This window comes from Zalophus californianus, chromosome 2 (assembly GCF_009762305.2).
Source record: "Zalophus californianus isolate mZalCal1 chromosome 2, mZalCal1.pri.v2, whole genome shotgun sequence".
Classification (NCBI taxonomy): domain Eukaryota; kingdom Metazoa; phylum Chordata; class Mammalia; order Carnivora; family Otariidae; genus Zalophus; species Zalophus californianus.
The window spans coordinates 11,941,930-12,065,585 of NC_045596.1; the positions used below are offsets into that span (position 1 = coordinate 11,941,930).

The following is a 123,656-nucleotide window of genomic DNA, read 5'->3' on the forward strand; positions in this document are numbered from 1 at the left end:
CAGTGACAAAGAGGTTCTCCTTGATCTCAATTTATTCAGGCCCCTCCAAGCCCTGAAGTCTCCATCTCACCTTGGACTCTGTCCTTGGTGTGGCTAGTCCGGTTTTAGGAAAGGTTCTTGCTAAAGCAGAATCCTGCTGGTCAGGTGAGTGAAAATCTCCCACCCTTGATGTATAATTTAGTTCTTTATTCCCCACCCTCAATATCGCATCACCTTGGCTTGTGAAGGGTTGCAGAATATATCGACCCCAAAATACGGCTCTTTGGCCTAAGGATTACTTTAAGTTAATTATTTTCGAGAAACAGAAGACACAGGAAAGAGAAGCTCTGAAAATTGAGAATTAGTTACCCCTTTTTAAGGGGAATTTACAGTTATAAATAAAATCTCCATGTGTGAGGGTGTCTCCCTCTCTGTACCAAGAAGAGAAGGATGGTAAGTATAACTTTGGTTTAGAAGAAAGAGGATAAAAAATAATTAAAAAAAAAAGAGTTTAATACTGCCAGGAATATTTACTACTTGTCTCGGCTGAAATCTGATGTTATTTGAAAGAATTTTTTTTAAAGATTTATTTATTTGAGAGAGACAGAGAGAGTGTGCGAGCAGGGGGAGGGGCAGAGGGAGCCCGGGAAAGAGAATCTCAAGCAGATTCCCCACTGAGAGCAAAACCCAATGTCGGGCTCGATATCACAATCCTGAGATCATGACCTGAGCCTAAATCAAGAGCAAGTCCCTTAACCGACTGAGGCACCCGGGTGCCCCTGAAAGAATTTTTTTTTTAAGAGTTCTATGATCAGAAAAGTTGGCCTAATTGGACGTTGATACTCAGAACCTGATAGGAGCTTTTTTTTAAAACCTGTTTTATTTGATCCTGTTCCTCACGTGGGAACTTCTCTGTCAACTAAAACCCCCTTCGCAAACTCCTGCTGATCTATGCTCCATCGACTCTGTCCACATCCTTCGTGTTGGCATGGTGTCGTTGAAGATTTCCTCGGCTTCTTTTGGAAATTTAATATCCCCCCAAACTGGCTTCTGCTTTTCTTTTCTCCTCATGCCCCCTTTGATCTTACAGTCTCCTAGAATCCTTGATCTGTCCCCTTCCAGCCCTCACCTCCTTCATCCCTCTGTCCATCCCTTCCAGATGTTTCCCTCCCCTCTTCAGCCCCTCAGCTCCCTTTAGCCACTGGAACTTCTGGCCCCTTATCTTCTACCAGGGGTTCTCCAGGAGCACAGGGACCTCCAGAAGGAATTACCTGAGGCTGAAAAGAAAAAAGGAGCTCTTTGGAAGCTAGGCAAATGAAAAATCTTTAAAGTTCCTCCATAAATATTAGTAAAAGGCTTTGGCCATCTGAGCAGGTGTTCTGAACAAAAGATTTATAACAACCATGTTTCAGTTTCGAAAAGGAAAGAAAACGTTTTTTTTTATTATAGAAACCTAATAGAAACAGAAGAAGAAGGGAATCTCTACACACAGATGAGGGTAATAGTAGGCAATAAATGAGAATAAGGCAAAGTTACATCAAATCGGGTGCTTACAACATCCAACCTTATCAGCTGGGGAAGCCCCGTGGAGACAGCCAGGCTGGAGCCCCCGTTGAGAGGTCTGGGCAGAGCGTCCTCCCCTCAGGTGAGACTTCCAACCGACCATCCCTATAAGGGCCATATTTATAGAGCAAATGACAGGGTTTGAAGATAAACGTTTGTTTGCCTACATGCAGTTTGGAGCTAGCTGCGTTTTTATGTTATCATGTTTTTATATTTTTAAGGAGCCTGGGCTATGTGTGTCTGCCTCCCCTCCCAGATTCCATTCTGGGGGGCCAGTCCAGCCTGGAGCAGGAGGGGATGTGAGACAACATTTGTAGCTCTTGGGTCCAGAACAGAAAGACCAGTTCTGACCTGGAGGCAAGATTATATTTCAAATAACCAGGCTCCCAAGGTCATTCACACAGCATGAGCCTCACAAACATCATTCCTTAGCCTGCCTGTGTGTATATGCAGATCCAGGTGGTCGGTTCTGCAGGACACATCATAAAAACATCTACCATACAGAACAGCAGGTAACCTTAACACACTCCATCTGCCAGAAACACAGTGTGGATTCAATTGTTCTTTTATTTTTTAATTAAAAAAAAAAGACTTTATTTATTTGAGAGAGAGAGTGAGTATGGGGGGGGGGAGGGGAAGAGGGAGAGAGAAAGAAAGAAGCAGACTCCCTGCAGAGCAGGGAGCCCAATGTAGGACTCGATCCCGGGACCCTGGGATCATGACCTGAGCCAAAGGCAGATGCTTAACCCACTGAGCCACCCATGTGCCCCCCAACTATTCTTTTATAAACCGATGAACTTTGTAGTATCGTACCTGTCTCATGGCTAAAATTTTAGGATGAAAGCTATAAGATCTCTTTTTGTGCCTGTCTGTGTGGTTTATATATATTTCTATATGTATGGTATTTTTCTGCCTCTGGATGGTATTACTGGTTCTTGTCTGTTTTGTTTCCGGAGTTAAGGAAACATTTTTTTTTCTCTTTTCTCTCAAGCTGTTTATAACTTACCTGAAGTTGGCAAATTACACCTCTGCAAATAGAAACAGAAAGTAGAAAAGTGGTTGCCAGGGGCCGCAGGGAGAGGTCGGTAAAAGGGTATGAACTTTCAGTTTTAAGATGAACTGAAGATCTAATAAAAAACGTGGTGGGTCTAGTCGATAACACTGTACGGGACAATTGAAATTTGCCAAGAGAGTAGAACTTAAACGTTCTCACACCCAAAAAAGGTAACTATGTCAGGTGATTCACTGGATGGAGGAATCCTCAGGATGTGTGTATGTATCAAACCATCCCCTGTATACTTTAAATGCCTTATGATGTGTCAGTTATACCTCAGTAAAGCTGAACACAAAATCACAAGACAATCTTACCAATGGGGGCAAACACTGACTTAAATCTGCATAGCAAACTTTGCCCTTATTTACTGTGCTTTCCCTGGTAACCTCCCAGGACTGGCCTCCTCCTTCCCCTTTCCCTATTAAGATAGTATTTAATCCTGAATTCTAAGCTGCCCTCCACCCCCAGGGAGTTAATCCTTTTCCACCCCCCCCCAGGTATCTCCCATGTATGCATGAGGTATACATGTTAATACATCTGTTTATTTTTCTCTCTTTTATTACAGGGACCTCAGTCAAAAACTCAGAATGGTAGAGGAAAATTATTTTTCCTTCACTGTACCAGCCTTTGGCAAGAACCCTAAGTTGGCTTAGCCAGAATCCCCCCTTGCCCTTGATGTCCCTCTGGGTAATCTCCCCCTCACTGACCTCCCTGCTGTTGTTCCCTGGCTATGAATCCCCACTTGTCCCTGCTCTATTGGGACGGGAGCCAGGTCTACACTCGGGGCTCCTGTTCTCCTATTGCGGTAGTTCCTGAATCAAATTTGCCATCATTGCTTTACCCTCTGTCTGATTCTGGTTTTCTCCGACACCAATGACAGCTCGCTTTCCTTCTCACCAAGATCCGCTAACCATCTCTTTTTTTTCCTGAATTTGCTTATTTGACTCCTTTTATTTCCTCTCACTCATTCAGCAAATATTGTCCACTGGGAGGAAGAGAAGCAATACCTCCGAAGGAAGGTAGTGCGGCCCAGGAAGGGGGATGGTGGGCACACCAAATAATACGAGCCCTCGATGCTCGCTCTTCCTTAAGCAGGTCACACTCTTGTCCTTGTCTCTCTTCATCACAGTGCGTCCACTCTAGTGTCTCTTATTTTTCCCATATCGTACGAGTTCCTCTTTCATCAAAATTCTTGGTAATGGGGGAAGTTGGCTTGTGTCAGACCAGAAAGCGAATTACGGCCAGTTTGTAAAAACGCTAAAGGAGCTTTAGTTTTTGTCCTTGGAGCAACGGGGAGCTATTGACTGAGACACTCTGACAAGGGAAAGGTGTGGTCACATTTCTGCTTTAGTCACGAAGTCATTCAACAAACATCACGTGCCCCTGGGTTCCAGGCCTTGTTCTAAGTGCTGGGATTCCTTCAGCGAAGGGACGAAAATCTGTGCTTTCTTGGAACACCCATTCCGGTGGGTGGTGGAGAGAAGCAATACGCCGCTTGTATAAAGTAGTAAATTGTGTTTTAGAGGATGACGCTTACTATGGGGAAAATAAGGAAGGAAGCACATAGAAGGTGTTGGGCTGTGTTGGGCTGAGCTGTGGTTCAAAATAGGGAGGTCAGGAAAGGGTTCACAGATGACACTTGAATGAAGATTCGCGGTTGTGGAGGGATCGAGCCACACTGATACCTGCGAATATCAGACACTTAGGCAGAAGGAGCAGAAGCGAAGGCCCTGCTGTGGCCACATGTCTGAACGATTCAGCGGTGGCTAGGAGGCCAGGCAGGCAGGATCCCTGAGGGGAGGGGAGAGGCCATTTCATAGACTGTGGCTGAGGACGTCAACCAAATATAAATCACCAGGAAGGAAAGCATCGTATCTGTCAATGGATGAAGCTCCTCTATATCCAAAATATACCACACTATATTCTTCTTCTAAAAGTCAGACTGTCTCTGGGGCTCAGATGCGTCTGGGCGGATGGCATGGGGGCTTCCAGAAGTCCATTTGTGGGAGGAACTGTCAGATAACAAAGGAGTACTTGGAAGTGGAGAAGAATGAAATGGTCATCATGTCTAGTGAAGGCTGGTCTCTGTGTGCGCATGCGTGCGTGCCTGTGTGAAGGCCCAACTTCCTGGCTGGTCCACAACCATGGCAAGTGCTGTCCTTTGTTCTAGTGTAATTATTAATAGCATCCCTCTCCGTTAGAGGGGGCCCCAGGGAGAGAGAGCGCTGTGAGACACAGAGTCATGACTAGCATTGTGGGAGGACTCAACTTTCAAAAAGTGACCTAGCCACAGCAGAGCTGAAGATTCTCAGTGAAGGTGGCCATCAAAGGCAATGATGGGACAAAGTCAAACTGCCCTGCAGAAAGGACCGGTCCAAGTCATTTAGGGTCCTAGCAGTACACAGACAACACACTCAGATTAAGATACTGTGAGGTGCGTTGAAGAAGGGACCCTTTACGAGGGCAGTGAGAGTTTGCAGAGCACCCCAAGGCTTGAAGGGATGAGCAGATGGAGCGGGCTATAGGGATCTGGAGGGAAAGGGTCCCATGGAGAGGCCACCTGGAAAGGAGCAGTGCCCTCTGTCGATGAATCCAGCAGGAGTGAGGCAACCCAGCAGGGAGGGAGACTGCTGGGGAAATGCGATGGTCTGAATGTTTCTATGTGCCACCCCAAATGGATATCCTGAAATCCTAACTCCCAAAGAGAGTGGTATTGGGATGTGGGCCTGTGAGAGGTGCTTCAGTCATGAGGGTGGGGCCTTATGAATGGGTCTGGTATCTTGTAAAAGAGATTCCTCAGAGATCTCTCACCCCTTCCATCATGTGAGCACACAGCAAGGAGGCACTATCTATGAACCAGGAGGAGGGCCCTCCTCAGAACATGACCACGCTGGCGCCTTGATCTGGGACTTCGGGAAAGGAATTTCGGTTGTTTCTAAGCCATCCAGTCTTTGGTATTTTGTGATAGCAGCCCTGATGGAGCCACTGTCTTTCCTCTGTCTGGGAGAGACTGCTGGGTCAGAGGGCCAGATGAAGAAAGGTGAAGAATCTAGAAGGCCAGGGGCGCCTGGCTGGCTCAGTTGGTAGAGCACGTGACTCTTGATCTTAGGGTCATGAGTTTGAGCCCCACATTGGGTATAGAGATTACTTAAAAAAAAAAAAAAAAGAATCTAGAAGGCTGAATGGAAGGTGTCCAGCCTGCAGCTCTTCAGCCTAGTCCCCAGCGGTGATGGAGCAGAAAAGGAAAATCGTGATGGATGCCACAGGGCTGTGTGAGCAGAGATGAAACATTCTCTATGAGGACCTGCAGATATAATGAAGGAGGGCTCTTTGGAAGGGGCTGATGCTCTGCCAGACAGCTGGAGGTTTCAAAAGCCACTGAAATGGAGTTTTTTGGAATCACTGTGACCCCATCAGGAAGGGCCTGAAGGGACCCAGGGAAATGGGGATGTTTATCTGGGAAACATTTCTGAATTTCCAAATAGTCTTCTCTTGGGCATATACATATTCATAGGTGCTCCTCTCTCTGGACATAATGATAAATTTTTGCACTTCCTGTCTGGAGGCTTTGTTCTCAGGGCCCCTTGAGCGGCTGCAGAAGAGTCAAGGCGGAGCGGAAGGATGCTGTCATTAGCTTTGTGTGGTTTTGAATCACATGAAGAAAACAGAAAGGATGCAGCTGTACATACACTGGGTGCGGTTGATTTCTCAACTGGAGGAGTTTTGATAAGCATGCCTGATAAGATGTGAAACCCGGGCCGTCCCCAATTGTTCTTTTTTGTAATATACATAGGTACTTTGTCTTATTTTTTTAAAGATTTTATTTATTTATTTGAAAGAGAGAGAGAGAACACACAAGTGGGCAGAGGGGCAGAGGCAGAGGGAGAAGCAGACTCCCCGCCAAGCTGGGAGCCTGAAGCAGGGCTCGATCCCAGGACCCTGGGATCAGGACCTGAGCCGAAGGCAGACGCTTAACTGACTGAGCCACCCAAGCACGCCGGTTATCTTTATTTTAGATGATACTTGGTGATTTCTATATTACTTCTGAAAAAGCCATATATACACATGGTTCAAAACTGAAAAAAATAACATAAAGTTCCTTTGCCGCTCTGCCATCTTTCTGTTCCCCACTCTTTACAATGATAACCACTTCTTTCTTTGCAGAGATACGGCACTTACAAATAAATATTATGACCTCCCCTATCTTTCCTTACACAAGAGGGAGCATTCAATACACAATACTTTGTATCTTGCTCTTTTTCTACTTACTGATATATCCTAGAGATTGCTTGTATCAACACATAGAAAGATTCTCCCTTTTTGTTATAGCTACATGCTATTCTGCGGGAAAGATGTTACATAATTGATTTAACCCATCCCCTGTCTAAAAATTCAATGCCCGCTGCATTCAGTTTCCAAATCTGTGAAATGAGTGTAGTAGTAGTACCTACTCAGGGGTGGGGCTGTTTTTAGGATTTAATAACATGGTACATCTAAGAGCCCAGTGGTGTGTTTGGCCCCTGCTTAATGCTCAGTTAATACTTCATCTTCCCCCGTCCTTTTCTTCCTCTTTCCCTTCTCTGCTTCCCTTTATATTTTTTTAATTTTATTTATTTATTTGAGAGAGAGAGTGAGCGAGAGAGAATGCACACGTACAGGGGCAGAGGCAGAGGGAGACTCACACGCAGACGCAGACTCCCCGCTGAGCAAGGAGCCCAATGCGGGACTCGTTCTCAGGACCCTGAGATCACGACCTGAGCTGAGGGCAGACGCTTAACTGACTGAGCCACCCAGGCGCCCCACCCCTACCTCCTTTTAATCCTCCTTTTTTCCTTTTTCCTTCCCTCATTCTCCTCTTAAGCGCCGGGAAAAGCAGCATAAGAACAGTCCTGCCTATGGAAACAATTTTCCTTGTTTCCAGGTCCAGGAGGAGTTATGGGGAACAGTGCCAAAAAGCCACCATGGTGTTGGATAGTGCCATAAACTAATACTTGCTAAATACACCTTTCTCCTTGTCTCTTTTTTCCCCTTGGTTTTTTCCCCAGTGGCATCAAATATGAAATGGGCTGTCTTCATATCAGATCCAGGAGAAGTGGGAAAGAGCAGCACTAGAGAATGTAAGCTCCATGGGGGCAGGAATCTTATTTTTTTTTAATTTTAAAAAAAATTTTATTTATTTATTTGAGAGAGAGAGTGAGTGAGAGAGAGAGAGAGAGAGAGCATGAGTGGGGGCGCGGGGGAGCCAGGTTGGGCAGAGGGAGAGAGAGAAGCAGACTCCTCGCTGAGCAGGGAGCCTGATGTGGGACTCAATCCCAGGACCCCGGGATCATGACCTGAGCTGAAGGCAGATACTTAACCAACTGAGCCACCCAGGTGCCCCCAGGGCAGGAACTTTTTTTCTATTGAGATATAATTCATGTACCATAACATTCATCCTTTTAAAGTATATGATTCAATGGTTTTTGGTACATTCAGTTTTGCAACTACCTCACAATCCAAATTTAGGACATTTGAATCAACCCCAAAAGAAACCCCATATGCATTGGTCCTCAATCCTCATTCCCCAAACTTGCAGCCCTAGGCAACCAGTAATCTACTTTCTATCTCGATAGATTTGTCAGTTCTAGGCATTTCATATAAATACAATATATGGTCTTTTGTGACTGAGCTTTTTCACTTAGCATAATGTGTGCTAATTATTAATTTTAATATTAACAATGAATTATTAACCAACAATAAATTATTAATAAATCCAACCAACCAAATATCAACCATCTATTAATCAATTTAATTATTAATAATAAATGGTCAATTGATAACAGGTTAGTAATTAATTAAATAATTATACTCTAATATAATTAATAAGTTATTCATCAAATATTATTACATTATTAATATTAATGACATTTGCTTCTGAGTGATGAAGTCATGGGTAATGTAATTTTCTTCTTCATACTCTTAGCTTTCTTTTTTTTTATTTTAGAGAGAGAGAAAGTGTGTGCAGGATTGGGGTGGGGTGGGGTGTGGTGGGATGGGGTGGGGGAGGGTGGAGGGGAAGAGGGAGGGGGAGAGTCTTAAGCAGATTCCCCACTCAGGGGAGAGCCAATCTCCAATCTCCATCTCATGACCCTGAGATCATGACCTGAGCCTAAATCAAGAGTTAGACACTTAACCAACTGAGCCACCCAGGTGCCCCTATACTCTTAATTTTCAAAATTACATCTGAGCATGTGATTGTTATTAAAACTTGAAAAAATTATGTGTACAGCTGTCACTTTGCAAGATAGGATATCTTTCTAAAATAAATGTTTGGATTTTACTTTGACTACTAATTACTTGGTAAAATTAGCAGAATTTTAAAACTCTTTAGGTTGAAAAAATTTAGTTTCAGAAAACACAACAAAATAACCAAAATGTCCTTTAGTAAGTGAATGGATAAGTAAACTTTAGTACATCCAGATAATGGAGTATTATCCAGTGCTAAAAAGAAAGGAGTTATTAAGCTGTGAAAAGACATGGTGGAAACTTAGATACATATTACTAAGTGAAAGAAGCCAATCTGAAAGGCTACTCATTGTCGAATTCTAACTATATGACGTTCTGGAAAAGGCAAAATCAGGGAGACAGTATAAAGATCAGTGGTTGCCAGAAGTTAGGGGGGAAGGAGGGATAAACAGAGGGGCATGGAGGATTTTTTCAGCAGCGAAGCTATTCTATGTGATACTGTAATGGTGGATATATATTACATTTGTCAAAATCCATGCAATGTACAACACTAAGGGCGAACTTTAAGTAACGTATGGGCTTTGGGTGATCACGATGTGTCGATGTCAGTGCATCTGTTGTAACCAGTGTACCAGTTTGTTGGGGGGTGTTGATAGTGGAGAAGCTGTGCTTGTTGGGGGGGAAGTGAGCATATGGGCACTTTGTATTTTCTACTTAATTTTGCTGTGAACCTAAAACTGCTCTAAAAAGTTAAGTTCATTAAAAAAAAAACAAATAAAAATATAAGAGTCAGTGAATGATATTCAGCACCCTTACTTTCAACGAATTGCATTTGAGGCTTTGAGCTTTTCATTTGTTTTGTTTTCAGTCTGTCCCGAAGAACATTGCACAGTTGCCTCTCAGATATTCAAGAATGCGTTCCTCCTCCCAGCTGAGATACTTGACCTTTAGCCTCTTCGTGTTGGGAATTTAAGAATGGAGAACACAAGTGTTCCAGGAAATCAAGTAAACATCTTATAAGAAAATCTGTTGAGAAATTTCTGGCATGAATTTTGGGGTGCTCTGGGTGGTTTGATAAGCATATGTGACTAATCTATAAACTGCCCAAGTTGTTAGGAGTAGGCTACATCTGACATCAGTGTGCTTTTCTTGTTGTTTGTGAAATTTGGCATCTTTTCACTCTTTTTCTGGTGAGATTTCCTGACTTTCCTCTGGGGAACTTCCCTTGCTCTGCTCTCCGCTCAAATGGGGCTCCATCCCCACTCAGGTCAGGCAGCAGGAGACTCAGACATAATCTAATATGAGCACAGCAAGCCACAGGCAGCAGTGATTACCTCAGAGCTAAAGGCACAGATTTTCTTTCTTTCTCTTTCTTTTTTATTTTAGTTTTTTTTAAATTAACATACAATGTATTATTTGTTTCAGAGGTACAGGTCTGTGATTCATCAGTCTTGCACAATTCACAGCACTCACCATAGCACATACCCTCCCCAATGCCCATAACCCATCCCTCCCACCCCCCTCCACTCCAGCAACCCTCAGTTTGTTTCCTGAGATTAAGAGTCTCTTATGGTTTGTCTTTCTCTCCGGTTTCGTCTTGTTTCGTTTTTCCCTCCCTTCCCCTATGATCCTCTGTCTTGTTTCTCAAATTCCTCATATCAGTGAGATCATATGATATGTGTCTTTCTCTGATTGATTTATTTCACTCAGCATAATACCCTCTAGTTCCATCCACGTCGTTGCAAATGGCAAGATTTCATTTTTTGATGGCTGCATAATATTCCATTGTGTGTGTGTGTGTGTGTGTGTGTGTGTGTGTGTGTGTGTGTGTGTGTATACACCACCTCTTCTTTATCCATTCATCTGTTGATGGACATCTAGGCTCTTTCCACAGTTTGGCTATTGTGGACATTGCTGCTATCAACATTGGGGTGCAGGTGCCCCTTCGGATCCCTACATTTGTAACTTTGGCATATATACCAGTAGAAGGCACAGATTTTCTTAAGTGACTGGCGTGATGTGGGGGGTGTGTGTTGGCTTGGCTAACAGGCAGCCGGTGTAGAGGAGCATGCGTTCTGGAGCCCACTGTGCAGGTTTAAATCCCAGCTCCCCAGTCCCACTACCTACTAGCTGGTCACCCTGGGTAAGTTACTCATCCTCTCTGGGCCTCAGTTTTACCCTGTAAATTGGGACCACGTATACTCCCTCCCTTGTGGCACTATTATTGGGATTAATGAGTATTATCTGTAAGACCCCGCACAGTCTGCCTCCTCATTTTCACCTGGGTGTGTAGTAGGCATCTCAGATTTAACATGCCCCAAATAAATTCTCTTTCATTGTCTCTTCTTCAGCTCAGTCAATGATAACTCCCTCCTTCCAGTTGTCTCAAGTCCACATCCTTGGAGTTGCCTTTGACCTCTCTTATTGTCTCTTTGTAAACAAATTCTCCCAGTTCTACCTTCAAAATATATCCAGAATTCAAGCACATCCGCGGATGCCAACCTGGTCCAAGGCACTGTCATCTCTTGTCTGGATTATGGTGTCATTGCCTCCTGAGTGGTCTCCCTGCTTCTGCCCTTGCCCCACTTCAGTTTCTTCTCAACAAGGAGCCAGAGCGAGCCTGATAAAATGCAAGTCCGAAAATGTCGTCTCCTGCTGCCCCTGTATGCATGCTGCTGCATCTCTGTCCTCAGCTCCTTCTTCTTTCCTCATTGATCCTTCTGCGCAGCGCATCCCTTCTTTGACCTTTGCTCCTCTCTCAGCACACTCTTTATTTTTTCAACACTTCCTCTTTTTCTCCCTCCCTGCTGGAACTGTGTCCCTGGACGTCAGTTACCTTGACTTCCTCTGACCCTTACTCAGATGCCATTTTCTCAGTGAGAATACCCTGGCCCTCCACCCGATGTTGTAACCTGCCCCCCACTCCTTCTCCCGTTCCCTCCTGTTTAGTTTCTTAGCTCTCATCACCACCTGAAATACACTATGATTTACTTTTTTTATCTTGTCTATTACAGGTCTGTATCCCCTACCCCCTATCAGCTCTGTAAGGACTGAATTTTTTTAAAGTTTATTCATTTTATGTAGTAATCTCTATACCCAAGGTGGGACTCAAACCCACGACCTTGAGATGAAGAGTCACTCTTCCAGCTGAGCCAGATGGTGCCCCAGGACTGAATTTTTGTAAACCATTGCATCTCTGTACCTAAAACAGCCCATGCAACACAGAAGGTGCTTCGTGAATGTGTAATGCATGGATGGAAGAACAAGTGAAAGAAAGAAAAAGATTAGCGTTAAAGTCTGATATTCATCAACACACAGTTTTGCAGGGTCTACTAGGTACCGGGGACTTGTTAGTCATTGGAATCATACTCAAGAGAAAGACTGTTTCAGAGTCCATTTACAGTCTGTGTAGAGCAAAATGAGATGAGGAAAATATTCAAATCCAAAAATAAAATCAGGAAGTATAGGGTGTACAAAAACTTTAGGAAGGACAACAATGAGAAAGCCTATAGAAGATGCCCAAGGTGTGGGGTATCTAAGCTGTCCCCAGGAAGTTCAGGAAACGCAAGTAAAGGTGAAGAGGTGAAGGGTGAGGACGGGGTAGGTTGGAGAGAGCCAAGAAGTCATTGACTCTGTGAGGCTGAGGTTAGCCGGAATTGAGGGAGTGGCTGAGAAGTTGACTTCTCCTGCACTCAAACCTTTACCCAGATTAACTAAACAAACAAGCCAGTGACTATCAGTGACATCCAAGTGAATGAAAAGCATTTCAAGGCATTCTGCAAAGTCCTACTAATTCTTGTGTCATTGAAAATGTGGAATAAAGAGTGAATACAAGATTCAGCTCTGCTCAGTTTCTGGATGTAGGAGAAATCATGCAGCTTTCCTTTTCACAAGACTACTAGAAAAATACAGATCATAGGCTACATCAATGAGTGTGCTTTTCTGTTGTTTTTGATATTCAGCATCTATTCACTCTTTTTCTGGTGAAAGTTCTTTAATTTGAGGAAGTACAAAACATCTTGAGACGATAAACACCTTTCTAGGAGAACAGGTCCACTCCAAGCTTTTCAGTGATGCTCAGAGCCTCATGGCTGTCACCGACCCATGCCCAAGACATGTTTCCAGAAGTTCCCACTGTAGATCACAAATCCTTGTCCAGAACAGGTTGAGTCTGCCAAGTCTGAGCCAGCTCATAGTGGGTGTCTATTAACTGTCTGTTGTCTAATCACGTAGAGGTAGTGTTCGCTGGACAGACTTGAAATGAGATTGTCTGGGTTCAAAACCCTTCTTGACTAACTTAATTTTGCCCAAACTGCTTAGCTTTGTAAGCCTCTGGTTCCTTGTTTGTAATACAGAAATGATAAAATAGTTCTATGATGGCGATGTTGCAGGGAATTTGTCAAATACTTTGTCAAACACTCAGTGATATTAGCAATTACTGTTGGAGGAAAAAGAAGAATTACGTAATTAATCGTAGCCTCTCCTCTCTTTCCCCCTCAACACCGTGCTTCACTACTCAGCAGATGAACAACAGATGCTGACGGATGGGTTTTAGCTGGTGAATCTGTTGAAGACCCTGGACCTATCAGTTTCTCCGTCTCTGGTGGGTGATCAGTCTGTTGTCACTGGGTTCGCACTGTGGGAGAGAGAGTTCTACAGGCATTGCTTGAGTGCCAACTGCATACCAGGCATTGTTCTGATGGTAGAGGCTCAGTGGTGGAGAGCGTTGGGGATTGGCCCTGCTCTCATGGAGCTGACCTTCTGGCGGGAAGTGTGAGGAGAGGAAGAAGCACCATTACTAAGAGGCTGTGTCAGGGCTGTTCTTAACAGGTTCTTACAGGCAGCCTGAGACACAGGGAGATTACAGGATAAGATACTCAGCTCAAAGGTACCAATGGGTACAGAGTTGGGATTTGAGCCCAGCTCAATGTTTTGGGAGAGGAGACATGGTCTGGCAGGAACCATGTATGTACAGTGAAGTGGAAAGAGCAGAAGTTTAAAAATGTATATATGTATATATGAAGTATTAAATAGTATAGAGTATAACTAATTTTAAGGCCATCAAAGATTAGAATAAAGTCTGGAAGGAAAGATACCAAATTGTTAGGTAGTTGGGTTAGGGTTTTGGAATAGGGGGCAGGGGCATTTTTCTTCTTTTCTCTTTCCAATTTGTAAAATGTGATTGTATTACTTGAATGATTTAAAAATGGCTAAGGAAGTTGACCAAGGAAAGAAGGGAGCTTGAAACCCACATGCTAGGACCCACACTTCCATGGACCAGCTATGTGGCACAGAGGTAGTCACTCCTCTGGTGCCCCAGATGTCCCAGTATCTACCCTGCAGTGCTCCCTACAGTTCTGTTTGAATGCCTTTCCCCGCTTTTTGCTTGCCTTCAACAGCCTGATCTAGTGTCACTGTTTTTTCAAAGGCTCCCTAGAATCTACTGACTCCTTGCGATCTCTCTAGTTTGTACACAGCCATCCCAGTAGCAGTCAAGCGATCCCCACTTATCCACAGTTTTACTTTCCATAGCTTCAATTACCAGTGGCCAACCATGGTCTGGAGGCAGATGCTCCTCCTTCTGACAGATTGCCCGAAGGTCAATAGTAGACTAGGGCTATGTCACAATACCTGCACCATTCACCTCTCTTCATCTCTGATCTCGCAGGCCTTTTATCATCTGATATCATCATCACAAGAAGAAGGGTAAGTTCGGGCGCCTGGGTGGCTCAGTTGGTTAAGCAACTGCCTTCGGCTCAGGTCATGATCCTGGAGTCCCGGGATCGAGTCCCACATCGGGCTCCCTGTTCAGCAGGGAGTCTGCTTCTCCCTCTGACCCTCTTCCCTCTCGTGCTCTCTGGCTCTCATTCTCTCTCTCAAATAAATAAATAAAATCTTTAAAAAAAAAAAAAGAAGGGTAAGTTCAGTATAATAAGATATTTTGAGAGAGAGAGATCACATTCACATGACTTTAATTACAGTATATCATTATAATTGTTCTATTTTATTATTAATTATTGTTGTTAATCTCTTACTGTGCCTAATATATAAATTAAACTTTATCATTAGGTCTGTATGTATAGGAACAAACATAGTATATATAGGGTTTTTTGCTAACAGCATCCACTGCGGGTTTTGGAAAGTATACCAAGGGGGGACCACTTAGCTGAGTGCCTGGGGCGCCAGACACAGATCAGGCTGTTGAAGGGCAAGCAAAGGGCCAGACACTCAGCTAAGTTCTCTGTATAGGTCACCTGTTTCAATCCTCAAAATAATTCAGTGATGCCCGCAAGTAATCTCCAGCCCACTCTACAGAAGAGGAACTTGTCCTCCAGAGAAGTTTTGTTACTTGCCCAAGTGGCAGAGCCCACTCAGGTCTACCTGACCAGAAAGGCTTGTCCTTACTGCTCTCCACAGAGATTTCTCAGGGTCGGTTTATTTCTGTGCCTTCAGCAAGCTACCATGGTGCTTGGCACGTGGTCACTAATATTGGTTGAATGAATGAATGGTTACTAATATTGGTTGAAAGAATGAATGTCAGAATATGCCATTTTTGGAGTTTCACTGCATTGTAACTATGCGCAAATAAGTCCACTGGGCTCAGTGAGGCGTCTGCTTGTCCCTCTCCCTCTCCCTCTGTCCCTCTCCCTGCTCATGCTCTCTCTGCTCTCTCTCAAATACGTATTTTTCATCCTGAATAAAAGTAATTTTAACACACACACACACACACACACACAAAATACATAAAAAAAGTCTAAAAAAAAAGTGCAACTTGCCCCAAATCATACCACACTTAGATGGTACACAGGGAGGGTGGTCACTTTGTTGCGCCTTTGTGATCTTCCCCAAGGGGATACCAGAATGTTTGACATCTGTAGCTGAACATCTTACTTGCAGAAAGAGAAATACAAAGTGAGAGCGTTCACAAACCAAATGATTTTGCAAGAGCAAAGGATTGCAGGGTCCTTTTAGAATTTATTTTCCAAGTGTTCATGACATTTAACAGAAGAGAAACTGAAAGCCAAGGGCTCCCAAGTCCGTCTGATTCATAATTAGAAATTAAGACAAAGCAAATCTGAAAGTGTAACTTGTGGATGTGAAAAAAACCCTCATTCTCGGTCACTGTTGTGTAAGTGCCAACTGGTACAACCTCTGATTGAGAGTATCTAGCAAACTTCTAAATGTCTGGGCCCTTTGAGCCAGGAAACCTATTTTTAGGGGCATATGTATTTGAATATGTGAAAAAATTTGCTGACACAAGAATATTTATCCCAAAATTTAACGTCATAACAAAGGAATAGAAAATCTAAGTGCCCATTGATATAGGTCTAGTTAAACAAACTTTAGTAGGCTATACAGTGGAAAACTAGAAGTCATTTAATAGAATTAAGTAGAGCAATGTGTGATGGAGAATGTCTTCAACATATATCATGATGTGAAGGAAGCCAGGTGTGTACAACAGGGCATACAGGACGCTATAATTTTTATGAAATAGTGAAAACTTACTTCTCTCTATCTAAGTGTAAGTATGAATGATGCCTGCTCCTTACTATAGTAAGAGGAGAATCCGGGGAAGGAGAAAGAATGATTTTCTACACATATCACTTTGTTCTATTTGACTTTTAGCCCACGTATATTTATTGTATTTATTATAAAAAAACAAATACCCTTTCTAAAGGGGTTGTTTTATGGCAAGTCTTTGATGTTTTACAAGCCAGAATAATACCAGTCTGTTCAATTGAGTAAGGAATGGGTGCCAACCTCTGTTACACATTAGGTGATTTTGGACCTTGCACAATATTCAATATAGGAGAAAGTTCGTGCCCAGGAGCAAGGGGTGGAGAAAGACACAGCAAGATCAGAGAGCAGATAAATGAATCCCCAGCAAAACCAACATTTCTCATCCCATTTCCACATAATTTTGTTTAGATCTGGGATTGTGAGAACAAGTCTATGAATTCAGTTTGGAAAGCGTGGAATAATGGGTGCCAGAAATAAAACTTTGGTTGGTCATTCATTCATTTATTCATTCAACAACCACTTGTAGATGCCACATTGAGTGCTGTGATACTAAAAGAACAAACTTCAATTCCTGCTAACCTAGCCCCGAGAAAACTCCTAGTCTAGTTGGGAGAGGACATCTAGAAAAAAATTTTAGAGAATGTGTTCCAGGGCTGGGCTAGCCAGACCAGGGCTTCTGAGATCCGTATTGTCCTAGGAGATCTACTGGCCATCTGTGGTATTCTGCTAACAAAGTGTTCCATTTGGAGATCAAACCCAGTAGCTACATGGGATCAGGAAAGGCTTCTTTCCTGAGGATGTCACACAGAAGGAGATGTAACATAGGAGTTAGGAGGGGGCAAGGAATGACATCTCTGAAGGTCCCGTGCCAGGGAAGAGCTTAGGCTGGTTGGGGACAGAGAGACATCTAGCAGGTCTGGAGTGCTTTAGGGTTGTGGAGAGACGTGCAGTCTGGAGGAGTAGCTAGGGGCTTACATGTTTGCTTGCTATGTCTAGAGCAAGTGGAGAGGTGAGATAATCAGAATTATGTTTCAAGAGTTGCTTCTTTACAAAGACTGGTTTAAAAGGAAGCTCGTACCCTGTCTGTGGTGGGGAAAATGGATGGAGGAAGGAGGGAGGGTGGATTTGGAGAGAATGGTTGGAAGTTCTTTAGAGATGAGAAAGAGGGTAGACTTTCTCTTGGACTAAGCCGGTGGTAGTGGAGATGACCAAAGTGGATACTTAATACATAATTTTTAGGCAGAAGGAACCAACTTCTAGGCAGATGTGTGGGATGAGAGAGAGGGAAGGAGCACAGAAGCCTCAGACATTCCTAGCTTGAGCAATGTGGGACAGGGATGTGGGTTCTTTTTACCAGATTGCACAAGGTGAGAAAAGAAGGGTTCCCTGACTGGCTCCATCTGTACAGCATGACCCTTGATCTCAGGGTCATGAGTTCCAGCCCCACATTGGACACGGAGTTTACTAAAACAAGCGAACAAACAGAAAAGAAGCCAGTTTGAAGGAGGAAGATCAACAGTTGAGTTTTGGACGGAGTGATTTGTAAGTGGAGATGTTCCCTCCTCTAGCAGTATTCTGGTGAGATGGGTTCTCACCTTTTCAGTGTCTTGGATCCTCCTTCTGCCCAGAACTCCTTCTGCCCTCCCTCTGCCCTCCTTTTGAAGAGAAAACTCTTCAAAACAAGTCATCTCGCTGACCGATACCACATTCTCTTCATGCACACTCCCGTGAACCTGCACTTATTGGGCTTTGTCCTCCACATTCCTCTGAAACTGTTCTTGCCAAGAGTACCAGTAACTACGGGCGCCTGGGTGGCTCAGTTGGTTAAGCGGCTGCCTTCGGCTCAGGTCATGATCCTGGAGTCCCGGGATCGAGTCCTGCATTGGGCTCCCTGCTCAGCGAGGAACCTGCTTCTCCCTCTGACCGTCCCCCCTCTCATGTGCTCTCTCTCTCTCTCTCTCTCATTCTCACTCTCTCAAAATAAATAAATAAGTCTTTAAAAAAAAAAAAGAGTACCAATAACTCCTTGTCTGGTCTCAGCCTCTTCTCTCAGGGCTCACTCTTGCCAGCTCCCCAGTTTGTGGGGGACTTTGGTGTGATGGTCCATTATTAAAATCCCATCTTTGCTTCTTTCCTTCCTTTTCTCTTACTCCATTGTACTTACCTGGTGTGACGGGCTGAATGGTGCCCCCCACCCCATTCATATGTTGAGGTCCTCACCCCCAGTACCTCAGAATGTGACCGGATTTGGAGACAGGGCCTTTAAAGAGGTAATTAAGGGGCACCTGGGTGACTCAGATGGTTAAGTGTCTGCCTTCGGCTCAGGTCATGATCCCAGGGTCCTGGGATCGAGTCCCGCATCGGGCTCCCTGCTCAGTGGGGAGCCTGCTTCTCCCTCTGCCTCTCTCTCTCTCTGTCTCTCATGAATAAATAAATAAAATCTTTTTTAAAAAAATAAAGAGGTAATTAAGTTACAGTGAGGTCATTAGGGTGAGCCCTAACCTGATAAATCTGGTGTCCTTATAAGAAGAAATTGGAATGGAGAAGGGCACCTGGGTGGCTCAGTCAGTTCTGAGGTCAGATCAGATCATGATCTCATCTCAGATCATGATCTCAGGGTTGTGAGATCGAGGCCTGTGTCGGACTCTGCCCTGGGCATGGAGCCTGCTTAAGATTCTCTCTCTCTCCCACTTCCTCCGCCCCTCCCCCCACTAAACAAAATAAAAAGCATAAAGAAAAAGAAATTGGAATGGACACACAAAGGGAAGACCGTGTGAAGACACAGTGAAAAGGCAGCCATCTACAAGCCAAGAAGAGAAGCCTCGGAGGAAATCAGCCCCATGGGTATCTTGATGTCAGCTTCCAGAACGGGGAGACAATAAATTTCTGTTGGTTGAGCCACAACAGACTGTGTGGCTTTGTTATGTCAGCCCTGGCAAATCCAGCAAACCCCAACACCCTCAATCCCACGCTCTGCCCACTTTTGCCCTTTCTACTAGGCAGCAGGGAGTAGCCAGACAAAAGAGCACCCCCTCATTGACTGGCCTTTCTTTAAATTCCTGACCACTTCATGATACCCTGAGAACCTCTCTGGTTTCCCTACTCTGTCTACTCTGCTGGTCTCCTGCAATTCTACCAGCCCTCACCCACTCTCAGTAGATGGATGACCTCATTCCACTGAGAAGCAGTCAAAAGAGGATGCCCCCACGTCACTGTCAGCCAACCCAATAACCTAACCCCAAAAGCCAGGGTCTCCGTCTTCCTTCTGTGAGGTAGCAGAGCTTCCACACACACGCCCCTGTGCCTCCTCAGTTCCACTCACCTACACGTGAGCTTCTTGCAAATTTTAAGCTTTTTCCAGCAATTTCCCCCTCTTCTGCATTATCAGCTGTTGCCCGTCTCTTGGGCTATCCACTCATCCTCGGAGAAAGGAGAGACTACACGGTGTCCTCTTGCTGCGTCCTCATTTCGCTACTCTTTTGACAGAAAACTCTTCAAAACGAGTCATCTCGCTTACTGATACCACATTCTCTTCACGCACACTCTCGTGAACCTGCACTTATCGGGCTTTGTCCTCCACGTTCCTCTGAAACTGTTCTTGTCAAGAGCACCAGTAACTCCCTGTCTGGTCTCAGCCTCTTGTCTCAGGGGTCAGTCTTGCCAGCTCCCTCTGCTGAGACTCTTCTCATCTTGCTGACCTCTGCTACAGGCACACACCCCCCCCCCCTGGGTGAATCTCTGAAACTGCTGTTCCTGCACACGCTCTCTATGTGATCTTATTGATCCACTTGGCTTTAAAAACTATCTGCATGATAGAGCCTCCCATATTTATGTTTCCAGCACTGACCCCTTGAATTCCAGATACTTATACCCAAGTAGCTACTTGATGTCTCCTCCTGGGGGTCTAATAGGCATCTTAACCTTACCTCCAAAAGTAAATTTTTGTTCGGTGCCTTTTCCCCCCAACCAAATCTCCTTCAGCCCGCGTTTTCCCATCACTATAATTGGCAATGCTGCCCTTCCTTTGGTCAGTTACTCAGACCAAAATTCTTGGAGTCCTGTTTGACTCCTCTTTCTTACAAACCCCATCCAACTCATCAGTAAATCCTGTTGCTTCTACTTTCAAAGTGTATCCAGAATCCAACTGCTTGTTTTCTTTGCCACTTTTGTTACTACTTCCCTAGTCAAAGTCATCATAACTGGCCTCCGACTTTCCCTCCTTACTTTCCTACAGTTTATTCTCAACACAGAAGCCAGATTGAGCCTTTCAAATGTCATGCCTGATCAAGTCACCCAGTGACCTTGAATAGGTTAAAAATAAAATTCCCTGTCCAAAAAGTCCTTATCCTGTCTCACGGGGCTATTAGTGATCTGGCCCTCTGCTACCCTATGAACCTTCCTGTTCTGCCTCCCTTAACCCTGCATTCCAGCTCCAATGGCGTCCTTGCTGCTCCCGGAACAGGCCAAGGGCCTTTCTTTCTTTCTCCTCAGAGGTGTTTTGTTTGTTTGTTTGTTTGTTTGTTTGTTTGTTTTGCCTCAGCCATGATTTCTGTTATTCCTTCCATCTGGAAAACTTTTGCCCCAGGAAGTCCTGTGGCTTGATTTTTCACTATCCTTAGGTCTCTGCTGAATGTCACAGATCGTCCTAGTGTTAAGGAACTTTGAGAGGGGGCAGGAGTTGTCTGAGACTAGCCACTCGATTATTTATTGAACACCTTAGAGTACTTGCTGCATGCCAGACACTTTTCCAAGCACATCCCCATGGATTCTAGAATTACATCCCTAGCCTCACAGAGCAGGTAGTAATAGCTAACATTTGTTGAGCACTTAGCATGTGCCAGGCATTGTGCTAAACACATTGCAAATATGACCTGTCTTAAACCTCATCATACCCCATGAAGTAGGTACTGCTATGATCCCTGCTTTACATCAGAAGCACAGAGAGGTCAAGTAACTTGCCCCATACCACTCCAGTAGTGGGTAGTGGAGCTGGATTTGAACCCAGGCTTAACTACTGATGTCACGGGAGTTAAGGAGTAAAGGGTGAGGCTTGAGTGCAGCTTTTGAAGGGGGTGGAGCAGGCATTTGTTGAGGCTAAGAAGTAGAGGTAAAGATCTCCCGCGCAGTTGACCTTGCTTGTAGGCAGGTGCAGAGGCAGGCAGTCAGCCTCCACACTTTCCAGGATCAGGTTCCGCTAAAGTGTAAAGGGCAAGACGGATAAAGGGAGCGGGAGGAGAAGTATAAAGTGATAGTGTCTGTTTTTCGGACACCTGCAGAGAAAGCTTAAGGCCGGCGCTTTTCCCTGGAAAGGCAAAGTCTGGTCTTTGTCTGCTCAGGAGGCTGGAGTGAGCGGCTGTAGTAATAGAGGTCTTCCAAGTTCTTTAAGTCTTTATTGGTCTGGCTGGCCAGGAACTTTGGAGGAGGGGGTGGGTGGGAAAGGAAGTCGATAAAAGGGAGGTGCAGTTTCAGAACCGGCCTAGCTCTCTCCTCTCTTGCTGACCGGCCTCTGGCGGGTCTTTCCTCCAACTTCGCCCTGCAGACCCCTCAGGGGACCCCAATGGCCAACCACAGATTCAGTTCCGTGTCCGAGGAAGAACCCTGCTGCAACATTTCCAAGAAAACCCTGATCTGTCTCTGCGTCTTTTTTGGTCTCCTGATCGCGGTGATCATCGCTGTGCCGGTCGGGATCCTGATGTGGCGCCCTCCGCCCAAGCAGTGGAAGGGGGAGGGCACCACTGCCCATTTGTACGAGATCCTCCTGGGACGGTGCTACACCTACACTCAAATCGTGCGACCTGAGCTGGGGTGAGTCGGCGTCCGTGGCGCGCAGCTGGACACGGCTGGGCACCGCGCGCGAAACAAAGCCTCTTCTATTCCGGGTCAGCAGAGAGCCCGCTGGCCAGGGCTGAGTAGGGAGTGCTGGCCTTGCGATTTCGTGCCACTCGCCAGAGCGCTTGGCCTTGGCACCGAGGGTGCGGACGGGGAGTGCGGGCTCGCTGGCCCAGCGGGCTCAGCGGCCGAAGCCCCCGCGGAGATGCCCGCCTTCTGCGCAAGGTGCTCGGAGCCGGGCGGGTCCCGCGCTGCAGCCCCGCTCGGAGCTCGCTGCCCGGCTGCCTGCGCGAAGGTAACTGGTAGGTGTGTGTGTGGGGGGGGGGGGGGGGGGCGGGTGGGGATCGCTGGCGTTTTCTACTTTGCATGGGATTTCTGTTCGCTGGCCCCAAAGTGCCCGGGCAGTTACAGCTGACACCAGGTTAAGTGGCTTGCGGAGCCTGCAAGGGGTTGGGGGAGCATCAGAAGGGCCAGACCACTAAAGTGAGGTTTTTTTCATGAATATAAAACAGTACTTCCTGCCCGCCCAGAGATAACAGGGGACCGGAGAACTCAAAACGATAACCAAAAACAAAACCAAAACAATAACTTTTTTTTTTTTTTAAAGATTTTATTTACTTATTTGACAGAGAGAGACACAGCGAGAGAGGGAACACAAGCAGGGGGAGTGGGAGAGGGAGAAGACTACTCCCCGCTGAGCAGGGAGGCCGATGCGGGGCTCAATGGCTCGATGCTGGGCTCAATCCCAGGACCCTGGGATCCTGACCTGAGCCAAAGGCAGACGCTTAACGACTGAGCCACCCAGACGCCCCAAAACAATAACAACCTTTAAAACTGAGATAAAATTTACACTGTAAGGGGCGTCAGCTCGATGGATCTGTACAGACCCTGAAAAGACCACCCACATCAGTCTGTGGAAACTTTCCGGCCCGTTCCTTGTGCCTCCTGCCAGCTAGTTCCTAATCTCCCCCAAAGGGAACCGCTCGCTTTCTTGACTTCCATTCCCAGGGTTTGGTTTCACCCAGAAAACTCATTTTTGAATTTGTTCATGGAGGGGAACCAGCCAGAAGTAAAAAGCTATTCCCTCAGGCTGCCCAAGGCGAGCACTGGGAGCCACGGTTTCTGCTGTAAATTTGAGATTTTGCGATTAATTCCGTTTGCAGAATCATCCTCAGAAACTCGCGGAGCTGAGTGGTAAAATCCTCATCCCAACGCCCACCCCTCCCGCCTCCCAGCGCTCTCTCAGCCCACGATCCTAACGCAGATACCGGTGGTCTCGCTTGCACATTTTTCAAGGCCAAAGATTGCCAGGATCCCTTAAGTGCTTTGTTTCCAAGTAATTAAATAGTTAATGGAGAAACCAGCAGTTGACGCGTTCCTTCAGGTTACACTTCAAGTATCAATAAAATCAAGCGTATCCGATCTGACACAGTAATGATATAGCGGTCTTTTTTTTTTAATATATACTTTTTTATTATGTTATGTTAATCCCCATACATTTCATCATTAGTTTTTGATGTACTGTTCCATGATTCATGGTTTGTGTACAACACCCAGTGCTCCATGCAATACGTGCCCTCTTTAATACCCATCACCAGGCTAACCCATCCCCCCACCCCCCTCCCCTCTAGAACCCTCAGTTTTTCAGAGTCCATCGTCTCTCATGGTTCATCTCCCCCCTCCGATTTCCCCCACTTCATTCTTCCCCTCCTGCTATCTTCTTCTTTTTCTTTTTTCTTAACATATGTTGCATTATTTGTTTCAGAGGTACAGATCTGTGATTCAACAGTCTTGCACAATTCACAGCGCTCACCATAGCACATACCCTCCCCAATGTCCATCACCCAGCCACCCCATCCTTCCCACCCCCACCACTCCAGCAACTCTCAGTTTGTTTCCTGAGATTAAGAATTCCTCATATCAGTGAGGTCATATGATACAGGTCTTTCTCTGATTGACTTATTTCGCTCAGCATAACACTCTCCAGTTCCATCCACATCATTGCAAATGGCAAGATTTCATTCCTTTTGACGGCTGCATAATATCCCATTGTGTATATATATATATATATACCACATCTTCTTTATCCATTCATCTGTCGATGGACATCTTGTAATAGCGGTCTTTTAATTTTCATTTTAGCGTAACAGTTTTAAAGTTTTTGTTGTTGCTCAATCATCTTTGGTAAATTCACACTATTGGTTAGATCATCACCGCTGAATAGCAAGCAAGATGCATCACAGGAGTCACGTGACTTTCTAATATTTGTCAGGGCAGTTGCTCAGTATTAAACACACACACTCACACACAAATATATATAGATATAGGTATAGAACTCCAACATATACACATACACATACATATATATGTATATGTGTAATGTTCAAAAATAACAAAAGAGGATATCTGTTGTTAATATTTTTTCAACATCCTTCCAGATATCTCACAATATGCATGCGTGTGCACACACACACACACTATACATATATATATATGTTGGTAATTAATATGGTCCTACGTGCCAAGCACTTAAGAAATATCAAATCATTGAGTCCTTCAACAACTATATGAGTCACTTACTACCACCATCCCCACTTTACATATGAACAAACTGAAGGAGAGAGTGTGAGTAAATTCCCCATATTTTGGCTCCAGAAACTGAACTCAGCCACTACACTGTGCCTATGCTGCTTATATGTGTTCTATAAGTAAAGTGTCCATAAAATATACTGACCATGCGTGGGACTTTTTGAAAAGAAGGGGACGCTCTTAATAATTATATGGAGTCAATAGACTTTTACTAGAACATATGGTCACTTTATCCTTGGGTGGTTTAAAAGCATAAACACAGGAGCCGCGCTGCCTGGGTTTAAATTTTGGCTCTGTCACAGTGTAATTTTGGGCAAATTACTAACTTTCTCTGTGCTGCAGTGCTCTTAGCTGTAAAATGGAATGATTGGGGGCGCCTGGGTGGCTCAGTTGGTTAAGCGTCTGCCTTCGGCTCAGGTCATGGTCCCAGGGTCCTGGGATCGAGCACCGCATCGGGTTCCCTGCTCAGCGGGAAGCCTGCTTCTCCCTCTCCCACTCCCCCTGCTTGTGTTCCCTCTCTCGCTATGTCTCTCTCTGTCAAATGAATAAATGAAATCTTAAAAAAAAAAATGGAATGATGGTACCCACCACATGTGGGAATTCTGAGGAGCAGGAGGAATAATCTTGATGTGTACTGAGTGCTCATAATGCTACTGTTTTTGGAATTTCAGTATCCCAGACATCTTACGACAATAATAAATTTAATAAAATTTAGATCAAGGCCAACATCAAAATGGATACCTAGTATTAAATTTATTTAAATCACAATCCAGCAAATCAGTCCTCTGATGATAGAATATGTCATTTCTAATTTTTTTTTTTATTAAACACCCGGCCTTGGAGATCTTTCAGTGTTAGTACACGTAGATTTACCAGATTCTTTTTAACAGCTCATGGTATCCCACAGGGTAGAGGTAACTATTTGGACAGAAAATTAGATTTTCAGTCCTGTTCATTCATTCAACAGACACTTGCTGAGCGTCTACTATGTTCTCGGCAGCGATCTACTACTGATAACACAGGAGTGGATGACAAACTTCCCACTCTCACGAAACTTTCATCCCGGTTGGGAGTCACATGCTTCAATGAATGTCCTTGTACATATATTTTTGTGCACTTACAGGAGTGTTTTTGTAGGATAGTTGTCTGGTGGTGGAATTGCTGGATCAAAGGGAGGATCGTGCATATTTTAAATTTTGATAAGAATTTCTAAATGCCCTCCAAAATAATAGTACCATTTTAGGCTCCCATTACCATCTATCACAGGACGTGCTTTCCATTGCTCAACAGTATCAACTTTTTTTTTTTTTAAGGATTTTATTTATTCATTTGAGACACAGAGATACAGAGAGAGAGAAGAGAAAGCATGAGCAGGGGGAGAGGCAGAGGGAGAGGGAGAAGCAGGCTCCTTGCTGAGCCAGGAGCCCGACGTGGGGCTCGATCCCAGGACCCTGGGATCATGACCTGAGCCGAAGGCAGACGCTTAACCATCTGAGCCACCCAGGCGCCCCAACTTTTTTTTTTTTTTACTTATGAGAAAAATAGCACCTAATTGTTTTCTGATTATCAGAGGGTCTTAGCATGCTGTAAATATTTACTGGTCATTTATATTTTTATCTGCGAATTTTCTGTTCAGATCCTTGCTAATTTCCACTGAGTTGCTTATTTATTTCTTTTTAGGGGCGTTCTTTATATATTGTAGATCCTATATATGGTATTTTCTTCCTCTCTGTTCATTGTCCTTGGAACCCTTGTAATTTCTGTTGACCCCCCACTCCCGAGACTTTAACTTCAAGGTTATGACTCTTTGATCAATAATCTCTTTCTTTCTATGTTGTTGCAACAAACACCTTTGTTGTTGCAACAAAACAGGGCATGCTGATGTTGTCTCTTTTAGTCATACCGTCTTAGCATTAGAAATCTTTTCCATGGGGCACCTGGGTGGCTCAGTTGGTTAAGCCTCCCACTGTTGATTTCCTCTCAGGTCATGATCTCAAGGGCCTAGGATGAGCCTCTCGAGTCAGACTCCGCGCTCAGCAGGGAGTCTGCTTGAGTTTCTCTCTCTCCCTCTGCCCCCCTCCCTGCACCTGCTGCCCCCCACCCCCTGTGCACGTGTGCTCGTGCTCTCTCTCTCTCTTAAATAAATAAACAAAAATTTAAAAAAAAAAGAAAAATATTTTCCCTGATGAGTTCTGACATCATTCCTGTGATCCTCTTCTCACATCCCTCCCTTGCTGGGGTCTCGTGCTTTGGCTTTTTGTATTGGGCCAAAGCATCCAGTTATGTCAATTATTCAACCTTGTAGCTTCTCAGTATTTCTTTGTAGATCTTAGGACTTTGTGTTCTTCATATGTTCCTTTTCCTTCGTTCTCCTTTTCCAAAATCTCTTACTCCCATAGAAGTTACTTTTTGCCAGTCTTTGAGTATGGGTAGGCAGGCATTGAAACTTGTCCCTGCTTATCAAGCTGGGACTTTCTGACGTTCAGCCAGGACCATTAAATGCAGAGCATCCCCAAACAGATGACACCTGGTTCTGCTGTCTCAAGATCACATCCAGGAGCTGCATTCTGTCCTGAGATGGCCCTGGGCTCGTGGGACCTGAGAGACATGTGGCCAAGACTCACCAGAGTGTTAGCAGATGGTTAGTGCTATGGATACTGTGGGAGAGTCACCTGTCTGGGCAGTAGTCAGGAACCAGGGAATGTGGGCAGGTGGAGCAGAGTCTGCAGGAGGGAGTGGAGAGCCACCACACCCAGAGTCAGATGGGCTCTAGAAAGGCACCCAGAGGTATATTTCAGTTCCAGGAAGCTTCTCGCCTTGGGGCAAACCAGCCCTCTCCATAAATTTTGGCCATCAGTGTTAGCTGCTGGCTGTTTAGGGATAGGAGCGGGCATTCCTTTGACAGCTGTCTTCACCTGCACCATACAAGCTGGGGTTCCCAAAGGGTGAGACTGTTTTATTCACCCCTGCACCCTCTGTCATCCAGCACATTGCTCATCACATTATAGTCCCTTAGTAGATGCTTGCTACGTTGAACTCAGTCAAGTCCACATCATGTTGGTGGAAACATAAACATACACAGTGAGAGACTTAATAGAGAACATTCTTCATCCGTTTTGCTCTGCTTGCTGTTGATCACAGACAGCTAGATCATCTGCACTGGGACTTGTTTCTGATTCCTTTTTCTTCATTTCTCAATTTGCTTTTGCTTCTCCTTCCTCTTCAAAATTTCTAGCAAGATTTCTTAGGGGCCAGTTCTTCATTTTTACTTCCCCAGGCCTCCCATTTCAATGACTTTAGCATTTTATTCACTTCTACTCAGTAAAATTCATGAGTTCAAAATGTACAAGATAGCAAATTCCTACAAACACATAGTAAAGACTTGTTGTGTGCCTGGCGCTAGGGTTACTGGGGGCTGGGGGAGGGGTTGCTTCAGAGAGGACGAAAACACCAGTCCTGCTGTCCAGGGTCCTACGGGGAGGTCTGGGAGGACGGTGCTGGAGACAGCGCTGCAGGGCAGCGTGATCTGTAACAGCACACAGCTGTGTCCAATGGGCGAGAGGGGCCCCACGGAGGGCGGAGTGGTTTCTGTTCTCTAAGCCCTTTGCTAGATTCTGTAGGAGGGTGTAAGGGGTACTCAGGTACCTATCAAATAAGAAAATATGTGAATTGCTGTGAGTGAAGTTCCTGCACCATGCCACAGAGATTCAGAAACGAGCACCACCCCTCTGATGGAGCAGAGTCAGGAAGGACTCCATGAGAAAAGTAGCATATGAGGTCTTCCTTTGATGAGAGAATTTCAGGAAAGGGCGTTCTGAACAGTGTGTGTTAACCTGCTGAATGAATCTGGGAGACAGATAAGATGCTACTTCTGAGGGAAGATGGACCAATGGTTAGATCAAAACTCTTTAAAGGGTATGGGACCTTGGCAGGACCCCACTGGTGAGAGGGTGTGGACCTCATCTTGGCCCACCCACAACCTGAAACTTCTCAGTGTGCGAGAGAGTATGAGCATGACCGTATTTGCATAGGACAGAATTGTAGCATGTTTTCCCTCTGGGTGATGGAATGACCACCTGCTCAACATCTGTATTCCCAGTGAGACCCTGAACCTCATTAGAGCAGAGTCAAGTTGATGGCCTCACGTTCATCTGAGTGTCCTCAATGCTTAGTACTATGATTATCAGGCTTTAACCCCATCTTTCATGCTGGGACTCTAAGGCAGAGCAGTGGCCAGAGTCTTAGATGCACCTGACTGAATACGGAGGGTGAAAGAGGGAAAGCGAAACTGGTTTCCCAGGTGTGGGACCTGGGTGCAGCTGTGATTGCAAATGGGGAAATCAGACCACAGAGCTGAGTTATCTTTAGAAGGAAGGGTGGAATACACATGCAAGTAAATGGGGTTTGAGGTAGAATCTTCTGGAAGGAGAGGCTACTTGAGAGCCCTGGGAGCACCTCAGATGGCTGAGTGGGGGAAAGCAGAGATACGAGAAGGAAAAGGAGAGACGCTACTTCTGTGTTTTGCTTCAGAAATTCCTAGAAAGGTCAGGAGTGCCCACTGCTAATGTCACGCCCATGCTTCTTGTTCTGCTGTCATTATTAAGAGCTGAGGGAAGTGATGGTGTTCCACCTGGAGAAAACATTTGTTCTTTATTACAATGAATACTCATGACTTCTCGGCTTCCCCTTTTCCTCTTTGGAGAGAAAGCCCTTGGAAAGCGGTTGCCAAAAGTCCATCTAGAAATTCTGAAGAGAAAAAGGTTGGGAATCAATGTTTATGGGTTGTCTGCAATGTACTCGGGACTTTATATAGTTGGTTCTTTTATCAGAATCCTGTCAGAAAAGTCTCAGGACACATCCTGTGGTGGAGGAAATGAAGCCCGAGAGAGGTTAAATAATTTGGCTTATCCTACAGTTGGTCAGAGCAAGCTGGGTAATTTTGGGGCCCAGTGCAAAATGAAAATGTGGGACTCATTGTTCAAAAAGCAGGAGAAAGCTTTTCCTTTCCTCTGAGGTCTTGTCACCAGCTGGATGGTTTTTACTTGCTATTTAATGTTGAGTTCCCTTGGGCACTGGGATTCTTGCAGGGACAAAGCTGACCCTCACAGTTGCCTGGGGCTGCACTGCAAAACTTCGCACCTGGGGAGGTGCATCTGATCCTACCCACCTGCACTCACGCTCCTGCTGGGGGTGGAGTGTAGCAGCCTGAGAACCTACCCCAGGGAGGTGTGAGCCAAGGCTTCAAGCCCCCAGTGCAGGCTCCAGTGTCCACTGGCCTTGTATCACAAGACGCAAAGCAAAGATAAAATTATTAAGAATTTCCAGACGGCAACTGCAGAGCATTAAACTCCAAGACTGGGACCTGAGCCCAGGGCCCCGTGTGACTACTTTGGTCAGATGCCTACAAAGTCGGCTTTGTAGTTAGTACATGGCAGAAACTCATCTCTTTCCATTTGGGGATCGTCAGACCCATTCGACTGATGGAAAAACTGAGGCATGCAGTGATTCCCGCCCCCCCCCCCCCCCCCCCCGCCTCAGGACCAGGGCTGGTAAGTGGTAGAGGTGGTTTTTGAACCGAGTGACTGCACAGCTTACAGCCATCACATCATACGACTTCCAAAAGAGTGTGTTCTCAGCTTGTCCCAGGGCCTGAGGCAACCCATTCCAAAGATAGGAGCATTTGTATAGTCTCCAGATGGAGGCATCTGTTTCTTTTTCTGTCTCAAAAGGTGAGTCATGAGGCTGCAGTGTGAGGTCCTTGGGCTCCTCCTTTTAGGGAAGCAAGGTCCTAGAGCCCAGAGCTTTGTCTCTCTACTCCAGAATCTATTTTGGACCTCTGCAGGTAAAGCACCAGAATGGGAGTCCTGCCTGGTCGCCAGGACATTTTCTTTGTGGCTTATCTCTCTTGAAACATCACCTCCCAGAACTGGGTCAGGAAAGATGTAGGGCACACTCTGCACTCTTAATCCTGTGCCTGTGGAAGTCATTGCTCATTGATCACATCTCACTGGGTGAGCCTGGCCCAGCCTCAAAGCTGTCTACACAGCATGCCACGTAGATGCTACCAGTTTGTTGGAGCTGTTCCAAGAGATGATATCTGTTTATGATTCTGCCAGAATCACGTTGCTTGTCAGCCGAAGTTGGTAAGTGTATTTTTTTTTTTTAAGTAGGCTCTACCCTGGGGCCTGAACTCATGACCTGAGATCAAGACCTGAACTGACATCAAGAGTCACATGCTTAACTGATTGAGCCACCCAGGAGTCCCTGTAAAGTATTTTTTATCCCGTCTGGGGATAGTCACCATCATCCCATCCATTTTCAGTCCTGGGAACTTAAGTTCAAAGGTGACTAACGAGTGAATAGGTCCTAAGGTAGGGGCAGCAGAGGAGAAGCTGGATCAAGCAGTCTGAGGGCCTAGGGCAGCTCGGCTTGGAGAAATCTGATGGCACAGAGTATTGGTGACCAGGTGGTCTCTACTGGTCGAAGAATAGTCTTGATGCCCAAGGATCGGGGTGTGTGTTATGTTGCTCTCTCTATAAGGCAGACTCAAAACCTCAGATAGCAAAAAGTCAAGAATAATGGCCAACATTTTGCACAGTTCATCACAATTTGTGTTCATTTGTCAGAATAGAAGTTTCAAAAAGTTAAGAGCATGACTTTCACTAACATACAAAATCAATGCATGCCAAAGATTTATTTGCTCGTTTATGAAGGAATCAGTGAAATGATAAAGTCAGTTCAAAGAACACCTTGGGGGCACTAAGTATTTATATGTATTTAAAATAGAGTAGAATTAGGTTGATAGGTCAGATATAAAGGTGGTTAATGTTCTACAGGTTAATTAAAAGCCATAACATTTGGGGTGTAGCTTTTCTATCAGACAGAAATTATTTGCATCTTTAACCAACAAAATGTATGTTGTTAGCATCTAACTTCATAAACTTTGATAGTTAATAGGAAAGACAAAGACACATTCTGCTACATGATTAAATATTTCTAGGGGCAACCTGTCAATGCCCCTTGTAAGATATTGAGGACATCCTGCCCACCTTCTGGCCTTATTTCCAAATTGTAAGTATTTTTTTGTAACACATTTACTCAGTAAGTGTTTCTCAAGCTCCTATTATGTCCCACAGACTCTTCTAGATCCTGGGGATATAACAGTGAACGAAACAGACTACATTCTTGCTCACATGGGTCTTTTATTCTAGTGGGATTGGGGTACAGACAGTGAATAAAACAGGAAGACACACAGTGTGGCAGACGGTGGAAGGTGCTACAGAGTGCTGGGCAGGAGTGTGAGGGTGTTAAGTGCAATAATAAAATAAGGAAGGCTTCACTGAAAGCTGACATTTTAGCAAAGACCTGAATAAAGAGGGAGAGCAAACTTAGAAACATCTGGGGGAGAGACTTCTGGGCAAAAGGAAGAACAAAGACAGAGGCAATGAGAAGCAGCAAGAAGGCCAGTAGGACTGGATCTTTCTGTTAGGGAAATATTAAAAGAAATGCAAAGCTAGACAAAATAGTTAGCCCCCTTTACCTAATACCCTTTGTCAATAATTAACATTCTGACCTTATTTCATCCATCTCCTCACTTTTTTCCCTCTCAAGTGCTTTATTTATTTATTTAAACCATTTTATTTTTAAAGATGTATTTATATATTTGAGAGAAAGAGAGCGTGAGAGAGAGCGAGCGAGCTGGGAGGGGGAGGGGCAGAGGGCGAGGAAGAGAGAATCTTTAGACTGTGCGCTCAAGCTGGGGCCAGATTCCAGGACCCTGAGAGCATGACCTGAGCTGAGATCAAGAGTGACGCAACAGACGGAGCCACCCGGGGGCCCCTCCCCTAAAGTACTTTAAAGCAAATTTCAGACTTCACATCCTTTTCTCTGTAAGTACTTCAGTCTGTATCTCTCACAAAAAATAACATTAAAAAAATAGTTGACATACCATTGTCACACCTGACAAAACTGAGACTAATTCTTGAATATTACCCTGTATCCACCCTGTTTATTTTTCCCTGAGTTTCTTAAAAATGTAGTTTTATAATGGATTTGTTCAAATAAAAATCCACATGTTGCATTCGGCTACTTTATCCTTTAAGTAATATCTTAAAGGATACCTTAAGCATCCTTTTTTTTTTTTTTAAGATCTTATTTTTATGTAATCTCTGCACGCAACATGGGGCTTGAACATAGGACCGCAAGGTCAAGAGTCGCATGCTCCACTGACTGAGCCAGCCAGGTGCCCCTCTTAAGCATCCTTTAACTCCTAACCATTTTTCCTTCTCCATTTTCAAATGCCTATTAATTTGGAAGAGACTAGGGAGATGGATTGGATTTGAGGATGGGCAGGAATGCATTACAGAGGGAACTGTGGAATTCCTTGGGCATCAGTCACAGCAGGAGGCACATAATGTTGCAGCACCCCACATTTAGGGGGTTAACAGAATTGGGTATTATCTGCCTGATTCATCTATTATAAAGTTCTTTGACAACTTATCATTTCATCAGTTTAGCACCATTTGATCATTGTTGCCAAGATCGATTATGTCCATAGGGGCTATACAGTGGATGTTTTATAATTCTAAGACTCCTGAATTCATTTACTCTGATTCATCTAAACAGAAGCCTTTCTCTCTTAACCCTGAAATAGCGTCCACAAAAGAAAGGCAGGAGAGATGCTTGATTCTTTTCCCTTATTTATCAGTTTACAGAATAACAAGTTGGTTAATGCCCTATCAATGTCTAGAGATGACCAACGAGTTTCTTTTTGGTTTCGAGTCTGTAACATTAAAAATAAATAAATAAATCACCTATGGTCATTTTTACCAAGCCATTCAACTTGGTTTTCATGGTTTAAAAAAACAAAACAAAACAGGTTTTTCTTTTTCCACTTATCCAATTTATGTACAATTTAATTAAATTATATAATGAAAACAACAAGTATAAGCATATTTACAAATAAATAAATAAACAACCAAGTTGGGTGTACTAGACAGTAGCCTATTAATTATGTAGAGAGAATGGATATTGTTGGTTAATGCAGTGAGTCACTGAGATAGGGGTCAGGTAAGAGTTTTTGCAATAAGTGAATTGAGAAGTGGTCAGGTATTTTTTTCTTGCCATTAAGGAACCCCTTAGAAATAGATCAGTTCAGAAAATTACCAAGACAAAGTTTTTTGTTTTTTGTTTTTAAGTAAGCTCCACGCCCAAGGTGGGGCTCAAACCCACAACCCTGAGACCAAGAGTTGCACGCTCCCCTGACTGAGCCAGCCAGGTGCCCCAAGACAGAACAAAAGAGGAAACTGAATGAGATAAAATCAAGAATTGATTTTCGTGCGCGCGCGTGTGTGTGTTTGTATGTGCGTGCACACACGGGTGTTTCAAGGATTCAGGGTTTGCTAGGGGAAGAATAATTACATTTGTGGATTTTTGTAGTTGATCTGAGTGGGGATCGTCTTTTTCAACAAAATATCACCAGGAAAAGTATCTACTGTGGAGGGAGGGGATGATGAGAATCTTGTTTTGAAGGCAAAAAAAGGTGAAAGTTGAGGTCAGAAATTTGAAGAATAAATGGAGCAAGAGAGTACCTTTCTTTTTCCTTGCAGTGACTCTTATTTTTTTCTAATTACAAAAATAAAACAAGCCTATTGGAGGACATTGAGAAAAATACAAAAATATAGAGAAGAATACAAACTCACTTGACCCCCAAAGTGGAATTCTAAATAGTGATGAATGCCACAATTACAAAAAAAAAAAAAGAAAAGGAGAGTCACAAAAGGGAGATACAGAGCTGCTTAAATGGATGGGTTCAGCATACACAGTTTTTTTTTTAAAGATTTTATTTATTTATTTGACAGAGAGTGAGAGAGAGAGCACAAGGGGGGGAGCAGGAGAGGGAGAAGCAGGCTCCCGGATGAGCAGGGAGCCCGATGTGGGGCTCGATCCCAGGACACTCAGTGTATGCAATTTTATAGGTATAATTCAAATGTCTTTTATAATATGACATTTAGGAAAATCACTAAGCTCAGTTTTCTATTTCCTAATAGAATGTATCAAACATGATGCATGCACATGGTAGAAAGTTATCTACGTCTTTGGTCCTTGGATGTTAAGAAGCAGTAAAGTCTGATTTGAAGGGACATGAGAAATTCCCCCAAGGCATATTTTTACTTGGCCTCGATCCATATTTGCTTTGATACCATTCAAATGTTACTTTTATTATGACTATCCAGCAAATATTATAAAGCATTGCTGTGTTTGGCACCTCATAGCTTAAGTATTGTGAAATTCATAATAAAATTGCTTTCCTCGTTATCTCAGTTCCCGGGAGTAAGAGTTTGTTGATGAATTAACTTACTTAGAGCAGTGTCAAAGTTAGTAATTAAATCTCCTTGGGGATTCTTCAAGAGCAAAGAAAGACTAAAAACAGAAACTGTGAGATTTAAAATTACTAAATAAATAAATAGAATTACAAAGATCAAAGACAGTGGATCACATTTTGGGGAACTTCCTTCATGTTTTAGCACTTCTAGATACAATTTTTTCAAGGGGACTTGTGAACCCCCGGATAGGAACACATCGATTTACCACCGAGAGCTGCCCCCTTTGTATTTGCAATGTCTTTTTCCTTCTTCTGTATTCCTTATTCTCATGTCAGTATCTCCTCTCAATATTTTTAGGCTAAAGATTTAAATTATGAAAATTTTGAACACACTGAAATGTCTAGGGAATAATATTACAGATGCCTATTTACTCATCGTGCAGAGGTAACAGGTGTAATTTGCTTTAGATTTTTTTCTAGGCTTTTTTTTTTTTGAGTTTGAGTTTGAGTCCCCGTGAGTTCAAACTCACGACCTGAGATCCTGAGGTCAAGACCTGAGCTGAGATCAAGGGTCAGACGCTCAACAGACTGAGCCACCCAGGTGCCCCTCTTCTAGGTTTTACAGAAATAACATGTGACAGGTAAAATCAAAGTACCTCTGCCCACAATTCCCCTTTCTTCTTTCTCTGGAAGGGAGGCTTGTGAACTGAGTATTTGATATTTTGGATCAATGTGATAGGAGGCATGCTTTGCCAAGAGGGAAGAAGAGTGAGGAAAATCTCTTTGGGTTTGGAACCAACAGTGTCTGCCACATTACATATGCCCAAACTGGTCTCCAAATTTGTGGTGTCAGCTTACTTTCAGAAAAGCAGCCTGAAGGTCCTTGTTGATAGGCATCCTTACCATCACTTAGAACAATTTTGCCCATCTCTTTATGGCTTTAATTTTTGTTTCCCTGATTACTAACACAATCGGTCATCTTTTTATGTGTTTATTGGCCATTCTGTTTTCTTATGTGGAGTGCCTGTTTTTGTTTTTTGCCTGTTTTTATGTTGAATTGTCTTCTTTATACATTCAAGATTCTAATTTTTTGTCAGTTAGGTGGATGGCAAGTATGTCCCTCCAATCTGTGTTTGACTCTTGAATTTATCAGATCCTTTGTATTACATGATTGTAATGTAATCACATTTATCATTTATGGCTGTGCCTTTTGTACCGTATTTAAGAACTTATTTTTTTTTTTAATATTTCATTTATTTATTTGACAGAGAAAGAGAGAGACAGCGAGAGAGGGAACACAAGCAGGGGGAGTGGGAGAGGGAGAAGCAGGCTTCCCGCGGAGCAGGGAGCCCGATGCGGGGCTCGATCCCAGGACCCCGGGATCATGACCTGAGCAGAAGGCAGACGCTTAATGACTGAGCCACCCAGGCGTCCCTGAACTTATTTTTTTTAATCAGAGGTCACAATAAAGGTCACATATATATTCCAAAAATTTTAAACTTTTGCTTTTTGCAATGAACTTTTTTATCCATTTGGAATTTATCTCAGTGTGTGGTATAAGGTAGGGATATAATTTCATTTTTTTCCCCCACAGATGGATAGTCAGTCTGTGAGTACTATTTATCAAATAATTCATCATTTGCCAAGGGCTTTATAATGCCACTTCTATTGCATTTCAAGTTCATTAGTTTATTTTGGGATTCCCTAATCGGCTTTATAATCTGTTTAATCCCTAAATAATTACCACATTGTTTAAAATACTAATGCCTTGATATCCAGCAGGGATAGTCCGATTTCTGTTACAACACATTAGTTTATGTATTTTGGAAGTACTTATAGAAACAGAATCATAGGGCACCTGGGTGGCTCAGTGAGTTAAGCATCTGCCTTCAGTTCAGGTCATGATCCCAGGGTCCTGGGATTGAGCCCCGCGTCGGGCTCCTTGCTCAGTGGGGAGTCTGCTTCTCTCTCCCTCTGTCCCCCACTTGTGCTTGCTCTCTCTAGTGCTCTCCCTCTCTCTAATAAGTAAATAAAATCTTTAAAAAAAAAAGAGACAGAATCATATACCATGTACTCTATCATGTCTGGCTTCTTCTTTTTTTTTTTTTTTTTTAAGATTTTATTTATTTGACAGAGAGACAGCGAGAGAGGGAACACAAGCAGGGGGAGTGGGAGAGGGAGAAGCAGGCTTCCCGCGGAGCGGGGAGCCTGATGCAGGGCTCGATCCCAGGACCCTGAGATCATGACCTGAGCCAAAGGCAGACGCTTAACGACTGAGCCACCCAGGCGCCCCCATGTCTGGCTTCTTTAATGGCTTCGGCATGATGTTTTTGAAATTCATCCCTGTTGTGTGTGTTAGTAGTCTGTTCCCTTTTATTGCTGAAGAGTAGCCCATTGTGTGATTGTGCACCCCAGATTGTTTCTCCATTCATCTTTTTTTTTTAAAGATTTTATTTATTTGAGAGAGAGAGAGAATGAGAGACAGAGAGCAGGAGAGGGCAGAGGGTCAGAGGGAGAAGCAGACCCCCTGCTGAGCAGGGAGCCCGATGCGGGACTCGATCCCGGGACTCCAGGATCATGACCTGAGCCGAAGGCAGTCGCTCAACCAACTGAGCCACCCAGGCGCCCTCCATTCATCTTTTGATGGACATTTGGCTTGAATTTCCTTTGTGGATATTATGAATAAAGCTCTTATGAACAAAGTGATTGTGTGACTATTGTGTTTCGTTTTTCTTGGGCAAATACCCAGAATTGAAATAGTGGACCCACATGCTTTGTAAAGCTAATGAAGAAACTACTAAAGGGTTTTACAAGGTAATTGTATGGTTTTACATGTTTACCATCAGTGTACGAATATTCTAGTTGCTGCACATTCTTACTAATACTTGATATTGTCAGACTTTTACACTTCAGCCATTCTAATGGGTTTGTAGTGGTATTTTTATAGTGTTTTAAATTTTGCATTTCCCTCGTGACTAATGATGACACTGAACATCATCTCAGGGGCTTATTGAATTGGGTTTTCACCCCGCGGAGCAGGGAGCCTGATGCAGGACTCTATTCCAGGACCCCGGGATCATTACCTGAGTGGAAGGCAGATGCTGAACTGATTGAGCCACCCAGGTGCCCCTAGCTCTTTAGTAAGTCTTAAAGTCAAATAACGTAACCCTTCCAGGTTTTTTCCTTTTGATTACTTTGGCTACGTCGTTTGTATTTTCACATAAATTTTAGAATCATTTTGTCAATGTTAACAAAGCATGCTGAAATTTTGATTTGTGATCTGTTAAATCTACAGATACATTTTAGTGATAGTTACCATCTTAATAGGGAGACTTCCAAGCCACGAATATGTTACACCTTTGTTTCTTCAGGCATTTAAAAATTTCTCTCAGCATTGTTTTGCGTTCAGAGCACTAGTCTTGCATATATTTCGTTAAATTTTGGCTCAATAGTTCCTATTTTTGGATTGCTGTAGCTTTAATGCTATTAGATCAAAGTAGGATATATATGTGTGTTTATATAATAAGTATGTATGTTTGTGTATACATATGTGTGTGTATATATATATATATATAATTTAAAAAATGTTTTCTAATGGTTCAAGTTTTGAATGTTAGTATTGTATCCACAAGTTTTAGACAGAAACAAGGTTGACATGTTTGGGAAATAGAACAGTTTTGGCACTTAGCAGATGAAGGGCAGAAACAAACAGTCTTAGGTCAGAGATGGCCAGAGATCACATAGTTGTCAAGGTACAGGCGTTCAACATTTTTTCTTAAATATAGTCCAAAAAGATCCAAGCTTACACAAGAGCAGGTCCCAGAGTGATACATTTCCATAGCGAACATTACATTTACTTTATGATTACCTCCTATTTAATAACTGTAATTCCCTATGGACCACAAGCTTTGGAGGTCAGGGGTGGTGTGTGTCTTGTTAACTGCCGTATTCTTAGAGTATACCTAATACAGAGCCGGGTGCTCTGTGTTAATTGGACAAAAGAATGGAAATACAAAATACAAATAATTTTGTTAATATATCTTATAAGTTCATATTTATAACATTTGGATATTACAGTAATGATAATAGATCTTAATGAGTACAAAAATTTGAACTAAGGGATTACAAGAAGTGACTGCCACAGAATGATTCAAAGCTCAACATTAAATTTATTTTCTAATTAGTTTTGCTTTACAGTTGTAGGAAAATTGTCATTCCAAAAGGTAATTGATTGGTAAGGAGTTGGCTTGCTTAATATTCTAGGAGAAGCAGCTCTTTCTGCCCACAGGTGCATTCCCATGCTTTAATAAAACCACCTTTTTGCACTGAAAAAAAAAAAAAATTCTAGGAGAAGACATGCTCAGGCTTGAAATGGGCATGGAAGGTGAGTGCGTGGAAAGATAAATTCAGGGATATTGCTTTCTTAATGATACATTTATAAAATATTTAAACATAGGCAGCATTTCCCGCAATCTTCCCCCAAGTAAATTCACCAAATACATGATCTAACACATAGGCAAAAAACCCAAACCCAAATCCAAAACAAACCTAGAATCAATAACAAAAAGATGAGCACCCCCCCCAACCCCCACTGCATTTGGAAATTAAAACAGCTCTTCTTTGGTGATAATTCAGACAATCAGTTCACAGTCTTCATATTCCTCGACCAATCAAGAGCATCTGACACAGTTCATCACTTCCTCCAGCTTCATACTCCATACTTTCTTCACCTGGCTTCCAGAATAACTCATTCTCCTGCTTTTTGTCCCACATTCCAGTCTTTGTTGTTGTTGTTTTTTTTTTTTCTCCCAGCCTCTTCTGTTGGATTGTCTCAAAGCCAAATCCTTGGTCATTTTCTCCTGTTTGCTGATCCCAAATAGTTTCATGGCTTTATTTCTCCTGAACTTCAGGCTCATATACCCCTGTGATTATTCCACAGCTTCACTGTGTGTCTTATAGATATTTCAAATCCAGCATGTTCCGAACTGAATGATCAGTGCTGCCTCCACCCAAGCCTTCTCTATCCCAGTTCTGGGCAACTCCATCCTTCCAGTGTCTCAGGCTACAAACCTTGGAATTATGATCTACTCCTTCTTTTTCTAACATTACACATCTAATCCATTAGGAAATGTAAGGCGAATTGGAATCTATCACTTCTCACCATTTTAGCTGCTACCAGCCTTGTGCAGATTATCACTGGCACTTGCCCAGATTACTGGTCTCTCTGCCTCTGCTCTTTCCCTCCTTTGGTCCATACTCAATGAGGCAGTCAGAGAAATCCTTTGAAACTTAAGAAATATCATGTGCTTCCTGTGTTCCAGCTCCTCTATGGCTCCTCAGTTCTGCATGAGTGGAAGCTAAATTCCAGACAATGGCTTGGAAAGCTCCCCCAGTCAGCCTTCACCTCTGTCTACTATCCACCGGCTTTCTCCCAAAGAAGCCACACAGGCTTCTTTGCTGTTTCTTGAACATGTCAGGCATTAGGGCCAAATTAATGGGATTAATGACTTCTGATCTTTCCTGATCGCGACTCGGAGATCACGAGTCTTCTGCTCTCCCCGCTGAGCCAGCGAGGCGCCCCAAGAATCTTCTGCCTTTAAGACCCTACTTGGAAAGTCCTGACTTCCTCAGTGAATCTCGCCAGTTGCTCTCTTCGCCCACAAGGTGGCAGTCTTCACCTTCAGTGCAGATCCCCCGCCTTAAATTTGGAGAATGAACCGCTGACTTAACCGTTTGTTTTCTTTGGGCCCAGACACCATGCCCTGCAGGACTTGACAGCAGGAAAATTCACAGAATGAGTGTAATTACCCCTCGAGATCCAAGTGCTTTTAGGGAGGAGGATTTGGGGTGTGAGAGTTTTCCCTGGGGGAGCAATACATTAAGAAGGTGATGTTGCTTTACGGGGGTGGGGGGGTGGGGGGGGGACACTTTGAAATAAAACTTATTTGTGGGAAGGGTGACGGCACATCCTGAGAGGTGACAGCACAGAGTTATGAAGCATAAGGTAGGCTGACAACATACATATTTAACCACCAAACGTACCTGGTTTTCCCCTTGGCATAGGACTTTAAGTCTCTGCCCATCCCCTGGACCCCACTGGCTCTATCTCATCACCTGGGAAACACGTGCCCTGTTCTGGTCTGCAGCTTCTCCTGGGATCTAGGGAAAGGACCACCCCTCTGCGGTCTTGGGTCCTCATTTCTGTCGGAAACAACTTCGTTTCCTGTGGGAGGCAGCATTGTTCCGGAGAGCGTCAGGAGCTCGGGTTCTCCCTAATTGTTTGGCCCTAGTCCTTACTAATCTCCGAGCTGAGCTTTCGTGGCTCTAAAACAGATACTGACAGAGTTTCAGTAGCTATAAGGCAAAGATAATGACAGGACCCTCCTCCTGGGGCTAGTGGGAGATTTAAGTAGTGTAAGCATGAGTTACGGACTAGGCACAGTGTCCAGCACGTGGGGAGCCCTCTGTGGTTGGGGGGGGGCATGAGCTCTCCCTTCCTCCTTCTCCTGCTCCCTCCTGCCTCTGGGCTCCTGGAGGACACTGCCTGGGTCGGTCAGAGGTAGGGACAAGGGTGAGAGGAGAGCAAGAGGGATTGATTCCTGGGGGATAGGGCAACAGAGGAACCATCTGGTCTACTGGAAGGAGCAGTGTGGTCAGAACGGGGAGGACGTGCTGTTGACCTTGAATCCTGATGTTTGTGCCCAGCCTGGACGGCACGGAGCCTCCGGGTCATCGCACGGAGCCTCCGGGTCACCAATGACGGAGGCAAGCAGAGAAATACTGTCACTGAGCTAAGACACCAGCTCAATGTGCAGACTTTCTCACTAGCAAACCAAGTCTTCCAGAAGCTGCTGCTGGAACTGCTGCCAAGCATAAACACTGCTTAAGGCATGCTGGTTTTCCCAGGCTTTTTTTTTTTTTTTTTTTTTTTTTAAAGATTTTATTTATTTATTTGAGAGAGAGAGAATGAGAGAGAGCACGAGAGGGAAGAGGGTCAGAGGGAGAAGCAGACTCCCTGCTGAGCAAGGAGCCCGATGCGGGACTCGATCCCGGGACTCCAGGATCATGACCTGAGCTGAAGGCAGTCGCTTAACCAACTGAGCCACCCAGGCGCCCTTCCCAGGCTTTTTGACTCTTTAACATCACCCTCAAGATTGCAGGTTACTGTCAATGTCCCTCAGCCCAAGACCACCAGGAACACACAGCAGTTGAACAAGACAGGTTTCATGGCTCTTTGCAAGAGTGAGTGCTCACTAAGGGATCCACAGGGGCAGGGGAGCGTTCAGTGCAAGGATGTAGGGAAGGATTTATAGGATTGGAGCTTGTTTTATGAGATTTGGGGCAGGCTTCAAGGAGGCTGGCTTTGCCTGGATGCTCCCCGGAAGCACCGGGAATGGGGTCATTCTTAGATGGGGTATGTTCGTCTTATTTGTCAGCTGGAAGATTGAAGCAGTCACTGATAAAGAAGGAGCAATCACTGATATTTGCGATGATACAAGGATAGCTGGTCTTTGTGTGTGTGAGTGTGTCGACTGGAACTCCAGGTAGATAGACTAAACGTTCCGGCTAGAATGAAGAGACCTATCTCTCGAATGCCCTTAACAGGATGTCCTTGGTTAAAGGATTACTTAGGGGAAATAAGTTCGTAATCTGTGAGGCATGCATCCCTGGGAAATCATGTAAGCTGTGGAGCTCTCTGGGGAATAAGATGGAGATGTTTCATCATTTCAATCCTTCCAGTTGTGTGACGGACCCGACAGAACCCAAAAGGTCACTCAGTGGCACTATCCATGATTCTGGCTGAGCAAGCGTGTGTCCCGTGCAGGAAGGCAGGCAGGACCTGGGGGGCTATGCAGGAAGTGCCATTCTCCCCTCCCTCTGTCTGAGCCTCCTGATTACTTGTCTCCTTGATATTATTCATAAACTTTGACTCTTAGTATGATCTGTGATTAAGAGTGATTTGGCAACCCAGTCTTGCTTAAGGATGCAAGGAAGTCTTAAAAGTGGAGAGAAAACTCCACTGGAAAAAGTCTATGGCCCTTACCCCTACCTCTCTTCATATATCACCTCACTGGCCCTCGAGAAGTGGGGCCAGGGCACTGAGTCTTGCCTGCTCATGTGCTTTTTTGTCTTTTATTATTATTTTTAAAAAAGATTTATTTATTTATTTGAAAGAGAGGGAGAAAGAGTGGGGGGAGGAGGGGCAGAGGGAGAGAGAGCATCTCCAGCGGACTCCCTGCTGAGTGTGGGGCCCGATCTCACGATCCTGAGATCATGACCTGAGCCAAAACCAAGAGCCGGACACTTAACCTGGACACTTAACCGGCTGAGCCACCCAGGCGCCCCACATGCTATTGTCTTTAACTGGAGGAGAGATGAGAAGAAACACTGTAGCCAGGAGAAATGAAGGGAGGGCACAAAAATGATGGGTGGTGACCAGGTGGCAATCCACGTCCATCTCTGCTGGATGTGGAAATTCCTAAAGCCGTACGTTTTCTTTCAACCCAGGTCCTAGGACTTTCCAAGATTCTCAAACGTTTGGTCTAATTGCTCAAGTGACTCTAAAAAGAAAATGAAAGTTTCATTATGACCTCCGTTGTAATATATGTTTATGATAGGAAAATTCAACGTATAAGGAAGGGAAAATGACAACCCTTATACTCCTCGCAGCCAGATGTAACTATTTTTAAAATACGGTTTGATTATTCTGAGTTTTTTTCCTTCAGTTTCTAAAAATTAGTTGTGATTGTACTATATCTCTAAATTAAAAAAATTGACTCCCCCTCCCTCCTTTTTATTTATTATTTGTTTAAATTCAAGTTAGTTAACATATAGTATACTATTAGGTTCAGGGTAGAGTTTAGTGATTGATCACTTGCATATAACACCCAGGGCTCATTAAATCAAGTGCCCTCCTTACTGCCCATCCCCCAGCTACTCCATCCCCCCCACTTTCCCTCCAGCAACCCTCAGTTTGTTCCTTAGAGTTAAGAGTCTCTTATGGTTTGCCTTTCTTTCCGTTTTTATCTTATTTTATTTTTCCTTCCCTTCCCCTATGTTCATCTGTTTTGTTTACTAAATTCAACTTGAGTGAAATCATATGATACTCGTCTTTCTCTGATTAACTTATTTCACTTAGCATAATACCCTCTAGTTCCATCCACATCGTTGCAAATGGCAAGATTTCATTTTTTGATGGCTGCATAATATTCCACTGTATATATATATACACCACATCTTCTTTATCCATTTATCTGTCAATGGACATCTCAGCTCCTTCCACAGTTTGGCTATTGTGGACATTGCTCCTATAAACATTGGGGTGCAGGTGCCCCTTCGGATCACTATGTTTGTATCCTTGCAGTGCAATTGCTGGGTCACAGGGTAGCTGTATTTTTAACTTTTTGAGGAACCTCCATACTGTTTTCCAGAGAGGCTGCACCTGTCTGCATTCCCACCAACAGTGTAAGAGGGTTCTAACCCTCTCCCCTTTTTTAGATGGCTTGGATAATACATGAATCCATTTTTGCTGTAAGCCAACAATACAGAAAATATGGGGTGAAAGTGGAAATTAGCCTTTATTTTTCTTCCAAGAGACAACCCCAGTTACCAGTTTGATGTGCATCTTTTTTCTGTTTCCTACAAGGTGAGGTCTACTTTCATCACTTAATGTAAAATAAACATCCCCCAAGCGATTCCAAGCTCTGTATAAATACATTGTTCAAAGGCTGCTTTATATTCCACTGAGCAGAGACACCATTTGAAACCATCCCCTTCTGTTGGCTACACATCTCTAATCTCTCTGGAGCCCATCAAAGGAAGCAAAGCCAGAACACAGGCAAATAAAAAGCCCACAGTGGTTATAAATACAGACAGATTTTGCATGTCACAACTGGGGAGCACACAAAGAAAAATCATTTTCAAAATGAGGATACTGATGCATATATAATCAAGGAGTGTTTTTTCTTTTTATTCTGTTTCTATCTTCTGTAGTAAAAAATCAGAGAATGTTCTATGATTTATTGTGTTTTCAAGTTTTAGTGCCTTGGGCAAGTCACCGGCGCCCTGATTGTAATTAGTTCTGTTCCTTCTCTGCCTTGTACTATAATATGAGTGCTTGAGGATAGCTCCGGTCCTGTTGAGAGGCTCTTGTAGGACCTAGGTAAGAATTTATGGAATGAGTAACATAAAAAAAAAAAAAAAAATTTTAAGGCAATTTCTACTGAATGTGTATCACTTTTGCACTATGGTAATGTTGAAAACCTTTAAGTTGAATCATCCGGGGCGCCTGGGTGCCTCAGTCGTTAAGCGTCTGCCTTCGGCTCAGGTCATGATCCCAGGGTCCTGGGATCGAGCCCCGCATCGGGCTCCCTGCTCGGCGGGAAGCTTGCTTCTCCCTCTCCCACTCCCCCTGCTTGTGTTCCCTCTCTCGCTGTGTCTCTCCCTGTCAAATAAATAAAATCTTTAAAAAAAAATGTTGAATCATCCTAAACTGGGATCTATCAGTGTATACAATTATATTTGTCAATTATTCCTCAATAAAATTAGAAAAATAAAAAATAAAATAAGATAATCATTTTCTTTTGGGTTGTTTATACAAGAAAAAAAAAGGATTTGTGGAATGAAACAGTGCATGGAGGAGTGGCCCACGTGTCCACAGGGGAGGTAAGCGGAATGAGGAGTAAACCTACAAGGGAATGGTATTTAGTCTTAAAGGGACAGGGGATCCTGACACCTGCTACAACAAGGATGAGCCGTGAGGACAGTTGTGCCAAGTGAAACCAGCCAGGGAGGGAAAGACAAACTGTACGATTCCACTTACACAGTTTCCAGTTCACTGGGATGGAAAGCCGAAGGGCAATTTCCAGGGGCTGGGAGGAGCGAGGAACGGGAAGCTTTTTGAAAAATTGTCGGTTCGGCTTTTTCCACTTTTCCCATTCTGACTTGGTTGTCCTGGAGTCAGGCACCATATCTTTTCCCAAACTCCGGAAGCTCTGGTCACCGGAACACTGGTCAAGGGTGGCCGGAGCTGAGAGCCATGGGACCAGATGACTTCCAACAGCCCATCTGGTTTGAGCCCAGACAGCTCTCAGGAACAGCCCCAGGGCGGACAGTCGCCACTTCACAGTCTCTTATCACTGGCAGCAGGTTTGCTTAGAAGTATCACCATTTGGGGACAGAGGAGCCATTTTTAAAGAAAAAAAAATTTGAATTTCCAGAAATGACATGTATTCTTCCATGTTGCTTCTTTAGTCAGAGGCTGACTTCTGTCTCTGCTGGACACAGGAATTCCCGAGCGCTTCTGTTTCTCTGCACCAATTGACTCAAAACAGCTTTCCTTGGCTGCCGTTTGATCGAATGGAACTATGCTCCACCCAGGGGGACAAAAGCCAAGACTGGGGACTTCTGCAAAGAAGCTACACTTGTGAAGTTGAGGCTCCTTCCTGTGATGACCTGTATAGATGAGTTCTGCAGACATCTCTGGATGATGCCATCCTAATGCCTTTTTATTTCTCTATACTTATGCCAATAAAGATGCTGATTTGCACATCCAGTGCATGTTTTGCACTGTAAATGCAAAAAAAAAAAAAGTAAACATGAAATGTTTACTTTTGACTTTAAGGATCAAAAGTAGCTTCATACAGCCTGCTCCCAGACTTCTCTCTGCCACTCCCCATTTTTCCTAACTTGGGGGTGCTTGGAAGCTGTGGTCTCTGAGACAGAGAAAGGGAAAGCAGCTGAGTCATAAACTCTTCCAAGGTCTGCTTCAACTCTGATGTTCTGTCACTCTGCCCCTTCTAAACAAGGAGCTCTGTGAAAGTTTTAGCCTAGGGATTCTTGAGCCCAGCAGGTAATGTTTCCTGAACTGGATCTATATGCCTAAGGAACATAAAAATAATTTTGGAAGTTTGTGAGTTCTGTAGGGGACTCCACTGAGTCTTTGGTGATTACATAAGCATACATTCATGAAGACATAATGGCAAATAGTGGGGACTCTGTGCACGTTCCTTTCTCTTTCCTGCCAGATTTTTTGTAGTGGAAAATTCTCTTGCTCTTCATCTCAGGGAGATATCTTTCCTCCTTCAGCCTTTGTCTGCCTCAAGTCCCGTAGATGCTGTTAGGCCCAGAGGTAGAAGAATTTTACGAGGGAGTTGAATCGGGAACAGCACATTTTTGAGAAGGCCACAGCATTAAATTAATGGAATTAAAGCACGATCCCCATGAACACTGTCAGGTGCCCCATAAATTTTGATTGACATTGAAGTATGTAATGCAATAGCCTTTTTTCCTTTAAATGTATAACATATGGAGGAAGTCAGGTGGAAAATGGTTTCCTGGCACAGCTTTGGAAGGGAAGCTGTGATGCAGTTGAAATGTCCTGTGCAGATTAGGGAATGGAGGGACCTTGGCATGAGAGACACCCCCCACCCTGGCCCCAGAAGCCAGGAGCATGTCGTGTGTTAGCTCATGGAATCCTCAAAAACCTTCATGAGTGAAGTGTTCTTGCCTCCCCTTTAAGGTGAGGAAGCTGAGGCTGGAGCACTTTGCCTCAGTACCTCAGTAGTGAGGTGGGAGCCTGACCTTGAGTCTCACACAGACTTGGTACCCATCCGGCTTCCCTGTGACCTTGGATGCTTTGCTTAAGTTCACAGCCATCAAATGTCCTCATCCGTAAAATGGGACAATGGTGGTACCTCCCTGTGACAGAGGCCCTTTCTTCTCTAGAATCGAAACAGTGATTTTAGATGTGCAACGGCCATCAAGGTTAAAGATTGCATTTCTCACTTTCCCTTGCAGCTAGGTGTGGGCTGTGACAACATTTTAGCAAATGAAATGAGAGCAAATAGAAAGAACGTCTTCCAAGTACCTGTCCTTAGGAGGCAGCCCACATGCCCACCGCTGCTGCTGTTTTCCCTTCCTCTTCCTTCTTTCTTTTCCCTAGTTTTTTGTGCTGGCTGGAATGTAGTCATGATGGTTGGAACTGAAGCAGCCATTTTGGACAGAGCAGATGGGTCTCTCACATGTGGAAAGTCATAGAAATCCCAGACACTGGACTTGAGATTGAGATATGGGCAAGAAATAAAGTTTTCTCTTAAGTCCCTGCAATTTTAGATCTTATTAACTCAAATCAAATCCTGATACATTTGCTAATAAAATGTTATGAGGTTAAATGAGATATGTATGTGAAATATATATATTAAGCGCCCAATAAGTGTTACCTTTTGTTGTTATTGTTTTATTATTATCATTACTATTACTATCATTATTATTACCTCAGCCCACCCAGGGTGGGCTGGATGACTGATCTGGAATTCTGTCCTGTGGCTGTTTTACATCAAAGCCATTATTTTTTTTTTATCGTCTGATTCTTACTAAGGTGAGGGTGGATGCCATGTCCATCCAAAGCTGAGAGCAAAGAGACAATCATATTGCCTATGAACAAGAGGCTAGGCTGTGGTGTTACCCTCTGCCTGTGTTTGCACCCTAGATCTGACTCCTAGTAGCTGGGTGTTTCTCACCACCCCAGGCGTGGTCGTACTGATTCTGCGTGCCCTTCCAGGCCCTGTGAGGATGAGCCCCATTCCTAAGTTAGCCCAGGAGTTATGGGCCACACCTGCTTCTGTTGGCTTCGGATGACTGCTCACAGCCAGGAAGTTCTGAGCAAAGGGCAGGAAAAGAAAGATAGGAAATATAATGCTGATATGGAGCGAGCTCTTATTCTGTGCCGGGCGCTGTTCTGAAAGGATTTATCATGTGCTTTATTTAAACCCAGAACATCTGTATTCGGTAGATTCTTTACAGATGAGGAAACAGAGGCAGAGAGAAGCTGAGGTGACTTTCCCAAGGACACACAGTGTAACTGGCAGAACCAGAGAGTTCAGGCAGGCAGGCCTACTCAAGGGCTCTCCTCCTTGCCCTAAACGAAGGGGCTTTCTGAGATTTCCTGCTCCAAAAAGAACAGGTGGGCAGGGTAGCTTCTGTGTCAAAAGGCCAGTGCCGCACTAATATTCTCTGATTCCTTGGCTTATCAGGGAGATGCCAGTTTGAGCTGGGAAGGCAGAAGACCCTCTGGAGGGCAGTGGGAAAGAAGCTCAGAAGGAAATGGAAAACTAGGGGTCTTTATTTCCCCCAGGTCATGTTGCCTGACTTGGTACGGTACCGATCCCCACTGCAAAGGCCAGAGTTTATCCCAATAATGATAACTGAGCACTCCCAGGGGAGCACTCCTACCTGTTCGTCCCGAGGAAATGATGGGTTTCTCTGCACCTGTTACCAGAAACGCAAGGAGAGCTCCAATAGCGGTCTTCTCCAGCAGCCCTTGGTCCCCTCATCCCTCCATCCCTTCTTCCCTGCCACAGGCTGTCTGGGGGGGACATGGACTTGGATCTCTGTTTGAGAGACTCTTCTCCTTCCTCGGGCCAGCTTAGAATCTTCCAGTGATGGCTCAAAAAAAAAAAAAAAATCAGATGAGAACACTTTTTAAAAAGATTTATCTATTTATTTGAGAGAGAGAGAGAACACGAGTGAGAGAGAGAGAGGCAGAGGGAGAAACAGGTTCCCCACTGAGCAGGGAGCCCAATGCAGGGCTTGAGCCCAGGACCCGGGGATCATGACCTGAGCCGAAGGCAGACTCTTAACCGACTAAGCCACCAGGTGCCCCTAGATGAGACCACTTTCATGCTTAAAACCATCCGACGGCTTCCCACTATAATTAGAGTAAAATCTGAAATCACTTCTTTGGTCCAAAGGGTCTAAGTGATCTACTACCTCATCATTGTTTCTGACCTGATTTCTTAAGCCCTCTCTCGGTTGTTTGTTTTCGGCTGCAGCTATGCTCTGTGCCTCAGGGCCTTTGTACCTGCAGTACCCTCTGTCTGGAATGCTCTCCTTCTTATCATTCAGTCTCAGCTTAAATGACCTGTCAGGGACACCTCTCCGGACCAGCCTCCCCAATCAGTCATTGCTTCAGTAAACAATGCCACCCCTCCCCACTGATTTTCTGAATACTTAGAATAATTTGTACTTATTTTGTTAACCGATCTGCTTGTTTGCGTACTGTCTCTCTAACCAGAGTGAGCTCCAGGAGGGGCAGGGGCCTTGCGGGGTATGGAGGGTATTGCTCATCTCATAAAAAATGCTGTACAATTGGATGGAATGATGTTTCTGAACTACTTGGCACATAGTGCTTCCCAAGTGACATTTTCTGGGTAATCATGCTCCCCAAATATGTTTGAAATCTAACCTTTCACGCTTTCTTTTATTTTCCATGTTTTCTCTCTCAGACATAAAGACTGCCAAAAGATAGGGAAGGCATTCACAAAGGCGTTTCTTTCGAAGGATCCTTGCAGCAGCACAGAACAGGACTATCAGCCGCTAATGGAGCTGACAGATGAACCTGTCCCTTGCGACAAGGTAACGGGGGCAAGTGACTGATTTTTAAAATGGACAATAAAAGCCAAAGGAAGGGGTCACAGGACAACATTTTTAAAAAATATTTTATTTATTTAAGAGAGAGAATGAGATAGAGAGAGCACGAGAGAGAAGAGGGTCAGAGGGAGAAGCAGACTCCCTGCCGAGCAGGGAGCCCGATGCGGGACTCGATCCTGGGACTCCAGGATCATGACCTGAGCCGAAGGCAGTCGCTTAACCAACTGAGCCACCCAGGCGCCCACAGGACCACATTTTGACCAGAATGAAGGAAGAGGAAAATCTGGATGTTTGAATGTATGTGTGGTGGGCCGAGATGAAGTTTGTGGGGTTTTAGGGGGACAGGATCTCATCGGGGTTTAGGACGTCTGGGGAAAGGACAGTAAGAGAGAGAAATGGGAACGGGAAAAGAGGAAGGAGACATGGCCAAAGATCAGGCAAAGCGGGCCTACCCGAAACCCAACCCAACCTAATCCAAACAAAACGACCCAAACTTACATCATTGCCAAACTCTTCCCTGACCCCTGACAATGATGATGTTAATAATGACTCACAGTCACCCTGCAAAATAAACAGGTCAAGAATCAACATCCCCATTTTACCAGTGAGAAAACCTAGGCTTGGTGAGGTCAGGGGTCAGGGACGGCTCCGGTCTGATGGCCTCGAAAGTGACCAGCTGAAATGTCAATAGCACAGGATTAGGAGCCAAAGAGGCCTGGGTTTTATACACTGATTGTCCCGGAAAAGGTGCGTGATGGGTACGTCTTGCGTAAAGTCCGCATTCCGGGTGAAAATTCAGTGTATGGCCGGTCATCTTTGTGAAACCCGCAAGCCAGCCCCATATTACAGCCGCTCATCCTGGTGGTGGAGAGTTGGGGTTGGGATGGAGCTCCTGCCTGGAGCACTGGGGGGCTGCTTGGTAAGTGACCCCCAGTGACAAGTCTCGAGGCCACAGACACGGGACTAGGCACTTTATTTGCAATGGTCTCATTGCATCTCCTCATGCCCCTGAGTTCCTCACGGTTATGGGTTGCCACCCGTATCATTTTGCAGATGGGGAAATCGAGGCATAGCGAGACTTTGGCCGCCCAGGGTCGGACAACTGTAAGGGCTGACGAGGGCTTCCCTCCGGGGCCCACGCGTCCAGCCATACCCTCCACGGCCTCCTGTCAAGAAGGCATAGACCCACGGGCTCAAGATTGTTCTGAAATTCTACCTTCTCTACCTTTACAAGGGACTCTGAAAAAACTCACTGTATTTGTTTCTTTTTTTTTCTCTCTTTCTTTTCTCTTTGTGGGGCTAGGAGAGAGTTGGGGAAAGAAGCCGAGGTTACAGAGCCTGTGAAGAATCAAAGAGCGCTTTTCCCAGAAAACAGCACAGAGACAAAATGGTTTTGTAGATAAATTTAGGAATTTCCTAATGTCTGCTCCAGATGTGTTCTGGTTCTGTGTTTATAGTAAGATTCTGATCAATGGCTTTCAGACTTTTTTTTGCTGCCACCAAAAATAATAAGGCATTTCATATTATGACCTAGGAGACACACACACAACCTCTACCCATGCTCTCAGGTTCACACACAGAAAGCACTGATGTGGTCAACAACACCCACCTTTACTCTCTATGATTTTCTCTGATATTTTGTTTTTCTTTAATTTAAAAAGACATGGGTGTGTGTGTGTGTGTGTGTGTGTGTGTGTGTGTGTGTGTGTGTGTGTGACTTACTGAATTGCTCTCGATGACAGGTTGTGTTTTTCTTTCCTAGACCCTTTTTTGGAGCAAATCCAGCGAGCTGGCGCATGACTACACGCGGGTCCGGCAGGACATGTTCACGCTGGAAGACACACTGCTGGGCTACATGGCGGACGGCCTCAAGTGGTGTGGAGACCCAGGCTCTTCTGGTGAGGATCAGGGCCTTCTGGGGTTGCCCAGGGAGGTGTCGGGCAAAGGAGCCCTGGGCTCTGCGAGGGGCCCTGGCAGATCAGTACCTGCCCTCATGCCATCTCCACCCTTGATGACAATCCAGGCCCATGTAAAATAGCATTCTTTAGATCAACTCAGTTTTCTAGAAAAATCAACTTCAGAGTTTGGGGCTGTCCATGTTCCCTGATTCCCTCCTTTCTGAGAGCCAGTGTAGCTGCTTCTGGATTGGAGGTGTTTTGTTTTCTCTGAGGCCTTTATTCAGGACTAAAGAGTGCTAGAGCCGGATGCAGCCTGAGAGGGAGCGAGGCCAAAGCCCTAGCTCCACAGAATGGCCGCGGCCACGGCCATGGCATCAGAAGACTGGGCTCTTCTGTGTCTCAGGCCAATGTGGGGCTTTGCTGTCATTTTTCAGAGGCCACATTACCTTGTCCAGAAAGACCCAGAACACCACACTGTGGGAAGGTTCTTTCTACTCAGAAAACTCTATTGAGCCCGTTTTCACTTCTTTTCTTTCTCTTTTTATTTACAGTGTGCATATTTTTACTTTATATTGTTTTATTCTTATTTTTATTGCTTTTGGCTATTTTTTTTAAAGATTTATTTATTTATTTGAGAGAGAGAGAGAGCACGAGGGGGAGGAGCAGAGAGAGAGAGAGAGAGAGATAGAACCCTCAGGCAGACTCTCTGCTAAGGGTGGAGCCCAACTCGGGGCTTGATCCCAGGACCCCGAGATTTTGACTTGAGCCAAAATCAAGAGTCAGATGCCTAACCGACTGAGCCACCCAGGCACTCCACTTTTGGCACAGCACTTTTTTAAAATAAGTTTTAAAAAAAAACTTATTATACATGCTGCCAAAGCAAGCACTTAAAAAAACTTATTATAAAACTTCATCTTAGGCTTACATTATTTCCAATTACAAAAATGATGCATTCTTATTTGCAAAGTACTTGCATGTTACAGAAATGTATAAAAGTAAAAAATGAAGGTCACCCTGCCCCTTCCCCACTCCTCGGTTTCCATATCATTTCTCAAAAGGGGAATGTTGTCAACAATTTGGCACGAATCCTTCCACACATGGCCCCACACTCACATAAACACATAAAAGGTACACATTGTGCAACTTTGCTTTATTCGTTTAGAATTAGCAGACAGAAATACAGCCATATTGGGGTGCCTGGGTGGCCCAGTCGGTTGAGCATCAGACTATTGGTTTGGGCTCAGGTCATGATCTCAGGGTCATGAGACTGAGCCCCGGGTCAGGCTCCACGCTCAGTGCAGAGTCTGCTTGGGTTTCTCTCTCCCTCTCCCTCTGCCCCTCCCTTCTGTGCTCTCTCTCTTTCTCTCCCTCTCTCTAAAATAAATAAATAAAATCTTAAAAAAAAGAAATACAGCCATATTTTTTAAAAGCCCTCATTTATCTCCTCTATGGATGTTATCATAATTTATTTAACCAATTTCCTATTGATGGACATTTAGCTTGAGATATTGCTATTGCAACTGTTGCAAGGAGCACTTGTGTGTACAACACACACACACACACACACACTCACAAACACATTCTCACACACACCGCGGGCACAGGTACATCTGCCTGCTGGAGGAAGTACTTCAGAAAGATAAATTTCTACAAATGGAATTTCAGTGCCGAACAAATTGCGGTAGAAACTGACACATTGTCATTCAAAAGGTGGTAACCATTTACACTCTCATCAGAATATGGGTTACTCATTTGCCCAAACTCTCACCAACACTGGTTCAACTTATAAAAATGTCTTTGCCAATCTGATAAAGAAATAATACCTTGACTTGTTCTGCTTTGCTCTGACAGTGAGGCTGATCATATTTATTTATTTAATGGTAGATATTTCTATTTCTTTTATAAACTGGCAGTTCGTATATCTCAGCTATTTTTATTGGAATGCCTGTTATTTTCTTATTTATAGATGTTCTGTATAAATTCAAAATAGTAGCTAATACTTACTGCTCACTTACAAAATCTCAGCCATTAGGGGCACCTGGGTAGCTCAGTTGGTTAAGCAACCAACTCTTGATTTTGGCTCAGGTCATGATCTCAGGGTCGAGCCCTGGGATCAAGCCCTGTGATTGAGCCCCGCATCGGGCTCCATACTCAGGGCGGAGTCTGCTTGTCCCTCTCCCTCAGCACCTCCCCCCATTCATGATCTCTCTCTCTCTCTCAAATAAATAAAATCTTAAAAAAAAAAAAAGAGGGGCACCTGGGTGGCACTGTCAGTTAAGTGTCTGTCTTCGGCTCAGGTCATGATCCCAAGATTCCTGGGATCGAACCCCGCTTCGGGCTCCCCCTCATTGGGGAGTCTGCTTCTCCTTCTCCCTCTGCTCTTGCCCCCAACCCTTGCTTGTGTGCTCTCTCTCAAATAAATAAAGTCTTAAAAAAAAAAAGTTACATGCTCTACCAACTGAGCCAGTCAGGAGCCCCTAAATTTTATAGTTTTTGCCATGCTTCCTGCTTTCCATTTTGAATTTCCCATTTTGCAAGTCAGCTTTTCTTAGTCATTCATTTAATTCTTTTAGGTTTTAAATTTGTTTACCATAAAACCTTCTCATTTTAGCCTTATTTTTCCCAATTCTAAATCATGTACTCTCTGAAAGCAGGGCTTCTATCTGATTCATCTCTTTCTCCTCAGGACCTAACACTCAATTAAGGTTTGTGTAGTCAAGTGCAATGAGTAAAAAAACAAAAAGTATGTACACATATGCACACACATACCTATATACACACACAACGGAATATTATTCATTCTTTTTAAAAAAAGGAAAGCCTTGGGGCGCCTGGGTGGCTCAGTCGTTAAGCGCCTGCCTTCAGCTCAGGTCATGATCCTGGGGTCCTGGGATTGAACCCCGAGCCTCGCATTGGGCTCCCTGCTCAGCGGGAAGCCTGCTTCTCCCTCTCCCACTCCCCCTGCTTGTGTTCCCCCTTTCGCTGTCTCTCTCTCTCTCTGTCAAATAAATAAATAAGATCTTAAAAAAAAAAAAAAGAAAATCCTGCCATTTGCAACCATACAGATAAATCTGAGGGCATTGTGCAAAGTGAAATAAGCCAGACAGAGAAAGACAAATACTGCACGATATCACTTATATGTAGAATCTTAAAAAAAAAAAAAAAAAAGTCAAACTCCTAGAAACAGAGAGAAAAGTGGTTGCCAGGGGCTGGGAGGTGGGGGAATGAGGGAGAGGTTGGTAAAAGGGTACAAACTTTCAGTTATAAGATAAATAAGATCTGAGGTTCTGATGTACAGTATGGTGATTATGGTTGCTAACACTGTATTATATAATTGAAATTTGCTGAGAGTAGAACTTAAATATTCTCTCATACACATAAGTCAACATGGGAGGTGATAAATGTGTTAAATTATCTCCATATGGGGGTATCCTTGCACAATGTCTCTCTCTCTCTCTCTATAAATCCTCACACTGTCCACTTCAAATATATATATAAATCTCTCACATTGTCCACCTCAAATATCTTACAATTTTGTCAATTATATCTCAAAAAATAATTTAAACAATTTTTGTGCATTAGACGGACATGCCTGGGAGAGGTACCACAGAAATGGTGTACTCATGCTCTATGCCTGCGAAATCTCACTGACTCCCGAGCCTGTCTTGTTGGGGGAGAGTGAGTGCAGGAGGACCCAGCAGCCGTCCGAGCCTGGGGGTGTGGGGCCTGAGGCAGGTCAAGGAGGAAAGCTGTCAGCCAGAGAGAGCTGGTAGGAAGCAGAGGAGTAATTGGAAAGAGGGGCCCCTGAGGACCCAGTTTTATCTCTAGTTTTTCCCGGACGAGGGGATAATGTCGAGGGCTTGTTTCTGCCAGATAAACCTTTGCTGCAGTTTCCCGGAACGATGACTCAAAGCTGGTCACTGTGTTCCTGTCTGGAATTTGGAGGGTAAGGTAAGGACTTGGAAGGGATTCAGGGGGCGTTTAGTGAAATTGGGGCCAGATGAGTCCATTCTCCATTCTCCATCTTGGCAGTGATGCCATTGGAATCTGGCCCTGCTGTGATCGAACAGCCCGGGAAAAACAAAGCTTAATTATACCCTTACTTTTCTACTTTAATAATTTTCTAAAAACTATGTCTTTTAGAGATGAACTATCACTCTTGTCCCGACTGGAGGGAAGACTGCAGCAACAACTCTTTCTCTGTATTCTGGAACACGGTGTCCAAAAGGGTAAGAACCAAAGAACTTAAGAGGTCATCCTGTCAGTGGTTGGTTTTAATCCTTTTTGGATCACAGATCCTTTTAGGAAAAACAGTTTGGGATCCTTTCTTGAGACTAATGTACCTAAGCACATAACAGAAGAGTTTCACATATAAGTCTAGGTCATTCATAGAGGGTCCATAAGCTTTAGTTGGTGAATCCCTGCTCTTACTCAGGTTTTGGCTTTGGTTCAGCTTGGTTTAATGCTCTGATCTAGGCGCTGGCCTAACTTGGGTCCCTGATCGATCTGAATAATCAATGTTTGCAGACCGTTTACTATGTGCCAGGTAGAGGCACACAGTACACGTATTAAAAGCTTTCATCCTCACAAGAATCCTACGAAGCGGGTACCATGTGTATCGTACCCATTTTACAGATGACAGAATGCAGGTGCAGGTAAATACACTGTCTACTAACCATACACAGTAAGTGGCAGATCTGGGGGTTTATCCCAAATTCTCTGACTCCAGATCCAGAATTCCGGCTGGGAATTACTCTCATCATCCCTCCCCGCATGGCTCTCTACTTCTGACTTCACTCTAAGCTGCTTTGGGGTACATTTATTTTTCTTATGAGTTACTTCCCTGCAAGTGGACTAAGGAAAAGCAAGGAATAAAGAAAGAACTGGAGGAGAGAAAACCAGGGAGAAAGTAAAACAATACTATTTATAATTCTCCAGAATTGAGTCTAGGCATCAGAGGAACTGGGCAAGTGAAACTCACATTGGCTAAGTGCATATTCATGCCAAGTCCTGGGCCGGATGCCATACCCGTGTCATCCCAGTTAGTCCTCACCACAGGGGCTGTGGGATGGTGCGAAGACTCAGAGGTTAAGTGACTCATCCAAGGTCAACAGGCTAGTTCGTAGAGGAGCTGAGAGCCTCACCATCCTTAAGGAGATTCAGGTAAACTCTAGTACAGTAGAGAGGAGGGGGATGGCCTGGGATTTGATGTAAGGAGACCCTTTAAATGTGGACAGATTCTTTAACTGTTCTGACCTTCAGATTCCTCATTTGTCGAAGAGAGATAAGAATAATGCTTGTCCCGGGGCGCCTGAGTGGCTCACTCCGTTAAGCATCAGACTCCTGATTTCGGCTCAGGTCGTGATCTCAGGGTGGTGAGAGTGAGCCTTGTGTCACGCTCCCTGCCCGGCAGGGAGTCTGCTTGAAGACACTCTCCCTCTACTCCTCTCCCCATTCTCTCTCTGTCCCTCTCTCACTCTCTCAAATAAATAAATCTTAAAAAAAAAAAAAAGAATAATGCTTGTCCCATGGGGTTACTGCCATGTTTAAACAAGATACCCCTACCCCATTAACTAACTCAGAATGCATTCCTTTAATGAATATGTTGAGAACCTACTAAGTGCTGCGTAATTATACAGAGGCACTTATAAGTTGTTGTTTGCTTGCTTGCTGTTTCTGAGAAAGGTTCCTACTTATTTTCTCACTCTCTGCTATATTTTGGGGCAGTGCTATTGTGACCAACTCTTAAAGCCAAGCCACGTTTCATATGTGTCGAGCACCAACTTGGAGCTAAGAGCACAGTGGTGAAGGTGATGGAAGGGACCCTGCCATGGTGAGCTACCCTGGGGCTGCAGCTTTATTTTGGCTAAATGCTCACAGATGTACCAAGAAAACCTTGTTTTATCAGACGAGATCCTTCCTTTTTCTGACAAGAGAGGCAGAACTGCTTGGGGTTTGAATCCCCCTTGCACTTCCTTGCTTCCAAGTGATGTGACCTTGGGGCCAATTGACCCAATGCTTATTTCCTGGGGGCTCTTGAGAATCATAGGTGGCAGGCTCAGTGCTTGGCCCCCGGAAGCACTCTGTTGACTTAGCATTTGTGATTGGTAGAAATCGGGCCCCTGTCCTCTGTTCATCACCCCCAGCAGAAAGACAGAAGCTGCGCTGGATTCTTACAATTTGGTTTCAAATGGTTCAGTGGTGTCTCATCCCCTGTAGAATACAGGTCAGATTCCTTGGCCAAGCATTCACAGCCCTCTGTGAACTCACTTTTCTAGCCAACTTTTGCATCCGCTGAGGTTGTCACCAAAACCACTGTTTTCTCAAACCCCTAGGCCTTTCTGTTTGCACCTGCCTCGGCCTTTCCCGGGTGAAAGCCTATCTGTCCGGCAGGACCTAGCTTTTGTTGCCCTCTGCCTTGCCTTTTCCATTTCTTTCCTAATCTCCATCACTAAGTATTTAGACTTCTTTCCCTCCCTTCCTCCTTCCCTCTTTTCCCTCTGTAGATTTTCTCTGGGCGCCCACTCTGTGCCATGCACCAGCTCCAAGCTCCAGGGCTGTGGTGGCAGGCAGGATAGCCAGGCTCGAAGCTCTCGAAGAGCACTCAGTACCATCAGTTTAGCAACCCTGTGAACAATGATGTTGACTTTCATCGTTCAAACATAGATTGGAGGAACCGCTTCCAGAATTCTCCTGTGAAGCATAATCCTGCCAATGGCTTAGGATGCAAATTACATACACCTGGCATTACTGAGGGAGAACTATACAGGCTCTTCCCTCCTTAACCAGCTAATGCTAAGAGTTGTTTTGGAAGGAGCTGCTGGGGTGTGGCAATTAAATTTGCATGCTGAGGAATGGTGAGCTTTTTTTTTTTTTCTTTTAAGTTTGCAGAAGATGCCTGTGGTGTGGTCCATGTGGTGCTCAATGGGTCCATCAGAAACACCTTTGATGAAAGAAGGTACTCGTTTCTTTGCGTCCTATTTGCAAGTGTTAGTACAGCCTCCTATTAAATATTTCATTTTCATGGTCAAGTCAGTACTGAAGATTTGGGCTAAAGAGGTGAAATATTTGTTTTCTATGGAGAGAGTTGTCTAAGTCCATGCTTTTGTCTGGTGTCTCCTTTGTGTAAAATCCTCTAAATGTCCTGTCGGCCCTTGTTCTGTGACCAGCGCCTCCTCTTGGCTTTTCAAGGCCTGGTGCAATTTTCTGAGCTCTCCCAACTTCCCATCTTTGTTCATGCTTGCTGTTCCCCTTGTCCGGACCCTCTCCGCACTCCCCACCATCCACGAAGATCTGGCCTGGCTCCTCTGTCCTCCATGAAGACTGTGCATCCCAGTTAAGCAGTCAGACCACTACTGTGCTGGGCTCTTGGCCTTCACGATCTCTTTCCAGGCGTTGCCCATCATTTATTGTAGTGGTTGAAAGCAGGGGCTCCAGTCATTACCCGTTAACCTGTGGAAACGTTGGCTGGGCACCTAACCTCCGGGAGCCCCTGTAGTATGCACCAGAAGAGGTGGTGGTGGTGGTGGTGGTGGTTGGAAGATTAGCTGAGATGACGTATGACAAGGGCTGAGCTCTGTGCCTCATAACAGAGAGAGGGCTCAGCGGGTATCAGCTGTCATTCCGCATTTAATCCACAGCGCTGAACCTGGCCACACCGATGCCCTTCTTCTCTGACCTCCTTCTATACTTAGTTTTTACCACATTGGATACTTTTCCAGCCTTTGTTCTCCAGTATCTCCCTGGAAAAGGATTGAGAAGAGAGGCAGATACTGGTGGGCTGCTCCAGGCTCTCTGGATACCCCAAATGAATTTTCCTTCTCTCCTGTTTTAGTATTTAATTGTGCAATGAAGCATTTGTCCTTTTGTCTTCTTCTGACCCTAAGCTTGCAGGCTTTTGGGTGAAAGTGTTAACACTCCATGATTTTATAATCTGATATTCGGCGTCCAGCTACTTGCAATGGTTGTCAGAGACCAATGGGGAAGAGTTTAGGGCTGGAGTCCGAGCAGGGCACCAGGGCTCTCAGAGCAGTGCATCTCGAACCTCACTGAATGTGGGTCATCTGGGGACGGTTCAGCTGTAGATTCTCCTTCAGCAGGGGCTGGTGGGCTGAGATTCTGCAGGTCCAACTAGCTCCCAGATGATGCTCATTATGTCAGTGCAAGGCCTCTCTCTTTGAAGATTAAGTATTTAAAGAATCACCATCAAGGTACGGATTAAGAATCTTATTTTGAGACTCTTATTCAACGAGGGTCACACTGAATGAGACTGGCTGGTTCTAGTGCAAGTCACCGGTCAGTCCCAAAGGGCATGTTCTAACCAGTGGTTCCCTGCCTGCTGGCTCTTGACAAGGCCTGGGGATGGCTGAACAATTCAGTTTGGGATTAACAGTATTCTCTGCCTCTTCTATCGTAGCACTTTTGGACGAGTGGAAGTCTTTAATTTGCGTCCAGAGAAGGTTAATAGACTACAGGCCTGGGTGATGCATGACCTTGGAAGTGTTCACAGGTATATGTTCCTACTTTGTGCGTATATGTTCTCAAGGTGATTTTCAGAATCAGTCCATGGAAGAAGCCACAATGATAAGAATGCATTGAGAACAGAGTGACCAGGAAATGACTGGGGCCTCCCTGGACATTCAGCCCATCCTAACAACCTCTGTTTCGTATCCACAATAAGTATCCATGCAGTTCACACCATCAGCCCCCTGCTGCCCTGTGAGCTCTTAAAAACAACTTCTGCTCTGCTCTATTCCCCGGCCTGGCCCAGGGCTTGCTACCTAGAAGAAACGGAGATCAGGAAATGTTTGCAAGAACCTTATCACTTAACTCTTCTTTCTTTCTTTCCTAGTGACTCATGCTCAAGTTCCTCCGTAAATGATCTGAAACAGATTCTAAAGAGAAGAAGTATTACGTTTTCTTGCCAGAATAATTACGGGTAATTGACTTTTTGAAAAAGAAATGGCTGTCTTGCCATCTGTAGATATTTTCCTCTCCTCGGCCTCCCCTGAGCTGGGAGGGCGGTGGGAGTCCCTCTTGGGCCTTGCTGGTGATCTGGGATGGTGGCCTCTGGTGAGCGTCCCTCCTCCCCACCCCCCGGGCTCACCCTACAGGCTGTTTCCAACCAGTGGCCTTCCATTGGCCACCTTTCCCCCACCTTCCTCTTCCTTTCTTCTCCACCTGTCCCCAGTCATTGACTTGCCTCTGAAGCTGACCCAGATTTTGAGAACGTTATTTCCTGGTTTCCCACATGAGACACCTGACCCAGGGCTTGCAAACCTGCTGGCTTTCAGGGAAGTGGAGGCACATTTGTAAAATTCTTGTGACATGGCAATATTTTGCATGTGAAGTTTCTTTAGTTGGATCTCAGTGTAGATGCCTAATACTTGATAAGTTGCCACATGGATGTCTACTAAGCTTTATCTTTTATAAATTAGAAAATGTAAGATCTTAATTATTTTTTAAGATTTTATTTATTTATTTGACAGAGAGAGACACAGCAAGAGAGGGAACACAAGCAGGGGGGAGTGGGAGAGGGAGAAGCAGGCTTCCCGCTGAGCAGGGAGCCCGATGCGGGGCTCGATCCCAGGACCCCTGGGATCATGACCTGAGCCGAAGGCAGACGCTCAATGACTGAGCCACCCAGGTGCCCCTTATTTATTTATTTATTTTTTTACCGGTAATACATGCGTATTGGGAAAAAGTTTAAAATTACAGATGGTATATATTTTTAAAGTCATCTGCAACTCTGTTATCCAAACTGAGACCCTCACTCATTTTTAAGTAGTTGTGTCAGGGACTCCTTGCTAGAAGCATCTTTGGAGATTTGCCCGTAAGTGATGGCTTAGAATAAAGATGCAGACAGAAAAATTTTCTCAAAGAACACAGAGGCTGGAATTCAAGAATCCTTTTCCTGTCTCCTCTGTCACCACCTTCTCCCACCAACCCTATCAGAAAGGCAGAAGGACAGATTCCAGGAACATTCACTGAGGGCTTTTGTCTCAAAATGACCTGAATTCCCCCTCAGTCAGCTGGCTCCTCTCTGGAAAGTGCCAGAAAATAACACAAGCTTTCTACCGCAGTTAGATGGGAAAATAAGCCGAACAAAGGAGCGAGAACAACTATAAAAGAAGCATTGCGGACATCTGACCAGTCTAAGTTATTCAAAGATATCTCGTGTTGGGAAAATAGAACACTAAACGCCTAGGAGAAGATTGGGGAATGTACATGGGTCTTATCCTCAACACCCCCTTTTTTTCTCATTTTAATCATTCCCCTTTCTTTCATTAATGGCCATCAGTCAGCCTCATTCACGCCGACTGCAGGCTCCAGGTGAGCCCACTTTCTCCACCTGGGAAGAATGTAAAAGCATACCTTCCATCTGGACTTGAACAGTGGCCCATGTTGAAGGAAGTGATTTGTAAGCCAACACCTGTCATTCTGAGCATCAGCTCGTGGGACCTTAAATTGGGGGATCATATTTGAAATCACTTAGACCTTTCCTCCAACCACAAGGTTGTAATATATTAAGCATGATTCTTTAAATTACCAGCTCCTCAGGGCCCCTTGTTGTATCTTAAAAGTTCTGTGGCTTTGCAAGAAAGCCGCTTGTCCCCACGGGAGCCTAAAGTGAATGTCAGGGATATAGACGTAGACTGAAGTTGAAATCACTCCATGCCAAACATACTTCCCAATTTATCAAACTGTTGTCCAGCTGTGGTGGTGTGATTGTGTAATAGGCGAACAGAAGTGTAAGTACATTTATATAGAGTAGACCTTCTACTGGTTCTGCTGTTATCCCCCTTATAAATCCCACCCGGAGACAAATGCTATTAACATTTGGCTGTATATCCTTCAAGTCCTTTTCTTTTTCCCCATATACACACTCACACGCCCGCTGAAATATATACAGAATTTCTTCACATATGTTCTAACCAGTGGAATGAACAAAGTCATAGTCCTTTTTTGGATGACCCTAAAAATATCAGCATGTTTTTTCCTGGTTCGTGCCCCCCTGTGACATATTTATTAAAAACCTAAAGGGTGCACTTCTTCCTCTATGTTACTTCAAAATACACTTCCTCTCTATCCATCAGTGTGTTATCCAACATATCCAAAGTGTGTCCATTTTATTGTAACATCGGATGTGAATATTTACATAACTGTGGAAAGAGATCATCTGAACGGCATAATTGCTGTTAATAATTACTTTCGCCCTGGAAAGTGTTCATGTGGGGCTACCATATTGGTGAGGATGGAGTGACTCTACACTTAGAACCGCTGGGCCCAGTTGGTCATGGTAGTTGGCCAGAAGTGAGCCTGAGATGGCCCATTCCAGAAGCCCAGGGGTGCTGGTAGCTGCTTCTAAGGATCGCTCTCTTTCTTGACTCACCTTTAGCAAAATCAGATGCAGCTACAATTTAATGAACCACATCCCTTACTATCCGCCCTTCTCCAGAGGCCAGCCACTCCCATTGGATCCTGTTCTTTTCTTATCTCATTTTTATGAAACAGAGAGCCACTCACCGGCTAGATTCTTATCTAGGATTTGTTCTGTGCAAAGGATGTGTGGTCTTCCTGCGGATGGCTGCCAGCCTTCCCCCAGAGAGTCTCTACCCTCTCTTCTGCCCCTGACCCTATGCTATGGCTCAGCCCTCTCTCAGGAAGCTTCTGCAGAGAAGAAGGCATATCATCAACAGAAAAGATGGAGGTCTCTCATCGCAGGTTGCTGCCTCTGTTGTGTCTTGATTGTTAGCTGACATTCATAGCATGTGTCTGTGACATGTTTGAGCCACACATTTGTTTTCATTTCCACACGTTATCATCAAACGTCCCTTCTCAGTATTTATTTCTATGGCTTTACAAGTGAAATGAAACATAATTGGTCCGTACTTTCAGTTGTTCGTTCCTGGACTTGAACTTTCACTGTGTTGTCACTGCCGGAGAGGAAGCCGTGTGGATGCTGAGTGGTCCATGCATACTTTTGTTGCTAATGAAGGGGCTACTTGTATTGGGGAATTGAACCATAGATGTAGTGTACTGCTGATTGATCTTTGTTTTTTTTTTTTTTTCCTTTTCTTTCTTGTCGTAGGCCTATCAGGCTTCTTCAGTGTGTGAAAAATCCTGGGCATTCATCTTGCAGATATTACAGATGAGCCAATCAGCACGGTCGTTTCAGATCTCTGAGCCTTGCAGTATACATTGGTACTCGTGGTTCAGGAGACACGCTGCTGGGAAGCTGAAGACTTGGGGGGGGAGGAGATCTTCTGTCATGATGCCAACACTAGAGTTAGAAGCTTTTCCCCCAAACTTTTAAAATAACATGTTATTGGCATAGTTTTTATTTTGATTTCCTAAAACTCATGAAAAAAATTATGGTATAAAATTAGAATGAAAATTTTATATTAAGTTATTTCATTTTAATTTTCATAGGTGCTTTTCTGTTGTTTATATGTTGGTAGCATCCTTTCTATTGAAAATGACTATACCAAACCTCTCTTATTGGTGCAGGTAATTAAGAGAAGGTAAATGACCATGAATGACCTTGTCTCAGGATATATTTTTGTACCCTTTCTACAAATAAAGTATAAATGCCGTGGTTATGGGTCATGTTGGGAAACGAATTCCATAGGATATAAGCTACTCATGTGCTTTACCTCCCACTCTTCCAACAGCCCTATGAGGTTGGTACTGTTAACTCCCATTTGTTAGGTAAGAAATGGAAGTTCAGAGAGGTTATATAATTTGCCTAAAGTCATACATTTAGTTCAAGGTAGAGGCTGGATTTCAACTCAGCTCTGTCTGACTCCAAAATATATATGCTCTCTTTCTAGGCCTATAATACAAGCTGACATGCTTTATGTTCTCTTCTAATAAATGCATGTTGGATTAAACTGAATATAATAGAATCCGAACTGTGGTTTTTCTTTTTCTTTTTTTTTTTTTTAAGATTTTGTTTATTTATTTGACAAAGAGAGACACAGCGAGAGAGGGAACACAAGCAGGGGGAGTGGGAGAGGGAGAAGCAGGCTTCCCGCCGAGCAGGGAGCCCGATGCGGGCCCGATCCCGGGACCCTGGGACCATGACCTGAGCTGAAGGCAGATGCTTAACGACTGAGCCACCCAGGCGCCCCCGAACTGTGGTTTTTCTGGGTATCTTCAAAAACGGATACATTTTTTCCCCTCTTGATCCTCTCCCTTCTCCTCCTGCTCGGTGTCTTACATATATAGTAGGCAGTTAAAATATGTATATTTGTTCCTGATACTGGGAATTTGTCCTCCCTTTTCTTCTTGATTAGTCTTGCTTGGGGATTTAATCACTTTTATTACTCTTTCAAAGAACTAACTTTTAGTTTTGTTTTCTCTTTCTATTTAATTGGTTTTCACTCTTCTCTTTATTATTAGGGATATAAAAATTCCTTCTAATTTCCTTGGGCTTCCTTATTCAGCTTCTTAAGATGGAAGCTTAGATCATTGATTTTTCAGCACACTTTCTTTTTCCATATATCACTTAGTACTATAAGTTTTCCTCTGAATGCTGCTTTAGCTCCAGATCTTAAGTTGGGTATGTCTCTTTTTATTATCATTTAGTTAAAAATATTTTCTAATTTAATTGTTATTTAGAAATGTGTGGAGTTATTCTTAGAAAATATACTGTAAGCCCTAAGGAGTGATTGTGGAAGGAGCTAAAGGTCAGCAGTGTTCCTGTTCTCGGGCTGTTGAACACAATGGCCCCGTAGGAGCAGGATCCCATGATCCCCAGGGGAGGGCATAAGTTAGGAGCTGTGAAAGAATGTGACCCTCAGTCCCTCCTTTCTGCACTTGGTGACTGCTAGCCCAAACATCCCACTCCTCCCTTATCCCATGACTAAACCCCCTGCATGCCTATGTGTAGGGGAGAGTGCAAGCCTGCTTCAAGATATTTGCCATCCCTTTGTACTCTTTCCCATGATTTGAGGCATCTGTCCTTGCTTTTCTGATAAAAAACAAAATAAAAGCTATGTGCAAGATTCAGCTGCTGCTGCTCTCCTTTGCAGAGGCAGCGCTGCATGGCTGCTCAGATTGGTGTCTGAGAACTTTATTTCAGTGAGCGATGACAGAAATGTGTTGCCTAATTTTCAAACATCTGGAGATTTTCTAGGTTTTTTTTTTTTTTTTTTTCCCCTAAATGTAGATTTGTTGCTGGGCGCCTGGGTGGCTCAGCTGGTTAAGCGACTGCCTTCGGCTCAGGTCATGATCCTGGAGTCCTGGGATCGAGTCCTCCATGGGGCTCCCTGCTCAGGAGGGAGTCTGCTTCTCCCTCTGACCCTCCCTCCTCTCATGTGCTCTTTCTCTCTCAGATAAATAAATAAAATCTTTAAGAAAATGTAGATTTTTTTAAGAATAAACTAATTTGAGGGTCTCTCAGGGAACCCATTAGGTTTGTTGAAAACAGCATAAATTTTGGAGTCAGCTGTTTCTGGGTTCATATTTTGGCATTGCTCTGTAATCTTGAACGAAATACTTACCCTCTTTGAACTTTGGCTCCCTTGCCACTCAAATAAGGATTATCATTTGCCCCCCTGAAGGTGTGGTGGGACCAAAAGATGACAATTCATAGTGTGGCTTGGTGCCTCATAGGTCAGCAGGCACTCCACAAAGGTTGGCCCCTTTCTGCTGGTCCCTGGCTGGCAATCCGGTTTCCTTCCGGAGTCGTGGCAGCTGTAGCCACTGTAGGCAGTCAACAGATTCTTCTTATGTGGCCCTCGTGTACACATATGCACATCCTCACAGGCTTTAGTTTGGGCGGGACATGAAGATGGGTGCTCAAGACCAGTTCTGATTAAGACTCAGGCTTGCCCCAGGGTTCAATGAACTCCATCTGCAGAATGTCTTCAGTGATAAGTCCCTGCTAACGCCCTGGGTGACCTGGCTGTTTTCCTCTCAGGACCCTTTCTGCCTTACTGTTGGGCTTTCTTGATGATTTCTGGACTCTCTAATGTATCTTCCTTCTTCACCAGGACACCCCTTGAAGTAGCAGAAAAATTTTGTTCTTTACATCCATCCCCTTCCACAGATGAAACAGATAGAGTAGCAGTCAGTTTGCAAGAGGCTTCCCCCAAGACGACTCAGTTGAGTGTTCAAATTCAAAGCTGGTGGAGACTAAGAGGAGGCTGGTCCCAAGGTTTTCACACTGTGCACAGAGAACCCCAGCGAGCTCTGGGAGTATCTCAGCTCATGTCTGCACACTCTCTGATACAAAGGACCCAGCCAGGAGCAGCGCTGATTTACTTCCTGGCATCTCATTTCTCCTTAAACAATTCCTACGACAGTGGCTTGAGTTTCTCAGGTAGAATCCATACTACCCAGAAGGTTTGTTTTTTAAAAGGCAAGGATAAACGTTACTCATGGCAAATTAAAACTGTATGAAGTAAGATGTTAAAGTAAACCTAGAGTATGCTATAACTTTGAAAGGCATTATGTGAGTGCAGTGTTAACCCAGGCATTCTCCCAGTTTTTCGTAAAAAATAATGAAGCAGTTAATTTATTTATACTACTAAGAGTTGTCATTTTTAACACATATGTTTTTAAACAATTCATCGGGAACCCAGTAGCTGGGTGTGCTTCCCTGAGAGGCAGTGGTTTGCTGGCGTTCACATCATACTCACAAAACACAGAAGGCTTTGTACTGGTCCCTGACGGGACATTTATCCTCGAACTTGATTCACATAGATGCACAGTGCCGTTCATCTTCTGATCAAAGTGTAAGCCACCCAAGGTAGTGAAAACCATGCAATTAACTCACAGTGACCCACTGGGCAAATGCATGGCTTCTGTGAATCTCAGGTTCAAAATGTACTTATAATAGACATAAATAAATTACACAAACAATAAAAGAAAAATAAAAGACTTTGTGGAATCATTTTTTAAAACAGTTATCTCTGCAAATACCACATGATCTCATGTATATGTGGAATTTTAAAAAGTCAGACTCAACAGAGAGTAGAGTGGTGGTTGCCAGGGGTTGGGGGTGGGAGAAACAAGGAGACAAACCTGGTCGGGGGTCTGAACTTTTAGTTATAGGAGGAATACGTTTTGGGGACTTAATGTACAGCATGATGACTATAGTTAATAATAGTGTATTGTTTACTTCAAATTTGCTAAGAGAGTAGATCTCGAGTGTTCATATCACACACACACGATTATGTGAGGTGATATGTTAATTAGCTTAATTGTGGTGATTGTTTCCCAGTGTTTATGTATATCAAAACATCACATGTATACCTTAAATACATACAGTTTTTTTGGTCAATCATACCTCAATAAAGCTGGAAAAAAAAAAAAAAACCCACAGTCACTTCTGGCTTGAAGAGAGAATCAAGTAAGTGATGCACTGCCAAAGGCAGTAAGCCCTCTCATGCACCCCATCCCAAGACCAGGGGAGCTGGACAGCTGGAAACGGGATGTATCATCATCCTGAGTGTGTCTCATAGGTGAGGGAGGTGGGAATAGATGCCCAGAAGAGTCTGAACTTACAATCTGTTGAAAAGCCAAAAGTCTTCATACACCCCTTTTTATCCTTTGAGATATTGAAGAAGAAATAGTGCTGTTTGTCTTCCAGCAAGAATCTCAGCTTTGAGAAACACCTTTGTTCTCTATAGAAGAAAATTTACCTTGAGACCTCCCAGGAGTTTAATGTGATAACATAGCGCAATGTGTGATTCTTAATAAGGTCCATAAATGTGAAACACCATTTAAAGGCTTGATGCACAACGCAGACCTGCAGAGAAGAGAAAACTAATGTGTGATATATCAGGCACTTCACATTTAATATCAGCCAGTGGTCTCAGCCACAACAACAGAATGCAACTCTGGCTGGAAATAAATTTCTAGACAGTATCAACAGCTTATAGATTCTCCAGGAGGGCAAGAAAACAGTTTGGAAGCCTCTTAGCCAAGGACAACACCCAAAATTACTCCACAGACTGGTCAGATAGAGGAATTGTTCTTGTCCTGAGGACACTTGGCTGTCATTTCATCATTGCCAGATGCGGCCACTACTGTTTCTGGGAATAGAGGTAGAGTAGTCTCCCCACCCTTCTCTGTGGGGTATATGTTCCAAGACCCCCAATGGATGCCTGAGACTGTGGATAATACTGAGCCCTACATATACTATGTTTTTTCCTATACATACCTATGGTAAAATCTATAAATTAAACTCAGTAAGAGTTTAATTAACAACAATACCTATGAATAAAATAGAACAATTATGACTATACTGTAATGAAAGTTACGTGACTGTGGTCTCTCAAAATACCTTGTTGTATTATACTAACCCTTCTTGTGATGATGCGAGATGTCAAAATGCCCGTGTGATGAGATGGAGTGAGGTGAATGATGCAGGCATTGTGACCTAGTGTGAGCCTACTGTTGACCTGCTGACGATTGGTCAGAGAGCGGATCATCTGCTTCTGGACTGTGGCTGACTAGAGTGACTGAAACCATGGATAAGGGGGCGGGGGGCTACTGTAAGCAAAGCGTGTGGTGATGGCTCATGGCGGCTGGCACCTCAAGTGGGGTACCTGCCTCCTCATCTCACTAGACTCAGATTCATGGCTGTGCAGATCTGTCTGTTGTATGGGCCTGATACATGTCAAATGCTTAGAACAGAGCTCAGTTTCTTTACATATAAAATGAAGTAGTCATAGTGCTTACCTCTTTGAGTTGTTTTGAGCATTAAACAAGATGATAGATGTACAATTCTCAGAATAGTGCTTAACACATAGTAAGAGCTCTATTAAAGTTAGGGGTTTTTTTTAATTAAAAAAAGGTTGGAACTGTTTTTATTCTGGAGGAAATTCCTTGACAAACCTACTTGGTTTAGAAGCTGAGACCCTGGGGGCAATGGAGAACAGGGTAGGGATGGCCCTCTTGCCAACCAGCAGGGTTGTCCCATCCCTAGCTGGATGTTGACAAACATTATCAACAGAACCTCCCTTCCCCTCCCCTGCAACCTCCCCACTGCCCCAAGTCTAATAATTTGACACTTGTAACTTTAATTTTTCAAGCCGACCAGGAGTATAACAGCCTCCCTTGGCATTACCAACCCAACCCCTGCTTTCTAGTGATAACAAAGGTGTGCAGCTCTCCTTGGTAGATGAAATCAGAAGGAAAAGCGTGCTGGAAGTAGACATGGTCTTCTGTGTAAAGAGCAAAAGAAGAACACTGGAAAAGGGTAAGACTGAGAAGAAATGGGATAGCCAACCCAAGCCTTCACTTGGAACTGAGTAAATCTCCCTTTGTGAATGACACAATGATCCCTCCAGTTTCCTCAGGGTTGCCTTCCAAGAATTTCCCTGAATGGGTAGAATAGTAAGATCCATGTTGGCTGTTGGAGGGAGAAAAGCCCCTCTGGGAGCCACTGAGCCTGATTACTCTGTGTTGCTCAGTCTTATGACTTTGTCTGGCTCATGGCCATGGAAGTTGGGAGCTTCTCCAGGCACAGCTTGGTTGAACTGGCGAGGTGGGAAGAAGGAAGCTCTGTGTGGTGGCATTAGGTGTCCTTTCTGCTGTCAGCTTTCTGGAACATGGGGATGAGTCATTGAGTCTGTGTTGCCAGATGGGTAATGGTAAAGATGGGTTATTTTTTCAGTGTCACCCATGACTGTTACCATGTCAAATACTTTCACAATGAAAGTACCGAAGTAGACGTTTCTGTAATAACTTATTACAGAATCATGAAAAACTTATGGAACATTATGGCTGCAGAGCAGTGACTCCGCTCCTTCACTTGATAAGCAAGGAAACAGTCCTTTTCCTGGGAGTCATGGCGGGTAGGTGTTGAGTTGCAGGCAGTAGCCTAGGGGTCAAGGTTGTCCTCCCTGGATGTCTCCCTTTCTTCTCGCAAAGCCTAAAAACCCACAAATGGGAATGGTAGAGATTGCTCACTGTTGCCTAGTGTCCATTATTTCCTCCTCTTCTTAAATAGTATTCTCCAACCCCCATTATTAACTAGGAACTTGGTTTCCAGACCACAGAATACATTCCCAGCTGTGTCTGGATTTGACCAATGGGATGTAAACAGACATGATTAATACAATTGCTTGGTTGTCTTAGAGACAAAGTCACTTGCCCCAGATTTTCCATTTTCCCCCTTCCCTTTGCTGAAAAACACTGAAACTCCAGTAGTAGCCTTAGACGTAGAGATGGAAGCCACAGGCAGAGGGCAGTGAGTCCCTTCCCTCATCCCCATCCATGTTCACCCTGAATCTCATCCCAGGATGCAAAACTTAGTCTTCTTTACCCTCAACCCTGGGTGTGCCATAAAAACTCAGAAAGCATTTGCTCCTGTCTCCATGATACCCTGTTTGATTCTTGCCTCTGCATTCCAGTTCCCTCTTCCAGACTTGGTTTTACTGGCCACTTCAGCCTCACTATTAAAAAACTGATTTGGGCGCCTGGGTGGCTCAGTTGGTGGAGCGACTGCCTTCGGCTCAGGTCATGATCCTGGAGTCCCGGGATCGAGTCCCGTGTCAGGCTTCCTACTCAGTGCGGAGTCTGCTTCTCCCCCTGATCCTCCTCCTCTCATGCTCTCTCTCTCTATCTCATTCTCTCTCTCCAATAAATAAATAAAATCTTAAAAAAAAAACCAACTGATTTATTGTTTATTCATTTAGTCACCACTATTCGTCAGTTGTTTTCTTGGTTCCAGATGCTAGTGGCAGAATATTGTTAGAAACAGACAAGGGCTGTCTTCATGGAGCCTATGGCCTACTCCCTGTGCGTTCAAGGGGGAAGGTCTTTGCTGCAGCTTGGGCCTAGAATTGATTACCCTGCCTGCTTCACAGTTGCCCTCTGTGTTGACTGGGAAACCCATTTTTCAAGAGAACTGAGGATGACATGATTAGGATTGTCAAGGACCCAGATGTGCTCCGTGAGCAAAAAGCACATTGCTGGCTGGTAGGAAGCACAGGATGAAAGCTTCCCCAACGAGGGGGATTGGTTAGTTTTCCCTTAAAATGGTTTTATTAGGGGTGCCCAGGTGGCTCAGTCGGTTAAGTCTCCAACCCATGATTTCGGCTCAGGTCATGATCTTGGGGTCCTGGGATTGAGCCCGGTGTTGGGATTTGTGCTCAGCGGGGAGTCTGCTTGAGGATTCTCTCCCTCTGCCCCTCCCTGCACCCCACCCCCTTCATGCACCTGCTTGTTCTCTCTCTCTAAGATAAATAAGTAAATCTTTAAAAAAATAAAATAGTTTTATTAGCCAAGTTGCCATTTCTTCAATGTAAAACAATACAGGTAATAAAAAACAAAAGTCAAATAATCTATAAATCTTACCACCCAGGGGTCACTACTCTTTTTTTCCGCCCCCAGGGGTCACTACTCTTAACATCTATGTATATATTACACACTTTTCACGTAAATCACATTTTTCATATAAATCATACATGCACAGCTAATAAGGTTTTTTTTCACATTTTAGAATTTCTGAAATCAGGATAGGTCTAGAATCAATGTATTTAGAAAGCAACATGTCATGGTTTAATTGGCAGTATGTTTCTTCTTAGTGATGAATAAATTAATAACCCATCTTACAACTGATGACATCTGAGATCTAATGAAGTAGATACATGTTTAGAGAAATGCTATCACCCTGCAGTGACCTGAATTTTTCAATTAATATGTTACAAACATCACCCTAAGTCAATAGAGTTTTACATTGTCATTTTTAATTGGCAAAGAATATTCCACCATGTAATTGTACCATAATTTGCTTATCCATCCCCTATTTTGCTACATTTATTTTATTTCCATTAAAAATGTAGACATAGTAGAGGTCCCTGGGTGGCTCTGTTGGTTAAGCGTCCGACTCTTGGTTTCAGCTCAGGTTGTGATCTCAGGGTCATGAGATCGAGCCCTGCATGGGACTCTGTACTCAGCAGAGTCTCCTTGGGACTTTCTCTCCCTCTCCCCCTGCGCTCATGTGCACTCTCTCTCAAGTAAATAATTTTTTTTTTTTTAAAGTAACCATAGTAGAAGAGGCTATATGTAGTGGGAAGCTGTGCATGTTTGGAGTTGGTGTGTTTGGATAACAGATGTCTGTTATCATTCTTTTTTTTTTTAAAGATTTTATTTATTTATTTGAGAGAGAGAACATGTGAGAGAGAGCACAAGCAGGGGGGAGTGGCAGGCAGAGGGAGAAGCAAGCTCCCCACTGAGCAGGGAAACTGATGCGGGGCTCGATCCCAGGACTCTGGGATCATGACCCGAGCCAAAGGCAGACGCTTAACGACTGAGCCACCCAGGCGCCCCTGTTATCACTCTTATTGTCCATCTATGCACACTTGGCTTGTCTGAGGACTCAGGAGAAAGACTCTCAACACTGACATTCCTGGCACTTCACTGTTCTGATCCCTGGAAATTAGGAGCAGTCTTGTGACTGTGAGCCCAGACATATTCTTCAAGGTGTCCTCCAAAGGCTTCACCCACGTGTTTGAAATTATCAGAAGAGATCAATAAAATTGTGGGTTTTTTTTTAAGATTTTATTTATTTATTTGACAGAGAGAGACACAGCGAGACAGGGAACACAAGCAGGGGGAGTGGGAGAGGGAGAAGCAGGCTTCCCGCTGAGCAGGGAGCCCGATGTGGGGCTCGATCCCAGGACCCTGGGATCATGACCTGAGCCGAAGGCAGACACTTAACGACTGAGCCACCCAGGCGCCCCAAAATTGTGTTTTTTCTATAAGCTGGGATGTATTGGGGTTTCAAATAGAATCTAATCTTTGAATTTAATAGAAATGTCAATAGGTAGTTTAAAAAATAGTTGATAGAGGGGCGCCTGGGTGGCCCAGTTGTTAAGCGTCTGCCTTCGGCTCAGTTCATGATCCCAGGGTCCTGCGATCGAGCCCCGCTTCGGGCTCCCCTGCTCGGGGGGAAGCCTGCTTCTCCCTCTCCCGCTCCCCTTGCTTGTGTTCCCTCTCTCGTTGTGTCTGTCTCTGTCAAATAAATAATAAATAAAATCTTAAAAAAATAGTTGATAGAAATATATTTTATCTGAATGAATTATGTATGGAAGAAAAAAAGTTGGTAGAATTAGATGGAAATCTTCATAAATGACAAAGTGTTTGAAAATGTAGATATCAACATGAGGTTTTCCTCTTGACTTAATTTAACCCAAGTGAGACATTAAATTCATGCAATCTTACCAAACTGGACATACACATATATTTTTTTAATCAGAAACTTAAAAACGAATAGGACACTTCGGGGCCAGGGAGAGAGTGTTATCCATGTCTGTTCTACTTGGCAGAGTCAGGAGAGGGTGAATTAAAAAGTCACTGAGGACACAAAATTTAGGGAGACGTCACTCTCTGAGCCGTGCAATTCGCTAGGTGTCACGTTTGCCTCACCTAGGCCTGTCCCTGCCATTCAATGTGTAGCTTGTCCATGGACAGTGTTAAAAAGAAAAGGTTTTTTGTTGTTTTTGATTTAAGAGGCAGTCTTTAAGGATTCTGCACTGAAAATTTCAAAATGTGTAAAGGTTTTTGGAATATACTGATTAATATTTAAAGGAACCATAAAGAAGATTCACTGGAAATAGTCTGAACAAATGAGAAAATTCAGTTAATATCACTGAAATGCTCCTAACATAATTCCAGGAAACATGATTCAGTTTATAATAATACCTCTTAGACACAGTCAGATAAGAAAACTGACTGCTTCTTACTCTTTAAAGTGGTGTAATAATTAACAATGTTCAATTACTTTCATTCTTTTCATGAATTCATGACTATAAAAAATTAATAGGGCAATTCATAAAGCGATATATCTATCTTCTCTTTAAATGTTTCTTACGGAAGTGTTTTGTTTTGTTGTTAAAGGTTTTTCATTCCTAAGTCAAACAACAATCTCTCCAAAGGGAACCGATAGCCTATCTGCTCAGACCAAAGAGTGAGTTCAGGATGGCAGCCACTGGTATTTCTAATACACAAAACAGATAAAATTCTCAGAAGGTACATGCAAAAAGCTCTCCTACACAGATGGCCACAGAACACGACCATTTGACAATTTTACCGGTGATGGCAACGGGACTCCAGATGTTCCCAAACTCTACCATCCAACTTGAGCTCTCATTTTAGGCTCCTCGATATTTTGCTTTTCCAGTTTTGCTAATGACACCAGAGTGATTTAAATCCTTGATGTGTTAATTATAGTCAAGGATACATCCTACAACAAATCAGCCTGGAATTTCATACCCAACACAGTGCGATCTATATCCAATCCAATAGTTTTGGGGAGCTCTTTCACCGGTAAACTTGCAATGCTGACCATCTTCAGATTATACTGCTTGACTAAGGAAAGCAAGGTTTGCATTGTTTTGCCAATGCCAATTGTATCTATAACAACCAAGACATTCTTTCCAGTTAAAGTTGCAAAATCATCTCCATAAATTTATTTTATGGCCCCAATTGAATGGTCATTACAATAGCTCTTCGGTCTCATAAAATCTGCAGTCAGGAGATGGATATATTACTATTTCTGTTCAGTGCTTTGTTATAATCCAGCAAGTCAGTAGAGAATTTACAGCCCCCCTGGGGCATGCAGATATCCCAGCTGGGCTGCCATGTGATAGCCTCCTATCTTCACAGAGTTTCAAGTATAAGCCATTTTGTTCTGTCCATGATTAGTCCTTTAGGAATAAGCACCTTTTCAAAATCCTCAGGGTAATGATTAGATATACAAACTAAATCTAGGTCATAACCTGGTTCAGCCTCACCAGCTGTGACGCAGGGCTGTGGGCCACCAAAATGGAACTAGCTGAGGAGGGGGAGCACACAGGATTGTTTTTTAACTAGCCATTTGAAATTCTCATGTTGTTAACACAGGTTGGAGGACCAGGCCACCTCACAGCAGTCCCTTTTAGTAGGAAGAGCACTGGACTTGTACACAGGCTGACCGATTTGCCTTGGTTTGCCCAGGACTGTCCCAATGTTACCATTGACCGTCCCTCAACTCTGGAATCCCCTCGGTCCCAGGCAAACGGGACAACTGGTCATCCTAACTTGGAGTCAGAGTACCAACTCTGTTATTAAAGTTGTATGACTTTGAGCATGCTGCTTCATTTGCTCATGGAATGGGTCTTCATGGGTATAACAGGGGGAGTGGCAGCTCTCTTTCAGGCCTGTTGTGAAGATGCGGGGTGAAAACAGTGCCTCATCTTTGGATTCTGATATCCAAGCACTGCTGGCTCCCAGGGACTCAGTGTGATGGTCTGCCACTCAGTGAGATGGTGTCCTCCGTACCAATACAGCCCTGGCTGACTTGTGTATATAAGGTGTTTGTGACTCAGATATTTGTAACCCAAGGACTCTTTTTCCCTATTTCCTAAAAGAAAATTCTGAGCCGTGGTAGTGTGAGATATTATCCCACCTAAAGCCTGACATCTGATTTTGGTGATAAATGTGTCTTGTGTTTGGTTATGGGACTGTAGTATATCTTTGAGTTTTTAATGTATTCCTTGTCACATCAGGGGATTTATAAGAAACACTTGATGTTTAATGCATTTGTAGAAAACCATTCTGAGTTCTTGAGTTATAACATGGGTATCCCTGATTTTCAAGAAAGTCAGGAGAAGCAAGGCTGAGTTTTAAACTAGAGAAAGGGATCTGGGCTTTTCCATTTTCTGAGTCATTACAGGCATCATCCCGGGAGCTGGTTACTGGATCTACTGCAAATACTGGGGTTGATTTGAAGGGAGGTGGTTAGGTTTTCTGTGTACTTTGTTTTTAAATTTTTTTTTTCTTTGCTGAAGACTAATGGCTATTTTTCAGCAAAGGCCAGTGGATGAAAACCCAGAAAAGAAGAGGATGAGTGTTGGCTGAGTGTGTGACCCAAGTGGATGGAAGTTCTATATAAGAATATTCTGGAGGGATGCCTGGGTGGTTCAGTTGGTTAGGCGTCTGCCTTCCACTCAGGTCATGATCTCAGGGTCCTGGGACTGAGCCCCGTGTTGGGCTCCCTGCTCAGCAGGGAGGCTGCCTCTCCCTCTCTCTCTGATCCTCCTCCCTGCTTGTGCTTTCTCTATCTCTCTCTGTATCAAATAAATAAATAAAATCTTAAAAAAAGAATATTCTGGAAAGTTAAAAATGCCAAACAAAGACAAGCTCTTACCTGTTTCTTCAAATCCAAGAAGCTCATTCATTTCACTTTTTCACATTTCAAAAGTTCAGATTATTTTAAATTTGGTGTCTTTTCTGAAAAGTTGTTATTTATTGATGATCCATTTAATAATTAATGACCATTTATAGTAGAGAAAATATGTTATTCCAATAATTCCAATATCCTACGGCTTCCCACTTTTATCCAAGTCCATAAAAGCTCAGTGGTTGATTAAAGTCCATCATCTCCACATAAAAAGAAAAAGAAAACAGAACAAAACTTAATGTAGCTTGGTAAAAAAATAAATAAATAAAAAATAAAAAACTATACATGTATATATGTAACAGGTAGTGTACAGATTTAGGAGAGAGATGAACATTGAAGCCAGAAGTTGGTACCAGGCTTGGAGCTCACCGGAATAATTTTTCCCTTGGTCCTGCTCTGTCTCCAGGATCTGTGTCTGTGTGACACAGATCAAATCCAGTCACCTATCTGCAGCATAGACTCCCCCACTCAAAGGTGATTCTCCCATATCTGGCAGCTCTCTGAGCCAGACTCTTGCTGACAGCACACTCCCCCCCAAAAAACTTCTCTGGATGACCTAGAAATCTCCTTAATGGCCAATGGAAATGTTCACTTTGAAAACTTAGCCATTAATCTAAGATTTCCTATCCAAATATCCTGATGAATAATGCCGTTAAGAGCAAGTGGTAAAGGAATGACACAGAGTGCCTTCTCAGCGATCATCTTCCTTCCCTTCTCCCTCCCTTTCCAGCCACCTCTCCAGGGATTGTGTCTTTTCATATAGTCCAACACAGGACCTTGAGGAATAACCAAACCAGAGGATAATAACCACAACAGCAAGAACAGCCCAGTGCTGACTCCGCAATAGTCTTATAATCTCCCTTCATCTTCGCCATGATCCTGCACAGTGGCTGCTATTATGACTCCTTCTAAAAAGGAAACAAGGAAGGAACAAAGCTTAGAAAGATTAAATAAAGGGGTGCTTGGCTCAGTTGGATAAGCGTCCGACTCTTGATTTCGGCTCAGGTCGTGATCTCAGCATCATGAGATCGAGCCCTCTGGGGGGCTCCTGCCTCAGTGGAGAGTCTGCTTGAGATTCTCCCTCTCCCTCTTCCTCTGCCCCTCCCCCTAAAATAAATAAATAAATCTTTAAAAAAATACGAAATAAAGTGCCCAAGGACACCAACATGAACTGGGACAGCCTGGATGTGAACCCAGAAAGTCAGACTCCAAAGCCCAATGCTTAATCATACTTGAGGCTCTAAGGAAAGTCTCAATAAATGGGCATGGAAAAGGTCAACCATGTAGCACTTTCTCGTTGCCAGTAGCCTTTATGTGCATTTGGTCCTTGGAAGTGCTATGTGACTAGAATGAGCATTCCTGTTTTGTGGATGAGATACTAGAAGCCCAGAGAGGTAAGAAAGATCTGTCTGAGATCACACAGATCATTAACAAAGTTTAGATCTTAAATGTGAGTCTTCTGATGCTTCATCAAGGGAGATTTCCCAGCCAGAAATTATATGAGCTTTGAATTCTTTACCTGTAAAAGGAGGACAGTACTTACCCACATACTTGCTTGCCTGACAGCTATAATATGTCTCAGAACACAGTGTAGGCACCAGAACTAAATTGTCCTATGAGTCAACCCAAAGTTATTTATTTATTTGTTTGTTTATTTATTAAGTAGGCTCCATGCCCATGCAGGGCTTGAGCTCACAACCCTGAGATCAAGACCTGAGCTGAGATCAGGAGTCAGACTCGTAATGGACTGAGCCACCCAGGGACCCCATGGTCACATTTAATTAACATTTGAAGTTCTCTGAGTTGAAGACTATACGGAGGGAGAAGGTGCAACACTTCTTGACGGGGGCGAAAGAGAGGGAAATGCCCCGAGTCATGCTCTATATAGGACAAGGTGGTTGGTAGGCTCAGATGTCCAGACAGGAAGAGAAGGTTTGGGTGGGGGTGAGGGCGAGAAAAGGGTGGAGATTCTGGAACTAGGTTCGAATCCTAGCTCTGGCATTTAGTGAACAGCCCAGGCACCATGGGCAAGTCAACTCCTGTCTACTCTTCAGAGTGCATGTGTAAAATGGGGTTAGTAATGACAGCTACTTCATAGGGATGTGGAGGGTATGAAATGGCTTAGTGTACTTCCTACGGTTAGTGCTGTGCCTGGTGTGGCTTTAGAAGGCAATAAATAGTCCCTATCATTAGGGAGATTAGGAAAACATTACATGAAATCTTAGGACGTGTTATGGTGGTGTCTATCTATGGTTTTCATGTTATCCAAGGTTTCAAGTCATATGGGGCACATTTTCCAGTGACAAGAAGATTGGATTCATGGCAAAACATTCTACCTCAGTCCCAGAGCAGAAAGTCCCACCTTTCTGAGCCTCACTTTTTTCTTGTATAAAATGGGAATAACATCTTACCTACTTCACAGAGAGGATATGAGATCCAATGAGATAATGCAGGAAATAATGTCGGGAAAAGCATGGGATGAATGTGGATTATTGGTGTGGTGGTGGTGGTGATGATGGTGATGATGACAGTAAGGTTGTTCAATTATCATCTTGAAATTTAAGGCAAAAATAGAATTTTTATAAACCCAACTCTAAAATGCCCTTATAACTCTGAAAAACAAACTGAGGGTTCTAGAGGGGAGGGAGGTGGGAGGATGGGTTAGCCTGGTGATGGGTACTGAAGAGGGCACGTTCTGCGTGGAGCACTGGGTGTTATACGCAAACAATGAATCACGGAACACTACATCAAAAGCTGATGATGTAATGTATGGTGATTAACATAACATAATAAAAAAATAAAATGCCCTTATAAAAATATGTAAAGGAAAGCTATGGCAAATATTCAAGGTAAGTATAATATAAGAATACCCAGCAAACAACCATACGACCCAGCAATTGCAAACTGGGTATTTACCCCAAAGATACAATTGTAGGGATCTGAAGGGGTACGTGCACCCCAGTGTTTATAAAGTAATGTCCACAATAGCCAAACTATGGAAAGAGCCCAGATGTCTATAGACAGATGAATGGATAAAGAAGAAGTGGTATAGGCTTCTGGAAGCACCAGCGCCATGGCTGCCCAGGGAAAGCCCCAAGTCCAGTTCAAACTGGTGCTGGTTGGTGACGGCAGCACCGGGAAGACAACGTTTGTGAAGCGTCACCTGACGGGTGCATTCGAGAAGTATGTAGCCACCTTGGGCGTGGAGGTCCACCCGCTCGTGTTCCGCACAAACAGGGGACCCATCAAGTTCAACGTGTGGGACGTGGCGGGCCAGGAGAAAATCGATGGGCTGCGGGACAGCTACTATATCCGAGCCCAGTGCGCCATTATAATGTTTGATGTCACGTCAAGGGTTACTTACAAGGATGCGCCTAACTGGCATAGAGATCTGGTACGAGTGTGTGAGAACATCCCTACTGTGCTGTGTGGCAGCAAAGTGGACATTAAGGACAGGAAAGTTAAGGCAAAATCTATTGTCTTCCACCGAAAGAAGATTCTTCAGAACTATGACATTTCTGCCAAAAGTAACTACAACTTTGAAAAGCCCTTCCTGTGGCTTGCTAGAAAACTAATTGGAGATCCTAACTTGGAGTTTGTCGCCATGCCCACTCTTGCCCCACCAGAGGTTGTCATGGACCCAGCTTTGGCAGCCCAGTACGAGCATGATCTAGAGGTTGCTCAGACAACTGCTCTCCCGGATAAAGATGATGACCTGTGAGAACGTGCAGCTGGAGCCCAGTGTCAGAAAGTCTAGTTTTATAGGCAACTGTCCTGTGATGTCAGTGGTGCAGCGTGTTTGCCACTTTATTATATGGCTGAGCAGAACATGTGCTTAATCTTTGGGACGCTGAAGGAGATGAATGGGCTTCGGAGTGAATGTGGCAGTTTAAGAAGTACTTTCATTTTTTGGACCCGCATATTTAGCTGTTTTGGAACGCAGTTGTTTCCTTCCTGAGTTTCAGATACGAGACTGCTATAGTCCCATCACAATATCAAGTGGTGAAATCTCGTTTGTCTTTGTCATTCCCATTCCTTTTCGTTTAGAATCAGAATCAAGTATTTCAAATATCTAAAAAAAAAAAAAGAAGTGGTATATATACACAATGGAATATTATGCAGCCATCAAAAGGAATGAAATCTTGCCATTTGCAACAACGTGGATGGAACTGGAGGGTATTACGCTAAGCGAAATAAGTTGATCAGAGAAAGACATGTATCATATGACCTCACTGATAGGAAGAATTCTTTTTTTTTTAAGATTTTATTTATTTATTTGACACACAGAGAGAGATAGCAAGAGCAGGAACACAAGCAGGGGGAGAGTGAGAGAGGGAGAAGCAGGCTCCCCTCTGAGCAGGGAGCCCGATGTGGGACTCAATCCCAGGACCCTGGGATCATGACCTGAGGCGAAGGCAGACGCTTAATAACGGGGCCACCCAGGCGCCCTATATGAAGAATTCTTAATCTCAGAAAACAAACTGAGGGTTGCTGGAGTGGTGGGGGTGGGAGGGATGGGGTGGCTGGGTGATAGACATTGGGGAGGGTATGTGCTACGGTGAGTGCTGTGAATTGTGTAAGACTGTTGAATCACAGACCTGTACCCCTGAAACAAATAATACATTGTATGTTAAAAAAAGAAGAGGAAGAAGAAGATAACAGGAAGGGAAAAATGAAGGGGGGGAATCGGAGGGGGAGACGAACCATGAGAGACTATGGACTCTGAGAAACAAACTGAGGGTTTTAAAGGGGAGGGGGGTGGGGGGATGGGTTAGCCCAGTGATGGGTATTAAGAGGGCACGTACTGCATGGAGCACTGGGTGTTATTTATTTATTTTTTATTTTTTAAAAATTTTATTATGTTATGTTAGTCACCATACAATACATCATTAGTTTTTGATGTGGTGATCCACGATCCATTGTTTTCGTATAACACCCAGTGCTCCATGCAGTACGTGCCCTCCTTAATACTCATCACCGGGCTAACCCATCCCCCCACCCCCTCCCCTCTAAAACCCTGTTTGTTTCTCAGAGTCCATAGTCTCTCATGGTTCATCTCTCCCTCCAATTCCCCGCCCCTCATTTTCCCCTTCCTTCTCCTAATGTCCTCCACGCTATTCCTTATGTTCCACAAATAAGTGAAACCATAGGATAATTGACTTTCTCTGCTTGACTTATTTCACCTTAGCATACTCTCCTCCAGTCCCATCCATGCTGATGTGAAAGTTGGTTATTCATCCTTTCCGATGGCTGAGTAACATTCCATTGTATATATGGACCATATCTTCTTTATCCATTCATCTGTTGAAGGGCATCTCGGCTCTTTCCACAGTTTGGTTATTGTGGACATTGCTGCTATGAACACTGGGGTGCATATGGCCCTTCTTTTCACTACATCTGTGTCTTTGGGGTAAATACCCAGTAGTGCCATTGCTGGGTCATAGGGTAGCTCTATTTTTAAATTTTTGGGGAACCTCCGCAATGTTTTCCAAAGTGGCTGTACCAACTTGCATTCCCACCAACAGTGTAAGAGGGTTCCCCTTTCTCCACAACCTCTCCAACATTTGTTATTTCTTTCCCTGTCCATTTTTGCCATTCTAACTGGCGTAAGGTGGTATCTCAATGTGGTTTTGATTTGAATTTCCCTGATGGCTAATGATGATGAACATTTTTTCATGTGTCTGTTAGCCATTTGTATGTCTTCTTCAGAGAAGTGTCTTTTCATATCTTCTGCCCACTTTTTGACTTGATTATGAGGTTTTTGGGTGTTGCGTTTGAGACATTCTTTATAGATCTTGGATACCAGCCCTTTATCTGTAGTGTCATTTGCAAATATCTTCTCCCATTCTGTGGGTTGCCTCTTTGTTTTGTTGACTGTTTCCTTTGCTGTGCAGAAGCTTTTTATCTTGATGAAGTCCCAAAAGTTCATTTTTGCTTTTGTTTCACTAGCTTTTGGAGATGTATCTTGAAAGAAGTTGCTGTGGCCAATGTCAAAGAGGTGATTGCCTATGTTCTCCTCTAGGATTTTGATGGATTCCTGTCTCACATTGAGGTCTTTCATCCACTTTGAGTTTATCTTTGTGAATGGTGTTAGAGGATGGTCAAGTTTCATTCTTCTGCATGTGGCTGTCCAATTTTCCCAACACCATTTATTGAAGAGACTGTCTTTTTTCCATTGCATGTTTTTTTCCTGCTTTGTCAAAGATTATTTGACCATACAGTTGAGGGTCCATATCTGGGTTCTCTATTCTGTTCCATTGGTCTATATGTCTGTTTTTGTGCCAGTACCATGCTGTCTTGGTGATCACTGCTTTGTAATATAGCTTGAAATTGGGCAACGTGATGCCCCCAGCTTTGTTTTTCTTTTTCAACATTTCCTTGGCGATTCGGGGTCTTTTCTGATTCCATACAAATTTTAGGATTGTTTGTTCCAGCACTTTAAAAAATGTCTTTGGACTTTTGATCGGGATGGCAATTGAAGGTATAGACTGCTCTGGGTAGCATAGACATTTTAACAATGTTTATTCTTCCGATCCATGAGCATGGAATATTTTTCCATCTTTTTGTGTCTTCTTCAGTTTCTTTCATGAGTGTTTTTGCAGTTCCTAGAGCATAGATCATTTACCTCTTTGGTTAGGTTTATTCCGAGGTATCTTATGGTTTTTGGTGCTATTGTAAATGGAATCGTTTCTCTAATTTCTCTTTCTACAGTTGCGTTGTTAGTGTTTAAGAAAGCAACTGATTTCTGTGCATTGATTTTGTATCCGGCCACATTACCGAATTGCTGTATGAGTTCTAGTAATTTAGGGGTGGAGTCTTTTGGATTTTCCACATAAAGTATCATGTCGTCTCTGAAAAGAGAGAGTTTGACTTCTTCTTTGCCAATTTGAATACCTTTTATTTCTTTTGGTTGTTTGATTGCTTTTGCTAGGACTTCTAGTACTATGTTGAACAATAGTGGCGAGAGTGTGCATCCTTGACATATTCCTGATCTTAAGGGAAAGGCTCTCAGCTTTTCCCCATTGAGGATGATATTCCCTGTGGGTTTTTCATAGATGGATTTTATGAACTTGAGGAATGTTCCCTCTATCCCTATACTCTGAAGAGTTTTAATCGGGAAAGGACGTTGTATTTTGTCAAATGCTTTTTCTGCATCAATTGAGAGGACCATATGGTTCTTCTCTCTCCTCTTATTAATGTGTTCTATCACATTGATTGATTTGGGAATGTTGAACCACTCTTGCATCCCGAGGATAAATCCCACTTGGTCGTGGTGGATGATCCTTTTAATGTATTGTTGGATCCTATTAGCCAGGATTTTGTTGAGGATTTTGGAATCCATATTCATCAGGGATATCGGTCTGAAATTCTCCTTTTTGATGGGGTCTTTGCCTGGTTTGGGGATCAAGGTAATGCTGGCCTCATAGAATGAGTTTGGAAGTTTTCCTTCTGTTTCTGTTTTTTGACACAGCTTCAGTAGAATAGGTATTATTTCTTCTTTGAATGTTTGGTAGAATTCCCCAGGGAATCCATCAGGCCCTGGACTCTTGTTTTTTGGGAGGTTTTTGATCACTCCTTCAATCTCGTTACTGGTTATTGGCCTATTCAGGTTGTCAATTTCTTCCTGTTTCAGTCTTGGCAGCTTATAGGTTTCCATTTCATCCAGATTGCCCAGTTTATTGGCATATAGTTGTTGATAATAATTTCTAATAATTGTTTCTATTTCCATGGTGTTAGTCATGATCTCTCCCCTTTCATTCATAATTTTATTAATTTGGGTCCTTTCTCCTTTCTTTTGGATAAGTCTGGCCAGTGGTTTATCGATCTTATTAATTCTTTCAAAGAACCAACTTTTAGTTTCGTTGATCTGATCTACTGTGTTTCCGGTTTCTAATTCATTGATCTCTGCTTTGATTTTAATTATTTCTCTTCTAATGCGTGGCTTAGGCATCGTTTGTTGCTTTTTCTCTAGTTCTTTAAGGTGTAGAGTTAGCTGGTGAATTCGAGATTTTTCTATTTTTTTTGAGTGAGGCTTGGATGGCTATGTATTTCCCCCTTAGGACGGCCTTTGCAGTATCCCATAGGTTTTGGACCGATGTATTTTCATTCTCATTGATTTCCATGAATTGTTTAAGTTCTTCTTTGATTTCCTGGTTGTCCCAAACATTCTTGAGCAGAGTGGTCTTCAGCTTCCAAGTGTTTGAATTTCTGCCAATTTTTTTCTTGTGATTGAGTTCCAGTTTTAAAGCATTGTGGTCTGAGAATATGCAGGGAATAATCTCAATCTTTTGGTATCAGTTGAGACCTGATTTGTGACCCAGTATGTGGTCTATTCTGGAGAAAGTTCCATGTGCACTCGAGAAGAATGAGTATTCTGTTGTTTTAGGGTGGAATGTTCTGTAAATATCTATGAGGTCCATCTGGTCCAATGTATCATTCAAAGCTCTTGTTTCCTTGTTGATTTTCTGCTTAGATGATCTGTCCATTCCTGAGAGTGGACTATTGAGGTCTCCTACAATTAACGTATTGTTATCAATATGACTCTTTATTTTGGTTAACAGTTGGCTTATGCAGATGGCTGCTCCCATGTTGGGGGCAGAGATATTTACAATTGTTAGATCTTCTTGTTGGATAGACCCTTTAAGAATGATATAGTGTCCTTCTGTGTCTCTAACTACAGACTTTCGTTTAAAATCTAATTTGTCTGATATAAGAATTGCTACCCCAGCTTTCTTTTGAGGTCCACTGGCATGGAAGATGGATCTCCATCCTTTCACTTTCAGTCTGGATGTATCTTTAAGTTCAAAATGAGTCTCTTTTAGGCAGCATATGGATGGGTCCTGTCTTTTTATCCAATCTGCAACCCTGTGCCGTTTTATGGGAGCATTTAGGCCATTCACGTTGAGAGTGATTATTAAAAGGTATGAATTAATTGTCATCATGTTGCCTCTGAAGACTTTGTTTATAGATTGTCCCTGTAAATTTCTGTCGTATATCACTCTTGGGGTCTTTCTCCTTTTATAGAACCCCCCTTAATATTTCTTGCAGGGCCGGCTCAGTGGTCACATATTCTTTCAGTTTCTGCTGGTCGTGGAAGCTCTGCATCTTTCCATCCATTCTAAATGAAAGCCTTGCCGGATAAAGTATTCTTGGCTACATGTTCTTCTATTTAGTACCCCGAATATGTCTTGCCAGGCCTTTCTGGCTTGCCAGGTCTCTGTGGATAGGTCTGACGTTATTCTGATGTTCCTCCCTCTGTACGTAAGGAATCTCTTCCCCCTAACTGCCCTTAAGATGGTTTCCTTGGTTCTAAGATTTGCAAGTTTTACTATTACATGCCGGGGTGTTCCCTGTTTTCCTTGATCTTGGGAGGGGTCCTCTCTGCCTCTAGGATGCGAATGTTTGTTTCATTCCCCAGATTAGGGAAGTTCTCAGCTATGACTTGCTCAAATACATCTTCTAGTCCTCTCTCTCTCTCTACTCCCTCCGGGATTCCAATTATTCTGACATTGGGATGCTTCATGGTGTCACTTATTTCTCTGATTCTATTTTCATGGATTCTGAGTTGTTTTTCCCTGGCCTCCTCTTTTCCCTTTTTATCTATTATATTGTCTTCCAGGTCGCTTATTCGTTCTTTTGCCTCAGTTACCCTAGCTGTTAGATTATCTAGATTGGATTGGATCTCATTGATAGCATTTTTAAGTTCTGCCAATTCAGCTTTCATTTCTGCCCCTAGAGACTTTATGTTGCCATTAATTGATTTCTCCATTCTAACTATTGTCTTCACAATTGCTACCCTGAATTCCATCTCCGACATCTTGGTTATATCTGCATCCATTTGTAAATCTGCAGCATAAGTCATAATCTCTGAGTCTTTTCTATTTTGGGGGCTCCTCCTCCTAGTCATTCTGTTGATGGGTGTTTGAGGGAATGTATAGAGTCCAAATTATTGACCAGAACCCAAGCAAGATGCACCCGTTTTCTTGGGACCTTAGGGTTGCTGGCCTCTTGTTTTCTCAGCCTGTCTTCTGTGGGAGGCACCTGCGGCACTGTTACTCAGTCAACCCTGTTTGGGCGGAGTTGCCCTGACCCCTGTGGTGGGGGATGGGCTGAGCAGGAATCAGTTTTGGGGGCCTTTGTTCTCTGGGGGCTTTCCCTGGCGGCTTTCCGTGTCTTTTCCACGAATCAGAGCAGAAGAGACCATTTCCAACCCTCAGCCTCAGAGCAGAGAGACCGCAGTCTGTTCTTCAGTGAGTGCTCCAGGCCACACTTTCTCCGTTTCTGTCAGGGCTGCTATAAACTGCAGAGGCCTGGGTTGTGTGCCCCTCCGCAGCGCCCCCAGTCCTACCTCCAGGTCGGGGCACGTCTCTGCCCTTTTGTGCTTCTAAAACCGCTAGCTGCCCCCTGCCCAGCCGACCCCGCCGCTCCGGGTTTCCGCCCCCAGGGCTGCCCTAAAGTCCTTTCCCCACTGCTACTGGTCTGCGAGTCTGTGCCCCGTCCCCAGCGCGCGAGGCTCTGGCTCACCGGTGGTGTAGGATCCCCACGGCCAGGCTCCCTCCCGCTGCCGTTTATTCTCCGATATCTGCCGGCGGAATCACGGTTCCCAGCTTCGTATCGAAACCAACTGCCTGTGATATTCTGTTTGTAGAGATCCAGATCTTCTTACATCTCAGGCTGGTTTCATGGGCGCTCAGAGTGGTCTGGTAGATATCCAGCTCAATTCCGGGGGCCAGTTGAAATAGGGTCCCCTACTCCTCTGCCATCTTTCCTTCCGACCCAGCACTGGGTGTTATACACAAACAATGAATCATGGAACACTACATCAAAAACGAATGATGTAATGTATGGTGATTAACATAACAATAAAAAATTAAAAAAAACTAATGATGTAATGTATGGTCATTACCATAACATAATTAAAAAAAGATCATTTTTATGCAATTTAACTCAAAAAAAAAAAAAAAAAGAATACCCAGCAGCCAGCATGTAAACTGAAATACAGGAATGGCCAGCAGGGGAGACAATCATGTTGGTATAATAGCCCATTTCCTACGTGCTCAGAGTGGACTTAACAAGTGCGCTGTGTATGGATCGTAGGGCATCCACATACATGCTCTTGCTCTTGTTCCATATGCTCTGGGAATTCAAGGGATTAAGCATTAGAACAATAACTCTGACTTGAGGGGGCTGGTGTTTAAATGGAATGGTCATCTCAGACTCCACATTTCAAGGCTCTTCCTTACTAATTTCTGCCCCGGGGTCTCCGTCACTGTCTGCTTTCTCTAGTCCTCTCCCAGAACTCCTTTGTGCTTTCACTGTGCCCAGTACTTCTTTATTACATCTCCCTGACTCTTCTCTCAAACCCACATCCAAGCCTACAGAACATCTCATTAGCTTGACCTCCAAAATAGATCTGGAAACTGACCACATCTCATCATCCTGATACAGCCCCTAATTTCCTCGGGTTCTTGCAAAATCCTCTTTGACTAGTGTCCCGATTCTGCCCCCTTGCAGTTAGTCTCTCCCCAGAGCAACCAGAACGGTGTTTCTGAAACACAAAACAGATCATGTCCCTCCCTAGGCGAACGCTCTTCAAACACTCCTTGGTGCACTAGAGCAAAAGCCAAAATGGACTCTAAGCCCCTCGAGGTTTTCCGGCTCCCCAATTCCATGCCTGTCTGCCTTCATCTTCTCGCTCTCCTTGGTTCATCTGCTCCCGCCACACTGGCCTTCTTGCTGCTGGGGTCCTGTGCTGGCTCCTCCCTCTGCCTGGAACACTCGCTAGGTGTTGGCATGGCAAGTTCTCTTCCCTCCTCCTGTCTTGGCTGAAATGTCTCTCTTTCTGTGCAGTCTTCCTTGACCGCCCTCTATACACTGTACTCGTCCAGGCCTCTCAAAGCCTCTGCCCCTTCTCTGCACATTTACGTAAAAAGTCCTGGTGCTTCCTATGTGCTGGAGACTGTCCTAAGCACTTCCAAAATATCTTGCTTACTTCTCACAACATTCCCTGTGATGTGGGCCTTATTAATTTTCATTTTATAGATGAGGGAATCGAGGTACAGAAAAGGTATGTAGCTTGACCAAAGTTCCAGAGCTCGTGTAGGGCGGAGGGAGGCTGTACATGGCCCGGGCTGCCTCCCATTGCACTCAGCACCATATGACAGAGTATTTACCTATATACTTATTTCTTTTCTGTCTCCCTTCACTAGAACGTAAGCTCTAAGAGGGCAGGGACTTCTGTCAGTTTTATTCATTGCTGTATTCCTCAGAAAGGGCTAGTACATCATAGGTGCTCAGTAAGTGTTTGTTGAATGAATTAATAAAGTTACCATAAGTACAATACATAATGAATAGTGTGCAAGGTCCCTGAGGGCAGGGGCTGTCTGTCTTGTTGGCTGCTAAACCCCAATGCCTAGGGAGTACTTGGCCTGGAGGGGAGCACTCAATAGGTATTCTCAGATGAAATGGTGAATAGGTTCCAGCTTCCTTATCAGTAGACGAGGTAGATGGCCTTTAAGGTCCCTCCAGCTGGTGACCTGGCATTGTCTTTCACTCGTGTTTTCTTTCACTTAACGTTCAGGAAGAGAATCACGGATGATTTAATACAGACAAGTCACGTAATCTCCAAAGTCTAGTACAGTGCCTGGCACGACAGTTCTCCGTAAATCACTACTGACTCAATCAATGATCAAGGGAATGTTTTCGGTCGAGCATTCTGCAAGGTCGTGTGGATTGTGCTGTCAACTGGCAAGGACACCAGCAGGGCGGGGAGGGGGACCCACAAAGGTGCCGCCATGAGATACAAGCGCGAGGCAGTGAGGGCAGAAGGGGTTACCAGCCGGCCGTGGGCACAGGGGTAGCAGAGTGAAGAGAGCTACCCATGGGAGGAGAGAAGGAAGAGACTGGCTTTGGGTGTGATGGGTGTGGACGAGATGAAAAACATGCATTTGGAGAGGCCCACTCAGGACCAGAGCTGGGGGAGGAGCTTTACAGAAGCAAGCATCCGTGAGGTCATCAGAGACCAGAGTGCAGAGAGCACAGTCGGAAACAGAGCCTGGCCGGACTGCCGAGTCCCAGGAAGTGGGAGGAAGAAGGGCAGGAGAGGGACAGGCAGGGAGGGAGGAGCTGGATGGCAGGGTGCAGTGCTGTGCCGATCAATGTGGAGATATTTCCACAAGGAGAAGCGGAGGGGCAGCGCCAAGACCTGCCGAGAGATCAGGAGGATGGGCAGCGCAGACGCTCAGCTGGGGAGTATGGTGCTGGGCAGCACCAAGTTGCAGGGGTGGGGGAGGAGAGTGGAGGCAGCGGCCACATGCGACCTTTGCTATTTGCTGGCTGTGGCTTTGGGCCGGTTACACATTCTCTGGGCTTCAGCTTTTTCACCTACGAAACACTTACAGCCTAATATACCTCCATCAAAGGGCTGTGAAAGTTAGACAAGATGAAACAAAGTCCTTAGTGTCCAGTAAGTTTTCCTTATATGTAAACTGGCATTAGTGAGCTGCAATTTGTGAGAAGTACAATAAAAAGCAGTGGGGGTACGTTTGGAACGGAAGAGGAGAATGATTATCTCAGACCTTGAAGAGTAGATGGGTCAGGGAGTCTTTGGTGCAAGGTCATTGGGCTTTGCCCTCATTGACCGGTCACTCCGTGCCTGAGGCACAGATTCTGCATAAGGAGTCAAAGAGGCCAGAGGGGGTTAGGCAGACCTTGTCCTGAGGGAGGGTGGGCCCCTGGGAGGACGCAGGGACGCTGTTTCTCCATAGATGGGAGGAAAGGGCAGAATAGAGGGGAGTGGCTCCTGGTGATGAGTTTGGAAAAGAGCAGGAAAAGGGCAGGTACTCCAGCAACTGAAAAATTCGCCACTCTTGGAATTAATTTGGGCCTAGTGCTGCATTGCGGGACCCTTGGATAGCTGCTTTCCGCTCCAAGAACACAGACGGGGCCCAGCTCTGGCCAAACCTGGGATACAGAGATGAATTAGGTCCAGTCTTTACCTTAAAGAATTCACAGTCTCGACAGGACAAATAGAATCACAAATTCATTCATTCATTCATTCATCCATTCATCCATTCATTCATTCGGCAAGCTTTCTTAAGCCCCACCGTCTTTGGCTCACGGTCCTAAGACCCGCCTCAGCTCTCCGTGCACACATCCTAGACACTGCTTACAATAATGGTCTCTTTACATGTTTGCTCCTCTGCCCTGGCTAAGCTTTTAGAAGGCATCTGTCCTTTTCATTGCTCTAATTCCAGTAACACAGAGCTGTACAATAACATAGTTCAACTTATTGATTGAAACTTAAGTATAACACACTAAAAACCAAAATGAAACCATAAACGATGAAATAAAACAGATCCTAAAATCGATATGAACATCCCCAAATTAACCCAACTGTATATCACCTTGATAACTCAACCACCCAGACAATGGGAATTAATTCAAGACTTTTCTTTTTTGAACAAACATAATGCCTTGACTGTATATTATTATTAGTGAAGTATATTCTGAGGGCAAAAATAGCCACAAATAAATCTTGAATTTTAATCAATAGGTTTGTATGGACCTACTTCATGTTTTGCAGGTTAGACCAAATGAGCCCATGAACACATGTGTAAAAGGGGAGAAGCTGAGGAAAACACCGGGGTGTTGGATTTGAATTTGGGCGGGGGGGGTCACTGGGAACTCCTACATATTTGCAGATGCAAAATCATTTAGCTACATTCCTAATTTTGCCATATTTATTTTAATTCCTCTGAGTTCTTAATTCAACAACATTTGTGGAATGCTTAGTATATTCCAGACACCTTACTGAGCACTTTATGTGAAATATTTCATTTATTCCTCAACACTGACACTGTGTAATACGTATAACTCTTATTAGAAACGTGAGAAACTTGCCCAAGGTAACGGCAAAGCCAAGTTTGGTCTAACCCCAGAACTGTGCTTATAATCACAGGCACAAATGAGACAATTCGTATTTTAGCCCCATCTTAAAACACTGCATTAATTTGTGACACTAAGCTTGATCTTACTGCTAAAATAATAAGCCTTACAGGGTAACAAAAGACCCTTAGGAATCTCCTAATTTGTCAATAAAAACATTTGTGCTCAGTTGGAATGCAGCATATTTTAAGGGGCCTGAGAGGCAAGAATGTGGGGTTTTAGACCTGGCTTTGCCAATCTGGCACATGACCTTGTGCAAGTACATTAGACTTCCCTGAGTCTATGCTTCCTCTTTTCTGCAGGAGCTGGAGGACACAAGGAATCACAGACTCAAATGTCTAAAGGGATTGACACAAGTGAGTAAAATGACCCAAGGACCTGTGTCCTATCTATGGTGTCAGTGACCTCTCAGCTAAGGTGTACACACCTGAGATCACCAGATCTCCCCCACTCATCAAGAGAAGCCAGGAATCCAGACTTTTATGTAACACCTTTCAAATCTTAAATTAAAAAAAAATAATAAAAAGATTGCATGAGTAAAAAAAAATAAGCAAACAAAACAAAACAAAAAACCCAAAAAACAAAACCAGTTAGACAAGTATGTGGTCCTTAGGCCAACACCTTGTAATTTTTGGACCAGATGAACTCTGAAGTCCTTTCAAGGATACTTTGTTGAAAAGGAATGATCCCTTCAGGCATGGAGCAGATGTTTTGTGTCTTAAATTGTGATGCTCAAAGCTGATTATCTCATTCATCTCTCAAACTCTTCAAGGTTACATTGGGAGAGGGGATGAGTCTTGGTACCTCTTTGGACAGCCATCTGCTTACCTGTGGAATGAAGAAGTTGAAGGTCTCTGGGAAAGGGAAATAAAACTAATATCCATTGAGAGCATGCTGTATGTCAGGGACTTTTCATGAATTATGCCATTTGTATTAGTTGGGATTCTCCAGAGAAACAGAATCAATATTATGTGTGTGTACACACACACACACACACACACACACACACACACACACACACACAGAGAGAGAGAGAGAGGCTCTACACCCACCACGGGGCTCAAACTCACGAACCTGAGATCAAAAGTTGCATGCTCTACCAATTGAGCCAACACAGCGCCCCCAGAGAGATGTTTATTTTAAGTAATTGGCTTATGCAATTGTGGAGGCTGGTAAGTTTAAAGTCTACACGATGGGTTAGCAGGCTAGAGACCCAGGAGCAGTAATGGTGCAGTTCAAGATTGAAGGTTGTCTGCTGGCAGAATTCCTTCTTGTTCAGGGGAGATCAGTCTTTGTTTTATTCAGGCCTTCAACTGATTGGATGAGGCCCACACACACTAAGGACAATCTCCTTTACCCAAAGTCCACTGATTTAAATGCTAATTTCATCTACAAAAAACATACTCTCAGAAACATCCAGAGTAATATTTGACCAATATTTGACCACAGTATCTGGGTACTGTGGCCCAACTAGGTTGACACATAAAATTAACTATCATACCTCTTAATCCTCACAATGATCCAACTACGTAAACTACTGTTCCCATTTTACAGAAGAGGAAATTGAAGGTATAAGAAATTAAATGGCTTCTAGAAAAAACAATTAGGAGCAGAGCTGGTATTCAAACTCAGGTCTGTCTGACTCCAAAATTCATTTCTTCACCCAGTTCTATCATGATCCTAGATATTGATGCTACTATTTGATAGCATTTGATTTGGTAAGGTCCAAGTTTGTGATAGATACCAGAATCAAGAGAGCTAACTGCAGAACCCAGAACTCCAATATGGACATCCAGGGAGACCTCCACAAGTGGATATGGTCAGCCAAGTTGTCTCTACATGGACTATATCATAGATTCTTCTTCCTTGGATCAGACAAGACAGTAGCTTAATGAATCAGGGAATCGTTTTCCTACACCTGGGCCTTTTCCAAGCCCTGTTTACATTCCATCCAACAAATATTTGCTGAGCATTTCCTGCATGCCAGGCATGGTCCTTGGAGGCTGTGGATACAGAGGTGCATGAGACACATTCTTGGCATCAAGTCGCTGTGGGTCTAGTTAAGCAGTAAGGCAGACAAACACAGTGCTGTAAATGGAGACCTGTAGGAAACCAAGAAAGGAGACCTGGTCCCCTGTTTCTCCGACTCTGGGGTCCAGGCCTCTCTGGATTTTGTATCTTTGGAGCCCAAACGCTCACTTAATGTCTGCATGGGTGAAGGAGTAAATGGAAATTACTTATTCCCATGTCTGCACCCTTCACTACGTGGTTATCTCCTTTTTTTTTTAAGAGATTTATTTATTTATCTGAGAGAGCGAGAATGAGAGAGAGAGAGAGTACTTGAGAGGGGGCAGGGTTAGAGGGAGAAGCAGGCTCCTCGCCAAGCAGGGAGCCCGATGCGGGACTTGATCCTGGGACTCCAGGATCCTGACCTGAGCTGAAGGCAGTCGCTTAACCAACGGAGCCACCCAGGTGCCCCCACGTGGTTATCTCCTTAAGGGCAGGGGAAGGAGCTAAAAATGTCAGCTCTTGATTTCGATGATCTGACTCTAAAGTCCAACCACCCCTCCTACTGGCTGTGGAATACGATCTCTCCATGGCTCAGTATCTTTGACTGTGAAATAGCGCGAATCATAGCACATGCCATGGAGCCACTGTGAGGATCACAGAAGTTAATGAAGTGAAGGTACTCAGGGGAGCACTGAGCACAGAGCACTACTTGTTTCATTGGCATGGTCACCACTGATTTCTGTCTTTGGCATACAGCCCAACTCTGTGGGTGATCAGTGGGTGACTGAACTAACGTATCTTGGGCTCCTGGGGAAGGGGGACAGGCAGACCCTTGCTTTCTTTTCCTCTCTGGTTGCTTCATCTCATCTCACTGCTGCATCTCCCTTGAAGCCTCACTAGCCCTTGAAATGTTGGAGACCAGGGCAGTCTAGTCCCTAAATTATTCACATCTCAAGATGAGTTGCCCATCCTCAAGTGGATAAGGACTTAGGGCCTTCTTCAAAGCTTGAAGGGAAGACGAGCAGGGCAGCCTTCCTCCCTGCTACTCAGGCAGTCGTTGCGTCACTAGCTGTTCACTGGAAACACATTCCATTTGGACATCAGCCAAGTTAGCCCTCCTTGGAAAAGGCCAATTCTCTATTACTGGTTCCTAGCCCTGACAGTGGAGACTTCAGGACTCTTCTGGGTCTCTGACTTCCCTCACTTTTCCACATACTATCTCTTCAGCAGTAGGAATGTTTTCAACCCGTAAGGAGAGTGTATCTGATGGTTTGGGCATCTCTGTGTGGAGGCAGATAATGGGAGATTGCCTTCAGGATTGAGTTAGCATGGAAATAACTTGCTGTGTGGCCTTGGGCAAATCACTTCACTTCTCTGGGCTTCAATTTTCTCATGTATATAATTAAGAGAGCTGGACAAGGTGATTGCTAAGATCATTCTTGCTCCAAAATTCTATGATCATTAAATCATCGAGTCAATAAATGGCCACCAGCAAACATGTGTGGAAAGGAATGCTGTTTTGGGGAGATCAGTCTAGCAATAGCTTGTAAAGCAGACTGGGGATCTAGTAGACCCTGCGAAGGAGGGAACCATATAGTTGCCCCTTTAGATTCAAGGAAGATGACCACTCCTTGTGTTCACAATCAGAGGGACCAAAGTACTCACTGCCTCCCCTCCCCCACCATATGCCATCTGATACCCAACTAGCTTCCAGTGATTCACAGCAATGACTTCCACCCTTCCTAATGAGGGCAGCCTAACATAAGCCATTCTTTAATGAATACTCTGTGATTTCCTTGAAAATGATGAACATGACTAATTCTCGGAAGTCCTTGCTATAGTTTTGTTTGTTCCAGCCCAAAGTAAGTCTGGAACACTGCTTAGAGGGATCAACTCTCCTGGCTTCTCACTTAGTTACACCATGTTCAATTAGATCAGACAGTGCCACCCTGGATGTGACTTGGCGTGGAATCACCATAATGGCCAGACTTACAATTTGGAAGATGTCAACTTACCTTTACATCTCACCCTTTATCTTGGCTTGGCAGAAATTCATTAACAATGGGAAAAGATTACACAAAAATGTTCACATTTCAATTAACCTTCAGGTACCCTTGTTTGAATTCAGTAAAAAGTTTTTGCCAGAGAGATGCAATAAAATATATTTATTTGAGCCAAGGGGGGAAAACGCAAAACAAATATATTTTGGAAGAAGGAATAATATTCTAAAATATTCTGCCTATGTTTTGTCCTTTTAGCTTTAGAGTGGCAATGTATTTAATTTTCTCTCTGAATTGAAGACCAATTGTAGTCAGTTAAGAATATATTCTAAATAGACATGTAACAGAGAAAAATTAATGGATACAATCTTTGGATGACAGATTCCAGATTGGACTGATAAAAAAATATCAGAGCATTTAGATTTTGGTCCTAAACTCTCAAGTGCAGGCTTTGCCTTCCTTGATGTCTATGGTGTCTTTGTTAAAGACTCCATGCTGGGAAAACTTTATGGTCCTTTTGTTATATAATCCATCTGAGGTCAATGGGAAATACCGAAGAGTTCCCTTTTCCTTTCAGCTTCAAAATGCAAATGATTCAGAAAACACTCAGGTTATTTATTTCTGGATTAGAGAATTAATGACAGCCCTCTGTATCTCAAATCTTGATATTCAAAACTTGCTCTTCAACTTCTGTTGGGCTGACACATCTTATTTTTGCAGGTCTTGGGCTTTTTGGAGGGTAGAGAGGAGAATTTGGGGTTACATGTAATATAAAGATTATAGCAAATGTTTATTGAAATACTTGCTATCATAAAAATTTATTTGTAAAATACTGATTTATAAAGTAATTTTTATAACATTGTATGTAATTAAAAAACGAAATTTGGGAAATATTCTACAAGGAGGAAGAAGACAATAAAAACCACTTCTAATTCCATCATCCAGAGATAATTTTCATATTTTTGGTATAATACCAAATTAATGCCTGGCTAAAAGTAGGTACTCAAAAAGTATTAGTCTATTGTGACACAAAGAAATGTAAAGACATTCCATGCTCATCAGACAACAAAAAGAAATCAAAGGCATCCAAATCGGCAAAGAGGAAGTCAAACTCTCACTTTTTGCAGATGATATGATACTGTATGTGGAAAACCCAAAAGACCACCCCAAAACTGCTAGAACTCATACAGGAATTCAGTCAAGTAGCAGGCTATAAAATCAATGCACAGAAATCAGTGGCATTCCTATACACCAACAACAAGATAGAAGAGAGACAAATCAAGGAGTCGATCCCATTCACAATTGCACCCAAAACCGTAAGATACCTAGGAATAAATTTAACCAAAGAGGCAAAGGATCTGTACTCAGAAAACTATAAAATACTCATGAAAGAAATTGAAGAAGACACAAAGAAATAGAAAAACGTTCCATGCTCATGGATTGGAAGAACCAACATTGTGAAGATGTCAGTGCTACCTAGAGCAATCTACACATTCAATGCAATCCCCATCAAAATACCATCCACCTTTTTCAAAGAAATGGAACAAATAATCCTAAAATTTGTATGGAACCAGAAGAGACCCCGAATAGCCAGAGGAATATTGAAAAAGAAAAGCAAAGCTGGCGGCATCACAATTCCGGACTTCCATCTCTATTACAAAGCTGTCATCATCAAGACAGTATGGTACTGGCACAAAAACAGATACATAGATCAATGGAACAGAATCGAGAGCCCAGAAATGGACCCTCAACTCTATGGTCAACTCATCTTTGACAAAGCAGGAAAGAATGTCCAATGGAAAAAAGACAGTCTCTTCAACAAATGGTGTTGGGAAAATTGGACAGCCACATGCAGAAGAATGAAACTGGACCATTTTCTTACACCACACACAAAAATAGACTCCAAATGGTTGAAAGACCTAAACGTGAGGCAGGAGTCCATCAAAATCCTAAAGGAGAACACAGGCAGCAACCTCTTTGACCTCAGCCGCAGCAACTTCTTCCTAGAAACATCGCCAAAGGCAAGGGAAGCCAGGGCAAAAATGAACTATTGGGATTTCATCAAGATAAAAAGCTTTTGCACAGCAAAAGAAACAGTCCACAAAACCAAAAGACAACCGACAGAATGGGAGAAAATATTTGCAAATGACATATCAGATAAAGGGCTAGTATCCAAAATCTATAAAGAACTTATCAAACTCAACACCCAAAGAACAAATAAGCCAATCAAGAAATGGGCAGAAGACATGAACAGACATTTTTCCAAAGAAGACATCCAAATGGCCAACAGACACATGAAAAAGTGCTCAACATTGCTGGCATCAGGGAAATCCAAATCAAAACCTCAATGAGATACCATCTCACGCCAGTTCGAATGGCTAAAATTAACAAGTCAGGAAACGACAGATGTTGGCGGGGATGTGGAGAAAGGGGAACCCTCCTACACTGTTGGTGGGAATGCAAGCTGGTGCAACCCCTCTGGAAAACAGTATGGAGGTTCCTCAAACAGTTGAAAATAGAGCTACCATACGATCCAGCAATTGCACCACTGGGTATTTACCCCAAAGATACAAATGTAGGGACCCGAAGGGGTACGTGCACCCCAATGTTTATAGCAGCAATGTCCACAATAGCCAAACTGTGGAAAGAGCCAAGATGTCCATCGACAGATGAATGGATAAAGAAGATGTGGTAGATATACACAACGGAATATTATGCAGCCATCAAAAGGGATGAGATCTTGCCATTTGCAATGACGTGGATAGAACTGGAGGGTGTTATGCTGAGCGAAATAAGTCAATCAGAGAAAGACATGTATCATCTGACCTCACTGATATGAGGAATTCTTAATCTTAGGAAACAAACTGAGGGTTGCTGGAGTGGTAGGGGGTGGGAGGGATTGGGTGCCTGGGTGATAGGCATTGGGGAGGGTATGTGCTATGGTGAGCACTGTGAATTGTACAAGACTGATGAATCACGGATCTGTACTTCTGAAACAAATAATGCAATATATGTTAAGAAAAAAAAAGAAGATAGCAGGAGGGGGAAGAATGAAGGGGAGTAAGTCGGAGTGGGAGACAAACCATTAGAGACAATGGACTCTGAAAAACAAACTGAGGGTTCTAGAGGGGAGGGGGGTGGGGGGATGGGTTAGCCTGGCGGTGGGTATTAAAGAGGGCACATTCTGCGTGGAGCACTGGGTGTTATGCACAAACAATGAATCATGGAACACTACATCAAAAACTAATGATGTAATGTATGGTGATTAACATAACAATTAAAAATTATAAAAAAAAAGACATTCCATGCTCATGGATTGGAAGAAAAAATACTGCTAAAATGTCTATACCACCCAAAGCAATCTACACTTTTAATGCAATCCCTATCAAAATATCAACAGCATTTTTCACAGAACTAGAACAAAAAAATCCTAAAATTTATATGGAACCATAAAAGACTTTGAATAGCCAAAGCATTTTGAAAAAGAAAAGCAAACCTGGAGGTATTACAATTTTAGACTTCAAGTTATATTGCAAAGCTGTAGTAATTAAAACAATATGGTACTAGGGCGCTTGGGTGGCTCAGTCGTTAAGCGTCTGCCTTCGGCTCAGGTCATGATCCCAGGGTCCTGGGATTGAGTCCCACATCAGGCTCCCTCCTCGGTGGGAAGCCTGCTCTCCTTCTCCCACTCCCGCTGCTTGTTTCTGCTTTTGCTATCTCTGTCTCTGTCAAATAAATAAATAAAAAAATCTTAAAAAACAAAACAAAAAATATGGTACTAGTTAGAGAAAAACAAGTATCATATGATTTCACTCATATGTGGAATTTAAGAAACAAAATAAACAATCATTGAGGGATAAAAGAGGAAAATCAAGAAACACACTCTTAACTCTAGAGAACAAACTGATGGTTACCAGAGGGGAGGTGGGTGGGGGAATAAGTGAAATAGGGGATGGGGGTTAAGTGCACTTGTCATGATGAGCACTGGGTGATATATGGAACTGTTGAATCACTATATCGTGCACCTGAATCTAATATAACACTGTATGTTAACTATACTGGAATTAAAAAATTTTTTAAAAAGCGTTAATCCATTAACTATGTCAAGTATTAGTTATTATGAAATGTATGTATTTATATATATCTTCTTAATTGCAATCAAAGCATGTGAACTGTTTTGTAACCTGCTTATTGACATATTCCTCAAAATTGCAAGCCAAAATGAGTTTTCTGTTTCAAAAACAATGCCCTTAGAAATACTTTCATGACTTACAAGTTGGTAGATGATGTCCTTTGAACCTGCTAAAGCACATGGTGTTGTAGGTCAGGTTCCCCAGGGTATAGACTCTGAGAAGGAGATTTGAGAGTAGGGAGTTTATTGGGGTGCTCTTGGGATCAGTACTTTGGGAGGGGGGCAAAAGAGTCAGCTTTGGGCAAAGGAGAAATGAAGCTGCTATGCAGTCTCAGTGAAGGCCTCACTCAGTTGATCCCAAAGGGAGCTGGGATGTCCCTTCAGGTGGTCTCTCCTTGCGGCAAAGAGGTTTCTCTATTTCTCCAGCGGAGTATTCTTTCTTAGGCACTTAAGCCCCCAAACATGTCTGTCAGAGGTAATTTAGAAACTTCAGAGAAGGATAAAAAAGAAATAACATCTACAGTTTCACCATGCAAGGACTACAGTTTGGTGCATTTCCTTTTGCTCACTTTTCTTTTTAGAATAAAGGAATAAAAAGCAAACCTTTTTCTTCTTTAGAAACTATTCACTTCAATTTTAGAAAACCCAGAAATAACAATCAAAACAAAACTCACTTTTTTTTTTTTAAGATTTTATTTATTTGAGAGAGAGAGCATGAGACGGGGGAGGGTCAGAGGGAGAAGCAGGCTCCCCACTGAGCAGGGAGCCCAGTGTGGGACTCTGTCCCGGGACTCCAGGATCATGACCTGAGCCGAAAGCAGTCACTTAACCGACTGAGCCACCCAGGCGCCCAAACAAAACTCACTCTTAAACTTACCTTGTGGATCCTTAAAAATTTTTCTATGAATTTTTTTTTTGGTTTAAATAATGAGGTCACACTGTAGACATAATTTTCTTTTTTATTGATTAATAAATCAATTTTATTTTAAAATTTTTATTTTAGAGAGAGAGAGAGAGCGCATAGGGTGGAGAGGGACAGAGGAAGAGAGAGAGAGAATCCCAAGCAGACTCCCCTCTGAGCACGGAGCCAGATGTGGGGCTTGATCCCATGACCCTAGATCATGACCTGAGCCACAATCAAGAGTCTGATGCTTAACAAGCCACCCAGGCACCCCCTGTAGACATAATTTTCTGGCTTGATTTTTCCTTTCAGTTTTTATTTTTATCAGATTTCATAGATACACATAGAGTCAAAATGTTTTGAGAGACATAAAAACCACTTTCTTGATTTTACCAACTCCCCTTTCCTCCTCTCCAGAAGTAAAGTCGTGTACTTCTTTCACTGTATCTTACAATGGATTGGTATCTTAGAATTGATGAATTGAGGTATGTATCAAGAAAGACTTAAAGAGTTAACCCTCTTGACCCAAATGTTTGCTGTAGTGTTAGTTCTATCGAACACTCGGAAACACAGCCATAGATCAAACAGATAAATAGAACATGATACCCTCCAGTTGGAAGATTCATTATGTGGCCATAAAAATAAGCTTGAGGAAGACTTCCCAATGATTTAGAAAATTCTTGTGTTGCCATGTTAAGAGATCTAAAGCAGGCTAGAGACATCTGATGAGAGATGATGGATGAAATACAAGCATTTACTTTTTCTCATTTCCAAAACCACACCAAATGGGAACAAGTGAGACATATAAAGAAAAGCATAAATCTGTCAGGATAAAGACTTTGAGAGAAAAGTTAATGATGACTACATTTTGCAAGGTAGAAAGCAGCTGCAATTGAGTGGAGTTAGCAAATCCAAAAAGCTAAATATAAGCTAGCACAGGGGGAAGCCAAAGTAATTCAATTTTATCCTGCTTGTTATGAGTTGGCTTATGTCCCCCCACAAAATCGTACGTTGAAGCCCTCATGTCCATACTTTGAAGTCCTAATGACCTCAGAATGAGACTGTATTTGGAGATAGGGCCTCTAAAGAGATGATTAAGTTAAAATAATTTCATTAGTGTGGGCCTTAATCCAATATGATTGGTGGCCTTATAAGAAGAGATTAGGGCACACACCTGCACGGAGGGATGACCATGTGAAGACACAGGGAGAAGATGCTGTCTATAAGCCAAGGAGAGAGGCTTCAGAAGAAACCAACCTCGCTGACACTTTGATCTTCGCCTCTTAGCCTCCTGAATTCTGAGCAAATACATTTCTGTCATTTAAGCCTCCCTGTCTATGGTCTTTGTTGCGGCAATGCAAGCAAATTATATACCGCCAGTCCCTCAGAAGGAATTCATGAAAATGGGTATCTCTGGAAGCTTAGGGAGAGTGGTGTGTCAGACCAGAGGATTCCTTAGGGTCTGTGGAGGTGAAATCCCTGGGTGCCTGGGTGGCTCAGTTGGTTAAGTGACTGCCTTCGGCTCAGGTCATGATACTGGAGTCCCGGGATCGAGTCCCGCATCAGGCTCCCTGCTCAGCAGAGAGTCTGCTTCGCCCTCTGACCCTCCCCCCTCTCACGCTCTCTCTCTCTCTCAAATAAATAAAATCTTAAAAAAAAAGTATTTGAAATCCCCATATGCCCTCCTTGAATTTACCCGTCTCCACCCTGGGTGATGATTAGAGGTTTATTTTCTAAGGAAGATAAAACAGAGAGGATCTTAGGCAGGTGGCAATGGTCACACTCGAGAGCAGTGGTAAATACAGTAACAAAATGAAGTGTCGGGTAGAATTCTGAATGCAGAGACATTGCTCCCACTCTTCTTTTTCCACTCAATCTTCATAAAACGGGAAGTGTGGCTTTGGCATTCAGAAGAGATTTGAAGAATCTCCTCTAATAAATTTGGCTAGCCCATGACATCAGAAATTTCCTCAAATGAAATAGCTTCATCAGAACACCCTATACAGTGAAGCCCACACTCAAAAAGAACCCCTGCTTCTGTTCCCTGTGCTCAGAACTTCTAATGACCTAAGTCATTATCTTCCCTGGGCACTCATGAAGCCCTTCCTCCTGAATTCCCAATTTAGCTCTCTTAAAGGAAATCCTCTTCACAACCCTCTCTTTAATCTCTTAACTCTTGATCCTTGTATGCCCTGTATAAATCACCCTGTTGGCAGAAAACAGATGGCACACTCCGAGGGTACTTAAGAGTTGGAAGAGGGGTCATCTTCCAAAGGTCTGGGCAGGGTTAATGGAACCAACAAGGGATGTAATGGGCAACATCCCGCAGATAGCAACAGGGGGAAACTATTAACACTCCTAGGTATGAGTGTTATAGGGAACCTGGGGGAAGCTATAATCGTTGGAGAGGGACTGCCTGCCAAAAAGAGTAGCCATAGGTTGAAGAAAGCAGCTACTGCTAAAATCTCAGAGTGGAAAAGAGGAGTGGAGTGACAGTCAGCTGATTCTGGCTGATGTGGGTCCAAGACTGGAGCCCTCACCTGACCCCACCATGCTGGACCATGATTATGCTTCAGGAAACTTGTCTGAGCACCCTTTCTTTCTTCCTATCACACTCCCATCTCCAACCAGTGTCTTCTAGTGGCCAAACCCAACCAGAAGCCAGAGGGTATGGGAGTCTGGGGTGTGCACCCCACAGAGATCGGTCAATGTCGGTGCGGGGTTTACAACACTTCTTAGTCTCCTGCTTTTTTGTAAATTCTCAGGACTGTGGTATCCGACTCCCAACTTCCCTTTGGTATCTGAGATCATTTTATCTGTACATCTCAGTTGAAAGATCCAATTTACCCTTTTGTGACAACTGCCAAATCAGTTGTATCAAGTTCTGATCAGAAAAAAAGCTGCGGGAGTCCAGCTCCCGCAGGAAAGGGTTCCTCGAAGGAAAGGACGGCATCGGCGAGTGAGGCACAGGATCAGATTGTAAGCATCTCCCTCGATAGCCTCGGAGGGACTTGATTCGTTAGAATGTTTCCTTGTTTTTCCATTCTTTCCTAACATGTGATTGTTTTTTACATTTTATCGCAATCATTTCGGATTTAAAAACAGCGTGACCGTGGGAGACAAAGCGTGACTTATAAAGGTTATCTAAAGTTTATTCTTTCTCCAAAGGCGGCTTACAATGTGTGCACCCTATCTATAGGTTTTCGTCTCTTGTCCTTGCTCCATAGATACCACAGAGGATTACTCCTCTTAATCTTTTCCCAGAGGCCGTCAGATGATGTCCGCACCCTTTTCTCCTTAATCTTGTACCATTTATTCATGTCCTCATCAACTCCAGTATAAGGAATGGGAGGAGTAGGGGTAAGGAAGTTAATCCTACTCCAGGGCTTGCCTCGAGGGGCATACGAGGTCGCCTCCTATTTTGTATGCAACATAGGGAGGTCCCTGTACTGTGGGAATGACAATGAGATGCCCTTTTCTTAGGACCCTGGTGCTTCTGAGGTGCCTGTGGGATCTCATCGATAGGAATCTTCACTGGGCCTGGATCCAACAGCTCCCTTAAACGAAGCTTATCAAAGAACTCCGCGTTGCTCACGCGTTGCTCACGCGTTGCTCACGTTAGAATTACAGATTGGAGGACAATGGGTCATTTTACTTCTTGGCCCAACGTCAGCCTTTTTGGAATCAGTTTCGTATGATTGCTTGCATAGGCATAACTAAATTTTAAATCATTTTATCATGAAACCCTAGAAAAAAATCCCATGATTATAAAGATTGCCGCAAATAAAATGAAAGGAAGTAGCAGGAGCCAGCTGTGGAGTCTCCTGATTTTCAGGATTGTCCCCCATACTTGGACTTTGTCAAACAGTGTGAGTAGCTTGGCTCGCGCCATCTCCCCCTTTTTTATTTTTGGCCTTCAACTGTAGGGTCTTCAATTCCAAGTGCGTTTGTTTTATTCCTTTACTTAGCAATTTGACGAAGACTGGAAAGAGAAATAAAAGGGAAATTATAATTAGTGCCGATATACCCAGATTGATAAGGGAGGGGAACCAGGCAGTGGTGGAAGTATACCGTTGTAAGGTGGAAATAAAGGAATCGGCAATCTCCGAAGCAGAAGAGGAAACATGTGCCAAACTGATTTGATTTTTTGTTGTAAGGAACCTAAATCTAGGGATACTATTATTGTTCTAGGGACACTATTATTGTCCCATACTCCCAATAAATGGTTTTTGACATTGTCCCAAGGGACAGGTGAGGAATCAGAGAGGTGGGGGGTTACACAGATCCACTTATAATGTGCATGACATCTAGTAGTCAAACGGGTTTTAAGATTTTGAATTTGGTTACCTACATATAAATACAGTTTCCTCAACATTTAACCGTGCTTCGAATTTTATCTGTTCTTGTAAATATAATGCAGTGGAAATGTTGTGTTAATTTATCTACATGATTTGCAGTATGTATTTCTTGTACTAAGGCAGTAGTAGATATAGCAAAAGAACTTATTATTCCTGTAATAGCAGTAATGCCTAGAATAAGAGCAGCAATAAATCTTTTTGGTCGACGTAAAGCATTACCTACAAGCTGAATTGCATACATGCCAGGATCATCATACCATTGTTCTTCCAAATTCACAGGCAGAACCACATTAAGGAGTCTGATGGACAATCATAAAGACAGTAGGATCGATAGTTGGGTCAATGCAGTTAGTTAAAATGCATCTTGAACAAGATATATAATAGGTATGATTCTATTTACATGTAACTGCCTTTGGCCCTGTATTAAAAGGGCATGAGGGGGGCCCACACAAGCTGTGACTACATCCATGTGGTCAGGATGCCTTGGTCTTTTTAGAAATCATTCCCGTGGCAGCCAGTAACCTATACAATTCAGGATATATCTGAGTACCATTATGAGATTTAGTAATGAATATTGGGCTAACCCATCCTAGCGAAAACCATCTGTTCACCTTTTCTGGCTTAGTTATTAGGTTATCATTCCAGTAATATCTTGATTATTTAGGTATGCTCTGTAATCATAGTCTGGACTAGATATTGAAAAATCAAAAATGGATAAATGGGAGTTATGAGGTGAAAACTATAATCCTTTCGATTGAAACATACATTCGTGCCACAGAGGAAACCCTTTAAATCTATCAACATTATTCCAAGCACCATTTAAATCCCCTAATAAAGCCTCACATAGAGGAATAGACGTAGGTGGATTATCATGGACCACAGTATCCTTGTAATTATAACTCCCAATATATTGCAAGTTAAGTACCCAAAGATCCCTAGTTTTCGGATTTCCATTAGGAGAATCGGTTAATAGACTCCTTAAGTCGGAAGACAACCAGCAGGTAAATTTGTTGTTTTAGTACTGAGACAAATAGGAGGATTATCAAGTCTTCCGTGAAAGGAAATGTTTAAATCTGTTTTATGTAGGATAAATGAATTTGACTCCCCTCCTAAAAGATCTGAATTGTTAGTGAACACACGAATAGAAGACGACCCCCAAGGTGTAGGATATAATATTGGGGGGTTTGGAATATAAGCCCAATATTGAGGAGCAGAAACACGTTATCACCTGACATGAGATGATCGCAAGCATAGCCACAAACATGTTCTCGGGTAACACCTTGTCCCTCCACGACTCGCTGTGCTTGATTGGAGAGTTGTTTCAGCTGTCCCCAAGTCGGTGGGTTGTTCCGCAGTGTAGTAGGGGTAGGTGACACGACAGGACTGGTCTGTGGTTCTTCAAGGCACAGCCAGCTTAAGGGCGGAACCAGGGCATCAGTGGCTTCTGGAGATTGGGCAGAACTTTCTCTAAATGGAGTATTTAAAGGGGGTAAAAGTCTACCTGTTGGTCGTGGGAGTGGAGGGTGTCCGTGAGACATGATGCCGACTTAGTCTGTCAGGGATCCAGATAGGTGAGTCCGTCCTGTGGAAAGACACAAGTATAGCCTCGCCCACACGCCCTTTCCAAGATCCTGACAAGAGATCTTTCCACATCAGTTTCCCAATGTTTCATAACGGGAGAAATTTCATGAGAATCAAAGTAGTTGATGACAAATAGCGCATGATTCAACACATGATGTGCAGAGCTATACTTGTATTCTGAGTTTTGTAATTTGGAAATTTGAGTCTTTAAGGTTTGATGAGCTCTTTCCACTATAGCTTGTCCCTGCGGGTTGTAGGGAATACCTGTGCTATGTGAAATTTTGAATGAATCACAAAATTTTTGAATGCAGACGTGGTGTACGCGGCTGCACTGTCTGTTTTGATAGCTTTAGGCATTCCTGCATAAGCAAAGCAAAACATTCAATGTTGAGATACGTCTTTAAAGGCTTCCCCTCTACGGGCTGTTGCCATAATTGAGAAAAGGTTATCTACAGAGACATGCACATAGCTAAGCTTACCAAAGCTAGAACATGAGTCACATCCATTTGCCAAAGATCATTAGGCCTAAGGCCTCGAGGATTAACTCCCATAGGCAGAGGGGGCTGTGTAGTTGAACATATAGAACATTTTCGAACTATTGCCCTAGCCGCTTCTCTTGTTATGTGAAACTGCCTTCTCAAAGAAGCTGCATTTTGATGATGAAGAGCGTGATTAGCAGTGGCTTCCTCAATCGTGAAAACTGTCTCCCATGTTAATAAATCAGCCATACTATTTCCTACTGCCGAAGGTCCTGGCAATTTGGGATGGCCACGAATATGACCTACATAAACTTTATGTATCCTTGTTCTTACTAACTCCTGTAGCTCTTGTAGTCGAGGAGCAATAGTAGTTTTATTTTGAACTATAATGGCGGTTTCAATAACCGGAAACAGCCTGGCCACATACTGAGAATCAGTAAAAAGACTGAATGGTCGGTCATGTAAAGTTTTAAAAGACTTCAATTACAGCAAAGAGTTCAGTTCTTTGTGCTGAGGTTTCTGCGGTTTTAACTGTTCTATGGTCACTGATGATGTATGTGTAGCATTTCCGGTTGAGGAACCGTCTGTAAACACAAGAGCGGCTGGGTGAGATAAGGGAGAGGAGCTGACTATTTTGGGAAAGATGAATGAGTGCTCTTTTATATGAACTGCAGCAAGGGGTTGGAAGGTAGATGATATTTAATAGTCCCGGCAAAGACTGAATAGCAATTTGCCAGTCATCGTCCAACTGGAGTAGGTGATCGAGTCGTTCCTTTTTGTATGGCAGGGTTAATGAATAAAACTCTTTTCCAAACAGCTCAATATTCCTAGTTCTTCCCTTAATGCTTAAGAGAGCTACCAAGGTGGTATAAGCACAAACAACTTTCTTTGTGGTTACCGGGAGATGAATCCACTCCAAAGGTCCTTCCTGCCATAACACTCCAGTTGGAGTACGAGCAGTAGGTAAAATTATAAATTCCCAGACTTTAGCATAGTCTAACCGTTGCAATTGTTGATTTTTAATAGCCATTTCTACCTTAGAAGAGTTTCCATAGCCTCGGGGGTTAATTGCCTGATAGAGTTAGGGTTTGAATCTCCACGCAGAACATTAAACAGTGGCTGGAGATCATGGGTAGTTAGTTTTAAGTAGGGTCTCACCCAATTAATGTCTCCCAGCAACTTCTGAAAATCATTTAAGTACATAGGGAATCAGTTCGTCATTGTAGATGTTGAGGAGATATGGATGAGGTATTAATGATGCTAATTTACTGGGATTTCTTCTGGTGCGATAATGAGTCCAAAATTTTTTTTTTTTTTAAGATTTTATTTATTTATTTGAGAGGGAGAGAATGAGAGATAGAGAGCATGAGAGGGAAGAGGGTCAGAGGGAGAAGCAGACTCCCTGCTGAGCAGAGAGCCCGATGCGGGACTCGATCCCGGGACTCCAGGATCATGACCCGAGCCGAAGGCAGTCCCACTCAACCAACTGAGCCACCCAGGCGCCCGAGTCCAAAATTTTGTAAGGACATAGTTAAAGTATTCAAGGCTTTTTCAAGCAGGGAATATTGAGAGTGACTTATTAATATATCATCCATATAATGAATGCAATACACCTGAGGATACATTTCTCTGAAACTGGATAAAGCCGGATCCACAAATTTGACATAAAGCGGGGCTATTCTTCATTCCCTGTGGCAATACTATGCATTGAAATCTTTGATAAGGACGTTTAAAATTTGGAGAAGGGATACGAAAGGCAAATCTCTTGCAATCTTGGGAAGCCAAGGGAATGGTAAAGAAGCAGTCTTGTGACTATAACATGATCTCCTTTGGGAACAGCAACAGGGGATGGCAACCCTGGTTGTAGACTTCCCATAGTTTCCATGGCAATATTTATAGCCCTCAGATCTTGTAATAATCTCCATTTTCCAGATTTCTTTTCAATGACAGAAATAGGAGTATTCCAGGGGCTATTTGTGGGTTCTATATGACCCTTAGTCAGCTGTTCTTGTACTAATTCGGTTACAGCCTGTATTTTTTCTTCAGTTAAGGGCCATTGCTCTACCCATACTGGGTTATCATCCTTCCAAACTACTGGATCGTCTGTAACCTTAGCAATGGCCCCTAAGATAAATTTGATTGACAGCCCAAACCTTCCCAGGATTTCCTTTGATTAGGAATTATAGATGTTGTCCTACCTTCATGGGTTTTCCCCAAGCCTTGATTAGGATCAAAGCCCATTTGTAGCATCTGTGCAGTTACCTTATCACTGGGGCTAAGAGTAGCACTCCCATTTGAGATAAGATGTCTCTCCCCCATAGAGTCATTGGTAGGGAGGGAATGACATATGGAAGGAAAGTCCTTGATGACTCCTCATGATTCCAAATTAATATCTGGGAGCTTTTTGCTACGTTGCTAGCAGACCCCAAGCCCACCAAGGCTGAGGGAGTACTCTTAGTTGGCCAGGCACTCGGCCAATCTTCGCCTGCAATGCAGGTTACATCTGCCCCAGTATCCAATAGTCCCTCAATGAGCTTCCCTTGTATCTTAAGAGTTTTGGTGGGGCGTGATGTTTTTACCTTTTGGACCCAGGTGGCCATATCACTGGTCCCAAATCCTGCTTCACCTCTAGGGGCGTCGGTTGTCGTAGGATTGTTGAGAGAAATCAAAGGCAATAAGAGCAGCTGTGGTATCCTTTGGCCTGGATGGATTTGAATAGTTTTAATAGGTGGTTGCAACATGATTTTAATTTCCCCTGTATAGTCAAAATCAGTAACACCGGGTATAACTTTTATTCCTTGTAAAGAAGTGGAACTTCTCCCTAAGATAAGTCCCACAGTGCCATTCGGAAGTGGCCCATAAATTCCTGTGGTTACTGTTGAGTATGATTGATCAGGGGTTAATATTGCTGAGGAGATGGAACACAGGTCCAATCCTGCACTCCCATGGGTGGCTTTTGAGAGGTCGGACACTGTCCTCCGGCACTGAATGGCTTGTTGGGAGTTCCGGGTTATTTGTGGGGCCTGAGTCGGGCCCCGTATCTAGTTTCCCGAATGATTTTGAATTATAGGCTGTAGTTTGGGAGGATTATTCTCAGACCTCTGTCCATTAGGTGGCAGCAAGTTTCCATTCTTGTGATATTTGGATCGGCACTCCTTTGCTCCAATGAAAACCCTCGTTACAGCGAGGACATTGAGGTTCGAGGAGGCACTACAGTAGTGATAGGAATTGTGCTACCAGAGAGAGTCCCTAACTTTTGGGGGCAGTTTCTGCCGAGATGAGCCATTTGTCCGCAGGAAAAACAGGCGGCAGTATTAGGCCCATTAGGTTTAGGAGGCTTTGGGTTGTTTATATTGGCAAGGAACTGAGTACTTGTTTGCCCTTGGAGGGCGGCTGCTATTGCTATGCCCTGTAAATAGGATGGTGTAATTTCCGAGCAAACTTGAACGAAATCATTAAGTGTACCAGTTTTCCTAATGGGTCTTACTAAAGTTTGGCAGGCCACATTAGCATTCTCAAAAGCCAATTGTTTTATTATGATCTGTGCAGCTTCATCATTAGGAATGATCTTCTCAACTGCATCAATAAGCTTTGCCAGAGAATCTTGATAAGGTTCTTCTGGATTTTGTTCAATGTTACTCCAGCCTGTAGTTCTCATCTCGCCAGCAGGCAGGTGTCTCCATGTATTAACAGCCAGGCTAGGAACACTGGCTTAAGGCCTCTTTGGATAGATTCAACTGATTGCGGGCCTGCGACCATTCCTCTAGACCCATCAGCATGTCAAATGTTATGGAGCGACGTCCTGATTTTCTATTCATAGCAATCTGTTGTTTAGCCAACTCCTCATATTCAGCTTTCCAAAGCAAGTATATCCCTGCGGGAAGACAGTATTTGGCAGTCTGATGCCAATCATAAGGAGTCATCCACCGACTGGCAAGTGCCTCGACTAATTGCACAGTATATAGGGAAGTAGACCATAATCTGATACTGCCTTTTTGAGTTCTTTTAAGACCTTATAGGGAAGTGGCTCCCACTGAGGTTCATCCCATTCATCACTAAGTGTAACAGGAAAGCATTTAAAGGTTAGATCCCCATCTCGCAGGGCGTCTTGTATTGCTCCTTTAAAACCAGTACTCTTAACGGGCGGTAAGGGTTTTTTATGAGCAAAGGTTTTATTCTGTGGGGTTTTTTGCGGTTTATGTAGATTTGTTAAAGAGCCATAATCAGGGGCCGTGATATTTGCCAAAAGGTCCCAATCTTGTTCATGGTATTTAGCAGCTTCCTCCTAAAGAACTGCCTTATCCTCGGAGGAAAGTTGATCATCTCTATTTTCAACCTTATTATCTTTGTCATCTTTTGATTCTATTTCGTCCACGGCAAGCACCGGGGAGGCTGATTTACGCGGTAAGGGAGTTTCCTCAGTTGGACTGGCACCATGCGTTTCCATTAATTTTTTATTTAAAACTTGTGAACGGGGTAAAGGGTCTAACATCTCTCTCAGCAGTGCCCACAATGAGAATGCCTCTACGGGCACATTCTCAGGCCCATGGTTAGAAGAATACAGCCGCATTTCTTCTATTTTGTTCCATGCTCTAATATCAAGACTAGCATCTCTCGGAAACCAGGGGCAACATACCTCAACAAAGGCTAAAAATCTAGCCAACTGAGCATGAGTAATTTTGATACCCCTTTTCTCTATCATATGCTTAATGATATCAAAGAGTCATCGTTCCTTCGACTCATTATGGCCCATAGCTTCTCTGAAGTTCGGTGTTTCTGCTCACTCTTACTCTGTATTCCTTCACAGAGGGGCCTGCAGTACCCACGAGCAGAGTCCTATCCGTCCCTGTAGGAAGGCTTACCTTCAAGTCCCTGTGCGGGCGCCACTTGCCAGAGTCCAGCTCCAGCAGGAAAGGGTTCCTCGAAGAAAAGGACGACGTCGGCGAGGAAGGAGACACAGACACAGGATCAGGTTGTAAGCATCTCCTGACAGCCTCGGAGGGACTTTATTTATTCATTAGAATATCTCCTTGTTTTTCCATTCTTTCATAACACGTGATTTTGTTTTTTACATTTTATTGCAACCATTTCGGATTTAAAAACAAAGGTGCTAAACAGAGCATGACAGTGCGAGACAAAGCGTGACCTATCTGCTACTGTGTGCTAAAGCGAAAAAGTTGTATTTTTACTTTTGCTCAAAGGTTTATCTAAAGTTTATTCTTTCTCCAAAGGCAGCTTACAATGTGTGCACCCTATCTTATCAAAGGACTTATTCCATTTCTATATGTTTTCGTCTCTTGTCCTTGCTCCACAGACACCACGGAGGATTGCTCCTCTTAATCTTTACCCAGAGGCTGACGGATGATGCCCGCACCCTTTTTCCCTTAATCTTATACATTTGTTCATGTCCTCATTATCAACTGAACATTTTTTCATGTGTCTGTTAGCCATTTGTATGTCTTCTTTGGAGAAGTGTATGTTCATGTCTTCTGCCCATTTTTTGACTTGATTATTTGTTTTTTGGGTGTTGAGTTTGAGAAGTTCTTTATAAATTTTGGATACTAGCCCTTTATCTGATATGTCATTTGCAAATATCTTCTCCCATTCTGTAGGTTGCCTCTTTGTTTTGTTGACTATTTCCTTTGCTGTGCAAAAGCTTTTTATCTTGGGCGCCTGGGTGGCTCAGTTTGTTAAGCGACTGCCTTCGGCTCAGGTCATGATCCTGGAGTCCCGGGATCGAGTCCCGCATTGGGCTCCCTGCTCAGCAGGGAGTCTGCTTCTCCCTCTGACCCTCTTCCCTCTCATTCTCTCTCTCAAATAAATAAATAAAATCTTTAAAAAAAAAAAAGCTTTTTATCTTGATGAAGTCCCAATAGTTCATTTTTGCCTTTGTTTTCCTTGCCTTTGGAGACGTGTCTAGCCAGAAGTTGCTGTGCCCAAGGTTGAAGAGGTTGCTGCCTATGTTTTCCTCTAGGATTTTGATTGGTTTCTGTCTCATATTTAGGTCTCTCAAAAGATTTTAAGTGACCTCTACACCCAGTGTAGGGCTCCAACTTACAACCCTGAGATCAAGAGTCGCATGCTCTACCGACTGAGCCAGCCATGTGCCCCATTATTCTTAAAACCTTGTTCATGAGAATATTGCTGGAACAACAGTTGCTGGTAGATCATCAGCCAATCTGAGTCTACTGCCACCTTGACAGTGTAACAGAGTAGGGGAATGAGAGGACAAAGTCAGGGTATTTTGATATTTTGAGGTTTTTGGGGCTGGTTTAAGACAGGTCTTTCAATGCAGGAGCCTGATTAGGATTGGTGGACACAATGAGGCAGGGGTTCCCAGGGGGAAGGTTTAGAAGTGTCTTGATATATAAACAGTCATTTGATACTATATATTAAAATATTGAGCAGTCTGATGTTCACTTAAATTGGTTTGATTTCAGAAAGCTCCTAACAGGAATAATAAAGTCATTTGCAACTTTTTATCTCCCTGGGCAAGAGTTCCCCGGAATAGTTGAGTCATGTTGTCAAGGAGGGTCATGACACAATTTGTTTTTGCCATTCAGCAACTTTGAAGCATGACTTAGCAGTTTTTACATTAACAAAAAACTAGTATTGCTGTACAATGTTGATTTTACTGAGAGATTTTTTTTTTCTTTTAGAGAGGGGGAGAGATAGGGGTAAGGGAAGAGGGAGAGGGAGAGAGAGAATCCATGTGCAGCAGGGCCGACCTCCACTCTCAATTCTGCTGCTGCCTTTGCCAGGCAGACATTGTCACACAGTCCTGAATTCAAATTGTACTCCTATCCCCAAATGTGTGACCACATGTAAGTTACCCATGCAGTTGTAAAATGTGCATAATACTGATCTCAAAGGGTCATTGTGAATATTGAAAATAAGGGAATTAATAAATGTAAAAAGCTGGATATAGAGTTGGTATTCCAAAAATTACAAATGATAAAAGAGTACTTAGGTTTCTCATCATAGCCTCCGGGGTCTGGTGGCTGGGCACTCTCTGTGTCTAATGATTTTTATGCGTAAGCAACTTTGATAGGGTGTTGGACAATTCAGTTTGGTTCTGACACTAACTGCCTGGAGTTAACAGACTCACCAGGACTCATTCCCACAGGACTGCCCACCCTCACTTCAGATGCCAGTAATAAGTATCAGGTCCCCAAGCTTCTCCCACTTCTGTCAAAGTTTGGCTACAAAGCCGAGGGTCCCCAGCCCCCAATTCCCCGTCCCCCCCACCCCTGGTTCCATAATTTGCTTCTATGATTCACAGAACTCAGGAAAATGCTCTGCTTGCTGTTACATTTTGTTATAAAGGATGCAAATGAACAGCCACATGAAGCAGTATACAGGGCAAGGTCCAGAGACACCTGTGCACAGGAGCTTCTGTTCCTCGGAGTTGGGGTACATCACTCTGCTGGCACATGGATGTATTTGCCAATTTGTAAGCTTTCCGAACCCATTGCTTAGAGGTCTTTAAAGAGGTTTCATTACATAAGCATGACTGATTAGATCATTGGCCATTAGTGACTGAACTCAATCTCTGGCTCCCTACCCCCTCCCCAGAGGTGGGGGGGGGGGAGGATGGGGCTGAAGGTTGCAACCCTCAAATCATACCCCTGGCTGTTTGCTCTGACAACTAGATCTCATCCTGAGTCTATCTAGGGAGCTTCCCAGACTTAACCTCATTAGAGTAAACTCAGGTATGGTTGAAAGGGCTCATCATGAATAACAAAAGATGCTCCAATCTCCCGTCACTCAGAAAATTCCAAAGGTTTAAGGAGCTGTGTGCAGGAACTGGGGACAAAGACCAGATTTATTTTTATTATTATTATTATTCCACTGGCTACCCCCTGGTCTTTGACTACAGATCCTGTGCAGCAAAATGATCATACCTATCAGAACGTTTACATTTGATGCAGCATTTATAGAACAAATATAGCAATAGTACCAACATGAATATACCTAACAGATTAGGAGAAGCCAATGGGGGCTAGAGATAGATTTGAAGAAACAACTAATTTGTTCCATAAAGCCATTACATACACTTTCATATTCTTGAAAATTACATATATTTTCCCTATTCTGCTTAATCCACAAAAACAGTGGTGATATGTATTTCTGCATAGCACACTGGCACATTGGCTTGGCATTTTATTTTGTTATAATAAAATTTGATTGCTAATTGGATTGTTCTTTTCTCCCTTGATCTAGTGCAGTTTGTGCTTATGATAAGCTTGTGCTGGACTATTTAGCATAGAAATCAACTGATGGTTAGCTAGATCCAGTTCCTCCTCAGGCCAGTATTTTTCTGTAGATATGTCCCGAAGAGGTTTTGACACAATCCCCCAATACATTGGGTAACCAATACTGGTGTTATCATAAGACTTATTTACATGAGCTAGTCGAATCTTACCAATGCCACTGGTATTATACCATATTGCAGTGTGGTCATGGTACAGTTTTGTAGCCTGAAAAATAGGAGTCCAAAGATACAGTCATGTTACTAGAGTTCCATTTAGTCATTAATGGTTGGTCCACTTCATTATCATATCATATGACCAGTATGTCTTCCAGAGTGATCTCACTCAGATTTTCAGGCTGCCATTTGACTTTGTCAGGTTCCAAAAGCAGTGTGGTCTTGGCAAACACTAGCTTTACACTCTGGGCATCTGGTGTAACTGTGCTAAGAGATAATACTATTTCCTTGCTCTGGGCCTCTCTAGAGTGAGTAATATAATATTGGGTTTCCCTTATTGCCTACCTCGCTTATCATTTCTTTACCCTCAGCTATTATTTCTCCTTTTCTCCATATGTGTTTTATATATATCTTTTTTACCCAAACTTTTCCACCTTTGGAAGGGACATTGGTCCAGATTTCTGGCAGTGATACTAGTCTAGCTAGTGCCTCTCCCTCAGTCCAGTCCTATTCATACAGGGTAGCGTTACACATGTACACAACTAGTGGGCTGTCTCAACCAGTAGGCGTGACAATAGCATTTGCTGTCAACTCCAACTTTCCCAGATGGGGTGCAGGCACAGCCTACCCATCAGGTCCTCACAGAGTTCTGACATAAAGGTTTAAAAGCATAGTTATGGCTTCCTACTTAGGAATCATCTCTGCTTCCAGTAACTGCAGTTGGATCCCTGGCTCTGGAAGCATGGCATCAGGTAGGAAAATAGAAAGTTGTGGTGACATGGGGGAGAACTGTATAATAACACCAGCATTCTCCCACACCCCCTTCCCAGATCCCCCAGAAAACTGGAGGAATCTCTCCAGCTGGGGACCCTTAGCCCCGCTCATGTTGAGTGTGAGCACATGTTCATGAAGTTGGGTAAGCCAGTCCCTCACACCTTTATTTCTCCCCCACCCCTGTTTTAGACAGCAAATGTTCAATTGCCCATTCCAGTTCTCTATTAAACCACTCCTCTGAGAACGATATGAAGCATGGTATGCCCATTTGATGTGATATCTCTTGGCCCACTGTTGGACACTATGAGCTGTAAAGTGCGTCCTTTGGCCAGAAGAAATGAAACTCAGTCACCTAAATTGGTCCAGTATATTGCGTTCCAATCCTTTAACAGTAGTTTGAACATCTGCATACATTTGGGTATGCAAAGCCCAGTCTGGAGTGTCTATTCCTCTCAGGGCCCATTTATAGCTTCCTGGAGCCACCAGCATTTGTCCAATGTATACACTTCCCAGGTATTGATGAGTCCTTTCTCCCAGAGAATTTTCCCCTATAGCCATTTGCAGCCTCTCTTGTTGGCAAACAGAACAGTTCCTGAGTGTTTTGTGACTCAGAGGGTGCAAGAGGAATATGTGTAGATTCAGCTCATCTCTGCACTGCTACAGCACTGCCATGTCCTCTCATTGCATGGACACAGATATTCACTTCAAGGGAGAGCAACAGAAGTCCACTTGGTGTTCCAATCATCTTTTGAACCTGGAAAAGAGTTCTGATGGGCATCAACATGTCTTACTTTAATGCACCCCTTAAATTCCCACAGCAATTGCCACAGGGCTATTCCCTCTATAGGCATCCCTTTACCAGTCAACTTTTCCACTGCTCATTTACCTGACCACATGGCCAGCATTGCCTCCTGCCCATAAGTTGGTAAAAACTCGAAAGCTTTGACCTTTGTTCAATTCTTCCATCTCTGATATGAAAAGAGCATGCAGTTCAGCTAGTTGAGCTGATTTATTCTTACCTTCTTCAGAGTCTTTCCATCTGCAGGTCTTAATGTTGCAGCCTTGCAGTATCCAAACAGGATACTACTCATTTTCCTTGGAGCAGTTCTTGGTTGGTCAATTGAGTGGTGTTCTTGGGCACTGTCCATGTGGTGACAGGTTTTGGTGGCTTCTGAAGTGGTTCCACAGTCAGTCGTTGGGAAAAGAGCTTACCTTCCTGCACATACAGGTGGGTGCCTCCTCAATTTCCCTGGTAGCATGCTCCTGTAGAAACTGTTTTCATTTTATTCTGGAACTCCTCAGGACCCTACCTTCCTTATTAGAGTGTTTCTCTGACATCACCCAAGACACTATGGGTATCTCAGGTTTCATGGTTATTTCATGTCCTTTAGCCATATAGGCAGCCTCAAATGCCCAACAGCAAGCTAGTGATTGTCTCTCAAATGCTGAGTACTGGGCAACAGCATGTGGAATTTTCTGGTTCAAAATTCAAAGGCTGCCACTGGGAGGCACACAAAGGCTTTCACTATGGTCTCCAGTCTGCATGTCCACTGGCAGACACTTCTAAAATTATATCTGAGTGGGGATCATAGGGCTTAAAAGCACTGAGAGAGTTATCCCTGTATATAATTGAGATGTGGCTTGCTTTTGTTCAGCTCCCCACTCAAACATGGCCTTCTCTCAAGAAGTCTTCAGGAACTAGCAATATTTCAAAATGCGGAATATGCGTTCTCCAAAATCCACATAAACAAACCAAAACGCTGGGCTCCTTGTTTGGTCCTAGGAGTGGGTAATAAATAACAGCTCACTATTTTCAGTCACTTGTGAAATGTCCTGGGTGGCTCCTACCCAGATTATTCTTAAGAATAATCGCTGGTTGGGTGGGTCCTTCAATCTTTATTGGATTTATTAACCTCCCTCAGTTGTTCATGTGAGTCACTATAGCACTCAAGTCAGTCCTAGCTTGCCCCTTAGGTTTCTAATATTATCATAAGTTCATCAATATAGTATATTATTACACTTGGGTCCTGCATCAAATCTAAACATTTTCTGACCAAATTACGACAGGAAACTAACTGGTGTATCCAGATCACCCTGTGGCGGTAAAGCAGTAAAGTAGGTGTAAATCATTCTGCTCAGCCACACTACCTTGCTCTTCCCTTGCTCTTCCTCCTGAAAGAAGGAGAGAAATCTCCCATGTGAAAGGAACCCTTCCTCTACCAGGAGAAAGGGAGACATCCTTATTATCAGAGACAGGGAATTTAGGGCTAAATAGCTGTATAAACAAACTTAGTTAATCTCAGTATTTATTTATTTATTTATTTTATTATTATTTTTTAAAGATTTTATTTATTTATTTGACAGAGAGATAGAGAGCACAAGTAGGCAGAGTGGCAGGCAGAGGGGAGAGGGAGAAGCAGGCTCTCTGCTGAGCAGGGAGCCGGACATGGGGCTCGATCCCAGGACCCTGGGATCATGACCTGAGCCGAAGGCAGCCGCTTAACCGACTGAGCCACCCAGGCGCCCCAATCTCAGTATTTATTACCTCTGGTTCAAACTCCTCTGCCTTGCCAATTCCTCACAACTGTATTGTTTCTTTGTCTATAAGCAATGCCTTACCTGTGGGTGGCTCCCTGCCTCTCCCTCCCCTCCCCTCCCCCCACCCCTCCCGCGGGAATTAAGGAACCCGCCTTTTAAGGAAAAGAGTGGTCCAAAGGCTTGGATGGGCGAGAAGACGGCGAGGGTGGGCATGTCGAGGCGCAGGAGGGCTTGCGAGCGAGCGCAGGTAGAGGAGGTGTGGCCGGAAGAGCGCGAGCGTCCCGCCCAGCCGCCCCGCGGCGCAGGTGCGAGCCAGGTAGCAGGTGAGGGCGGCGCGCACGCTGATTGGCCGGCGCGCGTGGGGCGACATCAGGCGGTGGGGCGGGCGGGCCTGCGGCGCCGAGTCGGCCCGGGTGCGCGGCCCCTACCCTCTTTCCCTTCTCCAGGTGCGATGTGTCGGGAGTGTGAGCCATCAAGTTCCGCCGCTGCCAAGTGGGTGACTAAGTCGGCTTGGTAGGAAGGGAAAGTGAATTCAGAAAGAATGACAAAGGTTTCCTGACCGACAGGTGGCCGCCTCCAGAGGGAACCCGCCCCTCCCTCCGCCCCATAAAAAAGGCATTTTTATTGGCCACTGTGTTTGAGTATTTTACGTGCTCGCCCATTGGATTCTCATAACAATCCTAAAAAGTAGGACTATTTTAAATTTCCGTTCTATAGATCAGGAAACCGAGGCCGGATGAGGCTAAGAATTGCCCACCCCCTGGAGTCAGCAAGTGGTGGAGTCAGGCTTCCAGCCCTCAGCTCTTTGCCTCCAAAACGGGGGACTGAATCGCCATCCTGTACTTTTTTTTTTTTAAGGACTATAAATTGCTGTTAATAAAGCACCTTTTTTTTTTAAGATTTTATTTATTTATTCATGAGAGACAGAGAGAGAGAGAGAGAGAGAGAGGCAGAAGGAGAAGCAGGCTCCCAAGGAGCAGGGAGCCCGATGCGGGACTCGATCCCAGGACCCTGGGATCACGACATGAGCCAAAGGCAGACGCTTAACCATCTGAGCCACCCAGGCGCCCTAAAGCACCTTCTTTTAAACACAGGAAATAAAATTGACATGTAATACTATATTAGTTTCTTATGCACAACATAGCAATTCCGTATATATTACGATGATATACCACAAGTAATGATCACAAGTCCAGTCAACAACTATCATCATACATAGTTTTTTTTTCTTGTGATGAAAACTTTTAAGATCTATTCTGTTAAGCATCTTCTCATTTGTCCTAGATTTGCATAGGGACTTGAAACTGATTTCCCCTATTGTGGGTGGTGACAAGAAGCCCCCACACACCTCAACCTCCATCTGCAGAACACCACACTCTGCATCCTTCTATCCAGATCCCCTTCTCTAGAATTCCTTATGTCACTGAATTAGCAAGTCAGAAATTTAGGAGGGGTCCTCATTGCTCACCCCCTCCAGACTCTTCTGGGGCTGAGAGTGTGCTCTCTAAAACTGCCATGTCAGCCAACTCACCCTTCTTTATGCCTTGGGGGGCTTTCTTTGGCAGGAAAGACCCTCCGGTACTCCTCTCCCCACTGTCACCGACTTTCCCTAAGCCTGGACTCCACCCCTGCTGAACAAATCAGGCCCATCCAGTCCTTACCACGTCCCTCCAGGGGAGCGGGGGGGGTGGGATGTGACCCTGTCCTCCTGACTGCCAGGCATAGTGGTCTCAAATATTCTGGACTTAGAACCCCTTTAACCCTTAAAAATGATTGAGAACCTCCAAAACTTTTGTTTCTGTAGTAATAGCTATTAATAGTACTGTATTAGACATTAAAACCAAGAAAACTTAAAACCACTATTTTAGAACAATAAACCCATGACATAACAAAAACATATTTATAAAAAATACCTGTAGTTTTCCAAAACAAATTAATTAGAAGAGTGGCATTGTTTTACATTTTTGCAGATCTTAGTGAAAACCAGCTGGTTTCACCTATCTGCTGCTGCATTCCAAATGTCATGATATTACCATAGGCTCTGGAAACTTCCACTGTCTCTTCCTCAGGAAGTGAGTGAAAAAGGCAAATAACATCTTAATATATTGGGACAATAGTTTTGACTTTGTGAACTCCTGGAAGGGTTTCAGGGACTTTCCGGAGTCCCCAGGCTATCGTGAAACAGACAGCCACTTTCAGAATGTTTGGTCTTGTTTTTTTTGTTGTTGTTGTTGTTAGTTTGTTTAATTTTTTTTTAATTCCAGTTAGTTAACATACAGTGTTATATTAGTTTCAAATATGCAATATACTGATTCAACACTTCCATACATCACGCGGTGCCCTCCTTAATCCCAGCCCCTATTTCACCCATTCTTGCACCCACTTCCCCTTCTGGTAACCATTAGTTTGTTCTCTATAGTTAAGAGTCTCTTTCTTGGTTTCTCTCTCTCTTTTCCCCCTTTGCTCATTTGTTTTGTTTCTTAAATTCCACATATGGGTGAAACGGTATGATATTTGTCTTTCTCTGACTGACTGACTTCACTTAGCATGATACTCACTAGCTCCATCCATGTCATTTTTGCAAATGGCAAGATTTCATTCTTTTTTATGGCTGAATAATATGCCAGCAAATTAGATTCTAGCAGAATAGAAGATGCAAAACAAAAACAGAAGGCATTTTTTTCCTCTTTCCTATGGCTTTCCCCACAGGGAACCACTATGAACAGTTTCTTGGGCTTCCCAACCACCTAATATGTATGCATAGACCAGCAAATCCACCTCTTCCCCCATTGAAATATATATGTTTATATATATTTTATGTGTGTTGATGGACATGGTCCATTTATATGGTCAATTGATGGATACTTGGGCTGCTTCCATAGCTTGGGCTATTGTAAACAATGCTGCTATAAACATCAGGGTGGCTTGTATCCCTTTGAATTAGTGTTTTTGTATCTTTGGGTGAGCACTAGTACCGCAATTGCTTAATCCCGGGGTAGGTACAATCGGGCCACCTGTCACCCCTCACCTGTCTTCTCGGCAACCTTAGCTCTCTCCCTCCGTCTCTCCCTTTCCCTCCTTCCCCCTCCCTTCTTTCTCACTTCTTCCCTCTCTTCCACCTTCTATCCTCCTCTTTCCCCGGTCTCCGTTCTCCCCTTCCTCACCTGCCTCTCTCTTTTCCCCTTCCCCCTTCCTTACCTCTCTTCCCTCCCTCCTCGTCTCCCCCCGCCCTTCCCTTCTCCCTCCCTCTTCCTCTCTGACTCCCTCAAGGGAACAGGGTCCAGCTATAGAAATAAGCAGAGTTAGCTTATCGTGATGGACCTGGTTTCCTGGCAACCTTTTCCATTGCAGAATCCTTTTCTTGAATCCCTGACCCATGTCCCCTGACCCAGGTGCTACTCTCAGGCCAAGGGAAACACAGGTAAAAAAAAAAACCCAATCCCCAACCTAGACTCACAGGACTGTAAGGTGAGCACTACTATAGTCTACTACTAATGAGCACCTACTGTAGTCTAGGCATCAGGTGGCTACAGGGGTGAAATGGGCTTTCCTCTGCCCTTTAGGGAGCTGGGAGCAGGTGGGCAGCTGCCTTTGGTGGCAGCATAACAAAGAAGGAGGGGCACTGGGGGGTGGAGGGGACGGCTGCTCAACTCACCTGGAGGGGTCCCAGAGGATTACAAAGAGCTGGGAACTACGTTTTCAAGATGAGTTCACACCATTGAGTGGGTTCCCCCACCCACTCCCAGTGGGAGCATAAATTAGGATGCTATTCGAAAGTGGAGAGTTGGCACAACCCCACCAAAGGGACACGGCAAGTATCCTCTGACCGAGGTCCCTGCCCTGTAGGATTCTAGTTTTATGATTTCTTCCTAAAAGCTTACCCAGAGACATGTGCAGCAGTGTTCACTGTAGCTT

The 123,656-nt window shown here is 43.7% G+C and overlaps 2 protein-coding genes and 1 pseudogene across 2 annotated transcripts; 2 read left to right on the forward strand and 1 right to left on the reverse strand.

Moving 5' to 3' along the window:
* Positions 1-21,796: 21,796 nt before the first annotated feature.
* CD38 (CD38 molecule) lies at positions 21,797-65,309 on the forward strand. The gene is made up of 8 exons (XM_027597862.2): positions 21,797-22,147; positions 50,369-50,498; positions 52,276-52,411; positions 56,555-56,640; positions 59,296-59,369; positions 60,828-60,920; positions 61,263-61,349; positions 64,503-65,309. Exons 1-8 carry the CDS (start codon positions 21,900-21,902, stop codon positions 64,564-64,566), a joined length of 918 nt encoding a protein of 305 aa, XP_027453663.1. The 5' UTR covers positions 21,797-21,899; the 3' UTR covers positions 64,567-65,309.
* A 10,216-nt stretch (positions 65,310-75,525) lies between these two features.
* LOC113925618 lies at positions 75,526-77,592 on the reverse strand (annotated as a pseudogene).
* A 3,075-nt stretch (positions 77,593-80,667) lies between these two features.
* LOC113925634 (GTP-binding nuclear protein Ran-like) lies at positions 80,668-81,327 on the forward strand. Its single transcript, XM_027600134.2, has one exon. The coding sequence runs from the start codon at positions 80,668-80,670 to the stop codon at positions 81,313-81,315; it is 648 nt and encodes a 215-aa protein (XP_027455935.1). The 3' UTR covers positions 81,316-81,327.
* The last annotated feature ends 42,329 nt before the right edge of the window (positions 81,328-123,656 follow it).

What these genes read in the sequence shown, in the direction of transcription:
- CD38 (XM_027597862.2), top strand. Translation starts at nt 21,900, where the DNA reads ATGGCCAACCACAGATTCAGTTCCGTGTCCGAGGAAGAACCCTGCTGC. An exon ending in AACCTGTCCCTTGCGACAAG is followed by an intron (nt 50,499 to 52,275) that starts GTAACGGGGGCA and finishes TTTCTTTCCTAG; the next exon opens with ACCCTTTTTTGGAGCAAATC. An exon ending in GGAACACGGTGTCCAAAAGG is followed by an intron (nt 56,641 to 59,295) that starts GTAAGAACCAAA and finishes TTTTCTTTTAAG; the next exon opens with TTTGCAGAAGATGCCTGTGG.
- LOC113925634 (XM_027600134.2), top strand. Translation starts at nt 80,668, where the DNA reads ATGGCTGCCCAGGGAAAGCCCCAAGTCCAGTTCAAACTGGTGCTGGTT.